Below are 144,179 nucleotides of genomic sequence, written 5' to 3' on the forward strand. Positions count from 1 at the left end.
AAGCACTTGCGTAATGTATATTATCGTACTACCGTAATATATGAAACTGAATTTGCCTAAAATTTATCAAATTATGATTTATTCAATAAATAATTTATTTAAAACACTTAAAACCCAATCAGAACATCCCTTTAATGTTTTAGCTCACCGCCCGGCATCCGTCAGTCCGTCCACACTTTCCTTTAAACAATATCTCCTCCTAAATCACCACGCCAATTTTGATGAAACTTCAAAAAGATGTTTCTTGGATTCAAAGATTTGAATTCTATACAGAACTCCGGTTGCCATGGCAACCGAAAGGAAAAACTTTACAAAACCACAGGTCCTAGGGCTTTGATATTTTATATGTAGCATCATCTAGAGGTCCTCTACCAAGAGAGTTCAAGTTATCCCCGCCCCTAGGGTCAAATGTGGCCCGCCTTTGGGGTCACATGGTTTACATAGACTAGGAAAAACTTTGAAAATCTTCTTGTCCAAAACCGCAGGGCGTAGTGCTTTGATATTTGGTATGTAGCATCATCTAGTGGTCCTCTACCAAGAATATTCAAATTATCCCCCTAGGGTCAAATATGGCCCCGCCCTGGGTGTCACATTTTTTCTATAGACTTATATAGGTAAAAAATGAAAATCGTCTTGTCCAAAACCACATGGCCAAGGGCTTTGATATTCCTTATGTAGCATCATCTAGTGGGTCTCTACCAAGATCGTTCAAATTAAGCCTCTAGGGTCAAATATGACCCTGCCCTGGGGGTCACATGGTTTCTATAGACTTATATAGGGAAACAAATTGAAAATCTTCTTCTCCAAAACCACAGGCCAAGGGTTTTGATATTTTGTACTTAACATTATCTAATGGTCATCTACTAAGAATGTTCAAATTATCCCCCTAGGGTCAGATATATAGTAATGACAAATATATTTAATTTGCTTTAAGATATATATCAGAAAAGATTCCTTTCCACATATTTTGATCTGATGTCATCCTCGTATGAGAGGTAAGGCATATTTGAAAATTTCGCAAGAGGTTTGACACTTTTGCTACGAGTTTACTGAGTTTTAATCTGCCATTTTAACAAACGAAACTCCATTTAACTGATACGAAACATGGGCTGAGATACATCTATAAAGCTTGCTTTGACATCGGTCTCTTCCAGCTTAAAACACCTTCTTCAAGTAAACCGTTTAGGGACTGTAAACCTAGTTACGGGGCATAATAAACTGTTCTACCATTTCATACATGTGGCATTCATGTTTTTATACTCCGCATGAAATAGCACATTTACACTAGAACATAAAACGCACCAACAAACACTGTCTACCTTGAAATAAATTGCAAAGTCTATAGAACATTTAATTCAATTGGCACCATGAATGTGTTTGATACACGTATTAAAATCATGTTTAAACAAACAGATTGATGTCTATAGGCCAACAGAAATGCTGTCAATCATCGATATCATGATAGTCCAAATAATTCAAACCCTATTAGTCTTAAATCTAGTAATTTTACAAAATAAGTTCAGTTATTAAGGATACTATGCAGTGAATAAAGTCTTTAATCTCTCTTCAAACAGGGGACATGCTATCAACCATACTGTCGTGTGGACACGCTGTTTTGGCCACCTCGGTGTTAAAATAATGTGTGGAATTTCATAACTTTGCTCGCAGTATAAATTATTTTGTGTTTTTCAATTACATCTATGATCAGACTATCCGGAAACTGTTTTGGGGAATGACTTATCGATACTATACAAGGAAGGCTGGTTACAGCGTCTGTCCTACATAGGTGAGGCTGAGTGTAATATATTTAGAGGACAGTTAGGATTCGATTCAATATTATCGAAAGGGATCCTGAATAAGACTTATAAAGAAATGAGCAAAATCTTATTCTAACATGGCCCGATTTGTTTTCCAGTTAAACAAAGAAGAAGATCAAGCTCTGTATATTCTGCGATAAACAACAATTGACGTGAGGACCAGTAAGAGAGCATTATGACGTTAATCAAGACGTCATATTGCCGCATGACGTCCGGTTCATTACTCCTCGGGTAAAGGAAGTCAGCATAATATTGATTAAAATATTTCAATGAGCATGTCAGAATGAAAATAATCAAGGCCTTCTTGTGATTTATTGTCTATTTTACCACGGTCCATCGTTCAGACGATAAACCACTCAAATACCTTTAAATTGATTATTTGTTAATTAATCATATATTGTCTATAAATAATTTTCATTGCTTTAGAACAGCACTTCTTCATGTCTGTTTATTGATATACCCCTATGTAGAAAGATATTTTCATGAGTACGATAAAGCTAATAGTGAAAAGTTTTTCTCCTTGGTAGGTTATAACAGAACTAGGGGTAACAGGTCTAAATTATATAAGAAGAGAACTAACTCTGAATTGAGAAAAAGTGTTTTCAGACAGAGAGTAATCGATACCTGAAATGAATTACCTGATACTGTAGTTTCAGCACCCTCAGTAAATGCATTTAAATCGCGTTTGAACAAACAATGGGTGGGTCTTTCCATAAAATTTAAGGTCATTTGCTATCACTGACGTTGTGACATTATGATGACTATGAGTTTATATGAGTAAAACGTATGTGAATGGTGCATCATGTATACGGAAGTTGCAGCTGATAAAAATTTGGTAGAACAAAGAAGAAAACGGCCGTCAGAAACGTCTTATGTTTATATGCATTTAATTCATATGTGGCCTCTACAACAGGATGAACAGTATGATAAAGTTCCTAATTGTAACATATTACAGTATAATACTTGAATATAAATTTTATAACCTTTACAATTTCCATCTTTAAATTTAAAAATTAGTAGTAATTAATGGAGTCTTTTATCTGCTTCATGTTTTCGCGGGATTGAAGAATTAAAACAATAAACTTAGGCTTAGAATTAAATTGTTCTCATAAATTGCTGAATTCGTTTTACTGCTGAAGTAAATAACAGTGACTGACAGAAGTCGCCGCTAAAATTTCATATTCGATATGTTTCCTTTCTGAGTGAGAGATCATAAAAAAGTATTTACAAAACACTACGTTATAATGACATTTGAATATACTTGTGCCTGATTTATTTTTAGCATATAAATGTACAAATCATTTTCATCAATACTCAAGAGATAAATACATTAAGCTCCTATTCATTTTATAGCATTACGCCACATTTTGAGGGTACATTTTGATGTAAGGCACAGCGGTTACAAACTCCGTTTGTATAGCTTCCTTAATCTCGTGCGATTTTACGGGAAATGACGTTAACTTCCGCCATAATGAAATTTACAAAATGGGAGTGATCTGAAGCTGTCAAAAAGTCGACAATTTGCCCCTTATTTAAAGCAATTTTCCGGTAAACAAAGTAATTAAATGGCATTTTCTTGTTTAATACGTATATGCATTAGAAAGCTTCTAGACTTATATTTTCAGTTTTTCTGAAGCTCAACATAATTTTATGATTTGTCAGTAATTTTATGCAAAAAGCATAAAAAGCTGAGCCTACGTGGATGTACCATAAGTTTAGAGTGATTTTGTTTGCAATGTACTTGTCTTATCTGATGAATTACTGTGTAAAATTTAGCTGAAATCTGTAAGATCTCGTTAACAGACTGGTCACATATTGACTGATCAGGCGTAAAAGAAAACTCGAAATATTTTGATTCAGCTGTTGTACGGGGTCCAGGACCATTTCCGAGATCGGCGTAAATCCAAGGAGAAGTTGAGGTGGGGGTAGCCCAAATAATTTGACGTTGGAACTGGTTCTGAGATATTTTCATGATAGGGCAGAATCCCTCTGTTTACGTCAAAACCAGTAAAGACCTTTTCTGTGGTGAAAATAGATTTAGGTAAAATCAATTTCATGCAATATATTTAAATGATGAAATCGTGAAACAAAATAAAACTGAATAATTTATGGTTAAAACGAGCAATTAAACACGTTAATAAAGCGTAAACACTGTTTCATTTCTCGCTGTATTTACATGTCCGCTTTTGGAGGGGGAAAAATACGACGTAAAACTAAGAAAAGGGGAATTTTCATTTGTGTTGAAATAATCTATAGTTTCAAGTTTATTGATAAATTCAGGGCCCATAAGAGCATGTGATATGACATATAACACAATGCAGCATATCAATACCAGATCACCAAATAAATTTTTCAAATGTGGAGGATAAGACATCCATTAGACTACCAAAATTTACCACAGACATTAGGTCCCTTCTTAAACAAATCGGTGAGTGGCTGTTTTTATTTTATTTCTGTCAAATAATTTCTGTCATTTGCAGTCACTGTTACATTTGACCTGTCACAATAAAAACAAACTGTAAAAAACAATGTATGCATTGGACTAGTCCCTTCCCAAAGCATAAAATCAAACCCTGACTGACTAGAAGATGGAAAACTCAACACTACATGGCCAAACAAATAGAATGCAAATCATTTACAGACTAACATTCAACAACGTTGTTGTGCAGAAGGACCTATTCTGTGATGGACCTTTCGCGACGATTCTATGCAGTGATTTTTAAATCACATTTTAACTATTAAAAAACAAAGATATTAGTGAAATTTTAAGATACCTGGAAAGAACATCCATTTTTTCTTCTATTCAATTGATGTTTATGTAAATTAATGACAAAACACGAGTTTGTCACTGTTTAAAACAACGCACCTTAATGTTTACACACATTTTACATGGCTCCACTTTATGCTATGTGATCAATTACCACCAACCATAGTGTCAGCTGTCAGCGTTTTTTTTTCACTAAAATATTCGGCGAAATTGGGCCCCATTCCCCCCTCAAAATAGTATGAATTTTTCCCCTTTCCGATGCCTAAAATTCCCCTCCGAAAATAAAAAAAAATGCCAATCAATTAAATCATAATTCACTACTTTATTTTATTTATTTTCATGTAGAAAACAGTTCACCGCGGTATCTCGCGTTTTGTTTACATCGACACCGGTTGGAGTAACTTCCCTTGATTAATCAGAATCATCGAAGTGCTTTATTATTCTGATGTTGTACATGGGGGAGAGATATTGACCTGTGCCAAAATTATCACAATATCATGACTCGCATACAATTATTTTGACTAGGAGGGGTACCCTTGGCCACTTTACGATGGTGATATTTTCCTTCACAGTAGCCATATTTTAAGCTAGTCAAGCACCTGTGCGAAGGGAAACAACTCGTTATGTTTAGAGTTTTTCATTTTGTGCAGGTGCTCCACTGGTCTGCGTTTCATTACTTTTTGAACTGACTCATTGTTGAAAATAATTACAATTTTGCAAACCCAGTCAAACATTTTATGGAAGGGAAGATTATCAATATTTAATAGAATATGTGAAGAAAAACAAATAAACTATCCGCCAAAATGTTGTATAAAACAGAAAGTGTGACAAAGTACAGGTTATAGAGGTCGAAAGCGGTGTAAAAAACAAATTTGCATGGGCTTGGATGGACAGAGAAATTGATGTTGTTGTGAACAATGATTGTAAAAAAAAATTCAAACTGTCCGACTGCAGACTCTGATAGGGGGCCTACTCGGCCTCCAGACCCACGGTGAAAATTTTCAGAAATTTTTGCTGAAAGCCATTCTCATCCCTGATTATTGCTTGATCGAATGCTAGACATTTCGCCCCAAAGACATTTCAAACCCAGGTCATTTCGACCCCCAAAATTGAATTGCCATAGACATTTCGACCCCTCAGAAATATATGTATGTTTTGATTTTATATTACATTAATTTTGTTTATGAGGACAATTATGACTTCATAATAGTTAATACACAACTTTGGTAATATTTTTTATCCAAATATATGATTATAAGATTCTAATTAGTGAGTGAAGCCAATTTATGTCTAAAGAGTTGAAATGTCCTCTTGTGGTCGAAATGTCTTGCTTGCGCTTGATCTAGCCTTACTCATTTGGCTTATTGGGATGACTTATTTTATTACCTTGTATTTTATAGTTGTCAGCCCTCTAAGCCTTACCTGTATCTGCATTTTACTGTTAGGAAAATGCAGATATTAAAAAGTCATTAATACTGGTCAGACTTACTTGCTCCAATAAATTAAACATTAATGATTAATATTCATGTAGAAACTTCAGATGGGTTGAATATTAGTATATTACTCATAAATTTAAATAAGAGACTTTAATCTTTCGAAATATAATGTGAACAGGTGCGAGGAGATATCTACCCTGACACTGGATTCAATACACAGCAGACTGCCGATGACACTAAATTGCAGAAACAAAACACAAAATATATATTCAAAAAATGTCAGCGAGGAAATTTTATGCTTTAATATCAACATTAATTTATTATCAGCGATGTAATCATTACAAGTACATTGTAAATGTACAAGAAAACGTTCCCAACGGATTTCATTGGGGATTTTCTAACAGAAATATGCAGAATAAGTTTGGATGTGACGGGACAGCAACAGTCAAAAGTTATCATGCTGTCCCAAGACGTCCTACATGTATTATTTGGACTATGCTTGATTGGGCTTAAAATAATGAAAAGAAGTGTTAAATTATGCCCATATCACATACAGTGACTTGACGGTGATACTTGAAAGTCCTAAATATGGTACTTGTTTACTAAATAAGTACATTTATGAGAATTAAAATCTTTAAAAATGGTCTTGTTTAATAAACAGATACGTTGGAAAATGACCTTTTCTGCACATACACTTATAACAATTAGCTTAAACAGCGATATCTTTGCAAATCCTGAACCAATTCACTCCGATTCTAGCTTGACTATTCAAAGACTCGCACATGCGTCGTCATCCTGATTTGGTTATGTTTTTGTATGTAAGCTGGTATCTCAGTAACCACTTGTAGAAATGGATTGAAACTTCACACACTTGTTTACTGTCATGATCTGACATGCATTACACAGGTTCCACATGGACTGATAGGAATTATTTGAAATTTCATTATAGTCTGTAGTTGGACTGAGACAATCAGGGTAGATAACTATGGACTGATTTTATGTCAAATTACCTCCCTTTATTTCAAATTTAAATGGGTATATCTCCATAACTAATGAAGATACTGATCTGAAATTTCATTTATATCAACAGATGGACTTGGACAATTAGTGAAGATACATATTGACTGAATTTATGGCAAATTACCTCCCTTTATTTTTTATCTAAATGGATACACCTTAGCAGCTTCTAATGAGATTGGTTTGAAACGTTATTTATGTCTTCCATGGTAAGAAATAGTCATATTAGATAACTCTTGATTGAACATTTATCGATATAAATACTTTACTAATATATTGTTGTATAGGCTTGTACTCTGTATCTTCTACATGCATATACCAATGCATGATTACCTCCCCTGATTTTAATAAAAATGGATTTATCTTGGTAAATATCTATAGAACTCATTTGAAATTTCATTATGGTCTTTCGTTGGATGGAGGCAATCAGGGTAGATGCAATGTAGCTATGGACTGATTTTATGTCAAATTACTTCTCTTTATTTTATGTAAACGAATATATATCTCAGCAGCATCTAATGAGATTGGTTTTAAATGTTATTTGAGTCTTCCAGGGTAAGGAATACTGTAAGTGTATTAATATTAGCGGAGTACTAATTTTCGCGCAATTAGCGGGATCCGGCATGCGCTAATTCATGTCCAACGCTAATATAAGACTGAAATGAAAGGCTTTCCCGCAAAAGGTGATTTTTATAATATTGAAAATATCGTAATTACAATGCAAGAGAACACAGAGAAATATATATTTATTGTGTAAATATGACAATAACTGCATTCCTAACTATTATTCTGCACACATTAAACCGGAATCCACCTAAAAACCGAAATACACCGGAATACACTTTCTATAACCGGAATACACCTGTATTTTTTTAATTAAAGGTATTTTTGAAGGTTTTTTGATATAATTCAACCATATATATCTTAAATAATCAACATACCAAAGGAAAATACAATACGTTCACGTAAAACGATTTTATAAGAGATTGAAATTCGGCGACCGCGCGGGAAATTACCATAACCGAAATACACCCGTGTTTCTTCAACAAATGCTATTTTTGATGTGGTTTATGACTGAATTCAAAAAAATAAATCATAAATAATTAATTTTCAAAATGAAATTAAAATACTTTTGCGCATTACGTTTTGTACATGATTGAAAATCGGCGAAGGCACTGGAAATTTAAATGAATTTCCATGCCCTAAAATTCTCTAATGTACACCCGTATTTTTTAAATAAATCGTATTTTTAGGGTTTATGATAGAAATCAATCATATCTAAAATAAATAATTAATTTACAAAAATATACATGTACAAAGATGCATTTAAATCTGCAACGACATCGTATTGCTTTATTTAAAACCACATTTCTATTTACGTTCACGAGGTCACGTACACGAACAGAAATCTGTTTGCCAAAAATTGTTTTACTCCATTTATTTAAATTGCTGTCGCTTTTTCATTATTTAAGATTTTTTTATTCTGTTCTTTGTACTTTCTGGTCAAAAGTCTGGATGTTATGGCCATAGTATGTACCATTTATTTACTTTTAGAAAGAAATAAGTAATTAAGATCGCGCTGTTTGAAGTTTTACAAATAATTATGTGAAAATTCAACCGTTTTTATAGAATTTTCCCTACATTACTGTCGATATCTTATTAAAATCATTACAGAATTCAACCTGTTTTACTTCTTAAGCGGTGTTGAAAACTTGAAGCGATAATATTTAAAAAATGAATACACTACGCACGTTTTTTTTTTGTACGTGTTGATTAACAAAAGTAACGTGGAGCGATGTAAATTAGATATTACGATAGGTCGCACGTGCTCGTCGAATGGAAAATTACCGGCATGATGTTTTGTATCTTTACGATTCCCGGGTAAATTCCAGTCAATCCAAATAATAAGTTTGTTGACGTTTTTCACGATGTAATTTCTGAATTTTGGTAAAGTTACGACGTAAAAACACTTTTTCTAAATTTCCGGAGTGGACTGGAATTAATAAAACTGATTTTAACAAAATAAGAAATTCTGTAAATGAAACACTGAAAAAGTATTTAAAGGAAGACTATGTTGATACAGGAAAACGACTACGATACCCGAGACATTATGATCGAGACTTAGTGCATCCTTGAGAGAAGGAAGGAGGAATGAAAATGTTTAAATCTACAATACATCGCTGTTTTAGCAAAACATTGAATTAGTATTGACACGTTAAAGTACATGAAAAATAAAAAAATTATACTGAATGTACCTGTTTTTCTTCAATTTTTCAATTTGCAATTATAACGACAAGTATGAAATTAAACAAAAGCTTATCATATTTAACTGCACTTACCTTGTCAGACATTATTTGTCACATGTCGCATGTGTGTGCTTACAAATATACTGATTAATTGATATAATCAATAGGTGTGATAATCCAATCAAACTCTATCAGGACTAATCAGAGGCACGTGTTTGTTACGCTGCATATATTCATAGGATCTTAATTGTGCTTTAGAAATAAGCGCAGTAAACGTTTTTATATTTATATATTAAACATAATATAATTCTTTTGAAAACTGATTTTTTTGTAATTTATTTTCTTCTTAAATTATCAAATTAAACATGAAGAAATAATTCAATTAGTTCCAATAATAAACATATGGCCGGTTCTTTCCGATCAGCGCGGTTTATGCACTGACATGTGTTTTGTGTATAATTCATTTAAAAATTTGAATATTGATATTTTTTCTTAATTGATTTTCTTTTTTATTTGTTAAACGAAATGCGAAATATGAAGAAACAATTAAATAATTTCCAATTATAAACATGTGACATGCCCTTTCCGATCATGTTAAAAATAAAATATTAAAACATTGTGATGTCCTTTCCGATCAGCGCGGTTTATGCCACTCGTATTTTGTCTATAATTCATTTAAAAATAAAAAAATGCTATTTTATCATTCATAGTTTATTTTCTTTTTTATTTGTTAAATGAAATATGAAGATACAATTAAATAAGTTTCAATAATAAACATGTGACATGCCCTTTCCGATCATGTTAAGCCCTTTCCAATCTGCGCGGTTTATGTCGGGACCAGTATTTTGTTTATGATTCATTTAAAATCGAATATTGATATTTTTTGTCTTAAATTATTTTCTTATTATTTGAAGAAACAATTAAATAAATTTTAATAATCAACATTCCGGTATCTAGTCATAGCGACGTAAGCGTAAAACATTTCCGTAAGATCGTAAAGTTATAATCTCGTATACAGAATTAACTTTTAATAAACTTCTCTCAAATGTTCATTCATATTTAATCTGATTGAACATGGTTCTACAACTTACAAAAAAATGATAAAAAGTGTTTATTTAAGAGAATACTATTTATTTTTTAAAAATGACAAGCGCATTTATGTTATGGAAACTTCCCGTGCGCTCGCCAAATCCAAATCTCGTATAAATTTGTGTTAAAGTATTTTATTTTCCTTTTGTAAACTTATTATTTATATTATACACGAATGATTTCTGCAATAAACCCTACAAAAATACCATTTATTAATAAAATACGGGTGTATTTCGGTTATGGAAATTTCCCGCGCGGTCGCTGAACTTCATTCTCGTATAAAATCATTTTGCGTAAACGTATTTTATTAGCTCACCTGTCACAAAGTGACAAGGTGAGCTTTTGTGATCGCGCGGCGTCCGTCGTGCGTGCGTGCGTCCGTAAACTTTTACTTGTGACCACTCTAGAGGTCACATTTTTCATGGGATCTTTATGAAAGTTGGTCAGAATGTTCTCCTTGATGATATCTAGGTCAAGTTCGAAACTGGGTCACGTGCCATCAAAAACTAGGTCAGTAGGTCTAAAAATAGAAAAACCTTGTGACCTCTCTAGAGGCCATATTTCTCAATGGATCTTCATGAAAATTGGTCAGAATGTTCAGCTTGATGATATCTAGGTCAAGTTCGAACCTGGGTCACGTTGGGTCAAAAACTAGGTCAGTAGGTCTAAAAATAGAAAAACCTTGTGACCTCTCTAGAGGCCATATTTTTCATGAGATCTTTATGAATGTTGGTCAGAATGTTCACCTTGATGATATCTAGGTCAAGTTCGAAACTGGGTCACATGGGGTCAAAAACTAGGTCATTAGGTCTAAAAATAGAAAAACCTTGTGACCTCTCTAGAGGCCATATTTCTCAATGGATCTTCATGAAAATTGGTCAGAATGTTCAGCTTGATGATATCTAGGTCAAGTTTTAAACTGGGTCACGAGGGGGTAAAAACTAGGTCAGTAGATCTAAAAATAGAAAAACCTTGTGACCTCTCTAGAGGCCATATTTTTCATGAGATCTTCATGAATATTGGTCAGAATGTTCACCTTGATGATATCTAGGTCAAGTTCGATACTGGGTCATGTGGGATCAAAAACTAGGTCAGTAGGTCTAAAAATAGAAAAACCTTGCGACCTCTCTAGAGGCCATATTTTTCAATGGATCTTCATGAAAATTAGTCAGAATGTTCACCTTGATGATATCTAGGTCAGGTTCGAAACTGGGTCACGTGTGGTCAGAAACTAGGTCAGTAGGTCCAGGCTGTCTAGCGTCCCTAAAATTCCTACTTTTTCCTATTTTTTTTCAATTTGGCTAAAATTCCTATTTTTTAAAAAAAATCAAAGGAAATTCCTAAAAAGGCCCTATTTTTTCACAAAAATTCCTAATTTTTTAACTTTTTTGCAATGATCAAAAAGAGAAAATGTTTTAAATGTTGTTTAAAAGTTCTTCTAATTCAGAAAAAAACAGTTTAGCACAGTTCAAAGCAGTTTACCAGTGGTAGATGTCTTTTCTGTAAATAAAGCACTATTTGTGAGTTACTTTTATGTCAATCATATAAAGGTAAGCACATTACATGGTCTTTAAAGTCCATATTTTAATTTGAAAATTCCTAAATTTAGCCCTAAAATTTCCTTAAAATTGTCCCAAATTCCTAATTTTAGCCCTATTTTTTGTACAAATTGCCCTAAAATTAGCCCTAATTTTTCGTCAGGGTATGCTAGACAGCCTAAGGTCTAAAAATAGAAAAACCTTGTGACCTCTCTAGAGGCCATATTTTTCAATGGATCTTCAGGAAAATTGGTCAGAATGTTTACCTTGATGATATCTAGATCAAGTTCGAAACTAGGTCACGTGGGGTTAAAAACTAGGTCAGTAGATTTAAAAATAGAAAAACCTTGTGACCTCTCTAGAGGCCATATTTTTCATGAGATCTTCATGAATATTGGTCAGAATGTTCACCTTGATGATATCTAGGTCAGGTTCGAAACTGGGTCATGTGGGGTCAAAAACTAGGTCAGTAGGTCTAAAAATGGAAAAACCTTGTGACCTCTCTAGAGGGCCATATTTCTCAATGGATCTTCATGAAAACTGGTGAGAATGTTCAGCTTGATGATATCTAGGTCAGGTTCGTAACTGGGTCATGTGCGGTCAAAAACTAGGTCAGTAGGTCGAAAAATAGAAAAACCTTGTGACCTCTCTAGAGGCCATATTTTTCACGAGATCTTCATTAAAATTGGTGAGAATGTTCACCTTGATGATATCTAGGTCAAGTTTAAAAGTGGGTCACGTGCCTTCAAAAACTAGGTCATTAGGTCAAATACAGAAAAACCTTGTGACCTCTCTAGAGGCCATATTTTTCAATGGATCTTCATGAAAATTGGTCAGAATTTTTTATCTTGATGATATCTAGATCACATGTGCTCAAAAACTAGGTCACTATGTCAAATAATAGAAATAACGACGTCATACTCAGTTCAACACTGGGTCCTATGGGGATAGGTGAGCGATTCAGGACCATCATGGTCCTCTTGTTTTCCTTTCGTATGTTAATTATTTATGATATATATGATTGAATTATATCAAAAACCCTTCAAAAATACCTTTAACTTAAAAAATACAGGTGTATTCCGGTTATGTAAAGTGTATTCCGGTTTTTAGGTGGATCCCGGTTTAATGTGTGACCGGAAAGTATTGAATAAAATAATTTTACCTGTTTGAGTATTAGTACAAAAGTCATCTATTTCTGTAAATTAAGTTCCATATTTTTTATCTTCGCCATTGTCCGTAAACATGGTATATAACACCTTCGGAGTAGATCGCCAGTTTGTCCGGTCACGCTAATTACGAGTGTCACTTAACATTTTACTGCTTTGAAAACCAAGTGTAAATTTGAAAACAAACAATTATCACCATTCTGCACTGTATACATGTACAAATTTACAGTATACAGATTAACACTGTTCTAAACGGATGTAGATTTTATGTCAAACTGTAGACCTATTTACAGTATACAGATTAACACTGATCTAAACGGATGTAGATTTTATGTCATACTGTAGACCTATGCATGTTTATGTTTATTTGCCTGGTTGATTTCATTACGCATACCATTCAGGCACCAATTGGCTATTTTAGCGCTAGTGATACTGCGCTAATACAAGTACGCGCTAATAAGTCGAAACTACTCAATTTAAGACGTTTGCGCTAAAATTTAGCTGCGCTAATATAAGTGCGCTAAAATTTAGCTGCGCTAATATAAGTACACTTACAGTAGCCATGTTAGTACAAAAATGCAGCATTTGAGCCTAGGACCCTCAAACTTGGTATGGAAATTAGCCCAGTCTAGGGCAAAAGGGACAGTTACAAGAAAATGTTTATCCTGATGATATTTAGTGTGTATGCCTATGTGCTCTATGTCAAAACTTGATCATATCATTTTGAGCAGTGGTACTCAGGTGAGCGATACAGGGCCATCATGGCCCTCTTGTTGATAATATTAGAACGGACTGTGGCAAAATTATCATGTCTCCCAGCACAGTGGTGTGGGAGATATATTGATTTACTTCTGTGTTTGTGTGTCAGTCTGTGTGTCTGTCTGTCACAAATCTTGTCCGCACTCTTTAAGTCGAACATTTCTCATCCAATCTTCACCAAACTTGAACAAAATGTGTTTGCCAATAAGTACTCGGCCAGGTTTGATGACTAGCCACATCAGCCTAGGCACTTTGGAATTAAGGCCCTTGAAACTTGTTTTTGATAATCAAAGCACTGAAAGTCTGATAAGGCAGTGGAGGTTTTTGGTGCATGGTTGACTCATATACTACTATTCAGAAGATTAGGCAGTTGTGGGAGACATGTGCTTTTCTCAAAAGCGGCTCTAGTTTACTGTAATTTAACATGTACATGTACTTTGACGATAATTAGTCCGAGGGATTTTTTTATTACTACGCAGAAATGTTCCTCTGGCCCTACTTGACTCAGTGGTGGACAGATAAAGCTTTGGTAGTCCTTCCACAAATGCTCCAGTTTCCCTGCATATGATTCCAATATGGCTGACTCGCACTGTTGCCAACAATCACAAAGGAAGAACACTAACAAAGTTTCCACCAGTAGGGGACTTCTGTTACTGTATTGCGATTGCAATACTCAGTCGCTTGTTTTATGTATATGATATCATGTATTTCATGCATGCATTAAGTGTTGAATAGTATCCATCCCATGTCGTGCTGACCTTGCCACAAATACATGGATCTAACGGGCCTACAGGGTTAATTCAGTATCCAATATAGAGTGTGGTGAATGTTTCCTGTGAAAATTTAACAGGCAACAGTATTTTTGTCGAGCCCGCTTGCAGTGAGCTCGATATAGTCGTCACTTTTGGCAGGTCTGTGTATGTGCGTGGGTGCATGCGTGTGTCTGTCTGATTTTGTCCAGACTATAACTTTGACATGCATGGACCAATATTGTTTATATTTGGCATGAATGTTTACCTCAATGAGAAGGAGTGTGATGTGCAAACCCCATGTTCCTTTCTCAAAGGTCAAGGTCACAGTTAGAGGTCAAAGGTCAAATTGAAGTTTGTCCGGAGCATTTCTTCTTCACGCATGGTGGGATTTGATGTAACTTAGCATGAATGTTCGCCATTATGAGACGGAGTGTCATGCGCAAGAACCAGGTCCCTAGGTCCAAGGTCACACTTAGAGGCCAAAGGTGCTGGCGGGCTCGACATTCTTCCTGTGGGCATGGAAATGTATTTCTAGTTTAAGTCATTTGCCCTCATCATGTGTCCATCTCTGACCTATGTGTAAAGAATTGGTGAGCTGTGGGACATAAGAGACTTACCATGCTGGACAGGATTGATTCTGCCTTTGCGACCAGTGTAGATCATGATCAGCCTCAGGGATGGCTCTGGATATTTTTCAGCTGTCGCCAACACATTCACCATATGGCAAAAGTTGGAGCCAAATAGGAGCCACTGGAGCCAGCGTTGGTGCCAAAGAAAGATGGGAAATGAAATTTTTTCATTTTATCTTCATTATAAAGTACAAGAACAAAAATAAATACTAAAATTCAGGTTCATTTATTTCAGTTCTATTTTCAAAACTACAAAACAAATAGAATAAAAAGCACAGTTTAAAGAACATTTTAGTAAAGTGAGTGTTTTATAAGTTCTTTTAGCCATTTCTAGATAAAGTACAAATTTAAATTTTTTATCTGAAATTTATCCGTCTGAAACTCGCCTTGGAAGTTTTCATGCCTGTTTTGATTCTCTTGCTTTAATAATGCCTGATTCTTGCATCAACTTGTTCAGTTTTATACATTTAATTGATTTATTTATTAAACTTTTTGAAAACAATACCAAACTTGACGATCTTTTTACAAGATATTTTACGGCAGTTCAAACTCCGCAGAATCGGTTCCTGGGCAATTCATTTATAGAAATTGGCCGTATTTAAAATAAATTTTGATATAATTTATAATAAAATCAAGAAATAACAAACAATTGATACATAACACCATGTTGAAATAGGTTTAAGTCTGCACTCTATAAAATTATCGGCTTTTTACACGCCGATTGAAAATGTTCAAATTGGCGGCAGCTTACAATATTGATATTAACACTATGGTTGGTTGAAGTTTGACAGGCGAGTAGGCGGAGTTAACCATGGATTTATCAATAATTTACATCTATTGTATTATGCTGTGTGTGCATCTCAAGTTTTGCAACTTTAAGTAAACAGATTACAACAGTCTGAAAAACTCGGCGATCGGATTTTGCCCAGAGGCGATAATTAGGCGAAGTGGCCAACTTCACAGCGACAATGTACGATGATCCTTGGTGTCATTGAAAAAAAATGTCTCGGGCCCGATCTTTGCTTTCTTGTTGTCAGAAACTTACGCCAATTGATCCAAATTAGTGCCAGATTTTGTAAATCGGCGCATTTGGCGACTGACAGCGCGACCCCTGGCAGCCTGCTCATTTGTGCAGTCTGATCATGATCTGCACTGTTCGTTATTCAGCCAGTATCATTTTGGTAAGCACCCCTTTTAACAGTTAATGGTTCTGTCAAAATTGGAAAATGGACAAGTTCATTTTAGAAATGTAGCAGGGTAAGGGTAAAAAATCACCATTTTACTACATAGTATGATGTAGCTGTATTGACTGAGGCAGGGTTTTTGTGGGTAAACATAGGTTTAAACCTGCCTGACACACATTTGTAATTTATTGTTAATAATGCAAATTGATTTGAATATCATGATGTTATAATCATAGATGCAGTTGCCTCTGCTTTGTGAGGTGATATGGGGCATAGTTGTGTAATTTGGCCTGTTGCTGCATGCTGCCTCAGCTTTCTATGTTGTCACACTGTATCTGTGTTTTACAGGTGGTCTGGTTCGGCTTGTCATCATGGAGCCTCCTGCTGAAGTGGAGGGGTAAGTTTTCTGCACTATGTAATTTTTGTTCCAGGTCAACATAGAGAGTGTACTGCAGTACTGGTGTTGTATGAATGTTTCACTCTTGTTTTGTATGCCAAAAGAATACATGTAGTATAAAATGTAATAAATACTGTTTAATTCTGTGGAATATCTTCATACAACTTCTTTTTAGCTCGACTATACAAAGTATGGAGAGCTGTCCTACTCGACCCGGCATCTGTGTCCTTCCGCTTCCCCACCTTGGTTAAAGTTTTGATGCACTTTCTCTTCATCTCTGTAATTACTTGATGGATTTTTTTCAGACTTAAAATAGTTATTCCTCATCATCACACACATCATATGGCACAAGGGCCATAACTCTCAAACCAATATTTCATGAATTATCCCCCCTTTTTACTTAGAATTTCAGGTTAAACTTTTGATGCACTTTCACTCTATCTCAGATATTACTAAATGGATTTGATTCAGATGAAAGTAGTTGTTCCACATCATCTCCCACATCATATGACACAAGGTCCATAACTCTGTTACCAATATTTAATGAATTATACCCCCTTTTACTTAGAATTTTGGGTTAAAGTTTTGATGCACATTCACTCTACCTCAGTTATTACTAAATGGATTTGATTCAGACTTAAAATAGTTGTTCAACATCATCACTCACATCATAAGGGCCGTAACTCTTGCCCCAATATTTCATGAATTATCCCCCCTTTTTACTTAAAGTTTCAGGTTAAGGTTTTGATGCACTTTCACTCTATCTCAGTTATTTCTAAAAATTAATAGTTGTTCCACCTTATCACCCACATCATATGACACAAGGTGCATAACTCGGCACCAATTTTTCATGAATTATGCATTCTTTTACTTAGAATTATGTCTCCCACCACACAGTGATGTGGGAGACATAAATATTTACTCCTGTGTGTGTGTCTGTCTGTTACAAAGCTTGTCCGCACTCTAAGTTGAACATTTCTCATCCGAGCTTCACCAAGCTTGAACAAATTGTGTTTGCCAATAAGTCCTCGGCCAAGTTTGATAACTAGCCAAATCGGCCCAGGCTCTTTGGAATTATGGCCCTTGACCATAATTACTGACTAATCACCTAGACTCATAAAAATACTGAACCATTCATTCTAAAACTTGCTCCAAAAATTACTGAACCTTTCATCCTAGTCCACCTAGACCCACTAAACACTGAACCATTCATCCTAAAACTTACTCCTGAAGTGTACTTTTTTTTACTATTCAGATGATTAGGCAGTTGTGGGAGACATGCGCTTTTCTCAAAAGCAGCTCTAGTTTATTGGATAATTTTGATGCATTTTTCACTAGATATCTCAGTTTTACTAAATGGATTTGATTCCAACTTGAAGTAGTTGTTACACAAGGCGCATAACTCTTGCACCAATATTTCATGAATCATGCCCCCTTTTTGCTTAGCATTATACTTATTTAGTGTTTTGATACACTTTATCTCTCTTATTACATAATATTTTTGGCACAGACTCAAGCTATAGTGCAATATCTTCATCCACCATTTGAGTCATTAAACACTCCAGTGACAGCTCCAGCTTCCTCATAATTTTCAGTTTCACTATCCAGCATCGAAATCGTCGAGCATGCTGTCTCCTGTGACAGCTCTTGTTAAACTGTTGGTCTGATTATGAATTAATTTCACACAAATGTTTGTTGGGTGAGCAGCTACCAAGAATGTTAAAATTATTCCGATACATAAAAAACATGGCCTTCAGTGTAAACTTTTAAGAACTGCTGGCTTAATTTTGAAATAATTTCACACAAATAATCTTTTGGCAACACTTTTCTGAGATTGTTAAAATTATTCAGATTTGTAGAAAAGCATGACCACCAGTGGATGCGTTCATTTGTCCCTGTATGTATATAGTGGAAAGTTAAAAAGTCTTTGTGGCAAAAACTGCTGCCCTAATTTAAATATGACTTCTGACACACAAACGGTTTTTGGGTGTCTACCAAGACTGTGCAGATTACTCTGATTCATTAAAAACATGGGTGGGTGTCACTTTTTCCTAAATGTGCATAGTGGAAAGTTCTTGCACAATTTCAAAATAATTTTACACAAATGTTTCTTCGGTCATTCTTAAGAAATTTCTTCATATTATTCTGACTTGTCAAAAAACAAAAGGCTACCAGAACTAGAAATCTTCAAGCAACATCACTTCTTAAATCAGACCTGTTGGTCCAATTTGAAAATAATTTGACAGAAATGTTCTGTTTGTAACCCACTCTCAAGACTTCATATTGTACCAATTCTTGAAAAATTGTGGCTTCAAGAGCTAAAAATAGAAAATTCTTACAAATGCCTTTCCGTCTAAACAACTGGTCCAATATAGAAATAATTTCACCGAAATGTTCTTTGGATGGCTAAAACTGATAAAAGCCATCTTTATTTGTCAAAAGAAATAATGATGGCTGCCACTAGCCTGCCAGAGGCGGGTAGAGTTTTCCCTATGAAGTTTTGTGAAAAAACTGAAAATATTCTCTTCTGAATCTGCAGGCCAGTTTAAAATGTAATTTGGCAGAAATGTTTCTAGTTATACCTGTTTGAGCTGTGTATCTATGGTGAACAAGCTATAGCCATCATGGACTTTTTTGTTATGTGCCCGAAGGGAATTTGAAAAAAACTTGGCACAAATGTTCACCACATCAAGATGACATGCAGAGCGCATGGTTCAGATTGTTTGCTTCAAGGAAGGTCAGAGTCACACTTTGGGGGTCAAAGATCATATCTGAACCCCTTGAAGGATTTCGAAGAAACTTGACACAAAATTAATGTTCACCACATCGAGACAATGTGCAGAACGCATGTTCTGGATGGTTCGCTTCAAGGTCAAATTCACACTTAGGGGTCAAAGGTCATATGACTTTGTTTCTGTCCGCTCTGTAACTCTTGCACTGCTTGAAGGATTGTAAAGAAACTTGGCACAAATGTTCACCCCGTTAAGACGATGTTCAGAGTGCATGTTTCGGATGGCTCGCTTCAAGGTCAAGATCACACTGAATGGTCAGAGATCATACTTGAACCCTTGGAATGATTTGGAAGAGACTTGACACAAATGTTCATCATATCGAGACAACGTGCAGAGCGCATGTTCTGGATGGCTTGCTTCAAGGTCAAGGTCACACTTAGGGGTCAAAGGTCAATGACTATGTTTCTGTCCGCTCTGTAACTCTTGAATTGCTTGAAGGATTTTAAAAAACTTGGCTTAATTAATTACCACATCGAAATGACATGCAGAGAACATGTTCTGGATGGCTCACTTTAAGGTCAAGGTCACACTTAGGGGTCAAAGTTCATACCTTCCAGGGTATATTGCTCTGCATTGCGGTGCTCTTGTTTTAAATCTTCATATGTAACAGATTGTAAAGGTTGTGTACTCTATGATTAAAGAATGTTGAAAATAATTGCTTAATTTAGGACCTGGCAAACAAGCTTTGGTGCAATATAGGGAAAGAAGTGACTGTTAACACAAGTTGCTATCTTAGGAATGATGGCTTGCTATCCCTCTCACTGGTACGCTCTGTTGTCCTGATCAATAGACCTGTCTGCATTCCCCTGCATGTAACTGATCAACTTGCTTAGCTGTTATTGATTACATACAGTGAATCATGTTGCTACACATAAACAGTCAAATAATAATGCATGGGCAGTAGAAGCTCTGAATGCCTTTGAATTATCTGCATTAAATTAAGCAGTTACAGAAATCATGAACATTTAGCTCTGAATTTTGTCATTAGTAACCATGTAGTTAGAAAGCTCACAGCTGTAAGATTTATTCAAGGTTTCACCAAACTTGATCTGTGTCATCATTGCGTGGGCATCTATAATTTGTTAAGACCCAATTTGAGGTTGCCACAAGTGTGCATTTACACACTATAATGGAAAAAGAATCTCTATAAGTTCAAGGTTAATACACAATTTGTTTTACATGTATCTGCAGCTAGCGGTACTTTACCAAGGGCTGAATTGACCTTTGCCACACTTTGAATAATCTTTAAAGATTTCAGCATAGAAATCATATGTTCTGGTTCTTGCTTCAGGTGAGGTACATAAGCCAATTTGGGCTACAAATTCTGTTGATTTTCTGGCGTGTATATGACACATGCCTGAATAAATAAAGTCCTTATTAGGAGCTGAACCAAGTCAGCATAAAGGTGATAAAAGTAGAAATTTACAGGTTTTCAATCTAAATGGCAACATTCTCATTTTGAATGTTTATGAATATATGCTTCAGTTGTCAAGGATACAAAAATGTTTTCCAAGATTCTTTTGAAAAGGAATGTTTTCTATACATGTAAAGGTAATGAAGCAGCATGTTACTTGGAAAATTCTTTAGGTAACAGATGTGTTTATGGATATCTTATAAAGAGCTACATACCTCCTAGCATTACTGTTTGTCTTGCAATTGACATTAATGTTGTCTGTAATATAAGTTACCTGAAATACATTAAAATTATAGTCTTCTGTACTTCAAAAGAAGAACATTTGTTAGTTTCAAATTTGTCCAAAGAAATAGGAACTGAGTGGAATAGTTTATGCTTCTACTGCAGTATTTGGTTTCTCGATAAGGTTTTGATTGAAAATCAAGTGATGTTTAGGAAAATTTGGAGGTTTATGTCAAAATAAAAAGCTAGAATGTTATGGTAGTGGGCATTTAGCAGAGAAACATAGTGTGCCTATCAAAGGTAAGTTTTCACAATAGCACAGTGAAGTGTTGAAAATTCAATGTGTATTATTTTTGACAAAAAATATACTTATTGAATAGCTTGCCAGTCAATAGTCAAGAACTACTGCCTTAGGACCAAAGGACCAAGGACTAATTGGTTTGGCTTCTGACATGAAAGTCATTCAATTAGTGTTTTATTACATGAATTATGTCTGTCTGTCACAAAGCTTGTCTGCACTCTTAAGTAGAATTTTTCTCATCCGATTTTCACCAAACTTGAACAAAATGTGTTTGACCATAAGACCTCGCCCAAGTTCGATAACTAGTTAAATCGGTCGAGACGTATTGGAGTTATGGCCCTTCAATTACCAAAAATTGGCCTTTTTAGCTCGACTTTTCGAAGAAAAAGTAGAGCTACTGCACTCGCCCTGGCGTCGGCGTTAGCGTTGGTTAAAGTTTTTGATAAAGTCAAATATCTCTGTAACTATCAAAGCTATTGACTTGAAACTTAAAATAGTTATTAACTATCAAAGTCTACACCAGGATAAACAATCCCTATAACTCTGATTTGAATTTTGACAGAATTATGCCCCTTTTTAACTTAATTTTTTTTTGATAAAGTCAAATATCTCTGTTACTATTAAAGTTTTTGACTTGAAACTCAAAATAGTTATATACAGTTAAGTCTGCAGCAAGAGACACAATTCCCATAACTCTGGTTTGAATTTTGTTAGAATTATGCCCCTTTTTAACTTAGAATTTTTGGTTAAAGTTTTTGATGAAGTCAAATATCTCTGTTACTATCAAAGCTTTTGACTTGAAACTTAAAATACTTATTTACCATCAAAGTCTACACCAGGAGAAACAATATCCATAACTCTGATTTGAATTTTGACAGAATTATGCCCCTTTTTAACTTAGAATTTTTTGTTAAAAGTCAGATATCTCTGTTACTGTTAAAGCTTTTGACTTGAAACTCAAAATATTTATTTACTATTAAAGTCTACACCAGGAGACACAATTCCCATAACTCTGATTGAATTTTGACAGAGTTATGTCCTTTTTTAACTTAGAATTTTTTTTACTGGCAAAGCTCTAATTCAGAGTCAAGCACTGAGAAAAGTCGAGCTCGCTGTCTTACGGACAGCTCTTGTTACTCTTGTTACTCTTGTCTGCACTCTAAGTCGAACATTTCTCATCCGATTTTCACCAAACTTAATCAAAATGTGTTTGGCCATAAGACCTTAGCCAAATTCGATAACTAGTCAAAGCCGCCCAGGCGCTTTTGATTTATGGCCCTTGATTTACTGATCGGATCCACTCGTCCAGACCATATAATTGGATCCACTCGTCTAAACCATCTAGAGAAACTAGACATTTTTCACAGGGGCAGTTATGGGAGACATGTGCTTTTCTCAAAAGCATCTCTAGTTTCAAAAGTAATTTTCTCTTCTAAATTTTTGACTTCAGCCAAACAAAATTTACTGTTTAACGATAGACTTGCGCCGTGCCAGACCAATTTAATTTGATAAATGCTTACTAATAAACACTAACCTATACTAAACTAAGGACTTGAAATTTATCAAAGGAGGCATATAAAAAACTTTATATTGGAATGTGAGTGATTTCTTTAAGCATTGTGTTATATAACAGTATGGGATCAATAATGTCAGATCAGGTAGCTGTGTAACCAGCATGCAACTCAACATAGATGTTTCACTGATCAGCAGTGATAGTTTATTATCAAGTGAACTGGAGTTACTGACAGATGTGACATTCTTTTTTGATGGTGATGAAAATTTCAAGGTTTTTGAAATTTTTGTTTCATTTATTCTTTTACATACAATTGACATTTTTCATTCAGTGCAATTTGAAAGTAAATATTAATGTGTTATGCTTGACAGAAGGTACTATTAAATTGTTGTTATATGCTCTTTATGTTGTTTATAGTAACTATATGTTCATTGATTGTACAGAAAGTACTTGCACATTTTCTTTATAAATGTTAAATAAGCCTGATGAGGGCTACCAGAATTTCAAATCAGTATTTACACCTGAGTGGCAGATTATCAAGCTTCCTGGATTCTAAACCAGTACTTAAACCTAAGTGACAGATTATCAAGCTTCTTGGATTCCAAACCAGTACTTGAACCTAAGTGACAGATAATCAAGCTTCTTGGATTCCAAACCAGTACTTGAACCTAAGTGACAGATAATCAATATTCCTTGATTCCAAACCAGTACTTGAACTTAAGTGACAGATTATCAAGCTTCTTGGATTCCAAACCAGTACTTAAACCTAAGTGACAGATAATCAAGCTTCTTGGATTCCAAACCAGTACTTAAACCTAAGTGACAGATTATCAAGCTTCTTGGATTCCAAACCAGTACTTGAACCTAAGTGACAGATAATCAATATTCCTTGATTCCAAACCAGTACTTGAACTTAAGTGACAGATTATCAAGCTTCTTGGATTCCAAACCAGTACTTAAACCTAAGTGACAGATAATCAAGCTTCCTGGATTCTAAACCAGTACTTAAACATAAGTGGCAGATAATCAAGCTTCCTGGATTCTAAACCAGTACTTAAACCTGAGTGACAGATAATCAAGCTTCTTGGTTTTCAAGCCAGTACTTAAACCTAAGTGACAGATAATCAAGCTTCCTGGATTCTGAACCAGTACTTAAACGTAAGTGACAGATAATCAAGATTCTTGGATTCCAAACCAGTACTTAAATGTACATTGTGTAAGTGACAGATAATCAAGCTTCTTGGATTCCAAACCAGTACTTAAACGTAAGTGACAGATAATCAAGCTTCTTGGATTCCAAACCAGTACTTAAACCTAAGTGACAGATAATCAAGCTTGGATTCCAAACGAGTACTTAAACCTAAGTGAAAGATAATCAAGCTTCTTGGATTCCAAACCAGTACTTAAACGTAAGTGACAGATAATCAAGCTTCATGGATTCCAAACCAGTACTTTAACGTAAGTGACAGGTAATCAAGCTTCCTGGATTCCAAACCAGTACTTAAACATAAGTGACAGATAATCAAGCTTCTTGGATTCCAAACCAGTACTTAAACCTAAGTGACAGATAATCAAGCTCCTTGGATTCCAAACCAGTACTTAAACCTAAGTGACAGATAATCAAGCTTCTTGGATTCCAAACCAGTACTTAAACGTAAGTGACAGATAAACAAGCTTTTTGGATTCCAAACCTGTATGAATATCTAAGTGATAGATTATCAACCTTACTGGATTTCAAACCATATCTTACACCTGAGTGACAGGATATGAAACTTTCTGGATTCCAAACCAGTTTATTTCAAACTTCCTAAATTCCAAAACAGAACATAAACCTAAGAGACAGATAATTATGTTTCCTGGATTCCAAACCAGTAGTTATACCTCTTAGTGATCGAATATTAAATTTCCTGGATTCGAAACCAGTACTTAAACCCAAGTGAAAGAATATTGAATTTCCTTGATTTCAAACCAATAGTTTTACCTTAGTGACAGAATATTAAATTTCCTGAATTCCATACCTGGTCCAGTAGTTCTACATTAATGACAGAATATTAAATATCCTGGATTCCAAACCAGTACTTAAACCTAAGTGATGAATGTTAAATTTCCTGGATTTCAAACCAGTACTTAAACCTAAGTGACAGAATATTAAATTTCCTGGATTCCAGATCAGTACTTACACCTGAGTGACAGCATGTTAAACTTCCAGAATTCCAGACCATCATATATTTATACCTGAGTGATGGATTATCAAACTTTCTGGATTCTAGACCAGTATTTACACCTGAGTGAAGGATTATCCCAGCTTCATGGGTTTCAAACTAATTTACCTGAGTGACAGATAATCAAGTCCCTGGATTCCAGATAAATACTTACATCAAAGTATTTGAGGAAAAGATCTGTTGCACTTTGCTGGACTGTCCAATATATTTGATATGGTCAAGCCACTCCCCGGTTCAGGACAACTTATATAAAGCACTGCATCTAGAAACTTTCAGTGGCTGGCTAGACTTGGCCAGTTCAAAGATTATGATACCACTAGTTGAGTTGAACTAGAGTGTTTCATAGGTGTTAAACTTTGGAGATTTTCTCTTAGAAGTAATGGTAAGATTAGCAGCTGGAGATCACTTGCAGTTCTGTTTAATGGGAATATCATGGAAGATATTTTAAGCTTAAAAATGTTACTTTTATTTGCATTACTAACTCCTTTTGAATATAATTGTATTGTATCTGGTTCAAGTACACAAGTACAAATAAAAATGAAAATTTAGCTTAAAGAGCAAAATATTTACATTTTATATAACATTTAATATAAGTACTGGTAAAAGAAGTCAATTTGTTGAGTTCATTATAACTAGTAAGTAAATATGTCTAAGGTGGCTTTTAACCTTTTGCCTTGTGTCTTATGACATAATATCACTTTCCAAATAAATGATCTTTGTAGAGTTTTGGTACAGTGGTTATTTATTTGAATCAATATTAGGGCTTTTACTCCCCAAATTGTGAAGAAAGCCTTAGCCCTTTCATTTTGTGAAAAATGAAAGTCATTCTTCTTAAAATTGTGAAGTTTGAGTATTGATTTCCCAGAAAAATTGTGAAGAGTATTTTTGTTTAATATCATGCTGTTTTTGAGTTCTACTGGTGAATACATACATTTTTTATTAGTGATCAATGAATCATAACATAACTTTTGTTAACAGTCAGTGCAATGGTAATAATTAACTGGTAATATAATTGTCACATATAAATAGCCTGTAAAGGACTATGAGGTATTGATTTTATCATGTTCAAAATATTTGTCCTTGTGCGCTTATGGCTTTAATTTGATCATGAGTAGCACTGATGCTAGCTTAAGCCTGCAAGGTCCTATGACTAGTAGGTGAGGACAGCTAGGGGTATATGGAATCCGGAACAGAATATGCAAAAATGGCCAATAATTGTGTTTTATCAGTTGTAAAATAGCTGATTTTGCATTGTAAAATAACCAGAAATTTGCCTCTGTTATATAGCGGAAAAAATGCCAGGATTTGGTAGAGTAACTACATATAAATAGATCAGAGGTTTCTTTGACTCAGCACAAGAGTTCAGCTGGTATGCAATTTCTTGGCAGCTTGAGTTAACAATAGAAGTTATAGTAAAGTATTTCCCTACATGAATTGGCATTCCATGTTCTAAACAAAAGCAAGTTCCTGAAACAGTGTGTTTGTTTATTTTTATAGCGGAAAAGGTATCCTAGGTTGTAGTTAATTGTGCAAATCACATAAAACTTCCATAAAATACAAATAAATACTTCATGAAATAATGTACCAGCAAGATACTGCACATTTAGTAATAGGTACAAACAGTACTTGGGATCTGAATACAAAAATAGTTTTAAAAAAATCTTCACATGCATAAAATTACATGCATAAAATATTTGAATTTTGTAGACATTATGGGTAAATTATGCAGGCTTTGGAGATACCTTATAAGTCACTGTGGTCACTGTGGTTCAGTACTATATTTATTTCAAGTCTTGTTTACTTACTGGTAAGAAAAAATATCAGTTACTGGTATGCCTTGATTATGCATTTAAAAATGCATGATACTATTAGCAGAAGATCAACAGTTGGCTGATATATTGGCTCTGTATTGGCCTGTAACTATTTCTCATAGAGCATATTGATCCTGCGTCTGCTGATGCCTATAATCAATAATCTGCCTTTATTTGCTGGCTCCAAGTATTTATTGAACACCCGCATCCATTCCATATTTAGAAGATTTCATTTTGCTGAAGGGGGGTGACAGACACAGGTGTCGTCTGCTGTTTTAATTATAAGTTCGTCTGCGCCTCATTTGCATACTGCTTCAGTGCATTTCTTAACATAAGTATCTTGATACCAGTGTGAAATTCCAGTGTCAGTTAGTAAACTACCAGTTTTCTATGTTCGCTGGTAAACGTTTTTCTATTGATTTTTTCCTGTTGACCCTCAAAGTATCTTGGGATTGGAAATGTCAGAAGTGTTAGTAGATTGCTTTTGCTATGGTGGATATGTTTCGGATAAGTGGAGTTTGTCGTAAATTTTATCTACAACTCTTCCAATCATGATTGAATCGGAAACTGCAAAGTTGTATAAACTGTGAGTAATGTAGTGGATAATTATTAATTTGATTCAAATTATATATTATGTTTAAAATACGATCAATTACTTGTTTCATTTTCTTAATGCGTGCTCTGGATATTTATCGTTTGGACATTTTATGACCTGGTTATGATTTACTATGAAATATGTTTTTAGTATTTGATGGTGTTGGATAGTTGCATATTAGTTTTGGAATGAAAGTTCAAACGAGAATCGAGCAAGATGTATTTATTGTTTTCTTCAGCATGACTCATCCTTAACGTTTATCAGATTATTGGACATTGAGGAGGAAATGCGTAGTTTACATATTCAAGAAAAAAAGTACACATATCCCAAAGAGCAGGTCATTGATCTGTATAAAGCTAAAGTTTCTGTCATATTTATAATTAATTTGATTTTCTTTCTTTTATTTTCATATAGATAGTGAAAAGCTTTTTTTTTCAGTGTTAGGAGACCTTAGCAATATCTTTGACTATCATTTCTGTTTGTCGGTATTGTAAAATCATTGCCATTCACTTGGGATTAATATTAATATTTGTGGATTTCGTGTAACATCAGTACAAGAAATTGATTCCCAGTGAACAAATGAATTTCCAAGGTGTTTTATATTTACATTTGTAATCCAAAAGTTATTTCCCCACAAAATATATATTTTAACTTCATACTATTAAAAGTAGATGATCACATTATTTTGTTGTGTCAAGTTTTACTAGAATTTAATTGACACGTACTGGAAACTGTAAAAAAGAGTACCCAACATTTTTATGAAAATAGTTTGTACATTGTGTGGGAAAGCAGATACTTGTTATTCAATACAATATTTCTGTAAAATGTGGTTTGTTACAAAAAGAAAGTTGTTAATGCTGTATTGACTTTATGTTGTTTTTTATGAGTTCATCAAATAAAGTTTCCTGTGGTTCTTGATTATTATCTTTCCTGGGCTAAATGAATGTAGTATAAATTTTGTACACATGCTGGCTAACCAAAGAAGAAACTTTTCCTCATACATACTGTTTATTATTACTAAGTGTTGAACTTGTGATGTTAGATTATAGAGATAGTTGTCTGTCTTGAGGCATTTTATACACAATATATATATTGATGGCCAACAAAACAAAACACTACACTATATAATTATGTGCTATATATCTACACTTAACAATGGAAAATATAGTTGTGAAACTCCACAAAAAAATCCATGAATTAAAACTGTATGATATGATTTTTTATTTCACAATTAGGTATTGTATGGTTACTTTCTCTGTATTGCAATCATGTCTGTAGCAATATGAAGTGCTAATTATTTTTAGCTTTAAATATTTCTAAAGTGCTAAGTCCATACCTTGCTCTGAAGTGCAGGTAGAACTATAGACAAAACTTAAATACCCTAGATTGGTTCTGTTTGATTTATAATAATTAGATATATAGTAATTAAATATAACACAAAATGGGAAAGATACCGACATAATATAAAAATGCAGAAAATAAAAATAAGCATGATCCTTATACGATATAAAATATGGAATAGATACCTACAGAATATAAAAATTAGCATGATTCCTACATCTAATAATAAAAAGGAATAGATTGTTCAGGATATTAAAATGGCATAGACTTTTCAAAGAAAACCAAAGGCGATTAAGTTAGAACAGCACCCATATGCTAGTTGTTACTATTGCATGAAAAGGGTGTTCTTTCTCCATTGTAATTTGTAACAAGAGCTGGTAGAAGTAGTTGTCGATAGTAGTACTTCTGCATAGTGTTGCATATTTATATCGTCTTGCTTTGTTCCAGTAAGCGACTAGAGGAGATCGGAAAGATGACGTCGCTGTCGCAGGAGGAGATAATGTCCAACACAAAGACGGTGATTCAGGGACTGGATACACTGAAAAATGAACACCACCAGATTCTCAATGGATTATTAACTACCATGAAAACTATAAAGAAAGAAAGTGCTGACACTAATTTGATAGAAGAAAAAACAAACATTTTGAAAAAGTCTTTGGAAACTATTGAACTGGGTTTGAGTGAAGCTCAGGTGAGTGTTTTTCTTTTGAGTTGGGGATAGTGAGTTAATACTTTCTTGAAAAGTGAATACATTTAAAATATTTACATTGGAAATGTTATGGCTTAGACAGGCAATGTGCATGTACACACTGTAAAGTCTGTGTCCCATAGGTACCAGTACACAGTAAAAGGTTAATTTGTGGAAACACCTGATGCATAGAACAGCATTCTTAGATATACTGGTAAGCTGGAGTATCTTCTTACCCAGAAAACATCCAGAATTGGTATCAACTTGTTGCTCATTGGTAAAGTTTCAATAGGTTCAACCATTTTGGAGAATCATGGTGCACTCCACCTTCCGATAAGATAATTAGTACAGTATAGTCATTTGAACGTGCCTTAGATAGTGGTCATCGCATGTAAAACCGCTTACCTTGAGGTAGGTTACCTTGTTACAAGGCTAAATTCAAATTAGTTGAACCGCAGCATCTTTTTGTATTTCGTGTAATATGAAGTTTTAACTGCTAAAATCTCAGTTTCGTTTGTCTCTGTCCCTTCAAGTTCAATTTTTATCCAGGTTTGAAAAACATGACCCTCCAAAGGTATTTCATATTGAAAGAAGAAGGAAAATACAGATATTTAACACTTTTCAGTGTATTTTAGTTTCATTGATATTCGTAGAAGTCCGCATAATCTATAATTTTACTAGTATGCACGTTAGCTTTCTAATATAAGCTTAAAATGTATATGTCGCGGAGCTCGTGTTTCCATGGTAATGCATTTTCTGTCATTTTTAAACAATTATGTATAAAAATAGGGGTTTTTGACCGCTTCAGTACCATTCTGTTAATGACCAACATGGAATATTAGGGTAATATTATTAGCAACATACCAAGCACTATACATGGTACCCTATTTTTCTTAAAGTTTAAAGTAACCATGGCAACAGAGACGTTTAAAATGGCTTATATCTTGCTTTTTGTCGTAATTTCCTATAAAATAATATTGAATAAGATTATCTTTCTAGTTGATGTAGCTTTAAAATATATTATTTCTAACGTAAGTTATATTTTCGTGTTATCTGCATTTATTCAGACAAATTTCTAAGCTTAGAATACTTACAGCAGTGCCCCTCGTCTGGCATTTTTCATGGAAAAATCGTTCAGCATGCTACTATTATTCTCATGGATATTGTTGAAATGAAAATAAAAAGCCGAAGCTGTGTTTCTTAAATAGACTAGTGTCAACGCTTTTGAATTTTACATTTAGATACATAGGTCACGGGCTTCGTTTCCATGGTAGTATCAATTCAATTCAAGAAACCACAATTTTCTACTGAAATTTGAACAATTTTAGATCTTAGTTTTAGTATATAAGTAACAAATATCAACGGAACCTGAAAAATAGGTATTACAAATGAAACTGCTAGATTTTTTATTTGAAAATGGCCGTAACAAGTAACCTCTCACCCAACTATATTCCAAATAACATTGGTTACCATCATCCATTTTCTTACATTCCGCATAACATTCCAATATAACTACATAAAAGAAGCAAAATATTGATTATTATTCAGAGCAAAAGACTCCTAAAAAATATTTCAGCAAATAATGGTTATTTGAAAATAGTTTGAATAAAGAAAAAGCACAGAATTACGTACTTTCAAGATAAAAGCTATTTATTTTGCGCGGTAACTGACACGTAACGTCATGACGTCAATGGCGTCATTTTAAGGCAACATTGTTTTGAAGCCTTTCTGCGGCAATTTATTCATTATTTCTGCATTATTAAACCATAAAGCGTCAGATCGAAGACAGGTCTATGATTTGTTTTCAGAAGAATGAATATACAAACACATTTAGTTTGTCGTAAACGTCGTCGTAAATCGTCACGTTAGCTTCCGGTTGGACATGCGCACATACAAATATAAAGGTAACCTACCTCCTTAAGCAGCCAGTCAGGTAACGTCAAAAATGCATGATGCTCTTACTTTATTTTGTCTCAAGATGCCATCTACCTAAAGCAGCCAGATTATGTCGCTGGCTTGGCTGTATTGCATATTATAGGTTTTAACATTTTTCTGATTCTAGCATTAATGCGTAATTACATATATTACAGGTTATGATGGCATTATCACAACATCACGAACATGTAGAAGCAGAAAAACAAAAATTACGAGCTAAAGTCCGAAGACTTTGTCAAGAAAATGGCTGGTTACGGGACGAGCTTGACGCAACACAACAAAAACTGCAAGTCAGTGAACAACGGGTAGCAATATTAGAAGAAGAAAAGAAACATCTAGAATTCATGAATGAAATGAAGAAATATGATACAAATGAATCTCAGACTGTAAGTTCATGAATATTCAAAAGTTTTAGATTATGATTATTTAAAAGTGTGCTTAACTCAATAACTGTCAAGATGTTTTGTTACACAATAAGTGTTACTCAAATTCCCAGTAAGCTATGGTTTCATTTCTTAACCTACTGCATTAAAAAAGAAATTCTGTTTCAGAGCAAATGTTCCTTCTTGCAGTTGTAAATTTTAAGATTAAGATACTTTGTAGTAATGATTTTATCAATTCAAGGTAAGGTTTTATATAAAAAATTGTTCAGTGGGAGTTGACTTGACAAGTATTGAAAATTCTTCATTCCTTAAATGAATATATTTTTGGTAAGTTTTGTAATTGAAATGCAAGCGGAATGAAAATCAGTTTAAAAAGTAAATACAAACCGAACAGGCTAGAGAGCAATAGAAGAGATTTAAATAATTGAACATGCAAATGGCATAGCTGTTACAGACAACAATTACTTTGTTAAGTTAAGACATTTTAGAGATTTATAACAGAAATATCTATCCATATTAGATTTATTCATACCCATTTTTGTGTATTTCAAATTCAGTACTACTGTTCAATATGTGCTTGTTACTGTTTCTGACGTAAATGAGAACTCCCAGAAAAAAAGTCAGTGCTCTTTCATATTTGATATACCTATAAATCAGCTGTGTGGGGAAGACCTTAATTAAAACACACTCTTTTCAGCTGTTTTTGTTGTTCATTGATATTGTATATTACAGTATTTATTGATTTTTAGCTCATCTGATTTTTTGAAAAAAAATGATGAGTTATTGTCATCACTTGAGCGGTTGTCGGCGTCGGCATCGGCGTCTGCGTCGGCGTTGCCTGGTTAAGTTTTATGTTTAGGTCAGCTTTTCTCCTAAACTATCAAAGCTATTGCTTTGAAACTTGGAATACTTGTTCACCATCATAAGCTGACCCTGTATAGCAAGAAACATAACTCCATCTTGCTTTTTGCAAGATTTTTGGCCCCTTTTGTACTTAGAAAATATCAGATTTCTTGGTTAAGTTTTATGTTTAGGTCAACTTTTCTCCTAAACTATCAAAGCTATTGCTTTGAAACTTGGAATACTTGTTCACCATCATAAGCAGACCCTGTACATCAAGAAACATAACTCCATCTTGCTTTTTGCTAGATTTATTGCCCCTTTTGGACTTAGAAAATCAGTTCTCTTGGTTAAGTTTTATGTTTAGGTCAGCTTTTATCCTAAACTATCAAAGCTATTGCTTTAAAACTTGCAACACTTGTTCACCATCATAAGTTGACCCTGTACAGCAAGAAACATAACTCCGTCCTGCTTTTTGCAAGATTTATGGCCCCTTTTGGACTTGGAAAATATCAGATTTCTTGGTTAAGTTTTATGTTTAGGTCAACTTTTTCTCTTAAACTATCAAAGCTATTGCTTTGAAACTTGCAACACTTGTTCACCATCATAAGCTGACCCTGTACAGCAAGCAACATAACTCCATCCTGCTTTTTGCAATAATTATTGCCCCTTTTGGACTTAGAAAATCATTTTCTTGGTTGAGTATTATGTTTAAGTCAACTTTTCTCATAAACTATCAAAGCTATTGCTTTAAAACTTGCAACAGTTTTTCACCATCATAAGTGGACACTGTACATCAAGAAACATAACTCTATCCTGCTTTTTGCAAGAATGATGGCCCTTTTTAGACTTAGAAAATCATGGGTAGGACAATATTTCTATTACACAAAAAAAATCAGATGAGCGTCAGCACCCGCAAGGCGGTGCTCTTGTTACATTTACTATTTTTCATACACAAAGAAAAATAAAAAGTGTAAATTTTCATATTGAACAATATTGCTACAGTGGTGTCAAGGGTGGCCCTTTCTGCGAGTCTGATATAATTTACTAAAAAATCTTAGGCAAAATGGCATTGTTAGATAAATTTGCATCGAGAAACTTCCAATCATTCCTTTGCAGAATAATATTGCGCTTCTAAAGTTGAGCTGTATGTCCGTAACTGAACTTGTGCATATTTCACAAACTATGTATAACCTTGAATATAGTATATTGTTTATTAACTATACTTTCTGTGATTGATTCTTAAATCTAGGTATTATAAATATTTAATGTGATAGAGCTTGTATATTTCAGTCTGAAGGCGAGAAGGAGCAGGAAAAGTCTGGAGAGAATGCATTAAATACAAGCACAAACCTGGAACTAGGTTTCCCTGAGGATGATGAGGAAACAAATAATCCTGAAGGTATGAACAAAAGTACACAACTTAACTTCTTCTGTAATGACTACAAAATATTACACTAATTGAAAAAGAATTGCATTAATTGAGATGTGTAATGGCTAGTTTGCACATTTAGGATTACTTAGATATAAAATCTTGAAAGTAAAATTGTTAAAAGCTATTCTCTAGAATTAGCAACTCTTAAGATGGAGAGAACTTGGAATGATGGGTCACACATTAAACCGGAATCCACCTAAAAACCGGAATACACCGGAATACACTTTGTATAACCGGAATACACCTGTATTTTTTAATTTAAAGGTATTTTTGAAGTGTTTTAGATATCATTCAATCATATTTATCATAAATAATTAACATACCAAAGGAAAATAAAATACGTTCACCCAAAATGATTTTATACGAGACTGAAGTTCGGCGACCGCGCCGGAAATTTCCATAACCGAAATACACCCGTATTTTATTAATAAATGGTATTTTGTAGTGTTTTTTTTCTGTTTTTTTTTTTAGAAATCATTCATGTTTGATATAAATGATAAGTTTATAAAAGGAAAATAAAATACTCAACACAAAACGATTTATACGTGACTGAAATTTGGCGACCGCTCGGGAAATTACCATAACCGAAATACACCCGTATTTCTTCAACAAATGGTATTTTTGAAGTGGTTTATGACTGAATTCAAACATATTTATGATAAATAATTAATTTTCAAAAGGATATTAAAATACTTTTGCGCATTACGTCTTGTACATGATTGAAAATCAGCGTGCGCATTGAAAATTTGCGCATTCGTGAATGAATTTCCATGTCCTAAAATTGTCTAATATACGCCCGTATTTCTTTAATCAATCGTATTTTTACGGTTTATGACAGAATTAAATCATATCTTAAATGAATAACTAATTTACAAAAGCAAATTAAAACGCGCTAAACGTTTTTATACGAGGTTGAAAATTTGTTGAGCGCACGGGAAATTTGCGCACTCGTGGATGAACCTCAATCGCCATAATTTTGTCAGCTTTCAACTTAGGTAGGTAAATTTCTTTCAAGTTTCAATTTTTTAGTTCAGATTATTTCAAAATATCTTTTTATGCTATAATATTCATTTATGACATATTTCAGGTAACAGAGGAATTATTTTACCGCCATGAATGAAGAAATAATGATACTTACATAAATTCTGAGTTGTTAAAATCATCGTTTTTTTCTCTCTCTCTTTTTCAGACCGCTCTTTATTTACTAAAGTTTAATAAAAACCAATATTCTTGAAATAATACTTTTAAATCTTATTGCTTATTGTTCTGTTAAAAGTACCTTATAATGTTAATAACGAACAGGCATGTTATTCAAGTGTCACCTGTCAATCAACAAGTTGAGCATGTTGAGTGGACACTGATTGCTATAGTATCAATCAAAATATTTAAAGAAAGTTAAGGATGTTTTTACAGCTTTTCGTTGTCAAAATAATCTGCCGTTGAGTAAATGAAGCAATAATATGATATATAAACCATAGACAGATTTCAGTATTCGAAAAATGGCTTACTCTGTATTTGGTGATAGTTACGTTACACGCCTGGCAAATCATACCAAGGGCAATATGCATTAATATATAAATGTGCCTTCTATGGTGTATCTGGAATGTCAACTCGTAAAAAATTTAGGCCAATGTATAATTAAATCTACAATTCATCGCTGTTTTAGTAAAACATTGAATAAGTGTTGATACGTTAAAGTTTATATGTTTATGGCTTAATAAGCTTTTCATGTGCAAAAATAAAAATTATACTGAATGTACCTGCAATTTTTATACGCCCGTTTGAAAAACGGGACGTATTATGGGAACGCCCCTGGCGGGCGGATGGGCGGTTGGGCGGGCGGGCGGGCGGGCGGCGTCCACAGACCTTGTCCGGAGCATATCTTCTACATGCATGGAGGGATTTTGATGAAACTTGGCACAGTTGTTCACCATCATGAGACGGAGTGTCATGCGCAAGAACCAGGTCCCTAGGTCTAAGGTCAAGGTCACACTTAGAGGTCAAAGGTCAAATTCAAGAATGACTTTGTCCGGAGCATATCTTCTTCATGTATGGAGGGATTTTGATGAAAGTTGGCACAATTGTTCATCATCATGAGACGGAGTGTCATGCGCAAAAACCAGGTCCCTAGGTCTAAGGTCAAGGTCACACTTAGAGGTCAAAGGATACAAGAATGAAAAATTCAAGAATGACTTTGTCCGGAGCATATCTTCTTCATGCATGGAATGATTTTGATGTAGCTTGGCACAGTTGTTCACCATAATGAGAGGGAGTGTCGTGCGCAAGAACCAGGTTCCTAGGTCTAAGGTCAAGGTCACACTTAGAGGTCAAAGGATACAAGAATGAAAACTTTGTCCGGAGCATATCTTCTTCATGCATGAAAGGACTTTGATGTAGCTTGGCAAAATTGTTCACCATCATGAGACGGAGGTGTCATGCGCAAGAAACCAGGTCCCTAGGGGTAAGGTCAAGGTCACACTTAGAGGTCAAAGGATACAAGAATGAAAACTTTGTCCGGAGCATTTCTTCTTCATGCATTGAGGGATTTTGATACAACTTGGCACAAATGTTCACAGCATGAGACGGAGTGTCATGCGCAAGAACCAGGTCCCTCGGTCTAAGGTCAAGGTCACACTTAAAGGTCAAAGGTCAGATACAAGAATGACTTTGTCTTGAGCATTTCTTCTTCATGCATGTAGGGATTTTGATGCAACTTGGCACAATTGTACACCCATCATGAGACGGAGTGTCATGCACTGGTCCCTTCTTTAAAATTACTTCCCTTTGCTGTTACTATAAATAGCTTATATTGTAACTTTTTCATTACAAGTCGTAGGGAAAAATCGAGACCACTTTTCTGTAGTACAACATGCATGTTACATCCAATTCTGAGGTGTATTTTGAGCTATCTCTACCTGGTAAGGATTTTTGTGTGGACTTGTAATTTTTTTTTTTCGATTTTTTTTTTTTTTTTTTTTTTTTTCTCTTTAAAGATTAACTTCCCTTAGTTGTTACTATAAATAACTTACGTTGTAACTTTTTTATAATTGACCGTAGGGAAAAACCAAGACCACTTTTCTGTGGTACAACATTGATATTACTTTCAAATTTTGGGTGTATTTTAAGGTATCTCTACCTCGTAAGGATTTTTTTTGTGGACTTAGAAAAATAAAAGAATTACAATAATTTCTAAAAAAAACAACATTGTAAACAACTAGAAAATTAAAATTCCATTTGCAAATACAGGTGCTAGTGTAAACAAATTTGCTGTGACGGGCGTATATTGTGACATTCTGCACCCTTGTTCAATTTGCAATGATATCGACAATTAAATGAAATTGAATAAAACTTTATCACATTTAACTGCACTTCCCTCGTTAGACATTATTTGTCACATGTCACTTGTGTGTGCTTTCAAATATACTGATTAATTGATAATCAATAGGTGTGATAATCCAATCAAACTTTATCAGGACTAATCAGAGACACGTGTTTGTTACGCTGCATATATTCAAAGGAATGAACGCAATAAACGTTTTTATATTTATATATTAAACATGATATAATTCTTTTGAAAACTGATTTTTCAAAATATATTTTCTTCTTAAACATGTTAAATCGTCAAATTAATTCTGAGGAAATAATTCAGTTAGTTCCAATAATAAACGTACTAGTATGGCCGGTCCTTTCCGATCAGCGCGGTTTAATCACTGACATGTGTTTTGTGTATAATTCGAATATTGATATTTTTTCCTCAATTTATTTTCTTTTTTATTTTTTATACGAAATCTGAAGAATTAATTAAATAATTTCCAATAATAAACGCGTGACATGCCTCTTCCGGTCATGTTATGTCCTTTCCGATCAGCGCGGTTTATGCCACTCGTATTTTGTCTATAATTCATTTAAAAAGCGAAAATTACTATTTTATAATTCCTAATTTATTTTCTTTTTTTTTATTTGTTAAATAAAATATGAAGAAACAATTAATAATTTCAAATAAAAAAACACGTGGCAAGCCCTTTCCGATCAGCGCGGTTATGTCATGACCCGTATTTTCTCTATAATTCATTTATAAATTGAATATCGATATTTTTTATCATCATTATTTTCTTTTTTCATTTTTTAAATGAAATGTGAAGAAACTTTTAAATAATTTCCAACAATCAACATTCCGGTATCTAGTCATGTAGCGACGTAATCGTACAACATTTCTGTAAGCTCGCCGAATTTCATTCTCGTATAAAATCGTTTTGCGTTAAAGTATTCCATTTTCCTTTTGTAAACTAATTATTCATATTATACTCGAATTTTTTCTGCAATAGCCCCTATAAAATACCATTTATTAATGAAATACGGGTACGGGTGTATTTCGGTTATGGAAATTTCCGACGCGGACGCCGAACTTCAATCTCGTATAAAATCATTTTGCGAAAACGTATTTTATTTTCCTTTGGTATGTTAATTATTTATGATAAATATGATTGAATTATATCTAAAACACTTCAAAAATACCTTTTAATTAAAAAATACAGGTGTATTCCGGTTATGCAAAATGTATTCCGGTGTATTCCGGTTTTTAGGTGGATTCCGGTTTAATGTGTGACCGGGAATGATCAGTTCATGTTTGGAAAACACAATATCCTGAAAATTTTAAAGTGTTTATGAATGTATTTTCGGTGCATTGAAATTGAAAAACATGTATTCTTTGTTTGCAGTTGTGATACCTGAATAGAACTTTGTTTGGAACATGCTTTTACAGAATTTTATGATTATTTATATTCTATAATTCTTCAATTTCAGTTCTTTCTCCGTCACAGCCCAGTGCGATGGCGCAGGCTGCTAGTGGAGGTTATGAGATTCCAGCACGATTACGCACTCTACATAATCTAGTCATACAATATGCCTCACAGGGTCGTTACGAGGTCGCAGTACCTTTATGTAAGCAGGCTTTGGAGGATCTTGAAAAAACAAGTGGCCATGATCATCCAGATGTGGCCACTATGTTAAACATTCTTGCCCTTGTGTACAGGTAAGAATAATTTATAAAAGCAACATTCAAGAAGTGCCCAGTCAGTTAAAGTAAAAAGAAGCCACATTTCACTATCTATTTCTTAACGGATAGGTCTTTATCTTGATTATGCATGCTTGTATCCTTATTGTGTTGGTCCATATTTGATGGAGTGTTTTGAACTGTTTGTGTTTATAGATATTTATCTAGAATTTAAGGAAATAAAAGAGAACAAGTAAATTGAATCACTCAGTTTGGTATGTAAGCATCAATACATTCCTTAGTTTTAAGCATGTGGAAACTTAAGGGAAAAGTGTGTTCAATAGGTGAAACATTTTTTGTAACCTGATGAAAGAATGTCAGAATCAAAGAACTGCATCATGAGGGAATATCAGTCCATTTTCTATTGGAATAAATATTTAACAATGTCTTAATAATGCAAACAAACAAAAGAACTAATGTAGGTAATTTCCTGATTTTTCTGTGCTAATAAAGGTGTGATATTGGATTCAACAGTAGCATTTTAAAATCATGTTTAAAACTCCTTTGTACCAGCATTCAAGATTCCAAACATATTTTCCATGTTTTGTTTGCCATATGGTTGAGTGAAAATAATGATCCTAGGATGATTTCTGGTTAATTTTAATCAACTACTTATTTACGTTTTATAGTTAAAGTAGAAAAATTCTTTTAGCATGAAATATTCAAACAGCCTTAGATAGCAAATAGTTAAAAGTTTGGCTATTATAGAAAGTTTTTTATGTCAGTTTATTCAGAGGATTTGACTGAAGGGAAGGTTCTGGTTTGACTGAATGGAATGTCAAAGCTCTGGTTTGACGGAAGGGAAGGTTAATGCTCTGGTTTGACTGAAGGGGAGATCAAAGCTCTGGTTTGACTGAAGGGAAGGTTAAAGCTCTGGTTTGACGGAAGGGAAGGTTAAAACTCTGGTTTGACTGGAGGGGAGATCAACGCTCAACGGTTCTGGTTTGACTGAATGGAATGTCAAAGCTCTGACTGAAGGGGAGATCAAAGCTCTGGTTTGACTGAAGGGAAGGTTAAAGCTCTGGTTTGACTGAAGGGAAGGTTAAAACTCTGGTTTGACTGGAGGGGAGATCAACGCTCTGGTTTGACTGAAGGGAAGGTTAAAGCTCTGGTTTGACTGAAGGGAAGGTCAAAGCTCTGGTTTGACTGAAGAGTGGGGAGGGGGGGGGGGGGGTGGAATCAAAGCTCTGGTTTAACTGAAGGGGGGATCAAAAGTCTGGTTTGACTGAAGGGGGAACCAAAGCTGTAGTTGGACTAAAGGGAGATCAAAATTGGTTTGACTAAAGGGAAGATAAAAGCTTGGTTTCACTGAAGGGGAGATCAGAACTCTGGTTAAATGGAAAAGGGGATCAAAGCTCTTGTTTGACTGAATATAAGATCACATTTTATAAAGTAATTGTTATTGTTACTTTTCTGTGTTTGTATGAAACTTGCAGAGATCAAGGGAAATATAAAGAAGCGGGTAATCTTCTCAACGATGCTCTCAAAATACGGGAAAAAACTCTCGGACGGGATCATCCGGCAGTGAGTGTTGTGATTCAATTTGTATTAGTATTTGAGGATTAAGGGCTGTAAAACTGCATTTAGAGTAATATTTGATCATATTTAGCCTCACTACTGCCATATTTTGGGAAAATTAGAGAAAAGTTTGTTTCTTGGAATTTTCGTTTACAAGCATTGCCAAAAGTTATAAAAGTCCTAGCTGTTTGTTTTGGTTTTGGAAGGTTTTAAGTTTGTATGTAGACAAAATTAAGTGAACAGTTACAGGAAAGTTAAATCTTTTTAAATGAAGCTTTTAGGATGCATGTTGTGGAGCCCATAATTCTCAAATACTTGCCACTGTATAATTATCTTGGGAACTGACCATTTATAGGTGATTTAGTCCATCACAGATGTTTTCCAGGAAATATTTTGTTTTCATGAAAAAAAAAAATTGAAATTTTACAATTTTTTTTTAGTATTATTGTACAGCAAAATTTTTAGACTTGAAAGGTTTTACTGACACCTGTCCTTGCTTACGTAAATACTGTTGGTTCGTTACCTAGCTTTGAGTGTAGAACTCTTGGTGGAAGGTTGGTGGTTTTACTCAGGTCTCGCCCTATACCTGAAGCAATGTCTAGAAAGGTATGTGGTCAAAGTTTTCCTCCACCATTAAAAGCTGGAAAAGTTGCCATATGGCCTGAATTGGTGTCAGTTTGACTCTAAACCAAACTTTAGAAAGAAAAACAGGTAAAATTTATCAGTTCACAGTAATACCTTATAATGGTATATTGCTACCTAGTCCTATGGAGAATATGTACTGTGATGGATGCCACTTATAAATGTTCTTGTCCTGAATAAACCTACTGAAATATTTCTTTTGGCTTATACTATTTTGATATTACACTATTTCAGAGATCAAGGCAAATATAAGGAAGCGGCCAATTTATTAAATGATGCCCTAGGCATACGTGAGAAAACATTAGGACCAGATCATCCGGCCGTGAGTTATAAATCGGAGCATGCATACTGTTGTATTGTGTATATCCTCAACCACAGTTTTAATTTATATTTCAAATTATATATGGGTTGATATGGCAAGCTGATTTCTGTTTGTTATCATTATTTATATTTATTATTTCATATTTATTATTATTATTATTATTATTATTCATTACTTGAGTTGGCTGTTGGTGTTCTTTCGTTGCTTCTCTAGCTTTCAAGTGTTTTTAGTTATTTTTCTTTTTTTTAATGAACAAAGAAAGGACGTCGATGCTTTTGCTAATAAATTTTCTGTCATGCTGGTAGTAAGATTTATTATTGTTTTTGAACTGGAGTTTCTTTAGTTTGTTTACTTTAAGATTGTAGCACTACACTTATCATGTGTAAGAAGTCAGTTTTTTATATCTTTATTTTTAAATATCTGGATAAGTACAGTTTTGTTGGTGATAGCCTATGATAGGATACATTTTTGTTCCCTTTTCATGCTAGAAATAGATTTTCAGATTGGCAGGCTTTTACTTTAAGATTTATTAGCTTTCACTGCTTGATAACATAATAAAATGTCTGGGGACTTTTAACAGACTTTTCTAATCTAGTGGAGACTTGTTAAAGCCAAAAGGACCAAGTATGAAGGTGGAATTATGCCTTTTGTCTGTTTTGATAAAGCTATGGAAGGATTTGGCATGTCATTCACTGACTTTGAGATGACAGCAGAACATAACCTGAGGCATTTTGTGTTAAAAGCAAACTGAAAATGTTGTGGGTTAAGTAAGCCAGCTGTCTGCTTGCTTGCTAATGCCTTCACTCCTTACAAATAGATCTTATTTTACAGATATGTTCCTAGACTAATTTTGAACAAAACCTCCACACATCTCGTTTTTGATCTATAACCTAACATAAAAAGTAAAATGATTTAATATTTTTGAGACAAATTGTTTTCGTGTCCGGTCCATATCTTTGACATCGATGGATGGATTTTCAAATAACTTGGCATGAATGTGTACCACAGTAAGACGACGTGTCGCGCGCAAGACCCAGGTCCGTAGCTCAAAGGACAAGGTCACACTTAGACATTAAAGGATAGTGCATTGATGGGCGTGTCCGGTCCATATCTTTGTCATCGATGGATGGATTTTCAAATAACTACGCATGAATGTGTACCACAGTAAGACGACGTGTCGTGCGCAAGACCCAGGTCCGTAGCTCAAAGGTCAAGGTCACACTTAGACATTAAAGGATAGTGCATTGATGGGCGTGTCCAGTCCATATCTTTGTCATCGATGGATGGATTTTCAAATAACTTGGCATGAATGTGTACCACCGTAAGATGACGTGTCGTGCGCAAGACCCAGGTCCGTAGCTCAAAGGTCAAGGTCACACTTAGACATTAAAGGTCATTTTTCATGATAGTGCATTGATGGGCGTGTCCGGTCCATATCTTTGTCATTCATGCATGGATTTTAAAATAACTACGCATGAATGTGTGACACAGTAAGTTGACGTGTCGCGCGCAAGACCCAGCTCTTTAGGTCAAAGGTCCTAAACTCTAACATCGGCCATAACTATTCATTCAAAGTGCCATCAGGGGCATGTGTCATCCTATGGAGACAGCTCTTGTTAAGCATATAAAATATTTGGGCAGTGAATGAGATTAGAACATTCTGTAAGCTAACCTATCAAGGTTACCTATGACTACACTAATCTTACATTGTTGAATACATCTGTCTACAGACTCTTGAGAGCTGGTACAGTTACTAGTAAATTTTGAGAGCTGGCACTGTTACTAGTAAATTATTCAGATTTTCTGTGTATTTTCAATTCTTTGAAAGTATTCAGTTTTCTCAAAAAGGTTACATACAGAGTACACTATAAAATACAAAGTGAATGTGATTTTATATGATATGGCTTGTTCTATTTTTAAAAAAGAATGCTGAATGAAAAATTGCATGTTTTCTGTAATGACCGTGTGAGAAAGTCTATTTCATGTGATGTGAATGAACATATTTTGCCACACTGATGTGTAATGTAATTTTGGAATGATGCTACACTGCCTGGCATTGACCTTGTATATATTGTACTGTAACAGTTGTAATATCTGTCCCTTGCATGACTCCTGTATAAACACAGTAAACCCATTGTCAGATTGTATCAGTAAAGTTTAATACCGACAGACAAATAAGTTAAAGAAGGTTGCATGCGTGAACAATGCAGATATATTTCTGTAGATTTCCACTGATTGATACCTTTTTGGCATTGCCTCGTTTTTCAGCCAGGTTCATGATGCCCCCCTCAAATAAGAGAGAATATAATGTTTTGCTCATATCTGTTGGTTAATCAATAGAGACTTTGGATTCCGATCAGCTAGAGATTGATTACTTCATCACATGATTACCTGTGGTCAGTAGATGGCTCCTTCTTTGTTAGGGTTAAAGTCAGAATGAGCTGTAATGAGCTTCTGTGATCAGTAGCTGGATAATGCCAGAGCCTGCTGCCATCAAACTTCTATCTTTTTTTCGGTAGAGCAGGGCACTCATTTGGCCGTTTTTGGGGCCGAATATGGGCCCCATTCCCCTCATAAGATAGTATATTTTTTTCCCCTTTCTCAGAAGAAAATTCCCCTGATAATAGGTTTTTTGACACAACTAGATATGAAATTTCTTTCAAGTTAAATTATTGTTCCTCTGTTGAAGGTTACTGCTGCAATATAGTTACATTTGTTAGAAATGACTGAAAACAGTATTAATAAGTGCGAAAAGTAGCAACATATATATAGCTAAAAACTTCCCCTTTTTGTTTTAAAGCGACGAAAAATTCCCCTTCCTGAGGGTATTGGTACCTGTCCCTAAAAGTTGTCTAGTGCCCTGTAGAGGTATGCGTTGTGGGGTGGGGTTCACAAGTTAGATACCTAGAGACAAAAGAATAGTTTAGCATCTCTATCAGGAGAATGCTTGGGCCTATGACAATCAAACTTCTTAGCATGATTGTCTTCACCTGTAATTTTTTTTGGGGTCATAAGGTCAAGGTCATAACATACCTAAGACTGAATATTACATTTCACATTATTTTCAACAGGCCAACATTAGGGCACATGTGTTTACAAGCAGCACTTAGTAAGTTCCATTTGGGAAAATTATGTATTTGCCACTATTGTAACAGCAAAAAGAAATTACATCCATCAACAATGTACTGGTACCCATGTTTGTACTTTGAATATGCAGATTGTAAGTCTGATGTTTTCCTATGTGTGTTAGGTAGAAGCAGCATTGGAATTGTATGTGTGTATAGATAATTGGATCAGTAATTTGCTGTAGTTACATCCCTTTGCTAATAATATACTATTTGATCAATTTCAGGTAGCTGCCACATTAAATAATTTAGCTGTGTTATATGGTAAACGTGGAAAATACAAGGAGGCTGAACCACTTTGTAAACGTGCATTAGAAATTAGAGAAAAGGTATGTTGTTAGCATTTTTAAGTGATTTCTGTATAAAGTTCTCAGTTGTAGAAACATGTAAATAAGAGGTTACTAAATGTTATTATGTCTCCCCCAGGAGACATATTGTTTTTGCCCTGTCCGTCCTTCCATCCGTCCGTCCATCCGTACGTCACACTTCATTTCCGAGCAATAACTGGAGAACCATTTGACCTAGAACCTTCAAACTTCATAGGGTTGTAGGGCTGCTGGAGTAGACGACCCCTATTGTTTTTGGGGTCACTCCGTCAAAGGTCAAGGTCACAGGGGCCTGAACATTGAAAACCATTTCCGATCAATAACTAGAGAACCACTTGACCCAGAAAGTTGAAACTTCGTAGGATGATTGGTCATGAAGAGTAGATGACCCCTATTGATTTTGGGGTCACTCCGTCAAAGGTCAAGGTCACAGGGTCCTAAACATTGAAAACCATTTCCGATCAATAACTAGAGAATCACTTGACCCAGAATGTTGAAACTTCATAGGATGATTGGTCATGAAGAGTAGATGACCCCTATTGATTTTGGGGTCACTCCGTCAAAGGTAAAGGTCACAGGAGCCTGAACATTGAAAACCATTTCCGATCAATAACTAGAGAACCACTTGACCCAGAATGTTGAAACTTCATAGGATGATTGTTCATGCAGAGTAAATGACCCCTAGTGTTTTTGGGGTCACTCCGTTAAAGGTCAAGGTCACAGGGACCTGAACATGGAAAACCATTTCCGATCAATAACTAGAGAACCACTTGACCCAGAATGTTGAAACTTCATAGGATGATTGTACATGCAAAGTAGATGACCCCTATCGATTTTGGGGTCACTCCATTAAAGGTCAAGGTCACAGGGGCCTGAACATGGAAAACCATTTCCGGTCAGTAACTTGAGAACCACTAGACCCAGAATGTTGAAACTTAATAGGATGATTGGTCATGCAGAGTAGATGACCCCTCAACGATTTTGGGGTCACTCTATGAAAGGTCAAGGTCACAGGGCCTGAACATTGAAAACCATTTCCGATCAATAACTAGAGAATCACTTGACCCAGAATGTTGAAACTTCATAGGATGATTGGTCATGCAGGGTAGATGACCCCTAACAGTTTTAGGGTTACTCTGTTAAAGGTGAAGGCCACAGGGGCCTGAACATGGAAAACCATTTCCAATCAATAACTTGAGAAGCTCTCGACCCAGAATGTTGAAACTTCATAGGATGATTGTTCATGCAGAGTAAATGACCCCTATTGTTTTTGGGGTCACTCTGTTAAAGGTCAAGGTCACAGGGGCCTGAACATTGATAACCAGTTCCGATCAATAACTTGGGAACCACTTGACCCAGAATGTTGAAACTTCATAGGATGATTGAACATGCAGAGTAGATGACCTCTATTGATTTTGGGGTCATTCTATTAAAAGTCAAGGTCACAGTGCCTATTCATGTAAAATCATTTTTTGGAAATAACTTGAGAACCACTTGACCTACAATGTTGAAACTTAATAGGATGATTGGACATGCAGAGTAGATGACCCCTATTTATTTTGAGGTCACTTGATCAAAGGTCAAGGTCACAGGAGCCTGAACAGTGACTTGAGAACCACTAGGCCAAGAGTGTCGAAATTTAGCGGGATGACTGGACATGCCAAGTAGATGATCCCTATTGCAGCCAACCATCAGTGTCTCTTTGACTTTCGCTCCTGACCCCTATTGACTTCTTGCCTATAGGACTTTGCATTGGGGGAGACATGCGCTTTTTTACAAAAGCATTTTCTAGTTTTACTTTTGTCATAGTAAAGGTTTGATAATGGGAAATTCAAGAATGCCTCATTGTAAAACCATTCTTTTTTGTACAATTTTGAGAGTAAGTAGTTTTATACTTGAAAAGATAAGCATCAGAAAAAATATACTTGTTGTCATGGTAACTAAAGTATGTGTCCTTGACCTTTCAGGTGTTAGGGGAGGATCATCCAGATGTTGCTAAGCAACTAAATAATTTAGCTCTTCTTTGTCAAAATCAAGGCAAATATGAGGAGGTAAGTGCAGTTGTACACTAAGAAAAAAGGTGAACATTTTGTCCAAAATTGCCTAATAATTCTTTGAAACATTTAATATATATAGGCCTACTTCAAAATTGTTAACATTTTCATAAACATTGTAAGTGCATTACATTGTCTGATTTTACTTTGGATCCTGTGTATAATATTTTATTGAAACACAGTTACAAAGCCATAATTATTCTTATAAGGCTAACTTTAATTGATTACAAGTACTGTCTGGCTAGCTGAATATAGATTTGGATCATCAATCAGTGGATCACATGTTTTGATTGCTGAGCTCAGGAGATATTCTCTGTGACAATTTGACTGGATACATAAGTAAACAAGTTACTTGATTTTTACCTCTTTTGCATGTGGATGAGATGTTACTCTCAAAGAAAAGAAAATAGTGTTTTTCTCAAATATAAAAAGGACCACGTTAATATTACTTGAAAAGTTTTGAGAACACTTACAAACCTGATACATTCAATTGTCTGTATACTGTTAGATGTATTATATGTTTGAATGAAAGCTGGTGTCTCTGAAAATCTGTTGATAGTTGTAATGTTGTTTAATGTTTCGCTGTTGATTGATAATTTCATTGATTTTAATGCCGACATACAGGTTGAGCAGTACTACCAAAGGGCTTTAGAGATTTATGAATCTAAACTAGGGCCCGATGACCCTAATGTAGCTAAAACTAAAAACAACTTGGTAAGAAACAGCTATTGTATGATGTATGTATTGCTTTAAAACCACATATATTTACACTTGTATTTACACATATTTTTACTCTCAAAAGATTTGAAAAAAGGACCTAACTGATTACACAGAATTTGGCTTGAAGCTGTGGTATAATAAGGTTAGTGTACAAAATTAAAATTTGAGCCGCGCCATGAGAAAACCAACATAGTGGGTTTGCGACCAGCATGGATCCAGACCAGCCTGCGCATCCGCGCAGTCTGGTCAGGATCCATGCTGTTTGCTAACAGTTTCTCTAATTGCAATAGGCTTCGAAAGCGAACAGCATGAATCCTGACCAGACTGCGCGGATGCGCAGGCTGGTCTGGATCCATGCTGGTCGCAAAGCCACTATGTTGGTTTTCTCATGGCGCGGCTCATTTAAACAATTTAAATAAAGACATCAGTAGTGATAACTACAGCTATAATTTTAGAAGGTTAAAACTAAAGAAAAAAGACGATATTTGAAAATGTGTAATTCCAAGAACTTCAATTTCCTGTAGTTGACAAAGTGGTGAATATATGTGGTTTTAAAGTGTTAAGTTGTGGTGTGACCTGGCTCAAATACCTCTGTTAGCAGTCTTCTATTGCCAGACATTTAGGTTTATTTTTTTTGTGTTTCCCTTTTGCAGTCACAGTTTATGCTAATATGTTGTTTGTTTGTACAGAATGTGATCGGAAGGCTTCTTGCTAATTATCGGTAGCAAAGAAAAAGAGAGGCAAACTGCTTTGTGTCATTTTTATTAGCTCATCTGATTTTTTGAGAAAAAAATGATGAGTTATTGTCATCACTTGATCGGTGTCGGCGTCGGCATTGGCGTTGGCATTGCCTGGTGAAGTTTTATGTTTGTCAGCTTTTCTTCTAAACTATCAAAGCTATTGCTTTAAAACTTACAACTCTTGTTCACCATCAAAAGCTGACTCTGCACAGCAAGAAACATAACTCCATCCTGCTTTTTGCAAGAATTATGGCCCCTTTTGGACTTAGAAAATATCAGATTTCTTGGTTAAGTTTTGTTTAGGTCAACTTTTTTCCTTAACTACCAAAGATGTTGCTTTGAAACTTGCAACACTTGTTCACCATCAGAAGCTGACCCTGTACAACAAGAAACATAACTCCATTCTGCTTTTGCAAGAATTATAGCCCCTTTTGGACTTAGAAAATCAGATTTCTTGGTTAAGTTTTGTGTTTAGGTCAATTTTTTCTCCTGAAGTGTCAAAGCTATTGCTTTAAAACTTGCAACACTTTTCACCATCAAAAACTGACTCTGAACAGCAAGAAATATAACTCCATCCTGCTTTTTGCAAGAATTATGGCCCCTTTTGGACTTAGAAAATATCAGATTTCTTGGTTAAGTTTTATGTTTAAGTCAACTTTTCTCCTTAACGATCAAAGCTATTGCTTTAAAACTTGGAGCAGTTATTTGCCATTAAGAGCTGACTCTGCACAGCAAGTACTGTAACTCTGCATTGCTTTTTGCAAGAATTATGGCCCCTTTTGGAAAATCTTAGAAAATCATGGGTAGGACAATATTTCTATTATACAGAGACAAAAAAATCAGATGAGCGTCTGCACCCGCAAGGCGGGGCGGTGCTGTTGTTTTTTCATTGTTTTTAGCCACAATTTCTTTATTTGTAAAGGTCACTCTGTTTTCTTTCGTTTCTGTTTTGTTTTATAGGAAATCAGGTTGCTTGAGATAATTTACTAGGAAGGAATTTGGAAGAAGTTTTGTTATGCTGTTAGCTTTATATGAATTCTGCTAATGTTATGCTAATTAGTTGTTTTATTTTGCTAGAAAAAAATGGAGTTAACTGTGAAAGAAACCCTAGAAATAGTTGCCTTTTATTTCAGTAGATTTTGCTTACCTCGACCCAGCTGAAATATAATGTGAGGTATTTTGTAATTTCTTTTTCATTTTCTCCAATTATATATGCAGGAAGAGATGTAATCCTTTGCATTTCTAGAGAATTACGAAATCACAGTTAGCTCCCTTTGCAGGAAAAAAAGATGAGCCAGGCTTCACTGCACATTTTCATGTATATTATGTACATACATATATTTATTTCTATAGATGTTGTGTAGCTTGCATGCCCTCTGATTTATTAATTGCAGGTTGAACATTATTATACACGAGCATTAAAAATTTACCTGAAACAATTAGGGCCAGATGATGCAAATGTTGCAAAAACTAAAAATAATTTGGTAAGGTGCATCTTTGTTTTGCTTTTTCACTTTGAACTGTTAGGAATGAATTGCTAAATTCACATTTGTTGCATGTCACTTGCTTTTGTGGGATTCTCAAACAGATCACAGGTTTATTACGGTTTTGCAGATGGTTAGAATTTAGCAATTTGTTTTTAATAGTGGCCGCGCCATGAGAAAACCATCATAGTGGGTTTGCGACCAGCATGGATCCAGACCAACCTGCGCATCCACGCAGTCTGGTCAGGATCCATGCTGTTCGCTTTTAAAGCCTACTGCAATAAGAGAAACTGTTAGCGAACAGCATGGATCCTGACCAGACTGCGCGGATGAGCAGGCTGGTCTGGATCCATGCTGGTCTCAAAGCCACTATGTTGGTTTTCCCATGGCATGGCTCATTGTTTTCAGCATTTGAAAAGTAAGAATTTGTGCTTGTTTAAGCTTGAGTTGATTTAGATTGATTGGCTAATATATTGCTAAATTTATGATATAGTTACATAAAGTTTTGTAAAAATATAAGAGCTAATGTTTGCCTTGACTATTTGAAGAATAAGGAGAGCTTCTGTACTTGCCTGGCATTGGTGTCACCATCACAGTTACATTCAGGTTAAAGCTTTATGGCAAGCTTTTCAATGTCACACTTCAGAAAAGGATTGATATTAGTAAGGGGCAGACATGTTTTGGTTTAGGGCCAGGTATCATAGGTCAAGGTGCCAGGGATCAGATTAATGGTGTTAGTTAAAATTATATGGCAAGCTTCTCAATTTCACTTATATCTAATAATAAATTGAGCCGTGCCATGGGAAAACCAACATAGTGGCTTTGCGACCAGCATGGATCCAGACCAGCCTGCGCATCCGCACAGTCTGGTCAGGATCCATGCTGTTCGCTTTTAAAGCCTACTGCAATTAGAGAAACTGTTAGCGAACAGCATGGATCCTGACCAGACTGCGCGGATGCGCAGGCTGGTCTGGATCCATGCTGGTCGCAAAGCCACTATGTTGGTTTTCCCACGGCACGGCTCATTTCTTTATATGGGTATCTCTCTTTTAACCCTTACCCATATTTCTTCTGCCTCACCACCTTCCCTTCCACCACCCCCGTACTCTCAAAAGAAAATAATGCATTCCTCACACTTATGTATATCTCATAATGTTCCTTAGAGATCCGCATACACCTGCTACTTCAACCCCCATACACAGTCCACCAGCAATCCCCCATACAGCCCCCATTTTTTTTTTCATTCCTTGCACTGCTACACTTACTTTTATCATGTATCCTTATATCTGTCATGTATCCCCAACCTATTTCCAACCTTCCAAAATATTTTATTTAACATTTCTCACAACCACTTACATTTTCTTTGCCTTCTTAGTATCCCCTCCCCTCACCCACATACTTCTACATTCCCATCTCCTAAAAATATTTTTTTTACATTTCTCACACACTAAGTTTTAAAGTGTCCATTGATTCTCCTAGGCACCTACCCCTCCCATTACTATTACTATTCCCTCTACTCCCATCTTCCCCCTCAAAAAAAAAATTAATTAAATGATGTCTGACTTTTACACTCCGCACTCATACTTACTTGTAAGATATAATTATATCATACGATGAATTATTATATCTAGGTAAACACTTTCAAATAGTTGAGTATACTGTCCTTCTGACTGCTCTGGTTTAGCATGCATTGTGTGTTACCAGCGTTAAGGTATATTATTTTATCAACATTTTATCATTATGTTACCAGCATAGTGCATGGAACAGGTACAAAATGTATGAAAGTTCATTGAATGGTTAGCTAAATTTTGACTGTTATCCATCATTTTGTCTGACATCTGTATTGACCTTGTAGACATACATCATCATTTTAAACCCTTTCGTTTCATACATTATATGGTCAGGTTAGTAGGGAAGCAATTACTATTTCATTCTACAAAAGCCTATGGTTATATTTTTAGGTAGTACCTTTCTTAGTTCTTGTCACTTGACACTAACTGTCAAAACAATCAGTGAATTTCATCACCTGTATTTCCCATTTTGTTATAGTCAGGTGAAAAAGAGGCGTAAATGACCTTTATACAACTTTTCATCAAAATGAGTTGGCAGTTTTGTTCTTGGCAGTTAGAAATATCTTTCTTCATTTTCTTTTTAAAGCTCTGTAATGAATAGGTGATTTAAAAAACATAGGTTCAGGTAAATGTGGATGTCAGTCACAAAGCAGTGGTCAAAGTTGACCTTCAGTAAAGCAATTTAAGAAACCTAAATAGAAGATCATCTGCAATTGTATTGAAAATAAAGTAACAGTCAGTTGAAACAGTCATACAGTTGATAATTTTAACATACCATTCATTTTTATTTCCCATTGCTTATAATTCTAAGGTCTGAAAGAAATCAGTAATATTCATGAGAAACTAATTTGCATGGACTTCAAGGTTATGTCAGTCAACGGAGTCAATATCCAGTAAACAGAAAAAGTTCTATTCATTTTATATTTGAAAGTTGAAATCTATGAATTAATATACCCACAAAATAGTCGTGTAAGCAAAAACAAGGAATTTTTTTTGGCCCATGAAATTAAATGATTTTATAGTATTTCATGAATTCTTTTAAGTGATAACATAAAAAAGTTATGATTATAGATAGTGTCATTTTCTAAATCTTTTGTAGGCTTCAGCGTTTTTAAAACAAGGAAAGTACAAGCAAGCAGAAGTTTTATATAAAGAAATTTTAACCCGTGCACATGAAAAAGAATTTGGAAAAGTTGGAGGTAAGAATCAATAGAAATGTATGATTGTAACATACAGTTGTAATTTCAAATTCTGTAATTTTATTAATCTTAATTTTTTTAAAAATCTTGTCTAAATTCCTTTTAAATGTTTGTATTTTGACTCTGTTTAGGATAAGTTCATCATATTGTGAGGGAACTTGAAGTCCCGCAACTCACTGTATTTTATATAGGGCGCAAAACAGGTAAAATGCCACGTGGCAACACAAACTCAAAATAGATGAACACTAAAAAACTATAAAAAATGACACAATATATAACAGCATCAAATATGATTTAAATTTCTTTTGTTTTATGTTACTTCCTCCAGTGGGCCATAAAAATCATATTTCAATGCTCTTAATTTTGTTTTCTTCTTGAAGTGGCCCCAATTTATTGTTGATAACAGGAATACAGTAACTTTTGAAAACTCTATGCTGCGCTTTTTTTTATAATAAGAACTTTAAAAACTCCATATTGTTTATTATAAGTAATACATTGAAAGATTTATACTCCTGTTTTTCTAGGTGACAACAAGCCAATATGGATGCAAGCTGAGGAGAGAGAAGAGAACAAGGTATTTAAATCTCCAATATTTCCTGTCTGGCTTCAGTGTGGTTTGCTTTATTCTTGCATTTTTCATTAGTTCAATAAGAAATTCGTCCCAGTTACATTTTATTTTCATAACCTGTTTCTTTCTTTGGTTTTTAAAAGAGCTGTTTTTAAGTTGTAGCTTTAGAACAGTAGATGACATGTCAATAATCTGTATGTATAATTAACATAACTTAACACGAGTCAGATTCATTTATTAAAATATATGGAACCACTGTCAGATAATGTGGTGTAAAACCGTTAAAAAATTTCCAGACTGTCAGGGCTATAAAACTTTAGTTTTGGAGACCAGTCTAAAAAATCAAGCATTTTATTGGCAGCTTTTGAGTGCAATCTTGAAATTGACCAACAGCAAAGTAGCACTATGAGAGTGGACCCCAAACTGTGTTACAAATTGAAGCAAGAAGTGGTGATTTTGTGGTTGAGTGGTTAATGTAGCTAGCTTCAAATGGCTGTTTGGTTTGAAACATCACTTGGGTTGTAGAATTCTTTCATGTGAGGACACCATACAGCTGACTTACAGGCCATTGGTTCTGCTTTTGCCTTAATTAATACCAGAAGGGCATCTGTGGTCTTCCTCTAATAGCAAAAGGTGGTAAATTGCCTGACCTGATATTGTGTCGGTGTTACCTTAAACCCAGCGAAAAGGACAAAAAGATGAAGCTATGAATGTTGAAAACTGATGGGTGATATACCAGTGATCCCTGGTTTGTACTGCTGACATGGTATTTACTGTGCTATGACTGCTCGCTTGAGCATATTAAAAAAAAAATTCATGTAAAATAAATCTGGTATGATCATACTGTATTTGAAAGTTCAATTTCAGATTTCCTTTTCTGATTTAGAATTTTATATCATGTTTGATCATTTAGTTTTTGTATCATAGTCCATTTTATTTTACATTGTCATGTTCATTTAATAAAACCCATTTCAGCGGTCATCAAGTTTAGCCCAGAAACTTCTGGTATGTTTTTGAGTGATGCTTTTGGCTTTGCAGTGATTTTTTTCCTATTTGTTTTGTTTATATCTTGTAGATATGATTAGCTCACCTGAGCTAAATGTTTCATGTATGCTATTGGGACTGAGTTTGTCTGTCATCCACTTACCTCTCGGTCTTTTTATATTCTGACCTAGTTTTACGTAATCTTAAAAGACAGAAATGTTATTTTTGATTTTTGATATTTTCTGATATCTGTTTAAATTTTAATTGCATACTGAATACATAAAACCCACATTTAATTTGGGGAATATTCAATATGTTATGTGGCTTATTTGGCCTGAATTCCTATGAAATAACATTATGGACAATATTGAGTAATTGGCGATGTCTTTAATGCTGAAAACTGAGAAGACGATGCAGCAATGCCAGTGCTTTTAATAATCAGATTTTCAGTTTGCAAATTGACATGTTAACTGATAAGGCAGTAATTAATGCTTATCAGCTACTCCGTGTGGCCACTGTAGCCAGAGGAGAGTAAAACATTTGTTAATGCTTGTTCCTTTGTTTGTAAAATCATATGTAATCAGACTTTCTCATGACATATTTGTGCATTTTTGATCTGCATTATACTATATGCAAATACAGACAATGTGTATTCTCAGTGCAATTTCATACACTTTAAGAGTACATTTTATTTACTGTATATGGCTTTACTTACAATTTCATTGAAATAGCACAGAGAATTGGTGATCTGCTGATCTTCTTGTCAAAGATAATTTAATTTTTAATTTTGGCTGAGCTCTTTCATTAAATTCTTTCAATAAATTCAAGTTCATTTATGTCATCAATGTCAAAGACACAGGAGTCATATAGTGTTTGAACTGTCTGGTAGTCTGTCAGTCCATCACACTTTCTTGTTTCAACAAGAAGTGGACTTGCTCATATATTTTGGACTTTCATGCCCAATTCTTTTTTTTCTGAATTTATAGCCTTGTCATAGACTTCATTTGTTATTCTGTTGATTATTTTTAGGGGGCTTTGACATGCAGCGTTGACATCATTCTTTGTTTTAATAACAAATAATGACAATTCAAGCAGATGAACAGACACATGTCTGCTGACACTTCCTAGATAATAAAAACATTGATATATTACCTGCACTTTCTCCTTTACACTGTTCATTCATATATTGATAATAGCATACTGGGAAATCTTGGGACATACTTGTTGAAGGGGTGGAGGGGTAGACTAAGTTTCTTTGATTTTCAAGTTGTTCAGAGGAATTTTTTTCAAAGTGTAAAATTTACAGTGATTCCTAAGAAGTAGCCATTGCTTGCAAAAACACAGTATTTGTAGTATTTAAGTGAAGGATTGCTTATGATACATTCCTGTATATAATTTCAGGGAAAATACAAGGAAGGTCAGAGTCCACCAGAATATGGAGCTTGGCATAAAGCAACTAAAGTAGATAGGTATGTATTGAAGTATGTATGAGATGTTTATATACCCCAATCCCAGATTTAAAATTGAGTTACTGAAACAAACTTTACAATGTCAAATAACTGGAACAAGCGTTACAATGTCAAGTTAGTGGAACACGATTTACAGTGTCTAGTTACTGGAGCAAGCTTTGAAATGTCAGGTTCCTGGAGCACGCCTTACAATGTCAAGTTACTTGAGCAAGCCTTACAGTGTTAAGTTACAGGAACACGCTTTACATTGAGCAAGTCTTACAGTGTTAAGTTATTGAAGCAAGCTTTACAATGTTGTGTTACTGGAACATGTTAAGTTTCTGGAACAAGCTTTACAATGTCCAGTTAATGGAGCAAGCTTTACAATGTCAAATTATTTGAACAAGCTACAGGCTTTACTGTGGTGAGTTACTGAAACATGTCAAGTTACTGGAACAAGCTCTACAATGTTGAGTTACTGGAACAAACTTTACATTGTTGAGTTACTGGAACAAGCTTTACAATGTCAAGTTACTGGAGCAAACTTTACCTTGTCAAGAGTAACTGGAACAAGCTTTACAATGTCAAGTTACTGGAGGAAACTTTACCATGTCAAGAGTAACTGGAGCAAGTTTTACAGTGTAAAGAGTTACTGGAGCAAGTTTTACAATATCAAGAGTTACTGGAGCAAGTTTTACAATGTCCAGAGTTACTGGAGCAAGTTTTACAATGTCAAGAGTTACTGGAGCAAGTTTTACAATGTCAAGAGTTACTGGAGCAAGTTTTACAATGTCAAGAATTACTGGAGCAAGTTTTACAGTGTCAGGAATAACTGGAACAAGCTTTACAGTGCCAAGACTTACTGGAGCAAGCTTTACAATGTCAAAAGTAACTCGAACAAACTTTACCATGTCAAGAGTTACTTGTGCAAGCTTTACAATGTCAAAAGTAACTGGAGCAAGTTTTACTATGTCAAGTTTTCAGAGTGAATCTTACAATGTAAATTTATTTGAACATGCCTTGCAATTTCAAGTTACTTGAGTAAACTTTACAATGTAGAGGTACTTGAACAAGCTTTACTTTGTCGAATTACTGGAGCAAGCCATACAATGTCAAGTTACACCAGCAAGCTTAACAGTGTTGAGTTACTGGGACAAGCTATACCGTGTTGAGTTACTCAAACAAGCTTTACACTGTTGAATTACTAGAACAATCTTGTTAGGTTATTGGAATATGCTTCTTGATTTAAGGTTTCTAGAGCAAGCTTTACAAAGTCAAGTTATTGGAGCATGCTTTACATATGGAGTTACTGGAGATAGTTTTACAATGTCAGGTTACTGGAACAAGTTCTACTGCATCCAGTGTTTTTTTCCTGTTTATAAAATCCAATTTCATTCAAAGAAGAAAATATATACAGGACCAGTTTGATCTGTGTTCTTCATCATTTAACAGTTTCCACTTTCTTGTATGATATTTTCTACACATCATAGATTTATACATCCCGATGGATGTGTTTTAGAATGTTGTATAACTACTAACATTTAGCAGTTTAAGGACTTTTGCAGACCTTCATGTTGAAATTTAATACATTGTTACGGATACGAATTAATCGTGAGTGTTTTGCAAACACAGCAGTTGATAAACCTAAATGTGTAGTAAGTTGTAACAAATATATATGCTTGAACCTTTGTTCCACAGACCCAGCTCTGGTAGCAATTCAGCGTAAGATATATATATATATATTATGTATCCAGATATATAGCCGGGGGAAAATGGTTCCGTTACGTTGCTGTGCTTTTAGTTACTTCATATTTTCTACTTCATTTACATTTTGTCCAAAAATATTAATAAGAATATTTTCTTTCTTTTCTTCATAAAAAATATTGCAGTCTAACATCTTGCATGGATGCAGTAAAATGAGAGACATTTTTTCTCAAAGTGCCGTTTCCTGAAAATAGCAATGAAATAACATTTGTGTTAAAACAGTATGTAATAATTAATCCTGTTTTTTCTCAGACTCTGTGGCCTAGTTGTGTGTTACATATATCAGTTGTAATTGCTAACTTAACAAGTGTCTGTCAATTTAAACTAAATGCTTTTGAATAAAGAGAGTTTGATAGATATATGAAATATATTTACAGTATAATGAATATCTTCCAATGGTTCTTAGTGATGGTTGGAATACTTGACTTGTTTGTAACTGTTTAAATGGTAACAAGGCTCTGCAGAGTTACTGCAAAAACAGTTACATGAAACCTAGATTTTCCCACCTGCACCTACTTCCAGTGATAGATTCTTGTTCTTGCATACCATATCCTGAAATAGTAGGAATGAAATAAAACAAATAAATTCCTTTACAGCTCTATTTTCTCATAGGTGTATATAAAAACAAATGCGGGAAATGTGCATACATGTGTAAATAAAAGGATGTCATGTTTCAAATGTAAACAGCAACTTAAGATTTCCAGTTTAGTTTTATTACTGTAGTTCTTGTGGATAATAACCATTTTTAATCATTCGCTTTACTTAAAGGAACAAAGCACACCAATGGTCAAATTGTTGATTTTTTTTCTGTAAAGAAAGTAAAAATGAGTATGAAAATCTGCTTTATAAATATATTAAGTTATGATTTCATTTACAACATGAGAGTCATCTTACACACCGGGTTGTAGCATGAGTTTTCCAGTACTGGTGAAATCACCATTAATGCTGGTATGCAAGAAACTGTTGTATTCTTTTACTAAAGTATTATATCATAAATTTTCAGGGATAAAAATAAGATGCAGAGAAAAGAAAGTGGCTTTTATACCCTTTTATTTTGACTTATAGTAACCTTTATCATTTTGCTGGCTTGAATTATTTTCACGATGCAGTTTCTACTCCTAGCAGAAGAAATGGTTAAATATATTCTGTATGAAGGGTTTACCATGGTGTCTCATGTTGAGAAGGGGTATTACATGTTCCATGCATATGGAAAGTTTCTGTCATGATTTACTGTGGGATCTTACAATTGTTCTTCCATAGTTACTTGGACTTTAATAGTGTACCTTTGAGAAATTATTTTGACTTTGTATCATGTTACTATATATTTTAACATAAAATATTTTGAAAATTTTCTTTATCAAGAGCTGTACGATACCATAATGATTTTCTGTTTTGTGAAGTAAAAAAATTATTCATCCCAGAAATATTAATTATCAGTTCTACATAAAACCTGTGTACACATATTGTATTGCTTTTATTTGGTGATATTTCAGTCCCACAGTAACCACAACTCTAAAGAATCTTGGTGCATTGTATCGTCGTCAAGGGAAATGTGCCGCTGCAGATATGCTAGAAGAATGGGCCATTAGGTCAAAGAAAAATGTAAGTAGTTGTTTGAAACATGGTTTTTACTGAGTCCTACAATCTGTGAATGCATAGGGGACAGGGAAGTTTGATATTTTTTCAGTTTTAGGAAAAGTTGTTTTTTTTTTTTAGAAAAAGATGTTTGAAGTTATGTTCTTGGGCATATATGAAATACATGGATTTACATGTATGACTTAGTTGTATGTTTGGTGTGTTTCACAGATTGGAGGATAGTGCCAGACAGTTTGGCTTTACCATAATTGTGTAGTTGAAGTTGAGGTTATGGGAGCTCTGAGTTGCTTTGTAGTGTCTGCCAGGCATTAAAAATTTATGATCATAGGGAAACATAGGGGTCTCTGTGGCTGAGAAGTTAAGGTCACTGACTTCAAATCACTTGCCATCACCGATGTGGGTTTGAACCTTACTTGGGGTGTTGAATTCTTATGTGTGGAAGCCATCCAGCTGGCTAACGGAAGGTCGGTGGTTCTACCCATGTGCCCGCCCGTGATGAAATAATGCATGGAGGGGCACCTGGGGTCTTCCTCCACCATCAAAGTTTGAAAGTCACCATATGGCGTATAATTGTGTTGGTGAGACGTTAAACCCAACAAAAACAAAACAAACATAGGGAAACCAATTAGTGATGTAAGACCTAAGCCATCTACTGATTTCTGATATCTGGAGAACTATTTAGTGGTGCTAGATTGTCTGCTCTAACAGAAATAACAGTTACATCTGTGTTCTGAAATATTTCAGTGCAAGAACAAAGATAAATTGTTGATAATGAAAAATGTTGATTTTATAGAAACACATTTTATAGAAATATTTTTGGAAAGATTCCATCTTTATCATTTGCAAGAGGTGGCTTCCTTTGATAAATTTTTAATCTAAAACATCTTCAGGGTAAGGTTAGACCTTAAGAAAAATTATTGCTATTTGAGGTGCAATTTATGGTGGAGCCATTGATTTTCCATTTTCTGCAGAGAATCGTGGTAAAAAAGGTGGCCGCGTAAGGGTTGATGGTTGTTCTATTGATACAAAAGTATGAAATGTAAGATAAGAAGATTTACCCCAGTCATAATGAGGCAGCAATTAGTTGTGTCCTAAACTGCATCTCCAAAATTCTGGTGACAAGTGATTCTGTCTAAGCAAACAGTTCCGACCAAGATCAGCCTGCAGTCAGTAAATTTTCAGTGAATACCCCTTTAAATAATAAATGGTACTGCCCAAACTGAATCATAGACCTGTCCATTTTAGAAATTTAGCAGGGTAATGGTGAAAGGTTTTAAGTTTTCAACCAGCTTAGGAGAAACTGTTTGGTAGTATATTAGGTGGGAGTTAATGATGACATGGAGTTAGAATTTTTTTATGAAACAGTTATAAGTGAAATTAATCTTGCTGTTTTCCAAGTTGAGTAGCAGACCTGTAGTTAGACACCCGTCATTATTGCATGAAATATATGTTTTCATTTACCATAGTTATTATTTATTATAATACAATATGCGGCTTTTAAAACCAGCATAAAGGGATATAGGTATTACTTTTTATCTGTAGATCACTGTACCAAATTTCATTACAGTCAATCTGTTCAGAAACAGTTGATACAGTCCATACTTGATTTATATTTTCAAGTTTTAGATACAAATAGTAAAGTTGGAGTTAAGTTATAGGTACAAACCAGAATTATATATCTATTGTCTGTATTAAATAGCATGATGTACTTTATTTATAAGACCAGGGAAGTATATGTGAAAGATGGCATGGTAAGTAGACTATTCCGTACAAGATTCTGGGCCAGCTGTTACCTACATGACTTTCATTTCAGTCCTAGATTGTTACACATATTTTTGACAGTTTAGAAATATTTGGTGAAGTAGATTTATGGTGATGGCCAAAACTGATTCATTTCTATAATATTGATTTGTTAAGTCGGTAATCTTTTAAAAATCGATTACGAGAACCAGTTACATTGAGGTCTTGTTATATTAGATTGAAAATTGCTTCCTATCTGAGTAAACAAGAACAAATTTTGTGTCTATAATTCCTTAAGCCTTCCCTTGCACTAAATGAGACCAAAACTAACACATGCTCAAAGACATGTAGAGAGAAAACCCTGATATATAGAAACATTGGCTCTCAGATTCAAGAAACCTTTCATATAATAGAAAAAGAATCGCATTCAGTCTTTCAGAACTTTGTTGGAATATGTAAAGTTGGATTTATATAAAACTGTAAACTCTTAAATTTGGGGCCATTTTTCTATTGAATTGCACAAAACCTGTTCAATAAAATTCAATTTAATCACATCTGAAATTAATTCAAGTGCATTTTTCCTTATCCCATGAATAATGCCATTCAGTTATAACCTCTATCACAAACTAACCAATGAGCCACTTCATTTTCCAGAATTACACAAAGCTAAAAATCACTGTTGTGTTTTTTTAAATGCAAAAAAGCAGATTTTTGTGTTTTTATCTGTAATATCAGTGCAATATATGATTTCTGTTTTTAAAAACATGTCAATCTATATTCAGATATGTTTAGTGAATGTAAATTATGTTTTTATAAGCTCGATGTTACATATTAATTGCTTGCATGCTAGCAGCAGCCCATCGCTCTTCTCCAGAGAGGTGCACAGCAGTTACCATGGAAATATATCTTTCTTGATTTTGATATTTATGTTAGCTGGCTTTTTATGCCAAGTTTTGGTTTATCATCAGGCCCTTGATGTGGTCAGGCAGGCCAAAGTTGCTGAAGTACTAGGAAGCGAGTATGCTAACCAAAACAATAAAGATTTCCGCCGACGATCAAACAGTCGTGAGCGAGTCCGTCGTGACTCGTCCGACATAGCATATGATCGAGGGTATGGGGAGGGAGACGAAGTGAGTATAGATAAATCCTGGTCGGGGTTATCTGCCTTTTTGGTGAGTATAAGTGGAGCACAACTGATGTGGAACCATTCCAACATGACGCAGGCCAATCAAATTTTAGCGGGCTCAACCAGGAAAATTTCTGTAAATGGAGTTAAGGGCGATGGGCGGGTTCTAGATGCAAAATTTCACTATTTTTTCAGTTTTGTCAATTTTGATGTATGCATAATGTATGTATATTTATTATATATTTTAGTGGTTGCATCTTGAACATTTTATTTTTATTATGTTACTTTTTTCAGAAAACTGTGTTTTCCATTCTCATAAGATTACTAGAATGTGTAATCAGACATAATCATACATAATCATGTGGGACATCAATTTTATTATCTAACATTAAAACTGAACATAAAGAAATTTCATAAGGTAACAATATGCCTATAGATGGCACTAAGGGATTATAATTACTTGACCATTGTGGTTATTTCATATTAAAGGACTTCATTTAAACATCGAGTTGTTGGAATGATTCCAAAGGCTGTGCATCATTTCTCTTTTTCACGTGCATTGCTGGCAGGGTTTTATTGTATCGTGCATTTTGTCACAAAAATGTGGGTATTTTTTTTATTTCATATTTCCAATCCTTTAACCTACCTATATATCAATACCAATTTTCTCTGAAATATTATTTTTTGCTTCAAGTGTTTTGTTGTTATGCATTATTATTATCATTTCCTTACAATATAATCGGTACTAAATTTTTTTTTTTTTCACTATGGTTCTGTGATAAGGCAATCTATTTATAGTATGGGTTGAGGAAGTCTAATCTTACAGAACTGGGACCGAGGGTATAAAACTTGGTTTTGGAGAGTAGTTTCAAAACTCTGGCTTCTGATTGGCTGTTTCTAAGCTCAGTTTTGAAATCAACCAATGGCAGGACTGCATCCTCAGACTGGTCTCCAAACTCAAATTTTATAACCTTGGAACGTGTTGTATTGCCCCATTTACCTTCATTTATAACATATCCCTTGCATGATAAAGTTCTAAATCAAGAGAAGTAACTAATACTGCAGAAAGCTGTTACCTCACCGAAAACGAAAATGACATAATTAATAAGAAACAATGAGTAATAACAATTTTGTTGACATCCAAAAAATCATAATTATTTCAAAATTCATTTGATTTGGTTGGAAGAAAACTATTGTTTGTTCAAGCAAGGCATAGTTAGGAAACATTATAATTATACACAGTAGATTAGAAATTATCATTATGTTTAAATAGTTTATATTTTTTTACATAAAATTGGCAAAATTTTGCTTTGGTGAGAAGCTTGCTTGCACTTAGTAGATAGAAAAGATTGCTTATATCAGAGATCAATTTACATGTCAGAAATATTTGTATGCATACACTGTCTAACAAAGAAATTAACATAAAATATGCATGTAATATACTAGAATTGAATTACATGTAACTTGTTTTGTAGAATATAATACCATGTTTATAATAAAAACCACTGTCTGTGGAAAATTTTAAAAGTAAAACAGTGTCTGTACAGTTCATAAGTAAAATATAAGTTACATTTTATTCTTGCATTTGATCTACTTGAGCAGCGCCATGAGAAAACCAACATAGTGGCTTTGCGACCAGCATGGATCCAGACCAGCCTGCGCATCTGCGCAGTCTGGTCAGGATCCATGCTGTTCGCTAACGGTTTCTCTAATTGCTATAGGCATTGAAAGCGAACAGCATGGATCCTGACCAGACTGCGTGGATGCGCAGGCTGGTCTGAATCCATGCTGGTCGCAAAGCCACTATGTTGGTTTTCTCATGGCGCAGCTCACTTGTTTGTTGGGTTGCCAGAAGCCATGCATTTATGATCAAGTTTTAGTACAAATAGTGCTCATTGAAACTGGTTTTTCCTGACTCTTCTTCTCATTTTAGTTTGGGAATCAATAAAGTATTCTTTGTTAGGTCAGTTGAAACAAGATCAGTTAATATTTTATTGGTTGAAGTATATAGATTTTCAGAGAAATTATTGGCATATCTCTATGATCAAATTATATAATTCTACATTTTCTTTTAAAACTGATGTTTTTTTTGAAATAGCAGAACATATTTATTTTAATGAATTGATAATTGTATTCCAGTTACTAGAACAGTTCCAAAGATACCTATTTTGACCATCCCAAGCAATTAACATCTCCAGTGATTATTTTCCTAACCAAAATCCCTTCCCTTGCTAAATAATTTTCATGGACACCATTCAAATGGTTGTAACAAAGATATAAAAAGAGATCACAGTTACTACCATTTTGTGAAAAGTCCTTCGAAGTAATTCTCTTCGTAGCGAGTGTTTTGTTCTGTGTGTTAGCTTATGTACATTAAGACCTGCCTTACAACGGCTTGCAAGAAAAAGAGAAATGGTTGCAATTTGCCTGTATATTGTACACTGTCTATGTTGTGCTTTACATATACTTTGGTTCCAGACATTCTGCTCTTTGCATGGTGGGTCAGAAATGTGGGGTTTTACTGTCTAGCAAGATTTGTGGACGTTTTTTGTGAATATACCTTTACTTTATATAATTTACTGAGTTTCTTTGTAATTACGCACAGTTTTAAGTTTACTAATTGATCTAGCAAGTGGTTTTTATTTAATTTCAAAATAGGCACATAAATTATGTTAGATTTTAGTATTCATTATTAATACAAATTATTAAATGTTCAAAAAAAAATATAATTCTCAATTTCACTCATCTAAAATTTTAGTGGTATGTAGTAAATCAGTTAATTAAAACAGTTGAGATTAACTGTAAATAAAACATAAATGAAATTAATTTCATTTTCAACTAAAAGATTGACTTCATAAGAAAAAGAGGTCAGAATACAAAATAAAAACATTTGTTAAAATTCACTATTTAGCCTGGAAAACTTAAAAGAAGTGGCTCATTGTCCAAATTACGAGCTTCTATAAGGCGGAGTAGCGCAAAACTGGTCCAGAAACTAAAAGGAAAGGCTGATCCAGAAAATGGAAGGTAAGGGAGATAATAAACTTTTCCTCTTGTAGAACAAGGGAAATAACTCTTTTGATTACTTTTAGGCAAGGGAGATTAGTGTCTTTTTCCTCCTGAAGAACCTGGGAGGTAATTAACTGTCCCTTATTCTCATGTAGTACATTTGAGATTAGTAAATTAATCATTTCCTCTTGTAGAATATAGAAGATAATTGAAAATAAATAATTGGTGAATAATTCATTTTGCTTAGAGACTTAATTGTTATAGATTATCAATAGATTTCAGCTTATTGTCAATTAAACAGACTTTGCTGAATTTGGAAGGCGAATAGAGTGGTTCTCAGTAGTGTTCAGTATGTAGCACTGAACATATTTCTATCTATTAGAATGACTTAATGCAAAGTAGTGTTAACAGTTTCAGTGCTCCTGAAGTTGAGATGGAATCTATGGCCATACACCAGTCAGGGTACATTGCAATTACTATGCAACATTTACCTTTTATACCAGTCTTGATTTCCCAGTACACATTAAAGACATCCTAAACTATATCTACACTTAAATCTTGTTGTGTTGCAAAAAGTTAATGAACATTTTAAGCTTGCGCTCTTAAAAAATTTTTTGAATCATGGCTTCCTTGCTCATTTTGAAGTAACTTGCAAACGTATGTATGCAAGGTTAATAAAGGCAAGGCAGAGGTATGTGATATTTTCAAGAGTTTCATAGGTTCAGACTTTTGATGGGAGTTTAGGAGTGGGGTCAGAGAAAGGGGAGAAAGGAAACAAATTAAGGATATTGAGGATGTCTTTAAGACCTACCTGGCTTGTGCCTTGTAATATGCAATTTAATTGAATTATTAAAAAAAAGATACAATAATCAAAATGGTTTAAATATGTATGATATGAAAACCTGTTATAGAGTACTAGATTGTAATAGTAAAATGGTAGAATAGTTGATTGTGTGCTCTGTTGAGAGTGGCATTTGCTGTCACATTTGTTAGACTGACAGCTGAAAATACTTAAATCATAAGAAAATGGTTGTTTCCCTTCTGTCTTGGAAAATTCTTATCAAAATTTGCAGAAACTATTTATATACCAAGTAATGTAGAGTCAATCTTGAAAAATATATGAAGAAATTTTCACAATTCAAAATATGTAGTGATTCACTGCAGTCGTAAGAAACCTTTAACAAACAAGTTTGAATATATTTGTTCACTTTTTTGCAAAGTATTTAAATTAAGAAAGTTACCTATTTATTTTAGCTGGGAGTCAAACTTTTATAGCAGAGGCCCTGAGCCTAGTTACATGTCAGGTCTAGGCTTTGGGGGACCACCAAGCAGGTCTGAGTTGGAATTTATTCCCCCTTTTCTAGCTAAAGCCTATCTCACTATAATATAATATTTATACCTAGATAAAACCATCACATATATTATGGTACTTGTATTCTTACATGCCAAAATTTACCCCAAAAGCTGCACCAGTTCCCTGTTCCTTTATATGAAACTGTAATACAGTATATACATGGAATACTGAACTCCTTTTGCATTGGATATTTTGTGTTTAAAGTTAAAACAGAGAAATATAAAGACTTGTACCATTGTTCCGTCACTATTTCAAATGTAGTCAAGATAAATATATAAGACTATTGTTCTATGATGTACCTTTATAAATTCTGTGAGTGAAACTAAGGCTTGTGTATCACAAGTTAATACAAACAGGCAGAAAACAAATTCTGTATTGTACTATATTGAAATCCAGTCATGAATTTTGCATCTGCACTTTTCATTTATATTAATGGTTTGGTTGTATGTGGTTCAAACAGAAACATTTAAAAAATGAAAAGCAAGCCATATACATGTCACAACCAATCTCAACATAAAATTGCAAGCTTCTGAGAGACATTATTCTCTGATTTGCATCTTGTTAGGCTTTTTGTGCCCCCCCCGAGTGGTGGGGGCATATAGATTTGGTCTTGTCCCAAGTGTGCGTGCCTCCGAAGTTTGTGACGCGCCTAGCTCAAAAACTATTTGATATAAATTGATGAAACTTTGCGTGAGTCTTTATCATGATATGAACTTGCGCACCATCTATTTTTCGTCTGGCTCCGCCCCCTATTTTTAGAGTTACGGCCCCTGAAATAGTCAAAAATGCACATTTTCACCTTGTGATGTGCCTAGCTTTAAAAGTATTTGATATAAATTGATGAAACCTTGCCTGAGTCTTTACCATGATATGAACTTGCGCACCTCCAATTTTTCGTCTGGCTCCGCCCCCTATTTTCTGAGTTATGGCCCCTGAAATAGTCAAAAATGCACATTTTCACCTTGTGACGCGCCTAGCTCAAAAACTATTTGATATAAATTGATGAAACCTTGCATGAGTCTTTATCATGATATGAACTTGCACACCTCTTTTTTTTTTCTGGCTTCGCTCCCATTTTCAGAGTTATGGCCCCTGAAATAGTCAAAAATGCTAATTTCTCTTTGTGACACGCCTAGCTCAAAAAGTATTTGATATAGATTCATGAAACCTTGCATGAGTCTTAATCATGATATGAACTTGGGCAGCTCCTATTTTTTATTTTGGTCCGCCCCCCTATTTTCAGAGTTATGGCCCCTGAAATAGTCAAAAATGCACATTTTCACCTTGTGATGCACCTAGCTCAAAAATTGTTTAATATAAATGGTTGAAAACTTGCATAAGTCTTTATCATGATATAAACTTGCACACCTCTTATTTTTTGGCTGGCTCCACCCCCCATTTTTAGCTCACATGTCACAAAGTGACAGTGTGAGCTTTTGTGATCCCGCAGCGTCCGTGCGTAAACTTTTGCTTGTGACCTCTCTAGAGGTCACATTTTTCATGGGATCTTTATGAAAGTTGGTCAGAATGTTCATCTTGATGATATCTAGGTCAAGTTTGAAACTGGGTCACGTGCGGTCAAAAACTAGGTCAGTAGGTCTAAAAATAGAAAAACCTTGTGACCTCTCTAGAGGCCATATTTTTCAAAAGATCTTCATGAAAATTGGTCAGAATGTTCACCTTGATGATATCTAGGTCAAGTTCGAAACTGGGTCACGTGCCATCAAAAACTAGGTCGGTAGGTCAAATAATAGAAAAACCTTGTGACCTCTCTAGAGGCCATATTTTTCATGGGATCTGTATGAAAGTTGGTCTGAATGTTCATCTTGATGATATCTAGGTCAAGTTTGAAACTGGGTCAGCTGCGGTCAAAAACTAGGTCATTAGATCTAAAAATAGAAAAACCTTGTGACCTCTCTAGAGGTCATACTTTGGAATGGATCTTCATGAAAATTGGTCAGAATGTTCACCTTGATGACATCTAGGTCAAATTTGAAACTGGGTCACGTGCCTTCAATAACTAGGTCAGTAGGTCAAATAATAAAAAAACGTTGTGACCTCTCTAGAGGCCATATTTTTCATGGGATCTGTATGAAGGTTGGTCTGAATGTTCATCTTGATGATATCTAGGCCAAGTTCGAAACTGGGTCAACTGTGTTTAAAAACTAGGTCAGTAGGTCTAAAAATAGAAAAACCTTGTGAGCTCTCTAGAGGTCATATTTTTCAAAAGATCTTCATGAAAATTGGTCAGAATGTTCACCTTGATGATATCTAGGTCAGTTTCGAAACTGTCATGTGCCTTCAAAAACTAGGTCAATAGGTCAAATAATAGAAAAACCTTGTGACCTCTCTAGAGGCCATATTTTTCATGGGATCTGTATGAAAGTTGGTCAGAATGTTCATCTTGATGAAATCTAGGTCAGTGTGGAAACTGAGTCAGCTGCGGTCAAAAACTAGGTCATTAGATCTAAAAATAGAAAAACCTTGTGACCTCTCTAGAGGCCATACTTTTGAATGGATCTTCATGAAATTTAGTCAGAATGTTCACCTTGATGATATCTAGGTCAAGTTTGAAACTGGGACACGTGCCATCAATAACTAGGTCAGTAGGTCAGATAATGAAAAAACCTTGTGACCTCTCTAGAGGCCATATTTTTCATGGGATCTGTATGAAAGTTAGTCTGAATGTTCATCTTGATGATATCTAGGTTAGGTTCAAAACTGGGTCACATGAGCTCAAAAACTAGGTCACTATGTCAAATAATAGAAAAAAAAAACCGACGTCATACTCAGTTCAAAACTGGGTCATGTTGGGACAGGTGAGCGATTCAGGACCATCATGGTCCTCTTGTTAAAGTTATGGCCCCTGAAATAGTATAAAAATGCACATTTTCACCTAATTATGTGTCTAGGTCAAAAAGTATTTGATGTAAATTCATGAAACCTTGCTTGAGTCTTTATCATGATGTGTCCTTGCACACTTGGCATTCTTCCTGAGAATCTTCGCATTTATTACAGAGTTATGGCCCTTGAAATAGCCAAAATAGTTGATCTTTTGTTTATGATGCTCATAGCTTAAAAAGTATATGGCCTAGAATAATGAATCCTTTTCATTAAATGTTTGTTGAGGCTATACCCCATTAAGACTGGAAACATTTGAATTATTCCCCCTTATTTGTAATAAATGTAACAGTGGGGGGCACACCCTGTGTCCTACAGACACATTCTAGTTGATGAATAAATCTCATATGTAAATGAAGCATGGGAAAACAAAAGTGATGCCATTAATTTCCAAAGGCATACTTAATTAATGAAAGAGTTCTAGTGGAAGATTTAACTGGTAGCTTTACTGTTAGGTTTATATTTTGAAAAATACTTTAAGATACATGGCGATATATTACATAAAGGTCATTTCAGTAACTTGATTATGTTCAAAATTGTGGAAAATGATACGTTTTCAATAGAATGTTTGTGAAGTAGTGCATTACAGTGTATTATGTAAGTGAAATTAATAGTGTGATAAAAGTAACCTGAAGATTTTTGGATAAAGTTTGAATTTTGTGATTTGAAAAGAGCTCTTAAGCAGGAAGAATATCAAAGTTAATTTCAATATTGATGTAAAGTTTTTTATGTCTGGTCTGAAAATGAAATGTTTGTACTTTGGCATGACGGCAATAATTTCATAGAAGTAGTTTGTTTTCTTATTTTCGAACTGAGACTGTAAGTCATTTCCATATACTTATCTAGCTGTCTATCCTGGCCTCTAGTAGAAAATACTGTCTGACATGTTTTTAATGGGGACAGTTTTCAGATCAGAGAAAGTTTTGAATACATGAAGTACACTAGTAGTGTTGTGTTTGAAATAGTCATAGAAATTTTATTTCTGACAGAAAAGCTTACATTAATTTGTCTCAGTTGAAGGTTTGTCAAATCCCACTTTAAAATGGAGGGGGGAGGGGTGAGGGAAGTATTTTGTTCTGCTCATGCCCATAGGTTTTTCATTTGGTATGCCCATTTGGTTTCCATTCAGTAAAGAGAGAATGCACAATGTATGACTGTCAACCTTATTGACTTGAATCAGTTCAAGCTTAATATCTGGGGTACACTTGGACCTATCAGCATCAAACACTTTGTCAGAGTGACAGAAAAACAATGTCTGATAAATAATTTTTCAGAACCTATTGGTCTTCGTGGGTAATTTGCCTGTGTCAGATTATTAATCCCCCGCCACAAGTGGTGGGGGTTATAGGAATGGTTTCCATCTGTCCGTCCGTCCTTCCGTAACACTTTCGTGTCCACTCCATATCTCCTGAGCCCCTTGAAGGAATTTCATGAAGCTTGGGTCAAATGATCACCTCATCAAGACGATGTGCAGAACTCATGAGTCAGCCATGTCAACTCAAGGTCAGTGTCACAACTCAAGGTCAAATGTTTGAGCTCTGTATCTCCTAAACCCCTTGAAGGATTTTCATGAAACTTTGGTCAAATGATCAACTCATCAAGAGGTTGTGCAGAATTCATGAGTCAGTCATGTCAGTTCAAGATTTAGGATTTAGCTGTCTTTCAGACTGCCTTGTTATGTTAGAGGTCAAAATTGCTGATTGGACGCTGGTATATATTCAGTTCTGTGACAGTATTAAACAGTCAGTATTAGCAAAAATAGAATAGCTGTTAATACAACCTACAAGAAACAGAGTTTGGTTATATAATACAAAGATGATAACTTTCCCAAATGGAAGTTATGGTTGTATGATTATGAAAGATTTGAATTTCAGTTATAATATTGGAACTAATGTAACTTTTTCTGTCTGGGGTTGGTTTGTTTAACCACAGTTGTATAAAAAGGACCAGAATTTTCTATTACTTACAGCTGTATGTTTCTGTTCTTACACCTTCTAGACTCATGTAGATTATTGGTATCTTTCCTTGTGAACATACTAAGATAATCTTGAATTCTTTTTGAAGGTCTTCTAGTATAGGATACTGAAAAATCACAGCTTAGATTTGGTTTAAAGGTCCAATACTAAGGAAAGTGAACATTTTAATTTCTTTTAAAAAGCACAGAAACTATTTCATTTTATTGGAAAATGAAAGTTGGTATGTAGAAATTCGAAATAAATCGCAGTATATGTACAATTATTTTTCTATGAAGTATGAAAAAAGTTAAAAAGACCTGGGGGGTCATTCTGTCGATTCATTGAAATTTCAACATAATACACATACATTTCTTTGAGTTCCAAAGACCTTCTGTAAATTTTGACCTGCCAATCTTCATTATTTAGTGTCTTGCAGAAGTCTGTGCACTGGCTATGAAAAAAATTGCCAACTCACTTTCCCTTAGTAATGAACCTTTAAAATAAGGCTTTTCAGTCATTTTCGACACTTGTAAGAATTCCCCAGTTCATTATGTTCATTAAAGCTCAAGTCTACATATGAAATGGTACTCATATCACTTGTTGCTGATTTCTATGTAGAATATATTGACATCCTCACAAAATTTTCTTCAGCATACTTCAAAATCGGAAATCTTGTGTTTTATTTTTTGCTCTATTCAAGAAGGTGCTGTAATTCATATAAATAACCGTGTTTGTTTCACAAGATGGCCATGTGTTGCGGGTAATCTACCTTATAAACCATTTGAATGCAGCAAACTTCAGGCCTCACCGAAAAACCTGATTTTACAGCATGTTCAGGCAGTAGTTCAAGAATATAATATTTACAATCTACTACTGCTATGTTATTTATATTTTCAGCATGAAAAGAGCAAGCTCCTTGTCAGTGCTCAACATAAGCAGTAAAGATGATAAATTACATGTAAGTATAAACATTTATTGTTAAAGCTACATTTTGAATTGGGTATCATATTGTTATTATTATCCAAAGGCATTAGTCCTGATTGTTTGGAGAGTAATTAGCTTATGGATGTAGTAGTGTTCTCTATAGTTCCTGGAAGATGTGCTTCTGTCTAGGTCAGGATCCACTCTGTGGGATCTCGCTGATTTAGTTATGTACATTTTGTATGGATGTTGCTCTTAGGTAGCTCTTGGTCAACCGGGACCATTTCTTTTCTTACCAGATGCAACAGTGGAATGCTTTAATCTTCAGTCCATAAAGTTCATAGGATGATTGTCAAATGTCATTGGAGTAAGCAGTTTGTTTTGTTGAGGGCGGAGGTCAGATGTTAAGGTCACTGTAATATCTAGACTGAAAACAGTTTCCAAAAACTGAACTACACAAATGTTCACAATCATACTAAAATGAGATAAACCTGTGTCAAAGGTCAGGTAGATTCATTTTGTGTACACACCATATCAAAAAAACTGCTGGATGGATTTTCATAGAAAAAGTAGCATCAGTTGTTAATCTCATCAATAAGGCACACACAATGCATGATCCATGTCAGGGTCAGATTTTTGCTCTGTGTTCATATCCTATGTTCTGGAGGATTTTCATGACACTGGCATCAGTTGTAGACCTCACAAAGACAGTATACAGAGCATGTGACTCAGGTCTCTAGGACAAAGGTCAAGAACACTCCTATGAGGCCAACAGTCAAATAACTTTATTTCATGTCCGATCCATATTTTTTAAATGGCTTGAAGGATTAACAAAAGACTAGCATCAATTCTTTACCTCATAAAGATAACATTCAGAGCACATGAACCAGGGATAAGGCCTAAGGTCAAGGTCATAATTTGAGACTGAAGGTCAAATAGTTTTATTTCTTGTCAGCTGCACAAGACCAAAGGTCAAATAGCATTATTTCATGCCCCACTGAAATCTTCTAAATAGCTTAAAGGGTTTTCATAAAGCATCAGTTATTTATTTAGCCAAGGCATTGTGCAGAGCTTTAAACCTAGGTCAGTAGGTCCAGTCTTCCCTGTATCTTCAGTGATAGCTCTAGTTAAAGTTGTGAAGTTGTTATACGACCTAATGTATATTGTGTCAATGTGACTAACATACCAAAACAATCAACACAGTTGTCTAAGGGCTGAAAACTGTTTCTAAGGACTACACTTCCTAGGATAATTAGGATAATAAACTTTGGTTAGAAGATAACTTCTGTTATGGTTGGAGGTCACTAGGTCGAAGGTCAAGCTAATGGTGATACTATTATATATTCCACAAAACAGAATAGTATCACACACACTTTTGTCCATCTTACAACACATATCTTTTTAGTGTTGGTATTTATAGGTGGATGGTCATGTGTCCGCATCTTTATTTCCCCGAACATGGTATAGATATCTCTGAAGCTTGTTCAAATGATTCTGCTCCGCCCAGAGCTAAAAATGGAAAAAGTGTTTAATGTCTCTTTCTCATTAACCACTTTATAGATCATCAGATTTGGTCTTTATGTAAGGTCATCTCTCAAATGTATTCAGATGATTTCAGCTTGGCCACTTTTAGGGGCAGCCAAATGTAAAATAGGAAAACCTTTAAGCACATTCTTCCCTTGAACCAGATGATGGCTGTTCAGCAAACTTGGTCTGAAGCATCGTTGTGTTTTCTTCACTAAGTTAAATTTGTTAAAGTGGTTAAGCATTGGCCATTTTAGGGGCAACTAGAGCTTGAAATAGAAAAAAACACCTTTTAACTGCTTGTATTGATGAATGACTTGATGGATCATCATAAAACTTTGTCTGTAACCTCTCATACTTTTAGCTGGACTGTTGGATGAATACATAGAGCTGTTACACTTACCCATGTCATAGCATCATTCATTCACGTCCTGATTTGGTTAAGTCCTATATTTAGCTGGTATCTCGGTATCTACTAACGTGAATTGGTCAAAGCTTCACACACTGTGCAGGTTCATAACTATTTTACATTTTTACAAAGTTATGCGCTGTTCTTGACTCATATTTTTTAGCTCACCTGTCACATAGTGACAAGGTGAGCTTTTGTGATCACCCTTCATCCGTCGCCCGTCGTCAGTCCGTCTGTGCGTCAACAATTTCTTGTCTGCACGATAGTGGTTTCATTTATGATTTTATTTTAACCAAACTTGCACATAACTTGTATCACCATAAGATCACGGTTCCTATCTTGAACTGGCCAGATCCCGTTATGGGTTCCAGAGTTATGGCCCCTGAAAGGGCCAAAATTAGCTATTTTGAACTTGTCTGCACAATAGCAGCTTTATTTATGATTTGATTTTTACCAAACTGGCACACAACTTGTATCACCATAAGATCTTGGTTCCTTTCTAAAACTGGCAAGATTCCTTTATGGGTTCCAGAGTTATGGCCCCTGAAAGGGCCAGAATTAGCTATTTTGACCTTGTCTGCACAATAGCAGCTTCATTTATGATTTTATTTTAACCAAACTTGCACACAACTTGTATCACCATAAGATCTTGGTTCCTTTCTTGAACTGGCGAGATTTCGTTATGGGTTCCAGTTACGGTATTTTGACCTTGTCTGCACAATGGCAGCTTCATTTATGATTTGAATTTAATCAAACTTGCACAAAACTTGTGTCACCATAAGATCTCAATTCCTTTCTTGAACTGGCCAGATCCCATAATGGGTTCCAGAGTTATGGCCCCTGATTAAAATTATTTTGACCTTGTCTGCACAATAGCAGCTTCATTTATGATTTGATTTTAACCAAACTTGCACACAACTTGTATCACCACAAGATCTTGCTTGCTTTTTTGAACTGGCCAGATTCCATCATGGGTTCCAGAGTTATGGCCCCTTAAAGGTCCAAAATTGGCAAATTTGGCTTTTGCAGCCATATAGAGACTTCATTTATGGTTTTGTTTGATACAAACTTCCAAAATATCTTCAACAACAATAAATCTTGGATTCCGTTACAAATCAGATCCAATCGTAGGTTCTAGAGTTATTTTATATCTGATTACCTCCCCTGATTGTAATCAAAATGGATTTATATCAGTAAGTACATACAGGACTTATTTTAAATTTCATTATTGTTATAAGTTGGAGTGAGACAATCAGGGTAGATAATTATGTCTCCCCCAGGAGACATATTGTTTTTGCCCTGTCCGTCCATCCGTCCGTCCGTCCGTCACACTTCATTTCCGAGCAATAACTGGAGAACCATTTGACCTAGAACCTTCAAACTTCATAGGGTTGTAGGGCTGCTGGAGTAGACGACCCCTATTGTTTTTGGGGTCACTCCATCAAAGGTCAAGGTCACAGGGGCCTGAACATTGAAAACCATTTCCGATCAATAACTAGAGAACCACTTGACCCAGAATGTTTAAACTTCATAGGATGATTGGTCATGAAGAGTAGATGACCCCTATTGATTTTGGGGTCACTCCGTCAAAGGTCAAGGTCACATGGGCCTGAACATTGAAAACCATTTCCGATCAATAGCTAGAGAACCACTTGACCCAGAATGTTGAAACTTCATAGGATGATTGGTCGTGAAGAGTAGATGACCCCAATTGATTTTGGGGTCACTCGTCAAAGGTCAAGGTCACATGGGCCTGAACATTGAAAACCATTTCCAATCAATAACTAGAGAACCACCTGACCCAGAATGTTGAAACTTGATAGGATGATTGGTCATAAAGAGTAGATGACCCTTATTGATTATGGGATCACTCCGTCAAAGGTCAAGGTCACAGGGGCCTGAACATTGAAAACTATTTCTGATCAATAACTAGAGAACCACTTGACCCAGAATGTTGAAACTTCATAGGATGATTGTACATGCAAAGTAGATGACCCCTTTCGATTTTGGGGTCACTCCATTAAAGGTCAAGGTCACAGGGGCCCGAACATTGAAAATCATTTCCGGTCAGTAACTTGAGAACCACTTGACTCAGAATGTTGAAACTTAATAGGATGATTGGTCATAAAGTTTAGATGACCCCTAACGATTTTGGGGTCACTCTGTGAAAGGTCAAGGTCACAGGGGCCCGCACATTGAAAACCATTTCCGGTCAGTAACTTGAGAACCATTTGACCGAGAATGATGAAACTTCGTAGGATGATTGGTCATGCAGAGTAGATGAACCCTAACGATTTTAGGGTCACTCTGTGAAAAGTCAAGGCCACAGGGGCCTGAACATGGAAAACCATTTCCAATCAATAACTTGAGAACCTCTCGACCCAGAATCTTGAAACTTCATAGGATGATTGTTCATGCAGAGTAAATGACCCTTATTGTTTTTGGGGTCACTCCGTTAAAGGTCAAGGTCACAGGGGCCTGAACATTGATAACCAGTTCCGATCAATAACTTGAGAACCACTTGACCCAGAATGTTGAAACTTCATACTAGGATGATTGAACATGCAGAGTAGATGACCCCTATTGATTTTGGGGTCAGTCTATTAAAGGTCAAGGTCACAGTGGCCTGTTCATGTAAAATCATTTTTTGGAAATAACTTGAGAACCACTTGACCTACAATGTTGAAACTTAACAGGATGATTGGACATGCAGAGTACATGACCCCTATTTATTTTGAGGTCACTTGATCAAAGGTCAGGGTCACAGGAGCCTGAACTAGGCCACGAGTGTTGAAATTTAGCGGGATGACTGGACATGCCAAGTAGATGATCCCTATTGCAGCCAACATTCAGTGTCTCTTTGACTTTCGCTCCTGACCCCTATTGACTTCTTGCCTATAGGACTTTGCATTGGGGGAGACATGCGCTTTTTTACAAAAGCATTTTCTAGTTATGGACTGATTTTATGTCAAATTACCTCCCTTTATTTCAAATTAAAATGGGTATATCTCTGTAACTAATGAAGAGACTGATCTGAAATTCCATTTATGTCAACAGATTTATTTGGCAGATCCTTCTTTTGTTCACTTACAATATTTTTTTTTAATTACTTTCCTTTTACGTTACTATAAATAGCTTATTTTTAGTAACTTTTTTATTATTGGCCATAGGAAAAAACCGAGACCACTTTTCTGTGGTACAACATGGATGGTACCTCCAATTTTTAGGTGTATTTTGACATATCTATACCTTGTAAGAATTTTTTTTACTTTTTGGTTAAATTTCTTCCCTTTGTTGTTCCTGTCCTTTGGATTTAGATATTTTTCTGAGGACCTTCTTGTCCTCAAGTGCAATGATAACAGGTGAGCGATATAGGGCCATCATGGCCCTCTTGTTTATGGAAACTTACCCGTAATACACTCGTTCAGTATGATGATTTGACATGCAATGCAAAGGTCCCATAATGCTGTTTGGCTTTTTCACAAAGTTATGCCCCGTTTTCAGTTGTACAATATTTTTGATGTGATCTTTTAGTGTTGTAAGATATGAAAGTTCTGGTACTCCAGTTTGTTGCACCTTTTGTATTTGTTTATGTTCATGTTTTCATAATTTTAACTTCTTTAGTGAAATATCAAGCATTGCTGACCTCCAAAAGCTCTTGTGGTTAGAAAAAATGAATGTGAAATTAATTTTGAACTTAAAATATATTAGGTAATTTATCACCTGGCAAGATACAAAATTGTACTTGTGATACAAAAATTAGTATGTTTTGCTTATTCAGAAACAGTGATTAGTAGTTTCTTTTCCTTTCTTTGGAGCAGAATACATAAAACCATAGCATTTTTCCATTGTTGTTGATCATAAGAACACTGATTACTCATATTTAAATTCATAACATTTCTTACATAGTATAGTGAAAATTGCATCTATTGTTATCTCAATGTTGAAACAGTGACATTTTCTGATTATAATCCTTTATTATACATCCGAAGGGACATTATTATGTCACATTATATTATGATGCCAGTTTCCGTCCATCCGCTCTGTAAGTCTTGAACCCCTTGAAGGATTTTGAAAAAATTTAAAACAAATGTTCACCACATGGAGACGACATGCACAGTAAATAAATAATGTTTTGGATGGCTCGCTTCAAGGTCAAGGTCACACATAGGGGTCAAAGGTCATATGACTTTGTTTTGTGTCCACTCAATAACTCTTGAACTGCTTGAAGGATTTAAAGAAACTTGGCACAAATGTTCACCACATTGAGAAGACGTGCAGAGCACATGTTTCAGATGGCTCGCTTCAAGGTCAAAGTCACACTTAGGGGTTAAAGGTCATACCTCTGTAACTCTTGAACCCCTTGAAGAATTTCAAAAGAACTTTACACAATGTTTACCACATCAAAACAATGTGCAGAGCACATGTTTTAGATGGCTTGCTTCAAAGTCAATGTCACAGGGGTCAAAGGTCAAACTTAGGACATATATTGCTCTGCATTGCGATACTCTTGTTATATTTCAGTAAACCACTGAAAAAAAAAAGAAATTAATTGTAATAATTACATTGGGGATATATAGGTGTATTGAAGTATGTTTTTGTAACTCTAGCATGACTTTGCTGGAGGGGAATTGGTCCGAGTATCATCCTGGGGTGATTGGGAGGTTGTACATTGTTCTAGTCAGTACAAAAAGGCCACTGGCAAACAATATACACAAGGAACCAGTAGCCAGGTCAAGATACTTGACCCTGCATCAAGCAGGGTACCGGCTTCAGGAAGGTAGGACTAGAGTTATCTCCCCTGTAGGGATGAGGAGGATAGGTGGTTATAGTTGAGATGTTATGGGGTCGGTGGATTGCACCATGGTTACTGGAACCTGTTTATATTGGTTGCATTTTTATGTTGTGAATTTATGATCCTTTTTTATTGGGCATATTTTTGTTACTGCCTTATTTTAATGCAATTTTAAAGTCTTATATTGGGTTTATGAGTTAAGGTTTTGATTGGAAACAATATTTTTATTGCCTACACCTATGTTCAGCTTGCTTTATTCATATTGAGGGTTTCGATATTGTCATGGAATAAAAGGGCATTTCATTGTTTAAGCATTGCCATGAGTATTTATGTCTCCCACCACACAGTGGTGTGGGAGACATACTGATTTACTTCTGTCTCTGTGTGTGTGCGAGTCTCTGTTTCTGTCACAAATCTTGTCCACATTGGAAAGTCTAACATTTCTCATCTCACCAAACTTGAACAAAACGTGTTTGCCAATAAGTCCTCAGCCAAGTTCAATAACTAGCCAAATTGTCCCAGGCACTTCAGAATGATGGCTCTTGAACTTGTTTTTGTTCATCAAAGTACTGAAAGTCTGATAAGGCAGTTGAGGTCTTGCTGCATGGTTGTCTCATATACTACTATTCAGATGATTAGGCAGTTGTGGGAGACATGCACTTTTCTCAGAAGCAGCTCTGGTTTACTTTTGATTTTATACAGGGAAGGTTTGTTATAAGGAGAAACATTTAACTGAAAATTGTCCTCAGACCTAGGGTTATGAGAATGCTTTGAAGTTATGAGAATGCTTTGAGTTGCACATAGGAATATAAATTTAGGATTGTTTTAGCAATTTATTAAATTGTTTGTCTTGTTATTTTCAAAGAACAGAAATATCTTATGTAACATACAGTTTGCTTATGAAAATAGTTCAGTGAAATCATCATATAAAAAATATAACCTCCTCATGATAAAACTGTTTCAAGATAATTATCAACATACAGTTCTTATGACATGTAAACAGATGAGAATACATTGCAAACATAAGGCATCATCAGTTGTAGAGTATTTCTAGGATTCTGTTGAAGATACAAAATGTGTAATAGCTGTTGTTTCATTGCATCTTTGATTTATGGTGAAATGAGTTTGATGTCTTTAAATTTTCTAAATTTTGTGTATTTTTCAGGAAAGTCGAAGATCTTTTGGTGATTTAAGTGTTCGAGGACGGACGGCCAGTTCTGATCAACTTGCAAATCGACCATTTTGACCATGACTTTTGCTTATTTACATTAGAAATTTTTATTTAATGATTCTTAGGAATCGGTACCAAGATCAACCTTGTGAGACTTTCATCATGGACGCTCCAGATGTTAATCAGTAAAACAGTAAAGAACAACAGTGTGTCATGGATAATAAAATGCTGAAATACATTGGTTGAAAGGTCTACTATCAACCTTTGTGCTTTATTTATAGATTACCATAGTTTGGCTATATATATGAAAGTGCTTTGTACACAGCTACTGAAAACTATGTGTTTGGATTGATGTAACACGCATTATTTATTAACTGTGTAAACAGATTTGTACATAAGAAAGCGAGCATAGAAGAAAGAAAAAAATCAGCATATGTTTCATGTGATAACAAGAACAAGTTTGCTGTAAGACTTTGCAAAGTTGCTTTTGGTATTGACGTGTTGTGATTAAAAACAGTGCTGATGATACAACATTGTTTTCTCTGTTTGTGGCTTTATCGTCTTGGGAAATGAATAAAATACTTTATTCTTACATGGTAGTACACTGCATGACTAGGGGCATTGTGAGTTTGATCGACAAGCTTGAAACAGTGTTGTATTTTTGGCAATGTGTTCATAAAATCCAATTGTTACATTACCATTATATGGGGAATTGTTATATTTTAACAATGTGTTTGTTAAAGTATTAAGGGTATTTATGTTAACATTGGAATTGTTTTTAAACCATTTAAATGTACCGCTTATTGGAAAAAAAGATATCTCATTATAATAGACTGGTTGAGAATCACTTGTGTCACTCTTGTACGTTATGCAATACCTAAGCACGATTTGCCAAATATTTTGCTGTCTTGAAATGTATACAGTTTTAAGTGCAGATTGTTTTGAATTGCAGATTTTTTCACCCATAAATTAAACCAGCAGTACTTACTATTGCTTTTTTTTTTTTTGCAGAACTTTTTTCGGAATGAAGGTATAAACATAATTTTTTGTATATGAAACTGTTTTATACAAATAATCAGTGTTTTGTTTACTGCAACAGGTTTCAGTTAAATTGATATCAATTAACAGCTTCTAATTAAAGAAAAAGTTTGTATTTCTTACTTTGAATTGTTTTACTTGCTATAGTGACAAATTTAGACCCTCTTTAATTGAAGAACTTTAGATACAGTGATTGTTAGCCAGTTTGTTTCTCATAGTTTACACATTGTTCATAGTGAACATTAATTCACCCCAGAACATTAATATCGTGGTCTCAATATTTTACATGTGTACTGTACATAGTTCTAACGCTTTATGCTGCATGCATTCTGCTCATTCTTTTAATTAGACATTTTTATCAGCCTATTAATTGTCAGGTATAACTTGATAAAAGACAAAACAGGAAACTATATTTCTGTATATTATCAATACAAAGTTCATATTACCATTTTTGGTGGTTGATATAAATTTGAATGATACTGGTATTGATTAAATTGCTATAAATTTCAGATATTTTAGAAGTTAGGAATTAATTCGAAAATTAACCATAGCTTGCCTGTATCAGGTTTATCTATTTCAGCTTGGAATAGTGTCAAGGTCATGATAATCTTCAGTGGCACAAAGTGCAATGAGTTTGTTTAAAGTACGATTGTAACACTCACCTTCGATAGTTTAGCTGGATTGTAATAGTTTTAATAATATCCTGTGAAAATCACATATTTTCTTTGAAACTGTGATTCCTGTAGCTTGCGAGGATGTGTTTGAAATTTCAAATTATTAACCTGTAATATTACCTTCCTGAAGGCCTATCTGTAAAACTTCAGTTAGATCTGTCACTGTCGTATATACATAAAGAGAGATAACATACAGATATGTTTAGGATCCATTGGTTAAAGTGAGTAATAGTTCATTGATCATGTAAACACAATGGGAGATAAATAAATACACTGCTAGACATTAGAAATTTATATATTCATAGTCAGTCCTGGTAGATCAGTTCAGATGAAGTCTTATATCGAAGTTAAAAGCAAAAGAAAGTATTCGGCAAGGTACCTAAACACAAACAAAACTGACAGTAATACGCAAAAAACACACATGAAAATAACAGCTACATAAAACTTGACACACATGAAAATAAATTCTACGTACAAACTTGAAAATAAAGATGGCTGAGTCTTTATCCAAAAGCATATCTTTTTTAAATGGAGACAAGAACTTGAACGGAAACGCGAAGAATTGACTTTGCTGAACTATCAGGAGTGATATTTGGTGACTTTAACAGTCTATAACATTCCTTATCATCTGCTGTAAATTCTTGTTCATCATGCTAATCACTGTATAATGTTAATATCGGCAATTCTGTGTATTTTTTTGTGGGCGTGTCATTTTCATCAACATTAAGTCGAGTACTGTCATTTGAAAATGACCTCTTTGAAATGTCAATATAAAATTTGCTGTATATCCAGTTAAAGAGTAACTGTTCAGAGCATTTGGGGATGCCAGACCGATTTTCCTGGTGTAGGTAAAAGTAATGGGAAAGCCAGTCTAGTATGTAAGAATTAATTGTCAGTTATTTTCATGAAGCGTAAACATGTTTTTATTACCTTTATACAAGTGTACCAGTGTTAGTTTTAAACTGAGATATGTGCTTGTCAAGAAAAAAAGGTTCATCTTGGTATATCTTACATAGGCTTTTATTGATTGACTTTGGTCACTTCACATGGCAGTGCTCGTCTGAGTGGACTTCAGCTGCCTTTACATTGATACTAATTTGTGCTTCTTAAGAAAACTGTGCTTGCCATTTGTGATGTGTTAATCTACAATCATGCCTCAGATATGCATTTTATGTTGATTATTGTCACCTTTTATTAGCATAAATTTTGTACAAATGGGAAAACTTGCAATACATGACGGTATCTAGTATGAATGGGTTTTGGCTAGATGTGCTAGTACAATTGAACAAAACGTTTTGGCATTTTTATGTAGTCACAGTTGGATTGGCATTATGTAAGTTTAAAATCGAGAGGCAATGTATGAGAGTTAGTTACCTTCGGTGTTTGCTTGATGAAATGTCAGGTTATTTACATATCTGGTATTGCCATGAACCATGTTTACCAAAAGGTTATGTATACTAGACTGATTTGGCTTTGGATTCCCCTAGAAAATGTAACAGATTTCATGGAACTAGATTTGTAAATGACTGTTGTAGTTGATTTTAAAGGAAGAAATTGTTTTACATAGTTTTAAGGACACATTTCCAAAAGAAAGAAGAAATTGAACTGTACTGTGATTTATCTGTGTAATCATGTGAACGTTACTATGGAAATGTGCCATTGTGTTTACTTTAATACTGCACTTTGTGTTTTTAAACTGCTGACACGGATATTTATGAATGCAGTACAACTACAGTGAGAAATGTCTAGTGTCTGGGTTGTGAACAGTAATATGTGGAAAAGCTTTCTCTGTTAACAAAAAAAGGATAAAGAATTCAGCTCCTGACAATTACACATTCTCATCTCTCGGAGAAGTCAAATTTTGTTAAGCAACTGCAATGCATTTTTTTTGTTTCATATGTTATAAAAGAGTAATTTTTACACAAAAAATTATAATGAATGAAATTTTGATACTGGTAAAATGTTGGTGTAATAAGATGGCCTGTTATACATTATTTGGCGATATCTTTGCTTATGTAAATTTGCATACTATTATTACAGATTGCACATTGTTATAAAACCATTATATAAGTCATTAAACATGTTAACGTAATACATTTATAGATTATGTTTGTCTTTCAATGTTTCTGACATGTTGATTATGATTTTATTTGCAATATAACGTGCTTGAGATTGGATGATTATTGGCTGTTGGCTTTTTTGTCAAGGTCAACTTTAAACTGTGGCAGTGTATGTTACAGGAAGATGCAAAGTCATCTGCTGGTGTTTTATCAGCTAAATTACAAAGTAGGAAGTTAATTTTAATTTTAATTTCCTGAAGCTAAAGTTTAAATGGTATTTTATATACTTTCCTTAAGTGTCCTGTTAAAACTAATGTTGAAATAATATTTAAAATGGAATCAGTAATTGTGCTGCAGATAGGACAGTATTGCCACAGATTAGGGCTGACCTTCCTCATCTCCATAAATTAAAAAAGAAAAAAGAAAGTGGCACAAGTTTCAGTGAAAGTTTACCTCTGCATAAGAAGATGTTAACGTTAATTGAAATGTTTATTAGGTCACTTTTGGTATTTAGCAGATTAAAAATGGGATAAAATTCAGGCCAGAAGTATTTCACTGAGTTATGGTTGTATACAGATATGAATAATTATTGCTCTTCAAAACAAATTAAAACATGAGAAGTTTTGTATAACAACATATGAGTAGGTAGATAAAAGATATAGATCCCAATTTATTGCAATGTGTACAATGCATGTGTAAAGAAAAAAATATGCTTTAAGAAATAGTTATGAAAGGTTACTTCAAGTAGGTATATTTGTCTGGACAATGTTTTTTGCAGAAGATTGTGCATGATGTATTTTAGCAATGGGTTGTGTTTATTTGAGTGGACAAGGGGAATAACTGCTATATACAAACAATTTGAGTGATCAGTTCTTGTTGTGCCTATGTTATTTATTAAAATTATCCAAATATCATGTATATTGTGTTTGTTATTTATGTCCAGATAGTTGCTACATGAGATATAAATTATACGCCCAGATGCAATGTATATGGAGGCTACATTAGTCATGCATGTCCATCCGTCTGTCCATTGTGTTCACCTATATCTCCTTAAGTGCTTTGAAGATTTCCAAAAAAAACTAGCATCAGTTGTTAATACCAAGATGACATGCAGAACCACAACTTGTTCAGGGTCATACTTGGGTCAATGTCCCACTCAATATCTTCTAAACTGCTTAAAGAATTTCTTAAAACTCGCATCAGTTGTCTATTACCTCATCAGAACGACATGCAGAGTGCACACCCTAGGTCACTAACTTCAAGATCGAGGTCACAAAAGTTAAATAGCCTAACTTTGATTCTGCCGTTCTAAAATGCTGAGAAGATTTTCATAAAACTAGTGTCAGTTGTTTACATCATAGAGTTGATGTGCAGAGTGCACATTCCAGGTCACTAGGTCCAAGGTCAAAGTCTCACTTTAAGGAGCTTAATTTAATGTCGGCTCCATATCGTCTAAACCACTAGAAAAATTTCATACAACTAGTTCGTGAACACAACTTGCAGAGTATATGACCTGGGTCACTAACTTCAAGGTCAATAACACGCTTACAGATCAAAGATGAAATCGCTTAAATTCGTGTCCACTTCATATTTTCTAATTAACAGGCTTTCCAGCAATCCATTACAAAAAAGTAGGAAATAATTGGGAGTTTATGTAAGCTACAAACTTCGACAAAAAGCTTTAGGGACAAAGAAGGGCTTAGGACTGGATTCAACAACATTTCACTGTTCACAATTGAATGCACTAAAGACACACCTACTGAATCCAAACTACTTTCATATACCACAGTATATACTTTTTTGAACATTGACAAATCATTCCTAGGTGTTAGTTGACATTCATTTGGGGTAGGTGCGGGGAGTGGGGTTTCCCCTCCCACAGCGAAAATATTTTCATTCTGAGGGTCAAAAAATGCATGTTGACTACTTCTGATATGAAAAAGTAGGAGTAACAGGAGGTTTTATAGAAAAGTAGGAAAACATTGGAGCACCTTCAAAAAAGTAGCAATGCTGGAAAGCCTAAAACTACTACAACGAATTTCATAAGTTAGCACCGTTTGCTGACCTCATCCAGATGACATTCAGAGTGTACAACCAAGGTCATAACATCCAATGTCAGGGTTACACTTGGAAGTCAAACATCAAATAGCTTAAATTTGTGTAAATCTACTCTATATCTTGTTTTTGCCCTGTCCATGCGTCTGTACATACATCACACTTCATTTCCGATCAATAACTGGAGAACTATTTGACCAAAAATCTTCAAACTTAATAGGTGGCAGGGCTTTTGGAGTAGACGACCCCTATTGTCAAAGGTCAAAGTCACATAGGCCTGAACGCAGAGAACCATTTGACCCAGAATGTTTGAACTTCAAAGGATGATTGATCATGCAGATTAGATGATCCCTATTGATTTTTGGGTCATTGTGCTAAAGGTCAAGGTCACAGGGGCCTGAACTAGGAAAACCATATCCGGTCTGTAACTTGAGAACCACTTGACTCAGATTGTTGAAACTTCATAGGATAATTGAATATGCAGAGTAGATAATCCATATTGATTTTAGGATCACTCTATTAAAGGTCAAGGTCACAAGGGCCTGAACATGGAAAACAATTTCCGATAAATAACTTTACCCAGAATGTTGAAACTTAATAGGATATTTGTTATGCAGAGTAGATTAAACCTATTGATTTTGGGGTCACTCTGTTAAAGGTCAAGGTCACAAGGGTCTGAACATGGAGAACAATTTTTGGTCAGTAACTTGAGAAACACTTTACTCAGAATATTGAAACTTCATAGGATGATTGGTCATGCAGAGTAGATGACCTCTATTGATCATGGGGTCACTCTAAAACCATTTAACCTATTGATTTTGGGGTCACTCTGTTAAAGGTCAAGGTCACAAGGGTCTGAACATGGAGAACAATTCTCGGTCAGTTACTTGAGAAACACTTGACTCAGAATATTGAAACTTCATAGGATGATTGGTTATGCAGAATAGATGACCTCTATTGATCATGGGGTCACTCTAAAACCATTTCCAATCAATAACTTGAGTACCACCTGACCCAGAATGTTTAAACTTCATAGGATGATTGGACATGCAGAGTATATGACTCGTATTGATTTTGGATTCACTCCGTTAAAAGGTCAAGATCACAGGGGCCTGAACATGGAAAACCATTTCAGGTCAGTAACTTGAGAACCTCTTGACTCAGAATATTGAAACTTCAAAGGATGATTGATCATGCAGAGTGGAGGACCCCTATTGATTTTGGAGTCACTCTGTTAAAGGTCAAGGTCACAGGGGCCTGCACATGGAAAACAATTTCTGGTCAGTAACTTGAGAACCACTTGACTCAGAATATTGAAACTTCAAAGGATGATCGGACATGCAGAGTAGATGACCTCTATTGATCATGATGTTACTCTATTAAAGGTCAAGGTCACAGCAGAAAGAAAATGGAATTCCATATCCAGTTATAACTTGAGAACCATTCGACCTAGAACCTTCAATTTCAGAGCGTGATTGGGCTTATGGAGTAGACAACCCTTTTTCTTTTTTTGGGTCAGTCCATCATAGGTCAAGGTCATAGGGTGCTGAACATAGAAAACTCTTTCCTATCAATAACTTGAGAACCACTTGACCGAGAACGTTGAAACTAAATAGGATGACTGTACATGCAGAGTAGACGACCCCTTATGATTTTGGGGTTGTTCTGTTAAAGGTCAATGTCACAGGGGCCTGAACATGGACCATGCCCAATCTATAATTTGAGAACCACTAGGCCCAGAATGTTGAAACTTAGTGGGATGATTGGACATGCCAAGTAGGTGATCCCTATTGCAGCCAACCATCAGTGTCTCTTTGACTTTCGCTCTTGTCCCCTATTGACTTCTTGCATATACGACTATGCATTGAGGGAGACATGCGCTTTTTTACAAAAGCATCTTCTAGGTTCTAGAAGGATTTTCTAAAAGTTTGAAACAGTTGTTAACCTCACCAAGACAACTTGCAGAAAAGTACAAATCAGGTCAACTGAAAGTCAAGAGTCAAGATCTCAACAATTTGCTTTCCCCGTATTGAAGCGGTACGAAATCCTGTTTGGACCATGTCGTATGTTGTCCGCCACACTTTGAGGTTGACACAACAATACACACACGACATCGCGACAATGCGACAAAATACACAACAATATTAACGTAGTGTCTTGAAATGTCATGTGTCATGACTGTGCTGAAATCGCGATGCATGATGATTCCAAACACCACACGACAACGCGATGCGACACGTGACAATGCGAAGTGACGCTTTCCATACGAAGCAACATTTTTATAATGTCGCGTCACACTGTCATGATATTGTGTCGCATTGTCGTGGGTGATGTAAAATATTTTTTAGAAAAGTTCTTCCTCTTGTATCTATTACTAAAATGTAGTATGTCGCCTATCACACTTAGATACAGTGTTCCGTTAGGGCCAGCGCTTGCTCCCTGTGAACACGAAGCGCGAAGGTACGACAGTGCGATGGCGAAGCGCGACAGTACGATGGTGAAGCACGACAGTACGATGGTGACAACATGACAGTGCGATGGCAAAGCGCGACAGTACGATGGCGAAGCGCGGCAGTACGATGGTGACAGTCTGTCGTACTGTTGCGCTTCGCCATCGTGCTGTCGCACTTCACCATAGTAGTTTCGCGCTTCACCATCGTATTGTCGCCATCTTACTTTTGGGCTTCGCCATCTTACTGTCGCGCTTCACCATCGTATTGTCACCATCATACTGTCGCGCTTCACCATCGTACTTTCGCCATCGCACTGTCATGCTTCACCATCGTAGTGTCGCCATCGTACTGCTGCCCTTCGTCATTGTACTGTCGCGCTTCACCATGGTAGTTTCGCGCTTCACCATCGCACTGTCGCGCTTCGCCATCGCACTGTCGCGCTTCACCATTGTATTGTCACCATCATACTGTCGTGCTTCGCCATCTACTGTCCCGCTTCACCATCGTATTGTCGCGCTTCGCCATCGCACTGTCGTGCTTCACCATCGTAGTGTCACCATCGTACTGCCGCGCTTCATCATCGTACTGTCGCGTTTCACTAATAATATCTGTCATGTGTTTACGAATTGGATAGAAATATCCGTCCCGAGGGCACCTGCGCATTGGGCGGTAATGAGGCTTGCCGAATTACCGCCCTTGCGTAGGTGGCCTAGGGACGGATATTTCCATCAGATTTGTAAACACATGACTGATATTTTTTCTTGCATATCGTATACATGTTAGCATTTTATTCTTGCAGATTATTTTTCTTGCATACCGTATTTTACAAAAGGTAGAAATACTTTCTTTTCAGCACTCTTTCTTATAGTAGAGAATGAACACAAAGCGCGGGAAATTAACGTCGGAAGCAGAAGTAACGTCATGATGTTTTGCGTTACGCATTACCACAAAGTTCCACTTTAGTTTTATAATTTGTAGCGTGATGTTATGTTTTTACGGTAAACTAACGTATTTTGAATCGAGAAATATACCGTAAGGTACGGAGAGGAACTATCAAGGTAGCGGCTTTTCTCATGTTTTACATAAACAATATAATTATTTAAGAAATAATAAATCTGTTCCTATATATTTTATCAGTTAATAAAATATGGGCAGGAGTTTGGATGCGTAATAATTAAATCACGAGTGCGTAGCACGAGTGATTTAATTATTCGCATCCAAACGACTGCCCATGTTTTATTTAAGAAATAATATATCTCATCCAGTGATTTGTCGTTGAATAAATCATTGCTTGGAGTTCAGATGTGAAGGAATTATATCACGAGGGCGTAGCCCGATTGATATAATAAATACGCATCTGAACGACAAGCAATGATTTATTCAAGAGCAAATCACTAAATGAGATATATTATTTCGATTCTAACACGTTATTAAAGATTTTAAAGTATATCCTTGATGACATGCATTAAATATTTGCCCGTTTTCAGTCGGTTTCTTTTCCAGCGCGCCTATATGCCGCTTGACGCCATGACGTAATAACTGTGACATCAGAACAGTCATTTGTTGTATGATAATTCACTGCTTTCCTTCTTCTTTGTTTAATAGGAAAATGAATCGGATCGTGTTAGAATAATTGATAAAATTATTGGAACATATTTATTATTTCGATTCTAACAACGCAAATAATTCGCATTTTACAGTACTACCATTTTCTGCGTAACAAGTCATTCGGGTCATATGCTGTTACAATTTACCCCTTATGGTTAGAAAGTGTTGCATAGCCAATGGAACGTAACTATAGATATTTGTTTCTTTTTAATCAGAATTTTGAGAAGAATTTATAAATTAGTAATCTAACAACTCGCAAACTAATTACGAACAGAATCATCAAATTAGGCGAGTTGACCCTGTGTTACGAGCTACGAGCTTAACTTTTATATGACGTCACATCATTATACTTTTTGTCATACATTTATGACGTCACTGCTGAATCATAATTGAGCTAATTGAATTCGCTCGTAGAGATCAAAACGTGTTTTACGGCCCTACACAGAAGTCAGTATGACTTTTTATCATATTTATGTTTTTGAAATGCTGTTTTCAAACGTTTGGCCCTGAAATAATTCGTAATGGAACTGAAGTTGAATCTCTTATGTCACAGTCATAGGGGAGTGAAATGTAATAGCCAACCATATTTTATTGTAGATTCATGTATAGGCAATTTCGCTATATGTTTATATAGCAATTGCTGCGGATCGTGTTAGAATATCAGTGCATGAACCACTAGTTGTCATTAACAGCACGATCGAGAGTCATCTGGCATGGGGGGTGCCAGATGGGTTTTGCCGGCATGGGTAAAATCACCGGAAACGCCAGTCCGGTGTGCAAGAATATTCTGCTGTAGTTTTATAGGGGCTAAGAACACTACAAAAATATGTCACGTTTTCAACACGGCAGGTATTCAACATACTGATGCTCACATAAGTTCATATGCCGACTTTGAAACACTCAACAATAACATGTGTACATAATCAGTACAGTTATTAAAGCATGATTCGCAAAATTTTAGTTGAAAATTAAATGACTTATGTAACACAACCCCGAAAAAAAGATTTAAAAAAAAGACATAACGCATGTATATATGGCAAGCCAATTGTCCAATAATTATGTGAACCCTGGTTCACGATCGAAAAACTAGGATTAATGATCGATAAACTAGGTTTTTCGAACGTAAAACTAGGTTTTTCAAATACTAACTTATATTTTCGAGTGAAAACATCAGATACCGGGGGTAAACCATAGTTTACGCTCATGAACCCAGGGTTTACGTTCGATAAACTAGGTTTCTCAATTGAACTATGAATTTCGGTCGTTTTCCTATGTTTACGACCGTAAACTTGGGTTTACGAACGTGAACCTACGTTTACGAGCGTGAACTATGGTTTACGACGTTATCCTATGTTTTCGCTCGAAAAAATTGGTTAGTATTTGAAAAACCAGGTTTTACGTTTGAAAAACCTGGTTTATCGAACGTAAACCTAAGTTCATGCTCGTAAACCCAAGTTCACGTTCGTAAACATAGGTTCACGCTCGAAAATATAGGTTCAGGTCCGTAAACTATGGTTCACAGTCGTAAACATAGGTTCATGTTCCTAAACATAGGTTCATGGCCGTAAACCCATGTTCACGCCCGAAATTCATTGTTGATACTATAATCCTAATATATCGACCGTAAACCATGGTTTACGTTTGATAAACTAGGTTTCTTGATTGAACTATGAGTTTCGGTTGTTATCCTATGTTTACGATCGTTATCCTATGTTTACGCTCGTAAACCCCGGTTCACGCTCGTAAACCATAGTTTACGAACGTGAACCTATGTTTACGACCGTGAACTGGGGTTTACAATCGTGGACCTAAATTAACCTGCGTGAACTATGGTTCACGGCGTTATCCTATGTTTTCGCTCGAAAATATAGGTTAGTATTCGAAAAACCTAGTTTTATGTTCGAAAAACCTAGTTTATCGATCGTTAATCCTAGTTTTTTGACCGTAATTATTTGACAATTGGCTTGCCATATAGTTACAAATCGATAAACACGGTTTTACGAAGGTAAACTGTAGTTCACGGCCGTAAACCTAGGTTCACGCTCGTAAATATAGTCTCACGACCATAAACATAGGTTTACGGCCGAAATTGATAGTTGATTTCATAATCCTAGTATATCAATGGTTTACGTTCAATAGGTTTTTCGAACGTAAAACTAGGTTTTTCAAATACTAACCTATATTTTCGAGTGAAAACATCAGATACCGGGCGTAAACCATAGTTTATGCTCATGAACCCATGATTTACATTCGATAAACTAGGTATGACTGAACTATGAATTTCGGTCGTTATCCTATGTTTACGACCGTAAACTTGGGTTTACGAACGTGAACCTACGTTTACGAGCATGAACTATGGTTTACGACGTTATCCTATGTTTTCGCTCGAAATAATAGGTATTTGAAAAATCTGGTTTTACGTTTGAAAAACCTGGTTTATCTAACGTAAACCTAAGTTCACGCTCGTAAATCCAAGTTCACGTTCGTAAACATAGGTTCACGCTCGAAAATATAGGTTCAGGTCCGTAAACATAGGATCATGGCCGTAAACCCATGTTCACTTCCGAAACTCATTGTTGATTCTATAATCCTAATATATCGACCATAAACTATGGTTTACATTTGATAAACTAGGTTTCTCGATTGAACTATGAGTTTCGGTTGTTATCCTATGTTTACGATCGTAAACCCCAGTTCACGCTCGTAAACCATAGTTTACGAACGTGAACCTATGTTTACGACCGTGAAATGGGGTTTACAATCGTGAACCTACATTTACGAGCGTGAACTATGGTTCACGGCGTTATCCTATGTTTTCGCTCGAAAATATAGGTTAGTATTCGAAAAACCTAGTTTTACGTTCGAAAAACCTAGTTTATCGATCGTTAATCCTAGTTCTTCGACCGTGAACTAGGGTTCACGTAATTATTGGACAATTGGCTTGCCATATGTATATAATCACATTTTCCGTTACAACTGTTATATTAAGTAGCCAAACTTGATTTCCAAAAGACTTTGGAGCTCTTTAGTGGCATACCTACTGAATCAATACTTTATAATTTTTATTGTTGTAAGTGTATTTTCTCTATTACGAAATACTGAATTTCATTTCGTATCAGAATAACACAGAAAAAACCATTTTTGATCTCTATGTTGATTTTCTTTAACACTAATGACAATACCTACAAGGTGTTAAATATACCTATGGAAAGGTCTTCATTTGAACTTCAACATACCATCATCAGTATAACTGTAACTGTTTATAACCCTATAAATCTGGTATAATAATAATAATAATAATAATAATAATAATAATAATAATAACTGTATTTTTAAGCATATTTCAGCAAATGATCTTATTGAAAATCCATACATGATCTTGTCTAAGCCGATACGTCAAAATACATTTCAAATGTTGATCATAAATAACTTTTCAAATGGCGACTCTAAAATTTCTTCTGAAAGAGCAGCATGCCATACTTAAAAATCGTGTGAAATATTAAAAATACTTTGTATTTGCACGAAGGATTCACATAATTATGACATATGTTAGCTCAAATGTTCAGATAAAACAAAACATTACAAGGTTAGAATCCCTCCGTACTTTCCTTCCCATCCAATTAAGGTCGTCTAAAGAAGGTGTATCAAAGAATAGATCTATCAGATTGTATGCATATATATTTATCTTCCAGAACTATTCCGATTCCAATGAGCTTATTACAGAAACGTATTTGTTCAATAATCTTTAAAATTCTGTTGTTTTGAAAAACATTGACAATTGGCAGCACTAATGTCGAAATATAGACAATAAGTGATCGTGTCATGATTTTGTCTTCTTTCCGTACACAATTTCATAGCAAAATCCTTTAATTGTTGTCTTCTTACAGTACACTTTTGGCCGATGTTTTTTCCGTACATCGATAGAATAACCTCGGCCTTCTGTTCGTACACTTGGCAAATTTTAAAACGAGTATTTTTTTAAGAAATATGCCGTTTTCAGGGAACTGACTGATACACACGTTTTGTCTATGTATATAGTCTATGTCTGGTTCATAAACTGGCAGAAATCGCACAAGAAAGGGATGGAAAATTCGAAAAACCGAGTCTCTCCTCGCTTAGATATATTTTCCGTTGTTTTTGTTGCATTTAAGGGCAAAGTCTAGAAAATCGAGACGTCGTCTGAGGTAATTGTATACAACCGATGAAAGCCAAATGTCAGTGCTGTGTTATACTACAAAACATTCTCACCTAAAGGAAATATTGAAAGAGAAATCAATGAACAAACAAGGAGCCTGCCTTTCCCCAATATCCACGTCCGTCATCTTTATTTTTTCTTACCGTACACCACACGTCGCGTTGACAGGATAGAGTGTTATTGACAGGCATTCTTTGCCCTTTAAATTTCCAAAATGCTCAGGTGAGCTAAAGATAAAGTTCCATGTGAAAGATGTAGACAGGTACACGCCCGCTTAGCTCAGTAGGTAAGAGCGTTGTTCTACGGATCGCGGTGTCGCGAGTTAGATCCTCGGGCAAGGCGTATGTTCTCCGTGACTATTTGATAAACGACATTGTGTCTGAAATCATTAGTCCTCCATCTCTGATAATTCATGTGGGGAAGTTGACAGTTACTTGCGGAGAACAGGTTTGTACTGGTACAGAATCCAGGAACACTGGTTAGGTTAACTGCCCGCCGTTACATGACTGAAATACTGTTGAAAAACGGCGTTAACCCAAAACAAACAAAGTCGTAACACTCTTCATATGTTCATTATTTCGATGGAACTATACAATACAATACAAATTTTATTAATAACGAGTACAGACCTGTGCAATATTAGTGCATTGTCAGACCAGAGAAATTTGGTGAAAATCGGTATAAAATTTTGACTGTCTTATACGTCGTACTGTCGCGCATCGCCATCGTACTGTCGCGCTTCACCATCGTAGTGACGCGCATCGCCATCGCACTGTCGTGCTTCACCATCGTAGTGTCACCATCGTACCGTCGCGCTTCGCCATCGTACTATCGCGCTTCGCCATCGCACTGTCGCACTTTACCATCGTACTGTCGCGCTTCGCCATCGTACTGTCGCGCTTCACCATTGTACTGTCGCGCTTCGCCATCGCACTGTCATGCTTCACCATCGTAGTGTCACCATCGTACTGTCGCGCTTCGCCATCATACTGTCGCGCTTCACCAACTTTTCTCTGTTTACTTAAGGTGGTTCGCGGGGTTCCTACGAAAATTTCGAAGTATGAGATATAAGACTGATATTACTGACATACTTAACTTCCGTTATAATGGCGGACAAGGTGTTTACTTTCTGCTCTGAGCATTGTTATGTTTAAGTTGTTTTAAAAGGATTGTTGAGGATTGAAAAATGGAACTATTAAATAGCAGAATATGTTAAATATAATCTGATGTAGAATTCCTCTTGTGGAGGTCAGAAATTTGTTTTTGTGACCTGAAAAGTTTCTCTATATACATAACTATTTGAAATGTAAAAGTTCGTGAAAAACGTGACATTTATTGGCTATGTTATTTATACTCGAGAGCACTTTTATGATCCACCCACGCCGAATAAATTTCAAGGTATACTGTTCACCAAAAGTTCCGTTGTGATATGAGTGGCTTTTGTTCTACTGTACCACCAGACATACAAAATAGCAAAAAAAGAGACCTATCATCTCCGGAGGAGCAAATTTTTTCAAAGGAAAACAAACTTGGGCGTACGTCATCTGAAAATAGTGATATGAACCCAATTGAAAATTCTTTAACTATGGCTACCTCTGTTGCTCCAACATCAGCAACGTCTCTTTGTTTAGATGAGAACGCAATCAAGGGTATTGCATTAGCATTAAAAGATACAATTCAGACTGATGTCTGCACCATGCTGAACTCTACCATTGAGACTATAGTAAAAGGTGTTGTAGACGGTCTTCAGTCTCAGATTAACTCTCTGAAAACGGAAAGTGAGTCTCTGAAAAAATCAAATACAGCATTACAAGACCGGGTTGATTACTTGGAGTTCCAAGTTGACTCATCAGAGCGATACAGTAGGCGTGACAGTTTAAGGATCTCCGGGATCGTTGAATCAAAAGATGAAAATACTGACACGCATATCATGAAAATGGCATCCGCGGTCGGGTCACCTTTATCCCTCGAGGATATTTCTGTTTCCCATAAAGTCGGCAAGCCGAAAGTATCAGAAAAGCCTCGTGATATACTGGTGAAGTTTGTGTCTCGACGACCTCGAGATTTATTTTATCGGAATCGGGTATTGCTCAAATCAAAAGGTTATAAAGGCCAATTTGTGAATGAAGATCTCACAAAATACAGAGCCAGTCTTCTGTACGAAGCACGACAGCTAGTTAAAAATAAAAACATTGTTGGTGCTTGGTCGACAAATGGAAACATAGTCATCAAAGCTTCCAAAAACAGAAAGACAACTGTGCACAAAATAAATTGCAGAGGTGACCTTGATCCTTTCTACTCCTACACTTGTGATGACTGATTTAATTCTTGCGACATTAATGTCTGACAAACTTTTGTAGCACTGTATACTTCTGCTCATACAGGTTTGATAATTGTGTACAGTTGACATATCTCGTATTTCACGTGCAAAAGTATTTAATTGCATTTGTCTGTCGGAGAGTTACAATTATTGACCTAAATATGTTAGTATAAGTTGTATAAATGTTTCGTAGGATTATTTCAAATATACTGTATAAGTCAAGATTTTATTTTGAAATTTTTGTGTCATGTCATATGATTTAAATTTGATTCATATACATAAACTTCATAAGTATGTCCAAAGAAAACTACGCATACCTTTTAAAGGTTGTATCTTTATAAATTACGTTGACAATTTGAATGCTTGTCGTTGGAATAAATCACTTTTAGTCTTATCAAGTTAAAATGTCTCGTAATAACGCCTTTGATCTTGGAACATTGAGTAATATCTGCTTTAAACATCATGCATGTTAGATGCGTATGTCGCCGATACATTTCGTTTTAACAATGATTGTCGCACCAAAACATATTCATGGATTATCTGATCCTTGTATATTGAATTTAGAAATGATATCAGATGTGTAGTACGCATACTTTTAATTTGGAGTGTAAATGTACGCGATTAGTCTAAAGATAAACTGCTTTTTCTAATATCATAACTATATACATATTACTGAGTTTTTGAACGTTTTTTTCACGGTCTATAAAGTTAGTTATTGATTACTACTCTATCTATTCTGTGACCTAAATACAAAAAAAAAACAAAAACAAAACAAAAACCCATATAATCTTAGAACATGTAACATTTTTTGTTGTTGTTGTTGTTGCCTACGTACGTAAATGTCCTCATCAGTAAGTAATTCTCTGTGGTCTCTTTGTAAATACGTTTTAACTTTATTGAAGTATATGTGTAATTTGTCAAATACTTATGAGCTATTTTCGCAGTAAGAAAATATTATGTATATTCTTTAACTGTATTGATTACATGCTGTAAGCCCATTCTAGAATCGCCTACGTGTATACTCTGGTAAAGTCTTTGAAATATGGGTCAACAATTTGAAAATATGTTCATATTGTGACAAAATTATGTATTTTGAACATTATGTCATTATCTTTAACATTGATCTGACTTAAGAATCTGTCAACATAAACTCATATTGAAACATGTTGATTGCTCACTATCAAAACTATGTGTCTACTTTTTAAAGGTACCACTTGCAAAAGTGAAATATTTTGACGTGTCTTTAGTGTTATGAGCCACATAAACTGAACACGATGTTTATCCTGCAAAAATATTTTTCATTTTCGAACGATTTATATACGAACAGGATCCGGCCTCGAGGGTAACTGTTTAGGCGGTAACGAGGTTCCTACCGAGTTACCGCCTAAACAGTTACCCGAGAGCCGGATATTCCCATCTGCACCTTTAACCAGTGACAGAATCTTTTTCTTGCATACCGATATCAAGATAAAATAATGAAAATAAAATCAGTCGAACGGCTTTCTTTTTAGAACTATTTCTTATAGCAGTGTATTTAAACAAAGCGCGGGAAACCAACGTCCGTAAACAGGAAAGACGTCATGACGTTTCAAAACAAATAACAATGTTTAGTTCCGGTTTTGTTTTATCAGTTGCAGCGTAACGTTATGAATTTTTGATAAAATAACGTGATTTGAATCGAGAAATATACTATCAGGAACCAATAGGAACTGTCAAGGTATTGAATTTTTATTCCGTTTTTTAAATAAAATATAAATTACTACATAAATCTTCTACATATATGTAGTTCGTAGTACGTCATTTCCAGCACCGGTAAAAATACCGGAAATCCCCGTCTGGTATGCAAGAATCTCCTGTCTTTCACCCCGGAATGTAAGATGACTCTCGTGCTTTAAATGACGTATTACGAACTACATATGTGTAGAAGATTTATGTAGTTATTTATATTTTATTTCGAAAAACGGAATGAAAATCGAGTACCTTGACAGTTCCTCTTTGTTCTTGATAGTAAATTTCTCGATTCAAAACGTTATTTTATCAAAAATTCATAACGTTACGCTGGAACTGATAAAACAAAATCGGAACTAAACATTGTTATTTGTCTTTGAAACGTCATGACGTCTTTCCTGTTTACGGACGTTGATTTCCCGCGCTTTGTTTAAATACGCTGCTGCAAGAAATAGTTCTAAAAAGAACGCCGTTCAACTGATTTTATTTTTATTATTATATCTTGATATCGGTATACAAGAAAAAGATTCTGTCACTGGTTATAGGTGCAGATGGGAATATCCGGCTCTCGGGTAACTGTTTAGGCGGTAACTCGTTAGGAACCTCGTTACTGCCTAAACAGTAACCATCGAGGCTGGAAATTCCCATCTGCACCTATAACCAGTGAAAGAATCTTATAATCTTGCATGACATAATCACATGTTTATTATCTACTGTTTCATATCTACAGAAGGTTTGACATATCAAAATGTTTTCACAAAATGAAAATGTCCGTCCGTATATGCTTTCCGCGGCCATAACGTAACTAAATGTGTTAGCGTCTGATGGCCCTTCCACGCTTCTGTGGAATCAACATTTATTACTCGATACTCATTTTGAAAATATTACGGAAATGTCTAGGTCTGCAGCTCTCAAATACGGTAATATCTTACATCCGAGGCATATACTGACACTTTCAGACGACATCAAACTGACCTGAGCGATTTGATGAATTTCCAAAGATCGCAATGTAGGAGACCGGGGCAAAGTGAAACACGGGGTAAAGTAAAACAGTCGCTGTAAAATATTGATGACGTCATGTATGACGTAATTAAAACAAAGAAAAATATCAAACAGGGAATGCCACGCACCAAAAGCGCAGCCAGCTCAAAACGAACCCCCAGCACGCAAACGCGTGCACCAAACACACACACACACTCAAAGCTTACACATCAGGACAAAACGAACAACACACACACACACACACTCAAAGCCAACACATAAGGACAAGACGAACAATAAGCATACACACACGCGCGCACACAGTCAACACACAAGGACAAAACGAACAAACAAAGGAACACAGTGGGGCACCGCCTTGGAACGGTCAGTGGCAAAAACACCACTGGGGAACTTAAACCGGTTTATGGTGCGCACCCAACCTCACTCTTACCCCCACCATGTTCCAAAGACATGGGACAGTGTAAATAAAAGTAATCCCCTCCAGGTGAATCTCTAACACACGTAATGGAAACAAAAAGGCATGCCATGTAAAACAAAAATGCTCGTGTATAAATATATAAAAAGCAAACCTTAAGAACCAAAAACGTATGTACTCAATGCCTTTTCAGAAGACAGAGCAACAAGAGAAACACCCTTAAGGGCCCGACGAAACAGGCCAGAAGACAATTTAGGGTAAAATGGGGTAACTGGGACACTTAAAGAATCACTGTTGAGTAATATTTTAGAAAGACAAAATATATACTTGATTTATTGATATTTCAGTATGCGCAACCTATATAATATATGACGAATATAAACTTTTACAAATACCTGATAACCTGTGATTAACTATAAATTAATTAAACATTGGTCAAGTGTCCCAAGTTACCCCACCCAGTTGGGGTAACTTGGGACATTTTAGTTTTATTAGAATTTATGTATATTACAGTCGCATTTATGACAAATGAAACCATTCATGTCCACAGATCAAAAACGAATTCTAAACTGAAAATATAGCTCCGTATTAATTACAATTTATGACTGTTTTGTAAAACAAGGATGCATAAAGAAATCAGTATGTCCAAGTTTTGCCTAAATTATGTCATTATTTGTTTCAATATATGCTTATTATATAAATCGTTTAAAATAGAAAAATGTTATAAGTGTAAATAACTATGTATGAATTAAACATAAACTTGACATAATCCATTATGTACTTATATATGTGATTTTTACACTTGAAACTGATCAAAATTTTAAACAGTCTTAAAACATAGATTTTATCAAATATTAACGGGACAATTAAAATGTGTGTCTTTTTTCACAAAGAAATAAGGACATTAACTAACTTTTTGCATACAAGAAGACGCGGGGAGGAGGGGATGAAATGTGAGGGGAAAGAAGGCAGGGTTAAGGAGATCTAGACGGACACATGGGCATACGCTCTCGGAAACTATTGGCAACTGTACCTAAAATGTGTTGTCTGGCCAATATTTGGTGTTTGCTTTAGCCTGAATATTTGACACAACGTCATCTTTTAAAGGAGTAATTAACTAAAAGAACTACTATGTTGGCTTGACTGTCAGTTGGTTCCTGCGCTTCACCTAGTATAAATACTACTTATTAATATAAGATTTGCCGACAGTTTCTTTAAACATGAAAGAAATATCAGTATTAGCCTATTAGACTATCAAAAATTCTAAACTCACCAGATTTTACGCGGAATGAGTGGGAGGGGTTCACGGAACGATCTCCCTTTAAATAAACGTATGTGAATAAACAGTGACTTAGATCATGTAAACTTGGTATCGGGTAGAAAATTCAGTAGTTGCACCAGAGTTAAGCTAATATATATTATGACCACGCCTGTGAACTAGTGGTATACTTACAAAATATCAGAGTTTCGTCATTACTAGACTTTCTTTCCTATTTTCATTTCATTTGTGGAAAAAGATTAAAAGTTAACAATTTATAGTAGTTATGTCCAGTTATGTACAACATTTTATGTACTGTCCATTGGAGCATATCCCCATTTTTCTTCCAGCATCCAGTTCGTTCAAAAATAAAATCATGGAGAACTTTGTTCTTAACGACAGTGTCCAACTTGCCCCAATACATTAGGGTAAGTGGGACACTTTTGAAAAGGAACGTTCAAAAATAAAGTATGTTGTAATTTCTCAAAAACAAATCCCATTGTATGAAATAGTAATGTGATACCTACAGTTTTGCAACTCTACCCATAACTGAAGGTATCAACACATAATATTATAAATATTTTGGACATGCCATATTTCACTAACAAGCACCTGTTTTATAACGTCGTTGTCTGACGTCAACGCAACGGTTCATGACAGGCCACTTTATTATTCAAAATGAAAGTCAATAAAACAAAATCATTATACTTTTTTATAGAATTTAAAAAAAATAATGCCATGTCCTTGATTTGCAATGATACATAATACGCTTCAGTATTTCAAACAAGTTAAATGCGATATTTTGTGTATACGAGAACCAGCTTCTTGCGTCAAAATTGACGTCACATTTATGATCAAGCCGTTATGGTACCGAAATTAAATATCTTTAAGATTTTATTGATATACCGACAACATATAAGCAAATACATCTATAAAGTCAGACGACTATTTCTACTATGCGTTTCACTAGACAGGAACATAACGAGAATATTTTAATGCACCATCTGAAAAAATAGGCATAATTATTTAGTGTGTAATTTTATGTTTTCTTATTTTTATTTAATTAGTAATACTCTCAACATAAGTCTAAGAAAATCGATTCTTAAAATATTTTCCAGTCCATCGGCAGAAAAGTTTTGTCATATTAGGCTTTAACACTGAATATCCTTTTTCAACATATGATCTGATTTAGGGAACGTAACCAATATTTACCCCAATTTACTGAAAAGTGTAAAGTGTCCCAGTTTCCCCATTGTCCCAGTTACCCCATTTTACCCTATATCAAAACAGTTCAGTCCTGGTAGGATTTAAAAACTGCTCATCATAGATTCCTCCCCCTCTTCCGTTAGACGCAATCAAAGAGGGAAGCGTAGTGTCCAACTGTAAACGGGTTGAACACTAAACATGCGGTATGTCTCAAAACAGTTGGGTCGTGACCTCTTTTAATAAAACGTTTGATAATCTTTCCAAATACATTTGGAAAATTACCATGACCCAAGATCTTACGAAGCTAGTAAACCACATCCCCATAAAAAACGGGTTTAGAAATACCTTCTCGCAGAAGTGTCTTTAAGTTACTAGATCTATTGAATTTTAAAACTAAATCAGAATTACGATAATAAAATTTAGTAAAATATTTACGCAATTTGTAATAACGGTAGCCTTGCTGAAGAAGTTTACTTGTAATATATTGATTACGTTCACTGAAATGCTTGACATGACTACACGCTCTGGCAAACCGAATTAATTGAGAAATATATACCCCATAAGATATAGCCTGAGGTACATCCCCATAAACTCGCATGCGCGCTTGCATTTCTTCAGCCGCCAAATTGTAGGACAGCAATAGCCTTTCTGGTTGTCTGATGCGTTTTTGATTGCAGATTGTGTTTTTTTGAGCAACGTGAGTAAAATTTTATATATTTTGAAAATTTGAGTTTTGTAAGAAAGAGTTATGTTATTTTTGAATCAGAAATCATTAAGATATAGTATGTAAAGGTAACAATAATAATAGATAGATCTATGCCTGAAAAGGCAAAACTACCTGGACAATGAGTTGCCATTAGTTTAAGTTTGCAAGGGTGTCTGGGGCAAAGTGAATTTGCTCCGTGTAGCGTTACTGATCGGCCCGATCCAAATCTAGAATGTCCAGAGGAGGTTTCTAGTCAGCCTAACCCATCGACCGGCGTGCAGTATACAATCCAAGAAGTAATGGCCAATCTTGGCAGAGAAATAGTTTCAGTTCTTGGCGACGGACATTGTCTTCTGCATGCGTTTCGGGCAACATTAATGTATGAAGGTATTTCAAACGTTTCTCACAGCGAGATATGTGAAAGGCTGTTGGATGAAGTCAGTGAAAATATAGACTATTATGATGACTTTGCGACCGAGCATCAGACAATTTTACGTGACATGGACAAATACATCAAAGATAAGGTATACAACACAGACACGGCAGGCATTGTGCTGAATGCCTTGTGTAACTATGCTGGTGTCTCGGCTATTGTATGTCGGCATGGTTTGGATGGAACAGATGACAATAGCGTACAGATACAATCCATCACACCTGGAAAACCTGGTGTCCTATTTAGAGGAGATGTACACCTTGTTCTGCGAGGCGATGGGGAGACTGCCCACTACAGTGCTACACGGAAAATACATACAGAGGATGTACGCCAAAACATAGAACAAAGTAGCCAAGCACCAGCAACACAAGAATTTTTAGCTAGGCCACTTTTTTCCCCTGAAAATGTACGACCACACTCCAAAGCAGGCCCACGGAAGTCCAATAAAGGCAAGCCAAGGAGAAAGTCAGCAGTATTAACTGACACTCCTGAAATGAAACTAATTGAGCAACAGTTTGAAAAAAAGCAAAAAAAAGCAAATGAAATCTGTCAAAAAGCCGATAATTTGCCGCGGTATGTTTGTTGTGAATATTTACTTTGCCACGGTATGTTTGTTATGAATATTTACTTAATTTGCCGCGGTATATTTGATGGGAATATTCACTTTTCCATGGTATGTTTTTTTTTGTTTTTTTTTTTAGATAGATAAGTGGATATGTGGTTGGCAGAAACATGCCACCATAGAATATACATAAAGGGGCATAAAAATTATGCAAATGTTTTAGCAAATCTTATCTATAGGCACAAACGATTCTAGGGGTGGTGGTAGGGGATAAGGTGGATATACGCTCATTCATTTTGTTACAGAGTGAGAAAATGTGAAGTCAGACCGAGACTAGAATCCGGGGCCTCGGAATACCGTTCTGGTAATCTACCGACTGAGCTACCCTACCGCGTACACGTTTTCTCCCCGTTTCAATATTCAAGTTCTTCATATACTGTGACATATTTCCCCAACATTTTGAAATTTGTCCTCGGATTTCAGCGGGTACTTTATAAATCAAGCAATTACAGGCGTCGGAGACTAACCAGTATATGCCGTCACGTTTCAATATCCTATACCGTGACAATTCCGTATAGGGGACGAAAAGTCTAACCGTTAACGGCCAATATGGGTATCATAAAAATTTGCACTTAATATGTGGATGGCAGAAGTGGGCACTAACAAGCAGTTTTGTCCTGTTAACATACTATGATTATCCGGATAACACGCAATTTTGCCACTTGCCAGATAATAAATGGATATGTGACATTTTTAGAGAAAACTGACTGCATAATTAAGTGGATATACGGTTGGCAGAAATATGCAACCATACTGCCGCGAATTTTGTCGCAAGTCTTTATCTCTGAAAAAAAAAAAACAACACTCTTTTTGCTAAAGCGTTTTGAAGAATGTATCAGAAATGCTATCTTAAGGTCGTAGGGAACTAACTAAATTTCCATAGGCCCACATTGTAATGTTTCCTGTCATGGGATTTTCCTAACATTTAAACTTTTGATGCCACCTACTCAGGTTGAAAAAACTATCCAAGAACTATCGAAAAACTGCAGGAAATATATATCGCGGGCTTAGCGCAAAACGGTTGTAACTCCTTCTTTATTTCATATAAGTTACAACCGTTTTGCGCTAAGCCCGCGATATGTTGACCATCACTTTTGGGCACTTTTTTCTCTTTGAACTCTTTGAACCCATAGTCCGGCAATGATTTTTTTTATTTTTCATAAAAATGCCATATTGATAGAACATGCATATTTCTTACACAAAATGCATCATTTCATATTATTTTAGCCAGTAATCATGGATTACAGTTTTATTTTTATAATACGAAATAAGATAGTTTTAAAACACATCCAACATATTTTGCACCAATGGGTGATCACTTTACATGGTAGATATATACTGCAGAATATCATATACTTTTTCAGCCAATCAGAGGCCTCGTTGGTTACTTCCCTCTGACCAACTTGTAGTATAGTAGTACCTTAAACAGAAAAAAACGCCATTAAATAAACGCTCTATATACGACAGACTGGTTATAAACTATACTTGGCAAGTTATTTTATACACTGGTATAAAAGTGTTGATTTCTCCATTGTCTGTTACCAGTCGGTAGACAGGCACTGTTAAATTGTTAAATTAAGACTCGGTCATGGATAAAGTCACAAATTGTATGGGACAGAATCTGTGGCAAATTGCCACCATGTGCAACATTTTGTTTCTGTTTTTTCTTTTTATTTCTGCATCAAATTCTAAAACTGAAAACGAAAGTGATCATTTGTGTACCGCAGCTGACGATATCAAATGGGAGTGCAATTTTATTCCAAAAGAAATTCCAGTTGGATTCCCGAGAGTGCGGATTGTGAATGTTGTGAAAAATAACCAAGATATGCCGTGTGATGAATCAAGTTTTTCCACTAAAGACAACATTGTGGAATATGTGGAAATAGTCAATGAACTTGAGGATGAAGCAAATATAGGTTTTGAGAACAACTGTTTCACTAATTTAAAGCATTTAAAGGAAATACGTATACATTCTAATAGGGAATTTTTACTGTCATCGGATGTTTTTGTCGGCCTTCGTAATGTTGAAACACTTGATATTAGCAGATGTGTACGATTACCAATGGATACATTATTTAGAGCATTAAATGGAACAAATAAATTGCCAAATCTTAAACACTTGATACTATCCTCTACAGGTACATTTTTAGGACCATACAAAATGGACAAAACAAACATAGATATTTTGGGGCGTAGTATCACGTATCTCAAGATGAGTAAAATGCAGTTGTCTCACTTAAACTTAACAGCAGTAATTCTAAGTTTACCAAATCTTAAGTCCTTAAACTTATCATTCAGCACCATAATTGACATAATTGGTGGTGGGTTGACAAGGGAAGATTTAAAGACTCTGAAAGTTCTAGATTTCAGTTTTGCTACGCTCCCAGCTGACTCGGTAGCTCTATCAGGAACATTTAAGTTCAGGAACGTTATTGTTACACCAGATACTAACAATGCGGGACATATAAGTGCCGCATTTACGGCAGAAACGATAAACATTACTGGAATTTTAAATACTGATACAATGTCAATATGGCTTTATAACTGCACACTCTATACAGACAACTATGAATGGAGCACAAAGCATTTGATCGCACAACAAAATAATTTGAAACGATTTGATGTTGAATTTAAATGTAATAATTCAAACTTGCAATCTCTAATTACCCTTGACTTGTCGAATAATGGTATGGAGTATATTAATCCCAGTATATATTATTGTATGGTTAATCTTGAAAATATAAGACTTGCTCATAACCACCTTTTTAAAATGATAAATGAAAACTTAACAATGTTTGAAAGTCTCTTTAGGTTGTCACAAAATCTGAAGCATATTGACTTAACAGATAATGACATAACCTTCATACCTTATAAGACATTTGGACAAAACCACCATCTTGAAAATATAAATATGTCAAATAATAGACTAGAGCAGTGTCATCTAGATTTGGGGACTCTTAAACATCTTCGTGTTCTTGACCTTTCCAACAATAGAATTAAAATTCTTGATACATCATCTTTAAACAGCTTAAAGGCCATTTTCGTAGGCAACAATAGAAACATGTCTGATCTTGAAGGGCCGAGAGTGGTTCTGAGTTCAAATCCATTTTCGTGCTCTACGTGTGACTCCGGAGAATCTATAAGATGGCTAACAACGACAGAACTAATCAACATAAAATTACAAGCAATCAAGTGCATCAATGAAAATGGCAAAGAAGAAGATATTACACAAGCAACATTGGACGATGTTCATAATATTTGCAACAGAACTTTAATCATTATTGTCACAAGTGGTTCGTGTGGACTTTTTTTGTTATTTATTGCTGTTCTTATTAAGATAATATTTTTGCATAGAAAAAAGAGGCAAAATGATCATAAACGTGCGCAAGTGTTTGCAAATGTACAACACGGCATTGGGTCATTTGAATTCTTAGTAATGCTGTCGTACAGTGCGGAAGACAATGAGTTTGCGACAGAACATATCAAAATTCCTCTAAATAACTTTCTGAAAGAAATATTCGGGGTGGATCGCGACCTAATCCTAACAGGAGATGAACATTTTAGAATCGGTTTCATGGTTCATAACGAAATCTCTTTAAGCCTGGAAAGGGTCTCTGCTGTTCTTCTTCTAGTGTCGGAAAACTTTTGTTCTAGCACATATTGCATAACTGAACTTGATCAAGCATGTATGCTGAAAAAGCCAATTATACTCATGTTCAAGGAAAAGGTTGATGAAAATTTGATGACACCGATGCTTAGGACCCTTTACAAGACACAAACAAGAATTCTCTGGACACGTGAAAGTGGAGAATACAGGCTTACAACAAATTGGGGAAATGTTTGTTCGTCAATAGTGGACCTTATTCTGGCAAAAGAGTGAAGAACATTACCTAACAGTATTTTTGTGCGTAATATATTCAGTTTAACTGGCCTTAACTGCCACCTGTATTAAGCAGCCACTTGCATTTAGCAGCCAGTCAGCTAACATTTTGTTCTAATTTCAACATGTCTTTAGCAGCCACATTGTATCACAGCCTTGACTGGCAAGAGTTATTTGTTCCATATTTTCATTCATGTCTTTCACACCACTGTATATATTAGGATGTATTTATACATTATTATGTTAGAGGGCCATAATGTTAGACTGGTGTTAAATATGTTATCCTCTTTAATCAATAATAATAATAATAATCATCATCATCATCATCATTAATATCATTATTATTATTATTACTATTATTAAGTATCACTATTCATGTCTTCTTTGTTCGTTATTTTGGTGGAACTTAGTTCTCGAAAAAAGAATTCTTTGGGAAAACGCTTAGTGGTCTTAAACTTATACTACAGCTAAAATATTACTTTTGTCTGAAGATATTTCAGCTTATATTAATTGTCAGAAATTTGTTGAAAATCATTTTAAAAGACGTATATATGAAAAACAATCATGAATGTATGTTTTAATTTTTCGCCTTATTTTAGGCAAGTGTGCCCGTTTTGGATTGGAATTTTAGACAATAATAATGATTTTGACAGTGTAATATCGGGTAAATGTTCAAAATTAATAGATTTTTTTTTATTATTTCTTGCAGAATGAATCATTTTACAACTTCAAAGCAAAATCCAAATAACTTCAACTTTTGCGAAAAGTTACAATAAAACGAAGAAAGGTCTAAATTCATTTTTAATTGAAACTGCTGTAATAAGAGTCATGTCATTCATGCGAAAAATACTCAAATATAGCATCACTATATGTATTTCTTTTTTTTTCTCAGCTACAAAGTCGCTTTTAAGGAAAACCTGCTACGCTCCCTGGCGATCTAGTTTAAAGAAGAAATATTATCTGAAAGAATACGACTGAGGGTCACAAAAGGAACATGACATACTTTTTCTTCCGTGTGCTTTGAAAACTGACATAGCCATTAGCCCTGTGAACAGTCCTCGAAATTTAGATCTACTGTTGACCGTAGCGATTACTGAAGTCAATTGTTTTTCTGCTTCATTTACCTGGGTCGATTTACCTGCCTCAACTGCCTCGCCCATAGTTTTTTTTTTACCTTGGACATTATTTTTAATTCCTCGTCTTTCAGTTGGCCTCAGCTGTATGAATTATCAGGATTTCCGGTAGTGTCTAATTTCTGCTTAGTTACTATGTCTTCAATTTTCATTTTCGAGTAGGTGTGTTAGATAAAATATGGTAAATACACGATACGACGTTACAATTGTGTGATGTTTGTGAGATATTTCACTATCCTACTTCTGTTGGTGTGCGCATTTCTAAACATTTGATCTTAATGCAAGTGATCTCAAATTTATAAGACATGGTCTCTGAAGCAAGTTTGACTGTAATTTAAAATTGAAATTCCGTGTATAGCGCTGAATGCTACTTTCCGCCCTACTACCCACTCACATTTTTTTATGAAGTTTATTAGTACAGTGTCTGATCCCCCCACCCTATATTTTGAAAAGTTATGTTGTTATGAAAGCTAATGTGATACTTTTTTAGAATTCCAGTGGTAACATTTTTTTCGGCCATCAGTGTGGCGGCCATCTTGACAAAATGGCTGCTATATTTCAGTTAGTATGCCCTTATATATTCAATTTAACCTTTAAATAAACATGTTTTTTTTCTAATTAAGAAATGGAAATTTATATTTCTAAATAGTAAAGGATTGTATTTGTAAGTTTTTTAAAAGTTTTATTCAAGTATTGATTTTATATGCATGAAAATCATAATATTCAAATGAAATTATAGGTAGTTTTTTTACACATCTAATTTTTAAATGAAAAATGTGGCCTTTCTGTAAAAGAGATAGTATATTTATCCAAATACATGCTTAAGACATTCATTTTAAACATAGTATCAATTATCTAAGGACATTGTATTTATAAATCTGAATTGACAGGATGTAGAAAAAAGTCCCTGCTGCAATGAATACCTATTGTAGTGTAAGAAAACAGAAATATGGATAATGGCGATGAAATTAGAGTTGTTATCTGATCTTCTTTTCATTTGAACAGCATTGTCATTAGAACACTCTTTACATGTAAGAGTGCAGCTTTTCCAAAATCTGATACAGGAAGCCTGCTACAAATAAAATATGATAGTGTCATAAATGGGATATTGTTGTAGAAGGCAACATAACTTATCACTAGCAGTTTTGATTTACTTTAAGTATAATAGTAAGATATGGCTTTAATAATCTTTCTGCAGCTTTACAAAAACAAGCATTGTTAATAGCCAAATTTCGGCATATAAACTTGTGGGTGTAACATGTGTGCATCTAAAGTTGGATAAACATAAGCATATCTGTATGAAATATGACGAATTCCATCCCACCCCTTTCCCTCACACACACTCTGTATCTGATAACTCTTTCATTCTTACTGTAACTATTATAGTCCCAGTCATCTACAAACTGTATATGAATTAGAAATCCATTGTTGTGTTATGGAAGATATCAGTCAAACTGTGAATAAATACATGCAGTTTAACTACAAAATGATATATTTTTCTCACACACAAACATTTGATATGTGTTCTTTCAGGATCTGATGAGTTCAGTCTTATTTTATCCAATATCTTCAGAGTACTGAGTATTAACAGTTGCAATTAGGGAACTTAACCCAATGAATGAGTCCTTAAAAAGGCCTTATTATAACATTTTTTGAAGAGAAATTTCATTTTTGAGCGCGACCATTTACAATTAAATACATGTAAACATTTGTTAAAAAAAGCAAGCTTAATGGCTTGCCAACTGTAGAAATGGCAATAACATTGTTGGACCTTAGTAATCTACTTTCTTTCTATATTGTATTTACCAGTTTGGTTTAACTATTACCTGAAATGTCTACTATCTATTGGGACTAGAAAGAAAATGCCGCAGAACAAAACTGAAATGCCTTTACTTCCTTGATCTCATGTGGTATTAAGAAATGGTGAGCAACCACATCTAAAAGGTCTCTTTAGTATTGTATGAAATTCCTGAGATGAGGAAAAGTGTTACTACACATGCTGATATGTAAAATATTTTCATTTCTAGATAAGATTGACTCTGGCTGAGCATCGCCGAGTTATACATTGGTAGTTCATTTTTTTCTTCCAAAATCAACGCCTTTAGTCCTCTCATTAATCTTGGTCCAGTTAATATAGAATTTTTTCTTCATTTAAGAGGATGTTATTGACATACAAATTGTATACCCCGTTATATGTAAATAGTTTACTACATGTATTAAAAACTGGAAACCATTAAAGCAAGAAAAGACGGGAAATATCTTTCTACTTACGTAGAACCTTATTTTTTTTAAAAAAAAAAAGATCATAATCAACTCATTGAATAACACATTACATTTTACAGAAATGTAAATAATGTTTTATTTTTGACAGTCTAACTGGTCGTCTAGTACAGTTAGCAAGGTACCTCTGTAGCCAAGTGGTGAAGGATGTCGGTATCATATCACTAGACCATAGTCTCTGAGGGTTCGAGCCCTGCTTTGGTCATCATATGAGTTATCCAGCCTGTGTGCGGAAGGTCAGCGGTTCAACCATGTGTCCACATACGCCCGAAATAATGCCAAAAAGGACACATAAGTCTTCCTCAACAATTACAGATAGAAACATATATAATTATATACAACATAGAGTTGCCTTCAAGAAGAGGGCCATGAAGTTTTGTTCAATTTTAGGGTTTATGTCCCACCAAAACAATTTAGGAATATGGCAATTTTTCAGCTCTGAATGGTAAATGAAGGCCTAGGCGCCTGCCATCATAGGCATGGTCAGATGCCTGGGTAGAACTAGTAATCTTCGGTAAAAAGCTGCATTGCTAACTTAACTGAAATTATTTTACGTCACTTGAAGGATTTCAACCCAGCATAAGTGGTGGCAAAGTGATTTGAAAGTCAATGTCCAGCTTTGAATGGTAAAGGCCCCCAAACAAACAAAAAAGATTGGAATGAATCGGTGTAATAAATGGTAAACAAATCGGGTGATTTGTTCACGATTTGATCACGATTCAAATGGTATGCAAATGAGCTAATGAATCGGTAATAAATAGTAAACAAATCGTTTAATAAATCGGTAACAAATCAGGACTTTAAATTGTTTTGCTAAATAATGAATCGGTAACAAATATTTGAATTTGAAAATCAGTGGCACTAATAAATCGGTAATAAATCGTGCTAATGAATCGGTAATGAATCGTACTAATAATTCAGCATTATTTTTTAAGGGACGAAAGCATGGGTACAAAAAGTTTGAGGACGAATTGTAATTCTCTAGAAAGGGTAGCATTAACTATAAAAATGGCAAACTAAATGTTCTAGTAAGGAAAGAACAACATGAAATATATAGATTCTATTTATAGTATAGCAATTGCAAAATTCAAAAATATGATACATATTAGAATATATACATCAGATCTAATTTATAAAATTTCTTTAACCCTTTACTCCATAGATACTCCTTTTAACGCATCTATGCATTACTCCATAGATACTCCTTTTATCGCATTCTACTACACTGATAGTTTAAATGCAAAATACCAATAAAATATATTGGCAATGAAGCCCACAAAAGGATATTTGTGAAGTTTAAACTGTTAATAAAAGATCAGTTTCAGAAAAACTTGTGGTTATAATTGTAATTTATTGATAATTATCACTTTTAATTCAGGTGGCATTTTCTGAAAATCACACTGACTTTATATATATTAGGACAGCTATTGATGGATGGAAAAGTACATAGGTGACCCAAAAACAAGTTATTATTTGCATTCTATCATTCAACTATGGCAAATTATGTAAAAGTGAGACAAAATATTGGTGTAATAAAAGGTGTGGTTACCATAACAACCATTAAAATCCATAGATCACTTGTCCACATAATGGAATTTATGCTAATTGACCTGGACCCCTTGGAAGCCTGTTTATTGTGCACAGCTGTCAAAACAAGGCAATTAGGGTGTTGTTTGCATCATTATTTTATGATGTGGATCAACAAATTTTATAGAAAGTGTCTTTGATCAGTGCTACTTATCAAAACATTACGTAATTAATTAATTTTATGATCTATGAAGTTCTGTAAGTTTGGTAGGGGTGTAGATTTTAATGATTAATTAAATGGGTTTGCTTATTTTGAAAATCACTTAATATAGACCTTTCTAGTCTTTCATTTACCTTCAATTAATAAAATTGTGCATTTGTAACAGTAAAAATATTTCTTTTCTGCTGTATCACATGCATAAAACAGCTAAAGTATAATAATATTCTAAGGTTTTAGGTTTGCAGCTTTTTATTGTGAAAAATATTTATCACAAAATTATGAAAAATATACCATCAGAAAGGAAATTTAATTCTAAAAATAAATTATGTTGGACACTAAATGGTTAAAACAAGTATTCATAGACTAATTTTGATCTGAGTAACACAGGTATAAATTTTGCATTTTTCTCCAATAACCTGTATAGAGATAGTGTACAGATAATGCTACTGAGTGTATTGGGTATCAATAATCAATACTATTGTATCTGTATGGAGTAAAGGGTTAAAGTTGTCATGAAAACATATGACAATCTTGTAATTATTTCCTAAAAACTTTACAGCTTCAAATATAGTGTAAAGAGTTAATGTATGCACTTAAGCATGTCCTTTTACAACTATATAAACAATCAAACATTTGCACTTACTCCATAACAGTTAAAATTCCAGTATTTTAGAGGATGTGGTGTCTCTGTGTATTTCAGTTATCCCGCCAAAATGCATTAAAGATGGTTGACAATATACTCATGTTTCCCGCCCGCCCAAAAAGTCACAACTTTACTTTTTAATGAATCGGTAATGAATGGTACTGCACAAAATATCTGTTTCTAATGAATGGTAAACAAATCAGTTATTTGCAATGAATTGGGGAGGGACTTTCTCTGCAAAACCCGATTTGCTTCCGATTCATTAAATGAATCGTAAACAAATGGTGTTATAAATCGGCAAATCCCGATTTGTTCACCATTTATTCACGATTTTGATACCATTTGTTACTTGATTTTTTTGTTTGGGGGAAGGCCATTTAAGCACTCAGTCATGCATTGCTCTGAGACAGTCGCCATTCAATAAAAGTATAACACCACAAAATGAACATTTTATAATAATAACAACAATTTATCTTAAAAGTTAAAAGTTTTATAATTAAGCATTGTATATCATAACTGAAGTCCCAAAAGGAGAAAAATTGGTAGAGTGTGAATGTTCATTCTAAAATATCTGGATATATTTCTCATATTTTGTAATTATCTCCCTTTTTAATCAAACCAAAAAGATAAATACTGATAGCAACACATAAAGTTTACCTTGGCTTATTTAATGTAATAAATGCAATCGCTTTGCTGATAATTGAATAATTTCAATAATATAGGATGCCAAGAAGAAAATACGGATTTTTGATTTTTACCTCCCTTTACTTTGTCTTTATCATATTATTGCTATGTTTTAAATTGTAACCATTTACTTAAAAGACATACAGTATGGTTGATTTAGGCATATTTTGTATAAAGAAATGTATTTGCTTCATTTCATATCTGTATTTTGAAGACATTAAATATTATACCGAATTTATAACATTACAAGCGAATTATCTCATTTTAAGCATAAATTACTCCACTTTAAAAACACAAGATATAATTAAATGTTCCATTTAAACTCTTGTTTAATACACTGTAGCATTTATGTAACATACGAAGTGCATAGAGTACATTTTAGAGAAATTTAAGTGGTAAGAAAATAAAAAATAGCATAATTTGTGGCGGCCATTTTGAAATCAATATGGCCGCCAAAATAATGATGATAAAAAATGTTACCAATGGATTTTGAGAGGTTGGGTGTTTAAACTTTCAAAAAAACACAACTTCGTCAGATATAGCAAAAAAGTCACCAACTCTTATTTTCAGACAATTCGACAAAGACTAAGATGATTTTACCACTATAACAATAAATGAATGTCACGTTGTCACATTTTGATATCATTTCATAATACTACGGTGCCCCTAAAGTGACATGTTATGCACTTTTTTTCCCACTTAGGTAATGTGAGACTTTTTTTATTTCGTTTAAACAAAATAGTTTAACGAAATAACTATTTTGTTTAAACGAAATAACTATTTCGTTTAAACGAAATAACTAATTCGTTTAAACGAAATCATTTTGTTTAAACGAAATAACTATTTTGTTTAAATGAAATAACTAATTCGTTTAAACGAAATAACTAATTCGTTTAAACGAAATGATTTCGTTTAAACGAAATAGTTATTTTGTTTAAACAAAATGATTTCGTTTAAACGAAATAACTAAATCGTTTAAACGAAATCAAACGAAATAACTAATTCGTTTAAACGAAATGATTTCATTTAAACGAAATAGTTATTTTGTTTAAACAAAATGATTTCGTTTAAACGAAATAACTAATTCGTTTAAACGAAATCAAACGAAATAACTATTTCGTTTAAACGAATTAGTTATTTCGTTTAAACGAAATCATTTCGTTTAAACGAAATAACATTTCGTTTTAACGAAATAACTAATTCGTTTAAACGAAATCATTTCGTTTAAACGAAATAACATTTCGTAAAAACAAAATCATTTCGTTTAAACGAATTAGTTATTTCGTTAAAACGAAATGATTTCGTTTAAACGAAATAGTTATTTCGTTTAAACGAAATAAAAAAGTCTCACATTACCTAAGTGGAAAAAAAGTGCGTAACATGTCACTTTAGGGGCACCGTATTATTCAGACACGCAAGTAAAGAAAGTTTAGTAATCTTAAGTTACACTTGCATCGTATTTCAAACACGCTAAATGAAACAATATATACAATACTGTAGAAAAAATGATCTTAAAATGTATGAAGCGTAATGAATGGTGCAAAGTAAGTTTTTTTGCCTTTTTAGTTGCTTGGATCTCATTACTTAATAAAATGGACATAAGTTGCAATGTCATTGAATTTGTAAAATATGGGAATAAAATGGGAATAAAATAGCACTTGATATCTCCGTTCGAATAATAGAAATGGACAGCAGCCTCATACTGGAAATGAAATGTTTTAATGGAAGTTTAACAAGTCTCCTACTTACGAGGACATATTTGAAGTATTATCAGGTCTCTAGGTTTCAATCGTTCAATTAAGACGTTTAACTTTTTAATGTAATCTATTAGCTTGTTACCAGTTATAATCAGTATTGACTATTGGGCAGTAAAATGTAGATACAACTTTCTTGTTCAGTGATTGTTGCATATGCATATCTGAAACTCTGGGATACGGTCAAAAGAAATGTACTTGAAAATAGATTTTAGATTTGCCTAATGCAGATTTTGTACTCCCAGTCCTACTAATAATTTCCACTGTAGGCGCGCACTTATATTTCATAGCTCAAATGTAGACAAGGAAATTCATTGATGCAAGCATCAAAGACGCCGCCAAGTGTTGTGTCTGAAGTACATTTATTGCAATATGAGAAATCATCTAATCATTACTTTATTAGTCTGACTGGCTACAAGTTATCAACATTAGCACATAAACAATATATGTTATAAACTGTTTAAAACATGAAGAATAAACATGATAGAAAAGTATTACCATGCAATATAAATCCTCTACTTGCAATGACATTGACATTGCGAGTAGGTGGTCCCTTTATCAACATTAGCACATAAACAATATATGTTATAAACTGTTTAAAACATGAAGAATAAACATGATAGAAAAGTATTACCATGCAATATAAATCCTCTACTTGCAATGACATTGACATTGCGAGTAGGTGGTCCCTTTACATACAAAATTAAAGTAACTAAGGTCAGCACCTGTGAAAAGTTCTTATATGCAGGAGCGTGTGTATGAAGTTTCACAGAAATGCAGTTTGCTGGGAAATGAGGAAATGTTGAAAGATAATTATTTCAAAGTTGTGGTTCACAGAAACCATTATTTTTATTATCATGTAATGTAATGAGTGTTTTCTATTTACTGATGAAGTTTCATGGACCTTAGTCACCTATATTATAGATTTCAGAATGCAGATTATACACAGCATTTTACTGTTCCCGTTGCTAAAACAACCAAAATATTTTGTACAAGAAAAGAATGATATAACATGAATAATCTCTATATTGCCCCTATTCACAAAGCATGAATCTTTCTTATATATTTTTTGAATATCATAGAATTCTTTTTTTTCCGGACGAACGATAAACTTGAAGTCCTCGTTGAACCGTAAGGCAAAAAAAAAAAAAAAAGATAATAATAAAAAATAAAACAAACAAACAAAATAGGAATTTGCAAAAAATGTGCGCATTCTGAAATTGCATCACTGTACCTTAAGACAAAAGGTTAAAAATAAGTTAACAGCGGCACTTCCTTTGTTCATTTCAACATATATATGCTGATTGATTCCTTTATTTAGTTTGTTAATACGTTTTTCTTTTCAAGGAATTTTATGCAGGCAAATTGTAATTTCCCGTATTTTTATTTTTTTAATATTCTCTTCGAAGTTTACTGAAAGGTTATTGTAAAATACACGAACGCTCCCTTGTCCAGGCGATTCACGCGTTGCAGTATGGTATATCTGCGGTGTGTTCTATTGATAGAAAATGAGATAGGTAAGTAGGTCATGCTAAGATCAGAAATAGAAAACTTGACTTACAGAGTAACCTCCCTTATCTATAAATCGGATCAACATTTTGACGAAATTGTAAATAAAAAAATATTTTCTGCTCTACAAATAAGGAGAGGAAAGACAGATAACATTGTTTTAAATCACATAATAAGTTGCATTACATACATTTTTTTATGTTTTCTTTTTGCCATCTTTTGTTTATTCGCTAAAATCTATTGTGCAATATCGTTGATCCTTTTACAAACTATTCACTGTGTTCAGTTTATCACTCCGAAACTATTCATTACCATCTTTACAGGGTCCGAAATAGAAGTGTATCCCATATACTCGACGCCGCCTTCTGGGCGGCGCCGAATGATACCACACTGGTTAATATCAACAAAAGTTTAACCATTATTACAAAAATTGGATGCCAGGTGAACATAATTTGATATCCTTTCATGATCTTTTCATGATTCAGATATGTCAATAAAGAAACTTTAGTAATCTTCAAAGGATTTATAAGATATAATTGTGATCAAGTTTACCGGCAAAAATGTGTTTACTGTATCAAAATGACAGTATACATTTGAAGAGTGGCAGAATAAGTTTCCTGTCAGATTTAGAATTTAAAGGAACAATAGCAAAATTCTTTCGGTCAGATGTGTTGAACCTAATGATAACTTCTTTTTTACGTTTACGCTTACCACGCTTCAAAGTCTCAAACAAATATTGTCAAACATTGTAGATACTAGTTTATACTTTGATTTTCTTCAGTTTCAAATAAGCTCCAGTGTTGTAATATCAGCCAAGGATGAGGGACAAAATTGTTGCCAATAATTATATCAAACCAGTGTCTTAATACGTTTTATTCGGCACAATAGAATAGTCAGTTTTGGAAGTTTCTTGGTTGGCTACCGGCAAGTGGTTGCTTAATTTTTACCTGCAGGTGACCGCTAAGGCAGGATGTACTCCATATCTCTGTCACAGATCAACATTAAATGTGTGCAAAAAGTCTCTTTGAATCTTCATTTCATCATTATTACACCTCATCCCCACAGCCTTCAAGTTTTATTTATTGAGTTTCTTTTTTTTATATTCCTATTGTCGAAAAATGATGACATGCCTGTGCGTATGTTAGTATGCTGAGCTACGTGCCTGTCATATGCATTATAGAACTGGCCATTACTTTTACAAGAAGCCACAGGTTCACTATCTATTCCCAGATTCAACTGACCCACACAAACGGAAAGGGTTTCCAGTTTTCACATCCTCCTGCTGAGTAGCTTCATAATTGGTAGCGCTACGCCCTGAGTGCCATATATATGTAATAAAATAAGCCTGTTAAACCAACCAAATAGCTAAACAAAGACTGCATTTTTCCTGCGTGTAACATTTGGATCCCGAAATAAAATTCGCACCCCTCCCATCGTCATTTCGTACTTGGGCACTTATAACCGGAACAATAATTTACTGAAGGTTGTGGGGTTGACTACATGCTCCATCACCTACGATGTCTTGCTATGATAAAACATAAATCGATGAATTTGTTGGTGCCGAAAGCAACAAAATCATTTGAATTTTAATGATTTATCTTTAAGTTTATATGTATTTCATTTTTTTATCAAAATATTATTGATGAACAATGGTGTGGTTTATTTTCTCTTAATTTGAAGAATGTTAAGCTCGAAGTAGTTGTTGCAGCGTCATATGAAGACGATAGTTTGTTTGTTTGTTTTGGGTTTAACGCCATTTTTCAACAGTATTTCAGTTATGTAACGGCGGGCAGTTAACCTAACCAGTGTTCCTGGATTCTGTACCAGTACAAACCTGTTCTCCGCAAGTAACTGCCAACTTCCCCACATGAAATATCAGAGGTGGAGGACGAATGATTTCAGACACAATGTCTTTTATCAAATCGTCATAGGTAATGTCGCGTGGAGATGTGGTACCGTGATCAATTGATGAAACTTCATTTATGCTGTATTCATTTAGCCGATAAAATCACCCAGTGGTTAATTCTGACAAACACTGATTGAAAACTGATCCTTTTTCACTTAAGTTATATATGAGCTTTGTAGCAACTGATTTCAATAAAAAAAAAACCCAGAAAAGGTGGAAACTCCACAGGTTGCTCAACACGACAAAAATATAAAAAAATGCAAGCTCGGTTTGATTGAGTCTGTAGTGGAAATGCATGCTACTGTCCACACCCTCCAGTCCCGGGTTGAACAGAACTCAACATCTACACGTGCTACAAGTATAAAAAAATTAGAGACATCCACAGATTTATTCATACGGCAGTGCACATTGAACCAGTGTGTAATTCCATGAAAAGCGGCGTATGGTTCCCAGTTAAAAGAATGGTTATTTGTCCTAAAAGAAAGAAAAGAAATTAAAAAAAAACAACAACAAAAAAAAAAAAAAAACAGTGGGCAAAAGTAAACAAACTGGAATTTAGAAAGGGGATCTGAGGTTATACAGCCTGCATATCACAGGAACAAAATTTATTCAACATTGAAATTACTTAATTTCATTAAGCTCATTATTTAGATTCATATGGAATTGCCTGTTATGAATAGGGTACTTAAGATACACAAATAATACTGATAAAACACTTTTTAACGTTTCCCTGCTTGATGATTTCTAAAACAAAATAGTATTTCCAGATGCTTCAACTCTTACTTTTTTCAATGGCACACATGTATATAGTAGACAAAATTTTGTAAAAGTCTATTACCCAAGGCTGTATTTAATAAAATTAAGACAGTAGTAGAAAGTAATTTGATCATGCAATTGTGCCTTGTGAAAAGTATTCATTACAATTTAAATGCAAATTTTTGATGTCCTTGATAGTTTTTATCTGAAAGTTTTAGGTAAAGTTAGAACCCACTTTTTCAAAGATAACGAATTGTGTTCTGGTGTGCCACTTCACGTGTCAGGTTACCCCACACACTTTAAATGTGAACATCTATAAAAGTATGTCAAGACTGGTAACAGTAACGCTTGTCAATGAAACTTATTCCATGTAGGTATATTGCCCTAAAATATAAATAAAATAAAAAAAAAACATTTTGCGCAGACACCTAACTGGGACCCCATCTTTGAGTATACTCTATATCTTGTTTCTGGAAGGATTTTCATAAAATTTGAAAAGGTTTTTAACCTCGCCAAGACAACTTGCAGAAAGTAAACACCAGGCCACATGAATGTATAGAGTCTCCTTACCTGTATCGAAACGGTGCCTGGAAGTATTTGTCACCTTCAGTGATAGCTCTGGTTGACAAAAAGGCTAGGAACGATAGTCAAAATTTTATAATTTCTCCGGTCAAACAGTGCACTAATATTGCCCAGGTCTGTACAAGTTATTCATCAGATTTGTATTGTACTGTATAGTTCCATCGAAACATAAATAGTGATAAGACTGCATTTTTGCATCATTGGCATTGAACGCTTTTAGCTCACCTGAGCGTTTTGGAAATTTAAAAGGCAAAGAATGCCTGGCAGTAAGTTAATTTTATATATAAAAGTCATCATCAAGCCTTTCATAACGCTGAAAGAACTGTTAAAAAAAGGGAGAAGTCTTTGGTAATAAAAATGTGTGAGATTTATTCGCATAGAGAAAAAAACTACCGTTTTTACGCCATTGCTCGCTCGTTGAGCGTAAACGGTTTGCAAGTGGGCTTTGAAGTAAGATTTTTCTGAAAGAATATTTGCTTACCCAAAAGACGGCCAACAATTGATAAAGAAACATTTTTGAAAAACAAAATACGAACCTGGATAAAATGCACATATCAAAATGCTCATAAAGACCTTTCTAATGGCTCATTGTCACAGTGGCAATTTTTTTTCAAAATGATTTTTGGCATTTTTTTTCTAAGAAAACATTATAATTGCTATATTTTTAAGTATGACCCATACTGTATCCTAGGTACGTTACTGCCACCTGTGGTTGATTCCGTTTCTGTTTACTACCGTAAACAGAAAAAAACGCCATTAAGTAAACGCTCTATTTACGACAGACTGGTTATAAACCTTTCTTCGCAAAATATTTTGTAGACTGGTATAAAAGTGTTGATTTCTTCATTGTATGTTACCAGTCAGTAGACATGCACTGTTAAATTGTTAGATTAAGACTAGATCATGGATAAAGTCACAAATTTTAAGAGACAGAATCTGTGGCAAATTGTCACCATGTGCAACATTTTGTTTCTGTTTTTTCTTTTTATTTCTGCATCAGAGTCTAAAACTGAAAGCGAAATTGATCATTTGTGCATGGCAGCAGACGATATCACATGGGAGTGCAATTTTATTCCGAAAGAAATTCCTGTTGGATTCCCAAGAGTACGGATTGTAAATGTGGTGAAAAATAACCAAGATATGCCGTGTGATGAATCTAGTTTTTCCACTAAAGACAACATTGTGGAGTATGTGGAAATAGTCAATGAACTTGAGGATGAAGCAAATATAGGTTTTGAAAACAACTGTTTCACTAATTTAAAGCATTTAAAGGAAATACGTATACATTCTGAAAGGGAATTTTTACTGTCATCGGATGTTTTTGTCGGCCTTCGTAATGTTGAAACACTTGATATTAGCAGGTGTGTACGATTACCAATGGATACATTATTTAGAGCATTAAATGGAACAAACAAATTGCCAAACCTTAAATACTTGATACTATCCTCTACAGGTACAGTTTTGGGACCATACAAAATGGACAAAACAAACATAGATATTTTGGCGCGTAATATCACATATCTCAAGATGAGTAAAATGCAGTTGCCACACTTAAACTTAACAGCAGTAATTCTCAGTTTACATAATCTCAAAACCTTAGATTTATCATTCAGCAACATATTTGACATAATTACTGACGGGTTGACAAAGGATGGTTTAAAGACACTGAAAGTTCTAGATTTCAGTTTTGCTACGCTTCCAATGAAATGGCTAGATCTATCAGGAACATTTAAATTCAGGAACGTAGTTGTTATACCAGATAAAAACAATGCGGAGGACATAAGTACCGCATTTACGGCAGAAACGGTAAATTTTACTGGAGTTTTAAATACTGAGACAATGTCAATATGGGTTTACAACTGCACACTCTATACGGACAACTATGAATGGAGCACAAAGCACTGGATCGCACAACAAAATAATTTCAAACGATTTGATGTTGAATTCAAATGTAATAATTCTAACATGCAATCACTAATTACTTTTGACTTGTCGAATAATGGTATGGAGTATATTCATCCAAGTATATTTTATTGTATGGTTAATCTTGAAGATATAAGACTTGCTCATAATCACCTTTTAAAAATGATAAATGAAAACGTAACAATGTTTGAAAGCCTGTTTAGGTTGTCGCAAAATCTGAAGTATATTGACTTAACAGATAATGACATAACCTTCATACCTTATGAGACATTTGGTCAAAACCCCCAACTTGAAAAAATAAATATGTCAAATAATAGACTAGAGCAGTGTCATCTAGATTTGGGGACTCTTAAACATCTTCGTCTCCTTGACCTTTCCAACAATAGAATTAAAATTCTTGATACATCATCCTTAAACAACTTAAAGGCCATTTTCGTAGGCAACAATAGAAACATGTCTGATCTTGAAGGGCCGAGAGTGGTTCTGAGTTCGAATCCATTTTCCTGTTCTACGTGCGACTCCAGAGAATTTATCAGATGGCTAACAACGACATTCTTAATAAATATAGAATCACAAGCAATCAAATGCATCAATAAAAATGGCAAAGAAGAAGATATTACACAAGCAACATTGGATGATGTTCATAATATTTGCGACAGAACTTTGATCATTATTGTCACAAGTGGTTCGTGTGGACTTCTTTTGTTGCTAATTGCAGTTCTTATTAAGATAATATTTTTGCATAGAAAAAAGAGGCGAAATGATCACAAACGTGCGCAAGTTATTGCAAAAATACAGCGTGGTTTTGGGCCATTTGAATTCTTAGTAATGCTGTCATACAGCGCAGAAGACAAAGAGTTTGCGACAGAATATATAAAAATTCCTCTAAATAACGTTTTCAAAGAAATATTCGGGGTGGATCGTGACCTGATCCTTACAGGAGATGAACATTTTAGAATCGGTTTTATGGTTCATAACGAAATCTCTTTAAGCCTGGAAAGGGTATCAGTTGTTCTTTTTCTAGTGTCGGAAAACTTTTGTTCTAGCACTTACTGTATAAATGAACTTGATCAAGCATGTATGCTGAAAAAACCAATTATACTCATGTTCAAGGAAAAGGTTGATGAAAATTTGATGACACCGATGCTTAGGACCCTTTACAAGACACAAACAAGAATTCTCTGGACACTGGAAAGGGGAGAATACAGGCTTGCAACAACATGGGAAAACGTTTGTACGTCAATAATAGACCTTATGCTGGCAAATGAGTGAAGAGCATTCCGTAACGAAGGGCTTTGGTTCGTGAAATAATTAGTGAAATTGGCCTTAACTGCTACCTGTATTAAGCAGCCACTTGCATTTAGCAGCCAGTCAGCTAACATTTTGGTCTAATTTCAACCTGCCTTGAGCAATCACATTGTGTCACATCCTTGACAGGCAAGAATTAATTTGTTCATAATACAATATTTTATTCATGTCTTTCACTTCACTGTATATATTAGGATGAATTTATACATTATTATGTTAGAGGACCATATGTTAGATTTGCTATTGCCAAATATGTTATCCTCTTTAATTGAATAAAGTTATTATCAATTTTATGACTATTATCATGATTATTATTATTATTATTATTATTATTATTATCAATAAGTATCACTATTCATATCTTCTTTGTTCGTTATTTTGGTGGAACTTAGATAGTTCTTGATTTTATTTAATGGAAGTCTTTGGGAAAACTATTAGTGGTCTTAAACTTATACTACAGCTAAAATATTACTTTTGTCTGAAGATAATTCAGCTTTTATTAATTGTCAGATATTTGTTGAAAATTATTTAAAAAGACGTATCGTATATGAAAAATAATCATGAAACTTGTATGTTTTAATTATTCGCCTTATTTTAGACAAGTGTGCTTGTTTTGGGTTGGAATTTTGGACAATAAAAGCTGATTTTGACCGTGAAATGTCGGGTTAGTGTTCAAAATTAGTAGATTTTTTTTTTTATTTCTTGCTGAATGAATCATTTTACAACTTCAAAGCAAAATACAATGCAAATAACTTAAATTTTTGCGAAAAGTTGCAATAAAATGAAGAAAAGGTTTAAATTCATTTTTTTTTAATTGGCCTTGCTGTAATCAGAGAGTCATGTCATTCATGCGAAAAATACTCAAATACAGCATCACTATTTATATGTATTACGTTCGTAATTCTTTGATTTTTTTCTCAGACGTCCCATTACAGCTATAGACTTTAAGGGAAACCTGCTACGCTCCCTGGCGATCTAGTTTAAAGAAGAAATATTATCTGAAAGAATATGACTGAGTGTCACAAAAGGAACATGACATACTTTTTCTTCCGCGTGCTATCAAAACTGACATAGCCGTATTAAGAGTTTTAGTAGCCCTGTCAACAGTCCTCAAAAATTTAGATCTACTGTTGACCGTAACGACTACTGAGGCAACCGAGGCACTTGCCTCGGTCATCTTTTTTCTGCCTCATTTGTACGGAATCCTGTTTCCGCCATCGACTTTTCGACCAGACAGATATGCGAAAACTTGAAATTAAGCATCTAATTTCAACTTTTCGCGCTAAACATTTACCGCGAAAAGTCGAAAACTTGAAGTTTTTAACACGACAATTGTCGTGCAAACGTCAACTTCTCGATCTAGATTCAAGCGCGAAAAGTAGAAATTTAAAAGCCTTAACTTCAGCTTCTCGCGCAAAGATGTCCAGCGAAAAGTAGAAATCTTGGAGTTTTTGACCCGAGAAATGTCGTACAAACATCAATTTGTCGACCCATAATCTGGCGCGAAATGTTGAAATTATGTGGCCTATCTTCAACTTTTCGACCAAGACTTTGGCCGATATTTTCGCGAAATTATCGTTTAAATTTCGACTTTTCGTTCTGGGACTAACTAACTAACCCTAACCGTAACACTAAACTAAGTAACTCTAACCCTAACCCTAGAACGAAAAGTCGAAATTTAAGCGATAATATCGCGAAATTATCAGCCAAAGAACTGGCACGAAAAGTAGAAGTTAAGATTTAAATTTATACTTTTCGCCCTACAAATTCAGTCGATAAGTTGACATTTGTACGACAGTTGTCGTGTTACAAACTTCGACTTTTCAACTTTTCGAGGAAATATTTTAGCACGAGAAGTTGAAATGAGCTCTCTTAATTTCTACTTTTTGCGCTTGATTCTAGGTCGAAAAGTTGACGTTTGCATGACAATTGTCGGGCCAAAGCTTTAAGATTTCGACTTTTCGCGGTAAATTTATAGCACGAAAAGTTGAAATTAGATGCTTAATTTCAAGTTTTCGCGTATCTGTCAAGTCGAAAAGTCGATGGCGGTAACAGGATTCCGTACATTTGCCATGGTCGATTGTTCTGCCTCAACTGCCTCGCCGGTAGTTTTTTTTTTACCTGAGACATTATTTTTAGTCTTCGTCTTTCAGTTTGCCTCAGCTGTATGAATTACCAGGCTTTCCGGTAGTATCTAATCTCGGTTTAGTAATTATGTCCTCAATTTTCATTTTCGAGTAGGTATGTTATATAAAATATGGAACAGACAACAGCGTAAATACACGATACGACGTTACAACTGTGATATTTCAGTATCATACTTCAGTTGGTGCGCGCATTTCTTAATCTTTGATCTTAATGCAAGTGATCTCAAAATAAGACATGGTCTCTCAAGCAAGTTTGACTGTAATTAAAATTGAAAATCCGTTTATAGCACTGAAGGCTACCTTCCACCCTACTACCCACTAACATTTTTAATGGGTGTGTGATTTTCATCAAATGATTTTACCACTGTAACAATAAATGGATGTCAGGTTGACATATTTTGACATCATTTCCTGATTCAGACACGCAAGTAAAGAAAGTTTAGTAATCTTCAAAAGATTTACCAAATACAATACTAAATCAAGTTTTGCAGTCAAAAATGTTACACATTAAGTTACACTTGCATCGTGATCTAAACACGCTAAATGAAACAATATCTACAATACTGAGGAAAAAAATGATCTTAAAATGTATGAAGCGTAATGAATGCTGCAAAGTAAGTTTTTATGTTTTTTTAATTGCTGGGATCACATTACTTGGTAATATGGGCGTAAGTTGCAGTGTCATTGAATTTGTAAAATAAAATGGGATTGGGAATAAAAAAAAGCACTTGATATCTCCGTTCGAATAATAGAAACACACACCAGCCTCATACTGTAAATGATATGATTTAATGGAAGTTTAACTTTTCAGATGTGAAATTCAAAGGGTTGCCGGAAGACAGCGTCTTGTAGAAATGTGAAACGCATTTAGCTACTTTTATACCACGAAGAGTAGCGAAGCAATATTCCAATCAAAATTCTTCGATGGGAATTATACACTTAATAAAAACTGCTACAAATCATGTAATTATGAAATTGCATTTATTTCGGTCTCCTACTTACGAGGACATGTTTGAAAAATGATCAGATCTCGACGTTTCAGTCTTCAATTAAGACGTTCAACTTTTAATGTGATTTATTAGCTAGTTCAGTGATTGATAAAACATTTCTGTTGCATATCTGAAACTCTGGGATACGGTCAAAATAAATGTACATGAATATAGATTTTAAAATTGCCTAATGCAGATTTTGTACTCCCATTCCTATTAATAATTTCTACTGTAAAAGCGCACTTTTATTTGTCGTGCTCAAAATATAAATATAGATGATTCCACACTGGTTAATATCAACAAAAATTTTACCACTATTACAAAAAGTGGATGCCAGGTGAACATAATTTGATAGCCTTTCATGATATTTTCATGATTCAGACATGTCAATAAAGAAACTTTTGTAATCTTCAAAGGATTTATAAGATATACTACTGAAATACAAAAAAAAATGTCTATAAAATAAACAAACGTGTTTGGAAACATGGACGGATCCAAACGGAAGGGGAAGAAACATTTTATAGAAATATTTCGATGGCAAAATACAATACATATCGTAGCCCTGACCAACCTATAAACCGGGCCAGTCTATTTTGTAAATACAACTACACGGTTGACCCATTTAAACGAGTTGTACATTTATAAGTTTCCCGTCAAATTTAGAATTTAAACGAACAATAGCAAAACTCTTTCGGTCAGATGTGTTGAACCTAATGATAACTTCCTGTACGCGTTTACGCTTACCATACTTCAAAGTCTCAAACAAATTATGTCAAACATTATAGATACTAGTTTATACTTTGATCTTCCCTTTTCAGTTTCAAATAAGGTCCAGTATTGTATAATCAGCCAAGGTTGAGGGTCAAAGGTGTTGCCAATAATTATATCAAACCAATGTCTTAAAACATTTTATTCGGCACAATAGAATAGTCAGTTTGGGAAGTTTCTTGGCTACTTAAGGGAAGTGGCTGCTTAATTAATACTTGTAGGTGATGTACTGTATATCTCTATCACAGTTCAACATTAAATGTGTGCAAAAAGTCTCTTTGAATCTTCATTTCATCTTACACCTCATCCCCTCAGCCTTCAAATTTTATTTATTGAATTTTTTTTTATATTGCTATTGTCGAAAAATGACGACATGCTTGTGCGTATGTTAGTATGCTGAGCTACGTGCCTGTCATGTGCATATAAATCTAAGCAGGTCATACTGGCCGATCACTTTTACAAGAAACCACAAGTTCTCTATCTATTCCAAGAATCTTTACCGTTGGGGAGATTCATCTGACCCACACAAACGGAAGAGGTTCCTCCTGCTGAGTAGCTTCATAACTGGTTGCGCAACATCCGGAGTCCCCTATATATGTAATAAAATAAGCCTGTTAAACCAACTAAATAGCTATTTCCGAACATTCACAAGGATTGCAATTTTCATGCGTGTAACATTCGGAACCCGAAATAAAATTTGCACCCCTCCCATCGTCATTTCGTACCTGGGCAATTATAACCGGAGCAATAATTAACGGAAGGTTGGGTGGTTGACTAAATGCTCCATCATCTACGTTTTCTTGCTATGATTTAACATAAATCGACGAATTTGTTGGTGCCAAACGCAACAAAATCATTTGAATTTTAATGATTTATCATTATAGTTTATATGTTTTTCATTTTCTATCAAAATATTATTGATGGACAACGGTGTGGTTTATTTTCTCTTATTGTGAAGAATGTTAAGCTCGAAGTTGTTGTTGAAGCGCCATATGAAGACAATAGGTAATGTCGGAGGACATGTGGTACTGTGATCAATTGATGAAACTTCATTTATGCTGTATTCATTTGGCCGACAAAAATCACCAAGTGGTTAATTCCGACACACACTGATAGAAAACTGATCTTTTGTCACTTACGTTATATATGAACTTTGTAGCAAATGATTTCAATATAAAACAGAAAAAAGTGGAGACTCCACAGGTCGCTCAACACGACAAAAATGAAAATTTTGCAAGCTCGGTTTGATTGAGTCTGTTCATGGACGGTAGTGGAAATGCATGCTGCCGTCCACGCTATCTAGTCCCGGGTTGAACAGAACTCAACATTTACACATGTTACAAGTATAAAATAAAACAATTTTATTTAAATTAGAGACATCTACAGATTTGTTCATACGGCAGTGCTCATGGAACTAGCTTGTAATTCTATGAAAAGCAGCATATGGTCCCCAGTTAAAAGAATGGGTTTATCCTAAACGGAAAAAAACATGATCTGAGGTTTTTGAGCCTGCATATCACAGGAACTTCCAAAAGAACAAAAAGCAAGTACCATAGCAATAGTTTGATGATTATACAATACACAAAGCTATGAAAGCAGAAATATTGGAATCGCCCAGGATGAGAAACTTAAACAGTACCAACAACACGAAATTAAAGTCGTGCTGAACGATCTAAGAAGATCAAAATATACAAGACTGTGTCAAATAACAAAATCTCTGTATTTGACGATAATTCGTTTATTTGATATAGTTTGCCAACTGTTAGAACACTAGTTTATAAATATGTCTAAAAATCAAACAAATATCGAAAATTTCCTTTGGCAGTGTATCATTTTCTAACAATGGGGATAAATTGTGACATGTCGTATTGAGCTGAAAATGTAGTAGATCCACTGTAAAATGCAAATGATTTGCGTTGTAAGAATCGAAGAAATAAACATATCCCAATAAATTATTTTCAGTTAATACAATGGACAGAGCAAAACATATAACCAATATATTATATAACCAATATATTATATAACCAATATATTATATAACCAAAAACAATTTTAAAAATTTAAATTTATAGATGTCAAGGCAAATCGAAGATACTCTTCATCTAAACTGGAGGCTGCCGTGCGCATGGTCGGGTCCGATTGTGTATCCTGGAAAAAAAAGCTTCGATTACAGGCGTTCCACGCTCTACCCTGATAGGTGAACTGTCTCGGAGGTACAAGCTTGGTTCAACACTTGCGAGAAATACAGTTCAGACAAAAAAAAAATGGAGAACTTAGTCTTGTGGAGTACTGTAAGCTAACACATATATTAACACATATGTTGCTAGAAGCAGCTACATACTGTCACGACAATGAAGGTGTTCTCTACTGCCTCATTCTCAACCATGTGATGTAGGATTTTTCGGACCACAGAAGCCTTCTTGGCAAAAAGAAGTGAAGGAATGGCACTAAACAAACACGGGAGAGGCGTCTGCGATCCTCAGAAGAGCTTGGTTGAGAATTGCCAAACTAGGGAATGCCATCCACGTTTCCAGCATTTATGTCCGTTTCTGCTGTGTCGAAACAATGTAGGCATATCCAAGCTTAATCTTTTGAGATTGCATGAGCAAAGAAATTCCGAAACCGAAGCTGCTTTTGCGTTGCCCTGCCCAACTGCTAACCCCGACTTACCCAGACCAAGTGGTGCATGTACTACACGCCCAGGTTTGAAATTTATTAATATGTGTCTCAATCATTTGTTCTTCTAGCAGTAACGGAAACTTCCCGTTCGTGAAGTCAACTACTGGGTTTTCCCTACTTCCTGAAAGGGAAACATGATACTGACTATTGTAACTTGCTTTCCGTTCAGGAAGTAAAATCATCGTTGTTTTACTTGTTTTATTCAAAAGATCCAGTGCATAAGTCTATGCATAGTATCATTAAATGAGATACACCATTGTAAACTTGAGAAATGTGTCTAAATTTTTACCGTTCAATTTTTCATATACCTCAATAAAAATTTTATTCAACATTGAAATTACTTTCTGAATTGGAAATTTTAACTTTCCGATTGGGAAGCTCATTCTATAGATTTATATGTAATTGTCTGTCTTTAATAGTGTACTTAGATACACTAATAATACTAATAAAAACAGTTTTTAACATTTCCAAGCCTGATGATTTCTAAAATAAAATAATATTTCCAGATGCTTCAACACTTATTTCTGACAAATACACAGTTTATATTGGTACACATGAATTTCTCTTGTTTTAAATTCTATGTTGCTTAAAATTATACTGACCCAAAGAATAATCCCGGCCAGGTGAATATTTAACACACGCAATTGAAACAAAAGGCATGGCATGTAGAAACAAAATGCTCTTGTATAATTATATAAAAACAAACCTTAAGAACCAAACACGTATGTAATCAGACAGAGCACCAAGAGAAACACCCGTAAGAGCCCGACATTACAGGTTAGAAGACAGAAATCATATCAGTTCAGTCCTGGTGGGATTTAAAAACTGATTATCACAGAGCCCCCGCTCCCTCCTCAGACACATCAAAGAGTGAAGCATAGTGTCCAACTGTAAACGGGTTAAACACTAAACATGCGGTGTGTTTACAACCCCGCACATTTATTTCAGTACGACTTTTTTTATCATAATTATGTTTTTTTTTAATGTTGTTTACTACAGTTTTGGACTGGCATAATACATATCTGATGGGACAGATTCATTAGTAGGAATTTACAACTTACAATTAATTTTCGGGGAAACACTCCTTTCTATGGTTTTGTCAGCCATAGTCCAAGCTTTGCACCACTAAATTATGACTTGATATACTGACTATAGGTAAGAATTAGGTTTACCTAATGTTAAACCTATAGTGGTTTTATGCCTATGGAAAATAGTCGCACCCCAATTTTCTTCCTTGAGCAATGTCGTTTTAAGCTGACATCCTTCGTCCAAACCCGACACCTTCCAGAGGTTAAAACAATGCTGTCTGAAAATAATACAATCCTAGCTGTCTATATTTTGCGGCTAACCCTCAGTATAACATTTTAAAGGCATTATTATTTATTTCCACAAAATAAACCAATGAGAGCAATTTTTCAAAATCTTAACTGCTTGTTTTAGCTATATCAGAAATCTGAGCAGTATATGTATTGGATGTTTTTTATGTTTATTATTTCATCAAATCCATTTTACGTTTAGCAATTTACCAGGGTTCCCACATAGCACAATTCCCTGACTTTTTTTCTGTCTTTTCCCTGACCAAATTCCAATTTTCCCTGACCAAAACTTTCGCGTTCTGAGAAGCTTACCTGGTCATCTATTGATAAATGTTGGCCTCTATTGTCCGCATCAGCCAACCCTTACCATATTTCCTGTTATGATGATAACTAAAGGGTGTAAGGAAAGTTTGTTCCAGTTTAACAGACCACTATATTATTTTAGTGTGATGTAACAGACACTAAGAAAGGTCCATACTATTTTCACTAAAAGACAACCTATGATCAAGTTTTGGATTTTTCTTCTGTGTCTGTTCAGACAAATGTACACCATTCTATGATGATTAACCCTTATTCATACATTTTGTTTGTAGAAAAGGCATTTTTCCACAATTAATAGGAGTAGTCTACTTGTAGACTTAATAGCACATGTATGTTGCAATATGTTTAGAAGTTGTTAGTTTCTTTTTACATTACAGTAGTTGAGTTTGCATTGTACAAATAATAGTTAAGATCTGACATAGAATCATTCAAAAATTGAATATTCAATACAATAAATCGTATTCTGCTTGCTCAACAAATCATAATTACATGACTTAACAAATGTAAACGAAAAAATCTTACATTACACATTTTTATCATGTTGATTTAATTACTTTTCCGGCTTAAGCATTTTTACTTACACCATTTATATGTACAATGGTATTTGTGTTTTGCTTTCTTTTTTGTTTAACTTTCCATTTTTAATGCCAAATATGTCCAAATATCCATCCTTAGTATGTAATTTGTTTGCATCTTTTCTAGTTCTCTTAATTTTTCAGTCTTTCTCTGTTAACTGAATTCTAAAATATTACAGCGTATTAAAAGTCTGCCAAGAATCCTATTGAAATAGTCTTTTACTTTTAACAATATCAACCACTAATGACTATTTAAACTCACTAAACACTGAACATCTTTTGCACTTGAAAACTAGATTTTTTTTAACATAGAAGAGTTTACCAAAAGACTAAGGTCAGTTTAAATACAAATGAAAATCAAAGTCTGTCCGACACAGTATTAACAATGTTTTGTACATAATTATCTGTAAACAGTAATTTGAGTAAAAAAAGATGAACATGTTATAATGGTACGTAATAAGTTTTCTTAAGTAACTTTTCCATACAAACATAAATGGCAAAAAAGGACAGTTTTATTATTACTTATATGGTAACATGATGAAATAACTTTGCAACTATGCAGGACTACACAGTTCATAGCATTCATACAGTCTTAATTCTGTTAAAGTTAAAACAGATTTAATCTATATTTTTCTTTGAATATATCATGGATTTTTTAAAAAAATGTTTGCTGTGGCCTGGAGAAAAGAAACTACTTCTGCCTTTTATTTTCATTCCTTTTTTACTTTTTTACCAATCTGCTTTTTGCATTCTGGTTCCAAATGTCACAGACTTTTCCCTTTTGCTAAATTTCCAAATTACAGAATTTCCCAACTTCCCTGACCTTGAAAAAACTTTTTCCTCTGACTTTTCCTTGACCATGGGGACCCTGTTTGCATGTACATTATAAAAAAGAATCATATCCAACAGGAAAAGCCAAGTTCTAAAAACGCAGCCTCCCCAAAAGTAAACACAGGACGCGGACGCGCACACGACCACACACACACGCGCACGCGCACGCGCACGCGCACGCGCACGCAAGCACGCACACACAAACCGGTTTATGGTGCACCTTACTCCACACTTACCCCCAACATGTTCCAAGATCTCAGGATAGTGAAAATAAAAGAAATCCCCGCCAGGTGACAATTTTACAAGTAATTACTTATGTGAAAATTGTCTATTGACCCGTCATTCAGCTGATTTTTAAGCAGTGCTTTAGCAACTGCCTATAGATCTAAATCAACTACCAAGTTTCAACCTTGCATCATTTGAGTTTCCTTCTATATCTATGTGACCGCATCACAAATATTCTGGACATATATAAAATAGTCCCATATTTATTTTTTATTATCTTGGTATTGTGTGAGTGTGAGCAACGAGGACTACTGTTAAAACAACAAAAATAAGCAGCAACGGATTCTAGAATAAAAATGAACTTTATATTCACATTCGAAATATTCGGAATCACTCCGTTCACTCTGTCTTTTGTATCAGTTTTTTCTACATGAACACACTCTCGCGCACACCGAAAATTCTGCTCGTAATACAACACGCATTAATAAAATTTCCTGCGCTTTGACAGCATGGAGAGACGGCGTTTTATACCCCTTGTAAACTACTTCATTGTTGATCCATAACTGTATATGGCAAGAGGTACATATTCCTTGATTGTACTTTTGTTGAGAACCCTTACGAAATGGTCAAAAAGCTACGACCATGCCGTGAACATGCTGCGAACATGCCTATCCGCAGAAAGTATTCGCGGGATATTCGCTGCTACCGCGATCATGCCGCGATTTATTTGATACTAGTTCGCGGGATATTCGCAGGAAGACCAATGATCGCGGCACGTTCGCGAGAAGAACTTAGAAGATTATAATCTTTTGGTAAACTGTTAATGAAGAGCTTTTATATGATCAGGTAATTGTAGATCAATTAATTTGTAACATTATCTGTAAGGTCAAAGTATGAGTCTCATAAGTTAATTACAACCAGATATTTTGGACATGTTTAGAAGGAAATCTGTGTGCATTGTTACAGACAGTTTTCATAAGTGATTCTTAGAGGCTGATAGGAATATATATATATTTTTGTGGTAAGTCAGAAAATTTATGTTTAATATCTATACTCATATATCTCATTAAACATCAAGAATTTTGAAAACGAAATAGATATGCTTAAACATTTGCAGAGCTGTATCAGCTTATCTGGGGGCCTCCGTGGCCGAGTGGTTAAGGTCGCTGACTTCAAACCACATTCGGGGCTTTGAATTCGTCATGTGAGGAAGCCATCCAGCTGGCTTACGGAAGGTCAGTGGTTCTACCCAGGTGCCCGCTCGTGATGAAATAATGAACGGAGGGGCACCTGGGGTCTTCCTCCACCATCAAAGCTGGAAAGTCGCCGTATGACCTATAACTGTGTCGGTGCGACGTTAAACCCAACAAAATAAAATAAATAAATAAGTATCAGATTATCTGAAAAATATACAAAACAAGCTTATTTTGACAAATTCTAAGCTTCATATGTCTAATAATTAACATGACAGGTTTGTAGTGATACATATAACTTATAAGAAGAAAAAAACATTGGGATGAAATAAATACATGCACTCAGACACTGTAACTGTTATTGTTGACTTCATACATATTTATCATTAAAACTCAAAATGCTCTAAATATGATATGAAAAAGTTCATTCTTGACAATTTGAATTTGTTACAACCTCAGTGTTCAAGTTTATTCAATAAATTTATATCCCTGATTCCTATTAATTTATTTGTTTTTGCACTTTTTCTGTACATACTTTTTGTACACATTTTCTGTAGTGATGGTTTTCAGCTAGTTCGCGGCATGTTCGCAGCAACTAGTTCGCGAGATGATCGAAGCAAATAGTTCGCGGGATTATCGCAGCAACTTGTTCGCGGGAAGTTCACAGCTACTTGTTCGCTGGAAGTTCGTGGCAACTTGTTCGCGGCAAAACTAATTTGCATGTGAAAAGTGAACACCAAACATCCCGCGAGCAAATATACCAATTGTATCAAAAGTGTTCGCGGCATGTTTGCCAGATATTCGCGGCATGATCGCAGCAAGTGTTCGCGGCAAACTATAATATTTCCGTAAGGAAATATAGCACTTTGTAAAACAGTTGAACTGTTCATTTTATTCTGATGAGACCGACAGGGGAGGTAACTAGAATCACGAATTGGAATAGGTAACGTCCATTTGAAATTTTCGCATATCCTTGCTTTATTCCTGTGCAGCCATATACTCTTTAACTCATGATCATGTTGCCTGCTTCATATCGTTTCCTTACAGTAACATTTCAGGAACAGAAATACGTGAATGTGCCTTGCCTCTCAACTGAAATACATTTATAGCAATAACAAAGAAACAACAAAAATTGTTAATTCTAAATTATTTATTTCAATCACATAGATTAAAAAACAATAGTAATTAAAAAATTATTGGAAATGGTTAATACATATGTTCGTAAAGAATGATACATTAAATTGATTACACAGTTTATTAGCATTAGGTTTTCATTGTACAAACGTAAACAAGCATACGAAACAAGGAACATGATTAAATTATGATGATTGAAACATAATAACTTTCTGCACATGTTACATGTATGGAAAGTCATTAAATTCAATGAGCTGAAATATACTGCATTGTAACATGTTGGTCATTTGTATCGTACATGCACGCATTACATGAATTGTTGCACAGCGATGTTCTGTATTGCTTTACATATAAGAGATGAAAAGTCAGAAGAGTGGCTGATGATAAACGATTACATATTCTTTCCTCTTCGCTTAGCCTTTCTACCAAGTTCTATCGCCGCTTCCGCAGCTAGACGAGCTGCCGAAACATTGACACTGCCACGCTTTGTCTGACATATAACATCGTGATGGAACTTCCTTGCACGCTCCAGAGTTCTTTACATCTACCTTTACGACTTCAACAGCCCACCAGTTCCACCGGAACTCCAGCCAAAGCAACAATCCCCGATAAATCCTGCTTGTCCGGTCGGAACTTGCGATAAGACCGAAAGAACATGGAGCATGCTTAAAGCAAACGTGTTCATATTTTCGATATGAAAACAATATTCAAAAAGGTTCAATGAAACATTACATAACTGTAAAGATAATTTGATATGTCGTTTTAATAAATGCTGATTTTGTATTCAAAATTAAGCGCAAATGCAACGAAAAATGTGAATGCACACAGTGTTTTGCAACAGCTATATCATTTATAACCATTTGAAAATGCAGAAAATAGTCTTTATAATTTAAAAAAAAAAAAAAAACATGTCCTGAAATTCTAATATTTTGAACCTCTACTGCTAAATATTCGGAAAAAACGTTTATCTGAATTTCTGGTTATTAGGTCCTCCTACCATCTCTTAACCAATTTCTCTTAGCATTTTTAAATGAAGTGAGCACAGGTGAAGGTCAAAGAGAATGTTATTTAAGAAAGAATAAGTATCAAAATTAGGATTATCGTGGAATGATATGGAACGCTTAGACTGCCTTGACATGATAGTTTTTATCTTATTATGCAGTCATTCCAGATTGTGTTGTGCATTTGCTAGTTTGTGCTGTACAATTAATACTTTTGTGCCGTACAATTAATACTTCTCCATGTGCATTTTCCAATGTATTCTGTGCAAATTATAATTTGTTATGCTGATAAAACTGTTTGTTATGTACATTTACTAGTTTGTCCGGAACATGTCATAGTTTGTAGTATGCATTTACTAGTTTGTTCTTTAAAATAAATAGTTCGTTATGTGCATTTTCCAATATATTCGTACAAATAATAATTTGTTATGTAGGTAAAATATATTCGGTACAAATCTTAATCAATTTTGTTAAGCAGATGTACATAGACTAGATTGTCCAGTACATTTCTTTGTTTGTGTTGTCCAATCGATAGTTCATGTCCATTTTCTAGTATATTCGGTACATATTATATTTTTTTATGTAAATAAAATAGTATATGTTCACTTGTTAGTTTATCCGGTACGTTTTAGCTTGTGTCGTCAACTTAGTAGTTTGTTCTGCACAATTAATAGTTCGTCACGTGCATTTTCCACTATATTCGGTACAAATTATAATTTGTTACGAAGATAAAAACAGATTGTTACGTATAATTGAGCCATGCCATGAGAAAACTAACATAGTGGCTTTGCGACCAGCATGGTTCAAGACCAGCCTGCGCATCCGCGCAGTTTGTTCAGGATCCGTGCTGTTCGCTATCAATGCCTATTGCAATTAGAGAAACCGTTAGCAAACAGCATGGATCCTGACCAGACTGCGCGGATGCGCAGGCTGGTCTGGATCCATGCTGGTCGCAAATCCACTATGTTGGTTTTCCCATGGCGCTGCTCATTTATTAGCTTGTCCGGTACGCTTTTTAATTTGTATCCATCGTTCTTTACAACTGGCTGTGCTAAATATCATTTTCAAGCTTTCAGTTGTAAAGAATGATGGAAGTACATTACCTTCATCTGTCTGACATTGTTTTAGAGAGACCTTAATTGCCTGTTTCGTTGGGCCCAATATTAAGACGTTTCACGTAAACAAGTTCCAAAATAGATTAACATTTGGCAATAGATTTATCTCTATGTTTGGATCCAGAGGGGAGTCCGGGGGTCCAAACCATCCCCCTCCCGGAAAATCCTAAAAAAGGAAGAAAAGAAGGAAAGAAAATGTTTTTTTTTTGAAAGGCAACATTAGGACTCCATTCAAAATGTATGTGGCAGCTGCTACATACGACCCCGACGTAATTCATATTTATGTTAACTATCTCAAAGAAAAAAAATAAGAATTTTACCTTAAACAAAACTTAATTTAATCATTTTCCCATATTTAACAGGAAAAAATGATTGATTTTTTTTAGTTTTCGAGAAAATCAGGATCGAGCGAAAAGCAAAGAATAAAACTTGCCTTGATTTAGTTCTCGATTGACCAATAAAAACCTTAAAATAGACTGTAGAGCCCTTTTACATTAAAAATCACCAGGAATTGAGAAAATTTGACCTGCAGACGCACAACAAGGCGAATTGAGAGAAAAGGTAATAACTTTGGTGTACAGTACAATGTAATCAAAGAATGTATGCTTTTGAAAATGCTGTTGAAATATGTAATATATAACAGTGCATAACCTTAAACCATGATCATGCCATTAGACATGTGACCTGAATATTTACTGCTATGAAAATATAGCATTTTAGCACGACGTTTAAAAGTGTTTGATAAAATCAAATATCTCTGTTACTCTGTTTTGACTTGAACTTAAAGCAGTTATTTACTATCAAAGTCTACACCGGGAGAAACAATCCCCATTACTCTGATCGGATTTTGACATAAATGTGCCCCTTTTTTAACTTATATATTTGTTTAAGTTTTATTAAACGTCCAATAGCTCTGTTACTTTCAAAGCTTTTGACTATTATGACACTTTAACTGGCAAAGCTCTAATTCAGAGTCCAGCAATAAGAAAAGTCGAGCTCTTGTTCTAATTTTAAACTTTCTTAACTAATTAAATTTATTGAAAAAAGTCTCAATTAAGGTCTGAAATGGAGATTAACATGAATTAACCTTATTCTACACGAGGACTGGAAAATTTTAAAATCTAAACTGGTCTGAACAAAGCTCATAATATAAATTTCTTATCCCTCTTACTTTTGTATACAAATGCCGACCATTTGGACAGGGGTGGGGGGAGGGGAAACAGATAACAGATAACAGAAAAGTGGCAAAGAGTCCTATTATGAAGATCGCGACCGTATCTTTTTTTATTTACCTTATTCTCTAAGCTTTATTCTGAATTTTTGATAAACCAGGGTTTAATTAAATTTTATATTTTAGAAAAGAATTTGATCCAAACGTTTAGAACTACTTTAAAGGAAATGAAATAATTAATAAATTGCAAATAATCTATAAAATTAATGTATCTTTTGCAAGCAAAACAAAAACACACCAGCGAAAAGTTAGAGCAGATGGGAGTTAACGGAATATATGCTAACACTCATGCCCCTAGCACACATGTCTTAACAATGTAAATAGATATAAATTTAAAGTAGACGATGATCAGAGAGATACATTGAAGCTTTTTAAAATAAATATTGACTAAAAGAGCGAATTATGTCTGCATTTTTAATTAAATGTTAAATGACGAATATGAATTGTCCTTCTAAGGTATAACGGTAGAGGAAGAATGTGCTAAGTGAAAGAAAATATGAAAATAAGTCAAGGATCTTATATAAAGACATGTAAATCTAAAGAAATAGAATTGCCTCGTTTTCAAGTACGTTCACACCAGATATGAAAAGGAGATAACAGATATTATGTTAGACTTTGTAAAACTAATGATCTGGACAAAATAGGAATGCTAAAGGACGTTGCCAAAACACTTCTTATTTTCATTCAAATGTTATATAATCGCTCCCTACACAAATATATAAATATACTAGAACATGCTTTGCCATCATTAAAAAAAGGAGAATGAATACATTACATCAAAGTATTATTCATTTTGATTTGTATAAGTTTTGTAGGTTAGTGGTGGAATGAGTAATGTTCAAACACATTTACAGTTTTATCTATATTAACATTTACTATGGAGAGAAGCTGAATACATATCAAATATCATAACTTCAGCAAATAAAACAACATGATCATTGGCACTAAATGAAATTGAAATTAAATGATAAGCTCTTCAACAAATATATGGGCCATTCCATGAGAAAACCTGTATTAGTGACATGATATAACTATTGTATAATTAGTAGTGTAAAATACTAAAAAATCGCTGTTTTTCTTATGTTGCTCCAGAAACTAGAAACTAATATATTGTAATTGTGTCATCAAAGACAAATCAAATTCTACCATATTTTTCATATAAATGTTGTTTCTGTTGTCATGACAACGGAAATTCCAAAGCACCCATGCGTCATGAAAATATAGAGGTGTATAGATAAAAGGCTCGTGATGAAACTATAAATACACGGTTAAGTTATTTTTCAGTAAAATCGCTTTAAACTGTTCCAAAATATTCAAGTGTATGATGTTAAGTAAGTGTTACGCATAATTTGGTCCATTAATGGCTTGAAAAATACAGGGCATGCACAACGACGTCATACTGCTTTCATGACGTTCTTAACGTCACGTCGCAAAATACCCTCGGTGACTAACTTAAAAACAGTGTAGCTCTTAAGATAGTGAATATAATCACTTCAAATTTTCGGATTTGAAAGATAAAAGAATGTTCTTTATGAATATGTTATTATCTCAATTTTGATTTTTTATCACTAATACGGGTTTTCTCATGGAACGCCCCATATATTTCTTATCTTAGAGCTTTTTTAAAATATACTAGTACTTCAATAATCTGGGTCAACAGTGCTCAATATGAAAAGGACACCCGATACAGCCAACCGGTTTTATACATACGTGGATAAGACCGTTTACTGATGTCGTAGATAACTCGTGGTCCATATTCGTTTGTAAATGATTTGTTACGTATAATTATGTGTTAATTATGTATACAGATATCACTTGAATATTATAAAACTACAATTTAGGGAAATTAATGTGTTCATTTACGCACATATCTTAACTATTTTGTCCAACAAACTGATTTCTGCTGTTAAGGAGAGCAACATGTTTTGCTGTTACAAGATTTAGTGATCAGATCCAATTGTCTATGCAATAATTTAACTTTAAACTTGTCTACTATTTGTCTTTATACATATAACAGAAAATTATACTGGAAAAAAGTCCCGAAGAAATACAGATGTTTGTTATTTTTCAGTTGTCAGGGGTTCACGAAAACAATATGTTGAACAGACATGTATTTATTCGTGAAACAAGAGAGCCGCAAAGCGGGGCAATATACGCCCGAAGGGTCACATCAGAGGATGGGAGCAAAATTCAAACTTGACTGTTGAAGTCCAAAAGAAAAGAATAACAAAGGGAAGAAATTCCACAAAAAATCCTAACCAGGTAATGTAATGTCAAAATTCACCTAAAATTGGAGGTTTCATCCATGTTGTACCACAGAAAAAGTGGTGTCGGTTTTTCCCTAAGGCCAATAATAAAAATGTTTCAAAATAAGCTATATATAGTAACATAAAGGGGAAGTAATTCAATTTTTTTATTGTAAGTGAACAAAAAAGGGTATTGAGAGCATTGATGGTAAAAATACATTTTTGAAAACACGCTGAAATGTTACAAAATGCGTTTTATGATCGTCACCTATGCTCAATACATTGTAAAATGCTAAAATTATTGGCTAAACTTAACCAGGGTCGGAGGAGAGCGGGTGGATGGGGGTCCAAGCCCAAAGTGTCTGTGTGTCCGAGCATTGTACAAAGTTGATAATCACATCTTCATAAAAGTCATGTTGTGAAATACATGTTTGCAGGGGAGTCTTCAGATTGCTTTAGAATGTAATCACTATTTTCAAATAACGGTGATGATTTAGCAAATGATGTACAAAGATTATGATAACGGTAGCTCTGCTGAAGGCGTCATGGTAATAGTTATATTACGATGGTTAAAGTCCTCAATTTTACTGTAAGCTCTGGTGAATCTTATAAAATGTGAAACATAAACCTCTTAAGATGTGGAACATCTATCAGAATTAAATTTGTCATATATTTTCACATGGATACTATCATTATTAATGAAGAGGTATAAATGTAAATCGTCTATTTAATTGAAGCTCCCTAGGATATAATTATGTTAGCAACCGAGGCTACGGGCTCAAATCCCGGTGTGGCTGCACATTTTCTCCCACCCTGTGACATTTGGTGCCCAACACGAGACCTTGGCATGCTTGCTTGGTCAGTCTTACGGCGAATGCAATGCTGTTTACCTCCGGAACTCTAGAACGAGTTCTCAATTTGTGGGACTGTATGTCACGGTACGGACTTTACGTTAGGGGAGAAGATGTGTCGGGCAGCCGATTAGCTCAGTCGGTTGAGCACTCTCCCTGTAAGCGAGGGGTCCCGGATTCAAGCCTCGGACTGACTGCACATTTATCTCACCTGGGATAAGTAGACTTTACAATGCATACACGGTGATTATTGATATAAGGCTGGGAGGACAAAATTGCAGAATGCCCATAATGACATGATAATAAAAGCCGTTTGCGTCAGCATTATAGATTTAGCTTGTCAAAAAAACAAGTGACATTATTTTTATTTTATTTTTATGGTGAATTCTTTAAATTAACTTGATATAGTAATTGTAAAACATATTCGAAGCGAAATGCTTTCGGAAACGGATAACGGAACACAACAGACCGTATCATTGAGCGTTGATCTTATGTATGGTTGCAGACCAACAAATGCATTTGTTTATCATAATAGAGACTTTTGGAATATTTCCAAGTTGATCGCTGAAAGATAAAACGATTAATTATTAAGATGAATTAAACTTTTACGTAGATAGCTTTTCTGACTTTTAGTCTTCATGTTAAATACAAAAGATATTTGTTTCAGAATGTTTCCTTCCGGAACTAAAATATTATGCAGGAGAAACTACCTGCCTTTATTCAATGAACCCTACCCTATATGAAAGCAATAATTCTTAATTTACATAAGTTATGTACTCAGCACTATTAATTTTATGGTATACAAAAGCTTAACATTGAATGACAGTAACAAAAGAAATATGTAAATTGTTTTACTATTTTTATTTTTCTTTATTTGTAAAAGTACTTAATGACATGTAAAACGGTTGCCTGCTTAAACAAGCCCTCAACCATAATTAAACTGTTAATCATACAAGGATCTTTTTACAGATTGTATTGTCATATGATACAACATAACGTTATCGACCTTCACGTAGGCGTAGTAGATGAACAAACATCTTAGCGCATGCGCAATATGCTAATCCAACATAGCTATCAAGTTTGTCATTTACATTTTCCGAAAATGATACTTCAAAACAAGGACTTAGATCTATATCTCTTCATTTTCCGAAAATGAGACTTAAAACGAGGACGACGAAAAGTTAATGTCTGCTGTATATGTGGCAAAAGTTAATGTAAAGGGACTTCATCTTCAATTCACTAAAAGGTTCGTCAATCAGCCATTTTAGATTTGGTTTTGTTTAAATATGACTTCTTTGTAAAACAAAGATTTAGAGACTGGTAAGTTACTGTATTTTAGGGTATAGAGGGTTTTAGGGTATAGAGGATAGGTCG

The 144,179-nt window shown here is 34.7% G+C and overlaps 2 protein-coding genes and 1 long non-coding RNA gene across 11 annotated transcripts in view; all 3 read left to right on the forward strand.

Moving 5' to 3' along the window:
* The first annotated feature begins 3,252 nt into the window (after positions 1–3,252).
* On the forward strand, positions 3,253–84,995 carry LOC123543115 (kinesin light chain-like). Of its 8 annotated transcripts, XM_053542848.1 has the most exons (25): positions 3,282–3,365; positions 4,098–4,245; positions 16,749–16,797; positions 29,456–29,699; positions 31,787–32,017; positions 34,148–34,256; positions 39,093–39,321; positions 41,737–41,824; positions 45,177–45,278; positions 47,243–47,326; positions 50,184–50,273; positions 52,944–53,043; positions 53,568–53,617; positions 54,587–54,616; positions 55,997–56,064; positions 57,742–57,765; positions 59,301–59,409; positions 61,125–61,154; positions 62,112–62,315; positions 65,181–65,293; positions 65,687–65,737; positions 66,530–66,607; positions 72,383–72,443; positions 78,950–79,119; positions 80,300–84,995. In XM_053542848.1, the coding sequence occupies exons 3-25, from the start codon at positions 16,772–16,774 to the stop codon at positions 80,325–80,327; spliced, it is 2,319 nt and encodes a 772-aa protein (XP_053398823.1). In that variant the 5' UTR covers positions 3,282–3,365; positions 4,098–4,245; positions 16,749–16,771; the 3' UTR covers positions 80,328–84,995. The 8 variants fall into 8 exon arrangements, with proteins under 8 accessions (XP_053398812.1, XP_053398841.1, XP_053398817.1 ...); XM_053542837.1 differs by lacking the exon at positions 4,098–4,245 and having other exon boundaries at positions 3,253–3,365; XM_053542842.1 differs by lacking the exon at positions 4,098–4,245 and having other exon boundaries at positions 3,268–3,374.
* Positions 84,996–95,973: 10,978 nt separating this feature from the next.
* LOC128555350 (uncharacterized) lies at positions 95,974–96,708 on the forward strand. The gene has a single exon (XM_053537564.1). It carries the CDS (start codon positions 95,974–95,976, stop codon positions 96,706–96,708), a length of 735 nt encoding a protein of 244 aa, XP_053393539.1.
* A 47,153-nt stretch (positions 96,709–143,861) lies between these two features.
* The window catches only part of LOC123542508 (uncharacterized), a 19,362-nt gene continuing 19,044 nt past the window's right edge, over positions 143,862–144,179 (forward strand). Inside the window, exon 1 of one of the 2 annotated variants that reach the window (XR_008370903.1) lies at positions 143,862–144,125. This is a non-coding gene — a long non-coding RNA (uncharacterized LOC123542508). The remainder of the gene's footprint in view (positions 144,126–144,179) is intronic. The other variant, XR_008370902.1, reaches the window with a different exon arrangement.

This window comes from Mercenaria mercenaria, chromosome 1, assembly GCF_021730395.1.
Source record: "Mercenaria mercenaria strain notata chromosome 1, MADL_Memer_1, whole genome shotgun sequence".
Taxonomy (NCBI): domain Eukaryota; kingdom Metazoa; phylum Mollusca; class Bivalvia; order Venerida; family Veneridae; genus Mercenaria; species Mercenaria mercenaria.

Excerpts from the sequence above, each read along its gene's own strand:
- LOC123543115 (XM_053542832.1), top strand. The coding sequence starts at position 27,624 with ATGATTGAATCGGAAACTGCAAAGTTGTATAAACT. Across the intron at positions 61,155-62,111 it reads TATATGTGAAAGATGGCATG|GCCCTTGATGTGGTCAGGCA; the intron begins GTAAGTAGACTA and ends GTTTATCATCAG. Across the intron at positions 79,120-80,299 it reads AGGGTACCGGCTTCAGGAAG|GAAAGTCGAAGATCTTTTGG; the intron begins GTAGGACTAGAG and ends TGTATTTTTCAG.
- LOC128555350 (XM_053537564.1), top strand. The coding sequence starts at position 95,974 with ATGGCTACCTCTGTTGCTCCAACATCAGCAACGTCTCTTTGTTTAGAT.